This window comes from Vidua macroura, chromosome 25, assembly GCF_024509145.1.
Source record: "Vidua macroura isolate BioBank_ID:100142 chromosome 25, ASM2450914v1, whole genome shotgun sequence".
In the NCBI taxonomy this organism is placed as follows: domain Eukaryota; kingdom Metazoa; phylum Chordata; class Aves; order Passeriformes; family Viduidae; genus Vidua; species Vidua macroura.
In genome coordinates this window covers 5436603-5577692 of record NC_071595.1, presented here as the reverse complement: position 1 = coordinate 5577692, position 141090 = coordinate 5436603, and the positions used below count along the sequence as shown (strand labels likewise).

Below are 141090 nucleotides of genomic sequence, written 5' to 3'. Positions count from 1 at the left end.
GCCCCAGGGTGCAGGTCCTGCCCGCTGCATCCCCCCATGGGCCAGCAGGTGCTGAGTTACAGAGGCAAAGCCAAGCCTGGGGCAGCAGACAGCAGACAGCAGCTGGGGGGAGTGGGGCAATGTGGGTGCTGCAGCCCCCCATCCACTGGGCAGAGCATCCCGGGGCTGGGGCAGTGCTGGCTGCTGCAAAATGCAGCCCGGCTGGCTGTGTGTGCCCAGTGCCTTTCCATGGCTAATGCGTCAGTTAATGTGATTTATTCACCACAAGGGTTTGGGTTGGTTTCTCTGTCTGTGAGGCTGAAAGGGGACCGGGCATTGCTGGGGTTCTGCCTCCCTGGGGGTCCCCTAAACCCACCCGAGAGATGGGGAGCAGGAGATGAGGAGCCCCACGGACAGGAGCGGCGTGGGAGCGAGAGAGCAGAGGGTGGGCACGTGTGGATCCCCCAGCTCTGCTGCAGAGGAGGGGAGGACACACGGAAAGGACTCAGGAACAACACCCCAACATGACACTGTGCCTCTCCCCAGGGGCTGAGAGGGAGCAGGGACTAACAGTGCTCTCCCACCCACCCTGGGAGGGAAAGGCAAGTGCTTGTGAGTACCAGAGAGCAAAACCAAGCCCTATATGTTTAAACTGGCAAGTTCTGTGTTTGTCATCGAGCTGTAAAATGATACCCGAACAGATGAGGACAGGAACTTCTTGGAAGGCTAAGCACAGACAGCAGGAGTGGGGGAATAGCATTTTGCTTTATTTCTTTACATGCAATCCAAGGTTTTTGTTGGTTTGTTTTTTTTTTTTTTTTCCTTGCAGTGTTATATTTTTCTATCCAAAAATGGTTATGAGTCTGCCAGCTCTCAGAGGCAGCACTGAGGGCTTGTGCCGTGTCTGACACACCGGGCCCAAGGGCTGGGACACAGCAAAAGGCACAAACCATAACCCCTGGCCTGGAGGGTTAATGGAAAAGCAGAACACGATGGAAGCACCGTGTGCAGGCAGTGTCAGAGCTCACATCCCACATGGACCTGGCCATTTCCAGCTGGTTTGCCACACAGAGGACATCAGAGCCATGCAGATGATGCTGAGCTGCAGGCTGGGTTTGTAGGAGAACATGTGCTCCAAGCAGCAGCTCCTGTTTGTCACCAGGATGTAGTACCTGCTCCAGTGGGTGGATAATTTTAGGTGAATGAGAAAACGCTGCTTTTTCTTTGGGTTCCAGCCATGTGCTGGGTGGGATGATGCTCACAGCAGTGACTTCTCTCAGGTGCTGCGTGGTAGGGGCACAGCCACTTCCCCTGACACGTGTTCCCTGGTTTTTTCATCCCACAGAGGTGGTGCCTCGTTTGTCTGGATGCGGATCCTGTGCGGGGTTACGGGGCGGGGTGTGCACAAAGCAAATTCCTCTCTGCCGTGCTGTGACTGTCAGGAGACAGAGCACGGAGTGACAGCAGGCACGTGAGCTACTGATGGCTTTAAGGATGCTCTTTTTTAGCTTAAATTAGGGGAGAATCCTGTACAAAATCCTTAACAAAGCCAGAAAGGTTTATTCGGCAGTCATTCTCTGAGATGCCAGCCAGCCTCTGAGCTGCATTTCAGCTCTCAGTTTGTCTTGAGGCATCACAAAAGTCTGAATAAAGATTGGGGTGTCCCCAGGGGAGTGTCAGAGAGGTGAACTTGGGTTCTTGGCACTGACCCAGCGTGGTTCATCACACTTTTCTTCATCCCCCCCAAAAAGGCAGCCCTTAGGGAAGGGTGGGTGGGCTGGGGAGAGGGCAGGGACCAAATCTGCTGTGGAGTCCTTCACCCAGCACTGGCTGGGGGTGCCAGCCTGAAGGCAGCAGAGCCCTGACCCTCTCTGAGGCCCTGTCCTGTGCTTTATGGCCATCACTGTGCCCCAGATTGTCCCCGGGGGTCACAGCCTGCCCGGCTCAAAGGTGAAACACCATCAAGGAAGGCCAGCACAGGTTTCTCACCCCTGAGGGCTCTCAGGAGGGCACACCTCAATTTTGTGTGATGTTTGGGAGGAAAAGGGCTGGGAAACCTGAATTGCTGGGGTCAGGAGGGAAAGAAAACATCAGTGCCAGTGGAACAGCAGTGCTCCAGGAGGAGCCCAGGCTGTGGCTCCCAGGCTCATCCAGAGCCTTCCTTCACACACTGAGATCAAAGCCCCTCCAAACACAGTCACACAGTGAGGCCATGAGGGAAAGCTCAGTGCATTGAGGGTCCCAGCACTGTCACAGGGGTGACACCGAGGGGACATCATGGGCACCACGAAGAGCTCATGCTCAGCCGGTACAGATTGGTGGGAACCTGAGATGGCAAATTTCTGGAGGCTCTGGGGATCTTGGTGTGGGGTGCTGTCACACCAGGGCCACACCAACCCTTTGGACCCTTTTGTGCCAGCAGAGTGCCCTGGTGGCCAAGAAGGCCAATGGCTCCTGACCGGTATCAGGAGTGGTGTGGCCAGTAGGAGCAGGGAGGTCATTGTCCCCCTGTGTTGGGCACTGCTGAGGGCACACCTGAGTGTCCAGTTCTGGCCCCTCAGTTTGGGAAGGATGTTGAGGGTCCAGAGGAGGCAACGAGGCTGGAGAGGGGCTGGGAACACAAACCCTGTGAGGAAGGGCTGAGGAAGCTGGGGGTGCTCAGCCTGGAGAAAAGGAGACTCAGGGGTGGCCTCAGCACTCTCTGCAGCTCCTGAGAGGTGGCTGTGGCCAGCTGGGGTTGGGCTCTTTCTCCAGGAACTGACAGAACCAGAGCACACAGCCTCAGCTGCCCCAAGGGAAATACAGGTTGGGTAGCAGGAAAAAGCTTTTCATGGCAAGAGTGATAAAGTTCTGGAATGGCTGCCCGGGGAGGTGGTGGAGTCACCATCCCTGGGTGTGTTTAAAACAGGCCTGGATGTGGCACTGGGGGCCAGGGTTGTGTTGAGGGGTTGGACTGGACTCGATGGTCTGGAAGGTCTCTTCCAACCTTGTGATTCTGTGAATTCTGTGATTCTGTGATTCTGTGACTGTGGCAGGACAGACACTCTGGTCCCACTGGCTGTCCCAGGTCACAGGTGGTGTCTCAGGATGGTGTCTGTGCCCCAGGTCAGCCTGGTGCTGTGGGAAAAGCCCTCATCCCCCACCCTGCTGCTCCAGGTCCCCACAAAGCCACCTGTTGGTCCAGGTACGGGGCTCAACAGTCAGGTGGCTTCCAGGTTGCTGGGAATACCATGGAAAAAACGCTGGGAATGAGGGGATGGGCACAGCAAGCCTCCATCCCACCCACCCCACACCACCCCACCCTCCCTGCGCAGCCCAGGGTGGTGCCCAGGGGCCGGAGAAGTGGAGCACCAGAAGTGGGGCAGTGTGCTGGCCGTGGGGCAGGGACAGCCAGGGGCTGGGTGCTCAGAAACCCTGACACAGCTGGGCTTGAAGCCAGGGCACGGTGTCCTGCCCTCACCCTGCTCAGCCCAAGGCACACCAGGGCAGGAACTCTCCGGGGTGTCCTGGTCATCCTCAGCTCCAGAGGGATCGTTCCAGCCCCGGGGGTTGAAAAGCCTTCAGGGAACTGAACAGGTAAAATTAAAAATGTGTCATTGAGAGCCACAGAACACCACAAACAGCTGGGCAGGGTCACAAAAACCCAGTTCAGCGACCCCGTGGCATTGCACCTCCCTGCCCAGTGCAGTGGGGTCACTGGGGGTGACACGTGGGTGTCCGTGCATGCTTGTCCCCTCTGCCATGTCCAGGTGAGGGACATCTGAGGATATCACTGTGCTGCAGCACGGAGCTCTGTGGGCTAACTGAAAACAGATGTATAAAAATAAACAGAAATACTAGAGATGTGATTACCAAGGAAACGCATTTCCATACAGGAAAACGTCCAAAACGACTGTCATTTACTTCCTTTATTTATTTGCATTTATAGAAATGCTCCCACCCAAGGATCTGGGCTCAGTCCTGCCCAAATCACAGCAAATGGAGCCTGCTGGGCCCTTGCCCCCTCACCCACCACTCAGCACCATGGTGCCCATCCCACGAGGGAAAGCTGCCCCTCTCCGATGGGGCTCTGGAAACTGCTTCCCTTCATTTCCCATCTCTGGGCACAGAGATTCCCCGTTGGCTTTCCAGGGACCCCCCAGGGAAGGATTTTCTGGGCTCACCATGGGGCAGCTTCCCCTGCACCCAGCTCTGGGCAGCCACAGAGGGAGTTGGGCACTGAGAGCTGAGGGGATGGAGCACAGGGATGATGCTGGGGCAGGGATGTGGGGATTGCTCAGTCCAACTGCCAACAGAGCACATGAAGTGGGGAGATACAGGCTGAGGCAAATCAAAAGAGAAGCATTTTAACTTGCAAGAAATGGAAATGAGAGGAGTGAATTTGGGTCATGTCAAGGCATTCGTTCTACAGGAAATGAAATGTTTTACAAGCCTTTCCTTTTCTCCCTTTATTTTTGCCTTCCCCTCCACTCTTTTGGGGAATTTGCAACAATTTTTAAAGAAAGTTTTATTTATAAAATGCACAAAGAAAATATTTGAGCTGTCCCTTTCCCCTGCAGCTATGCACAGCCCTCACACCCAGTTTCAATCCAATCAAAATGGCATTGGGGCTCATTTACCAGCCACCAGCAACAGAACAACTGCACTCTTAGCCTGGAATTCTCTCAGATGATCATCTTGCCACCAAACCTTTCCTGACAGACTCCAGGCCGGGCACTGAGCAGGGATATGAGGGTCTGGCTTCAGGACCAGACCCACTGAGGGCACGAGCTGTTGTACCATGACATGAAATAACTCACACACATATGTTGAGATTAAAAGACTGAAAGGAAGTAAAAGGAGGGAACTTTATTTGTGATTTCGCAATATACAGAATTCTAAAAGTGGTAGTGGATTGGAGGATGAAATTGCTACTTTTTTAACGACACTGGTTAAACTAACAGTTTATTAATTCCCTCTTCTTGTAAAGAAGAATGTAAAAAATCATTATTTACATGAACATGTATGAGAAACTCTAGTAGAAATATGTAAACATTAGAAGGTATAGCAAACTTTTAGAAAAACTTCAAAACTTTTAAAAGAACAGGGCGACAATGAGCCAGCTCCTCCCTGGGCCCAGGCAGATGGAGATGTGAGGTGCAGCAAGCTGGGCAAACCCTGAGGCTCCTCGTGTTCTGGGAGTGGTGCAGAGGAGGCTGGTTTGGAGAGAAGATTTGTCTGGGTTTGCTGCTCATGGTGCAGCTTTGCTTACAGAGCCCCAGCTGGTTTGGGCTGCAGGGGCCCTGAGCTCACCCAGCTCCCTCAGCCTGGAGGTGCTCCAGCCCTCAGAGCTTTTTCCTGTGGATGCAGGGACATGCACAGTGCCAGCTCTGGAGCTGCCCTGCTCTCGGGGTGGCAGGAGGGTGCAGCTCTGGCAGGACGAGGAGCCCGTGACCTGCAGAGCATCCTGAGTCCCCACAGCAGGAAGGGACACAGGGGCCACGCTGCCGTTGCTGGAGGGGACATTTGGCACTGTGGACCTTTTGTTCCTGAGCTCCATCAGCTCTCCCATGGCAGTGTGGGGATCCCCCAGCACTGAGGGATGGTGCTGTGCTCCAGCAGCTGCAGGGGCTGGGCCAGCAGCGCCCACACCTCGGCAAAGAGCAGCTGCAGGGCGGATGACACAGTTTGCTGCTCTGCTCTGGCGCTGCCTCTGCCGGGTAATTAGAGTTGACAGGGTGTGTGCAGAGTTACTGGGTAATTGCCCACACACCTAAGGTGTGGTGGAAGTCGGGAGGTGAACCAAAACCTTCCACCTGACCTACATGCAGAGGTGCTGCCCAGCAGCAGCGGGACGAGGAGGTGGAGAGGAGGAAGCAGATGATGAAACGCTTCTGCAGGCACAGCACAAAGCTGGCCATCCCCCAGCTGCTCGGAGAAGGGACTGGAGTAACCCCAAATCGGGCTGGAAGGGAAGGCAAGGCGTGGAGCCCAGTGAGAGCATCCCTGCCCCACCGGGGTGTGGGGGCTGCTCCAGCCCCACAGCAGCATCAGGGGAGGGCTGGACGGGCAGGAGCCCCACGTGTAGGACAAGGCAGGTAACGCTCTGCTGGCTGCCCGTGGCTGTGCCCACGTGTTCAGCTGATCAGGTTAAGTGGCTCATTTGCCTGGGAGCAGGGAGCCAAGCACTAATGGCTTTGGACATGCAGCCTGTGCTCTCCAGCCCTTCTGGGGCTGCCGCAGGTGCTGCCGAGCTGGCCCGGCTCAGGCAGAGGGGCTGGGGCACAGCCTGAGGGAACCGTGCCAGGAAATGGGCCAGGAAACGTGCCAGGAAGCGTGCCAGCTTCTGCAGCCACGGCCTCAATAGAGTGGTGCAGTCCTGGAGGAGCAGCAGGACTGGCCCTGTTACACAGCCTGAGGGAACAGGGGGGCTGCCGAGTCAGAGAGCCACGGAATCCTCATTAAGGTTGGAAAAACCTCTGAGATTGTTGAGTCTAACTGATCACCCAGCACCACTGTATCCACCACTAACCCTTGTCCCCAAGTGCCACATCCACATGGCTTTTGAGTATTTCCAGGGATGATGATTCCATCACTTACTTGGGCAGCCTGTTCCAATACCTAACCGCCTTTTCAGTGAAGAAATTTTTCCTAGTATCTAATCTAAACCTCCCCTGGTGCAACTTGAGGCCATTTCCTCTCATCCTTTCCAGTTCATAACCTTGGCAAGCAACTGGAGAGCAGAGATGAGGGCCAGGTTAGCTCTTTCCTTCATCCCCTCATCTCCCAGAGCTCACCTCTAATACGTACAGAAAGTCTGGGGGCTACAGCAGAGCAGAGGGACCAGGAGGAGGAAAGCAAAGGCCAAGTGTCTGTCACATCTTAACCTTGAACCTGCACTGCCAGTGCACCAGCACTGAGCACGAGTGGCCACTTCCAGCCTTGGCAACCTCCCTGTGCAGCAGGACTAAATATTCCTGGTGCCACCCAGCAGCCCCTGCCTGAGTCTCTCTGGCCCACAGAAACCAGAGATCTCCTGCATCCAGGTTTGCCTTTCACAGAATCACAGAATCACAGAATAATGAGGTTGGAAGAGACCTCTAAGATCAAGTCCAACCCATGCCCTAACACCTCAACCAGACTATAGCACCAAGTGCCATGTCCAGTCTTTTTTTAAACACATCCAGAGACGGTGATTCCACCACCTCCCTGGGAAGAAAATTCCAGTACTTTATTATTCTTTTGGTGAAAAAATTCTTCCTAATATCCAACCTGTACCTCCCCTGACGTAGCTTCAACCCATCCTGCTTGTGTCCCACCTTTCCTCCCCTCCCAGCCTTGCCCTATCCTGCCAGCTGTGCCTGGCTGGGGCCTGTCCGTGGTGGGGACCTGCAGCCCTCCCCTGCAGCCCTTTCCTCCCGCAGGGATGTGGCTCCAGGCAGCGCTCACCACGTGTCTGTACTCACCCTCTGAGCTCCCCTGACCATTATCTGCTCTGCCTTGGCTCTCAAAGCCTGCAGGCCAACACCCAAGCCTTGGGTAGAGCCCAATTCGTGTCCACCCCAGCCCATTCCACAGAAACCAAACCAGGTCACGGCCGTTCAGGCTTGGGTTGCCATCAGCACCAAATTCTCTCCTCCAGCTCTTCAGCGAGACAAACTCTGAGCTCACCTCCCCTGTCCCTGTCTGGTAGAACAATCTGACTGTGATCAAGAATATCTGTAACACTTGTTCTCCCATCTATGCTCTGGAAGATAAGTTCTCCCATATCCACAGTTCCCAGGATTACTCATTCCTCCTGGATGAGGCCTTCTAATTCTTCCATTTAATTGCTCATGTTCCTGGCGTCGGTACAGAAATACTTGAACTGTTTCTGCCTGGTCTTATCTGCGCTCTCAGCCGAGGAGGTGCCGTCCCCTTGCTGGCTGGAAGGGCTGCCTGACGTCGGTTTTTGGCAAGGTAGGAGCTCTCCCATTCCTCGCTGCTCTCTGCTCTTCCTTTCTTGGTCGCCCTGCTCCTGCTGACATGGTCACCCTCCCGATGGATGTGGATTCCAGGCTGGGTGCAACCAAGGCCAAGAAAGGAAACGCTCGGAGACAGCCCTGAGACCCATCCACAGGGAACATCACTGCTTATCTGCCTTCCTCCTGATAACCTCCTTTTAATATTATCCACTGCAGACTCACCCTTCACAAGTTCTTTATCCACTTTAATTCTGTGATCCCATCTTCCCTGGGTTAGCTAATAATTTCCCATGGGTGCTTTATCCGATCGTTGCTTGAACCCAGACAGACACAACGCCACGCAGAAAACCCATGGATTGCTCAGTCCCTGACAAGCTGCCTTTGGAGAACCCATGCTGCATTTTATTTCTCCATACATCTCACTGGCTTCAGCTGTTGTCCAATATAATATAGGCTCAAAAAACTCATGTATTACTCAGGCCAGATGATTTACCCTGCATTTATAGGGTGGTGGTGCCATGCCTTGGACTGACTTCTTGCTTCAGTTGTGCTCCTTTGCAAGAACTGCCTCCAACCTCATGGCTGTCCTACTTCTGTAAGTCCAGAGGAGGGCCCCAGGGCTGCACTGACCCCAGGGCTGGAGCCCTCTGGAGCCAGGCTGGGAGAGCTGGGGGTGCTGCCCTGGAGAGAAGAAGGCTCCAGGGAGAGCTCAGAGCCCCTGCAGGGCCTGAAGGGGCTCCAGGAGAGCTGCAGAGGGACTGGGGACAAGGCCTGCAGGGACAGGAGCCAGGGAATGGCTCCCAGTGCCAGAGGGCAGGGCTGGATGGTATCTTGGGAATTGGGAATTGTTCCCTGGCAGGGTGGGGAGGGGCTGGGCTGGAATTGCCAGAGCAGCTGGGGCTGCCCCTGGATCCCTGGCAGTGCCCAAGGCCAGGCTGGACACTGGGGCTGGGAGCACCTGGGACAGTGGGAGGTGCCCTGTGCATGGCAGAAGGTGCAACAAGATGAGATTTAAGGTCCCTTCTAACCAAAACCATTCCAGCATTCTGGGATTCGTGAACCAATTCTTCCAGGACTCTGAGGCAGAGTAGAGCTGGTTCCTCACAATCTCAGTGCATGGAACTCTTGGATCTTTCTGCTCGCTCAGCCAGGGTCACTTTCATTTCCACACTGTCACTCCCCCATTCCTGAAGTGCCTCCTCACCAATGGCAGTACCAAGGGCTTGGGCAGTGCCCTCCATGCCCCCACACTCACCCCAGACTCCTCATGTCATAAAGACCCTTGCCAGTTGTGCCACCTTCAGCCCCAGAAGATTCATTCCTGAAATTCACAAGAGGAACCACACATTTGAGAACAACCCTTTGTATACTAATCCTTTCCAGTGACTTCCTCTTCCTACACTCAGATCATCTCCCCACCTCCACGGTGCTCACTCCTTGGCCTTCACCAAAAGCGACAGAATTCCTCTGGAGGCCACCCAAGTCTCTCTTCTCTCTGCTCATTTCCCCACCCTGGCCTAGACACACTTGGTGTGGACAGCAGGAACCTGCCCAGCACTTGTCTCTGTCCCTTCTTGCCTGCTCTGTCCTGCTCTGTCCTGCTCTGCCTGTCCCCTTTTACCTCCACCTCTGGTTCCTGGTTAATGTTGTTGTCTCTGTCTTTCTGTCTTTAGAACCAGCTCTATCTGCTCTTTTACAGCCAACCCTGTTTCTGCTCCCGGGGCTTTGGGACACCAAACCAAGGTCTCTGCTCCATTTCCTGTCCTTCTACCTTCCTCCTCCTTTGCCCCTGGGTTTCTATGGAGATTTCTGAGGGTGTCAATCCTTGTTCAGATCTTTTTACAGAGCAGTTCTTTGGTTTCTTTATAGTTCCTCCTTTCTCCTTTCCAATATTGTTCTGTATTTCCCACTCCACCCCACGGTCCAGCTGTTTCTCTACTTTTGAGCCTGTTCTCATGCTCTCTGGCACAGCCCCACCTCACCTGCAGCACTGGGAGGACGAGGTGGGACCAGAAGAGAGAATGCTTTCCTAGCTTCTCTCAGCCTCATCTTTGTTTTTCCTTTCCTGGTGGCTGTGAGGGAGAGGGGGACGAGCCTGTGTGACAACGTGGCAAAGGCTGCACCACTCTGACCCTTACCATGAGCATCCCACTTAGAAAAGAAAGGAACTGCTGGATGTGTTCAGCCACACAACAGCTGGGATGCGGAGTGTGAGATATCCATTCCATTAAAAAGCTCGGAGATAAAATCCTCCTCTAGTGGCATTGTCATTTCCAGGAACACCTTAAAGATGCTTTGATTTTCCTTTTCCTATGTGCTTGTTATACAACAGCAGCAAGAGCAGCTCTGCTCACAAGCACCGTTAGCTACTTAACACAGCAGCCAGAAGGAATAAAACCTGGGTTTGTGGCTGTTCAGTCCATTGAGCTATTCACCAAAATCCCAGTGATATTCCAGCCCTGTCACCAAAAGGCTTTGGGGTGACCCAGCTGCGACCTTCTAGCACTTGAAGAGGTCGATCAGAAAAACAAGAAGAGAGTTTTTGTGAGGGTATGTAGCTGACAGGACAATGAGGAATGGCTTTCCACTACTGAGGGCAGGGTTAGATGGGATATTAGGAAGGAATTCTTCCTTGTGAGGGTGGGCAGGGCCTGGCACAGGGTGCCCAGAGCAGCTGTGGCTGCCCCTGGATCCCTGGGAGGGTTCAAGGCCAGGTTGGGCGGGGCTTGGGGGTGGTGGAAGGTGTCCCTGCCCATGGCAGGGGTGGCACTGGATGGTGTTTAAGTCTTCTCCAACCTAAACCATTCTGGGATTCTGTGATTCTATCTCCACAGAAGCCACCATCGTGAGATGGTTTTGTCAGTCAGGACAATCACACTCACTTGTGTATTTCATCTGATTTCATTTGTCTCTGGAGCAAAACAGAACAGGTGAAGTGCAGGCTCCAAGCTCATTACAGACAGGGCTCAGCAGAGCTGCCCCCCTGAGCCACCCAGTCACACAGGAGAGCCATTTATTCTGGGAGATAACCACAAAGAGCCCCATCCACAAGCCAGATTCCATCAGTTGCAGGATTTGTTCACCTATAGGCAAAGCAATATCTCAAATTCAGCATCAGCGAGACCCAGACATCAATCCCAAAAGTGCAGCACAAACCTTTCAGTGTGTCCCAGCAGTCACTCATTGCCATTTTCCTGCCTCTTGCCTCCTGGCCCCTGGGCTGCTTCGTAAAGAAGTTCCACAGTAAAACCAGCCAAAGTTGAGAATTTCCAAGAGATATGAAAATAGCAGAATGCAAATTTTGTGGAGGCTTGAAATTTCAAGTGATTTACCGGTGTCAAACCCGTAAAATCAATTTGGCAGGTGTTCACCGGTTAAAATTAGTTTTAACTGAAAGCTGGAGGCATTATTGTGGGAGTCTTTGAGCATTGTTGTGGATGCACAAGGCACAGGCAGGACTGCACACGGCGCATGTCTTGTGGGGTGTAATCCTCCTGGAGCACCTCGTAATGCTCAGGGAGCTCTGGGGGCTGAGGCCGTGGGGCTGGCACCACAAACCAGCACTTGCAGAGGTTCTCTGGTGTTTCCTGGGGCTCTGGGGTGGTCACTGTGTGGGGGTCCCACCCCAGCGCAGTGTTAGTGCCTTGGGTGGGATCCCAGGACGAGCCCAGCCAGAACAGCTGAATTCCAGTGAGGAACAGTGAGGGGGAGAGACACCTGGGGAGCTCATAGAATCACAGAACCACAGAATTCTTTAGGTTGGAAAAGACCTGTAAGATCCTCATGTCCAACCACTGTGTTCATCACAAGCAGGGACTCCCACACGCCTCATCCTCCCAGCACACTCCAGACAAACCCAGCAGCAGCCGTGTACAGCCCCCTGTGCATTCCAGCCTCCCAGTCTGCCCCACCAGTGCTGTGGTGGGATGCCAGCATGCCCCCACACCCTGCTGCCCTGCTGCCCTGTGGGGTCCCAGTGCCCTGTGGCCTGTGCAAGATCCTGCTCTAACACCACAGACACCAGTGCCAGCAGTTCCCTCTGCCATTCCCTCCTGTCCCCATCCCTCCCCCCAAGCTGGCAGTCCTGGAGGTGACATCACACCCAAAGTCAGGGATTTTGGGAGCTGATGCTGGCAGTCAGGGTGGCCTCCCCTCTGTCACGGTGCTGGGTTGAGGTGACAGCCCTGGGGTGCAGAGGAAGAGCCCTCAGAAAGCAGGTGTTGAGTCCTTCAGCACATTGTGGAAGCAAAATATTGTAAGCTCCATTATCCCATCAAATCCTCCTGCTATGTTCATGTCTGACCTCCTCCCTGTCCCCTTGGCTTGTGGCTGGAAAGAAAATCCTTCCCAGCTCTCCTGCTGCTGCTGTGCAGCAGGGCTGGAGCCGTGGGACACCCTGGCAGTGCCTCTGTCCCCAGGCTGGTCACCATGTCCCCAGACAGGCCAACACCTGGGACTCCTTTTGGGGGTTTCACTCGAGCAGACCACCCTGGGGCTCCTCTCCAGCACGAGACATCACCCAGTTCCTCAGGCAGGACCCATTCCCGAAAGCTTTCGGGGATCAGAAGCTGCTCCAGGACCCCAGTCCCAAGGGAGAGGGGTCTGTGGAGCCAGATGTGCCCAGCTCCAGGGCTCTGGGCTGGCTCTTCAGCAGCAGCAGCAGGGCTGGGCCAGCAGCACTCCTGTCCTCACTCCGGGGTCAGCATGAGTCCAGAGGGCAGGGCAGGGAGCCCTTCATCTTCCCTTTGGAAATTAAACAAGAAGCAGAAAGGGTTTGGTTTGCATTAATATTTTTCTTCAAAAGTTTTCTGGCTTCCCTTCCCCATCTTCTGCCAATATTTCTTCGAGGGGGCGGGCAGTGAGGAGCAGGGAACGTCTGGCAGCTTTTTGTTTTCAATTTGCACAAACCCATTCTGTGTGTGTGTTTTTTCTCTTTCTGGAAATTCTCTGCAGACAGGCACTTCCTGCAGAAATCATAATTTGCAAGGGAAAAATATCTAACAAACATGTTTTTTCCCTTTCAGTTTGTCCCGGGTCTGCAAAGCCCTGGGCTGGGTTTCGTGCTGCTGACCCTGCCAGGCACCAGGCACCAGTAACACCCAGTACAGTGCTCCCACACCAGCCCTGCCCGTCCCAGTCCCTCTGCCAGCCCAGCACAGCCTCTCCCTGGGCTGCCTCATGGCTCCCGTGGATTTGTCAAAGTCCTGGAAGGCAGCTCCAAGTGCTGGGGTGTTCATGACTTTGGGGTTCTGCCAAGAGCGGGGTCATGCTGCTTGAGCTCCACCAGTGTGTCCTGCCCTGGTGGGGCAGTGACGTCCTGCCTTGGCAGAAGGCCACTCCAGATGTTTTACCAGCTGTTCACATCTGGTTTTCTCCCCGTTCTCGGAGCTTTGGAGGACGGGCAGGCAGCTGGGCAGGGGCACATGGCAGGAGAGGGGGCACCTGCAGCTGTCAGAGCCTTCGGGGCTTTGGTCTCTGCCCAGCTGGGTCCCCTCTGATCCCCGAGCACCACCACTCGCCCATCCCTTGGTCCTGGCTTGCCTAGACAAGGTTCCCTGGTCCTGGAGTCTGGGCAGGCATGGGGGTAGCCAGGAGTGTGAGGTTAAATAATTCATTCCACATAAATCTTTCCTAAAAACAATTTTTTTTCTTCCCATGGAGACACATTACCACCTCACACACACAAACCTGACCAGGAATTATAAGAGTGCGTTTCTGCCGCGGCGAATGGGGCAGGGAGAAGGGAGAGGAGGGAAGGAATAAAATATAGATTCTTGAACTCAGACCTGGGAAGCGGCAAAGCATCAATCTTGTTAAAGGACTAGTGTGGACTCTCCAGCCAGCCCACTTCATCCTGACTCCTGACAGGCCCCGATGATTTGTGCCTGCTCAGCAGAGGAGAAGTCCCATAACTCACCCACCGAGACGGCGTGGGATGGAAGCAGGAATGACTCACCACACCCCGCATCCTGCCGTGCCACCGGAGCTCCTCTCGTGCCCACCGCCCCCACGGACCCGGGGCAGCCTCAGGGGCCATCCCCACCCCGCACCCCAGCGTGGCACAGAAGCCTTGGAGTGTGGCAGATTTGCTCAAAAATGTATGGGGCTCATGGTGTTTTTAGCCATTGCACAATCTGGATTATAAGAGGGGGGTGAAATTCCTGGATTGTCCCAATTTGCCGTGCTGCTTGCCTGGAAAACAGGCTCAGCAGCTGTCCCCTGTCTTGCCAGCCAGAAGGATTTGCTCTTTCCACCCAAGCCTCGCAGAGGAATCCTGCCACTGCTCCTGCCGGCGGCAGGTCGAGCCCGCAGGGCTCTGCGGGGATGTGCTGAGCATGGAGATATCTCCGAGATGGACGGTACCTCTGCTCCCAGCCCTGCCCGCAGGCGCCGGAACTGAATGGTTGATTAGTGCAGAATCCCGAGCAAGGAGAGGAAATTCTCCCTGGAGCCCTGCCAGGCCAAGCCCGCATCCAAAAATACATCCTGCCGTCCTGCTCGGAGCCCAAAGGTTTTTGGAAGGGAGAGCGCAGCTGCTTCGCAGGCAAAAAATAACAGCAGCCCTGAGAGCCCCTCATCCTCGTGAGTAGGGCTGGAGTCCCTTTCAAATCACAGCACTTATTCCAAAAGAGAGATGGGGAGAAGAGAAAGAAAAAGGCACACATGCACCACCACGGATCTGGCAGGCAAACACAGCTCCAGGGCTTCTGTTTGCCCATCACAGGAAGATTTACTAGGGGGAAAAAATATAGGCTGATTAATTATGCAGCCGGTTTGGTCCATTATATCATAAAACCCAGCTGTGTAGGACAACCTTGGAGATGCTCCTCTCCAGCATTATCTCAGCCTGGAACCAGGCGCCTGGAGCCAGGAGAAGCTGTCTCGGCACTGAGCGCTCGCCGCCGCGCCGAGCGATAGCGTCTTCCCAAACCCACCTTTTCCATTGGAGATTAGGGGAGCAGTGAACTTTGATATGGTACCAGTGCTAATTTCAATCGGCAGGCCCCTCGCTGGTGTCACCGGAGGCCTTGGGTTCATTCAGAGAGCTGCGGCAGCGCGAGGGGAGGAGGGAAAACAGCCAAAGACTCCCCTTGAATATTAATGAAGCATCAAAGCTTTTAGCTGCATGGCCGTGTCTGAGCGCGACTGCTCTCCAGGGCTCTGCTATGTTTGGCACAATAAAGCCTTGGTAATTATTTCCAATAACTAATTTAGATTATCATTAGCCCCACATTGGAGGCACAGAGAATGCTGCCCTTTCAAACACTTGAACCACTGAGCCTCAAAAATAAAACGTTCACTCTCTGCAAAGAGATCTTTGCCAGCTCTAATAAATTAGAATATATTTGTGTGCGTTAGCGCCTGTGGTGGCTCCGGATAATGAGAGCAGGTTGTGTCTGGGAATGGAGGAGAAGGCGGCACCTCCCCTGCCCCCCGCCTCCTCCCGCTCCGCCAGCGCACATTCCTTCGGGCCCCAATTTGTCCCCATTATCCTCCCGGACCCCCCCAACCCCAAATCACCCAGGCCTGGCAGCTGACCCTGTCACAGCCAGTAATAAGCCATAAATCATTCCACACCTTCAAAGAAAATTTCTGCATGCTGTTAACAGGCTCCTGTGCCCCAGCCCTGGCTGCCAGCCCCGTGCCCAGCTGGGCTCTGCATCCCAGGGTGGATGCTCTGCCCCAGCCCTGCTGCCCCTGCAGCTAAGGGGGCTCCAGCAGCTCTGCCCACACCTCTGCAGTGCCCAGGAAAAGCTCCCCAGCTCTTCAGCTGGCTGTGCTGTCGTCGTGGCCAGCCCTGGGCACAGCCAGCAGGGTCCCAGCACTGTGACCCCAACACTGTGGGGCTCCTCTAGCCCGTGGAGCAGCCCATACTGCCCTGCCTGCCCTGCCTGCACTGCCTGCAGCCACCCACTGCACCGCCCTGGAGCAATCCCAGCCAGCAGGGATGTCCCGGGAATGTGGGACGCACACAACCATCCAGCTGACCTCCAACTGCCCCAAGACAAGGCAAAGCTCCCAGGGCCCACCCTGAGCCCAGAGCCTGCCCTGCTCCCCTGCCTGCCTGTAACGCCTGGCTCTGCCACCGCAGGGGCCTGGGGACCTTGGGTGGATCACTCCAGCTTTCACAGCCTCCGTTTCATCAACCATGTCATTAGGCTAATGATAATTAATGCCTGCAAAGGGCTTTATGCTCTTCAGCTGGAAGGTGATAGTGAAGGGTAAATTATTGTTATTACCATAAACACAGGGTACCTGCCACTTACCGGGGTGGGACCTGCTTTCTGACTTGCCTCAGCTCTTCTTGGACTGGGACCAGGGTCAGGGCTTTTCTTCCTCTGTCGTTTCCAACTGAACCTGTGTTTGAGCCAGGCAGGACTTGAGACTGAGAATTTTTCATGCAAAGCCTCAAAAATAAGGGTTCAGTTCATTCCATGGAAGTGTGCGTGCTGGGCACTGCTGGGGTAGGATGGGAGATGTTCCTTTACTGTCTCCATGCCTTGATGGGCCAAGTCTGTGATGTTCAACAGGTTGATGTGCCAGGTTCTGAACCTGGGCCACAAGAGCCCCAGGCAGTGCTCTGGATGGGTGGCAGAGAGGCTGGAAAGCTGCTCGGTGGAAAAAGACCTCTGGGTGCTGGTTGGGTGGGTGAACATGAGCCCAGGTGTGCCCAGGTGGCCAAGAAGACCAATGGCCCCTGGCCTGTGCCAGCCAGAGTGCGACAGCAGGACCAGGGCAGTGACCATCCCCCTGTGCTGACACTGCTGGGGCACCCCCAGACCTGAGGTCAGCTTTGGATCCCTCAGGACAAGAAGGACTGGAGGGGCTGGAATGAGTCCAGAAAAGGCAACGGAGCTGGGAAGGGACTGGAGCCCCAGGAGAGGCTGAGGGAGCTGGGAAGGGGCTCAGCCTGGAGAAAAGGAGGCTCAGGGGGGACCTTGTGGCTCTGCACAGCTCCTGCCAGGAGGGGACAGCCGGGGGGGTCGGGCTCTGCTCCAGGGAACAGGGACAGGAGGAGAGGGAACGGCCTCAGGCTGGGCCAGGGCAGGCTCAGGGTGGACAGTGGGAAAATTTCTTCACTGAAAAAGTGATCAGGCTTGGAACAGGATGCCCATGGATCTGGTGGAATCACCTGGAAGTGTTTAAAAGCCATATGGATGTGGCAGTTGGGGACATGGGTTAACGGTGGCCCGGGCAGTGCTGGGAGAACTGTTGGTATTTTTCCAACCCTAACAACTCTGTGATTCCATTATTCTATCCCTGCTCTCCAAGGGGGTGGTGACCTCCACTCACTGGTTGTGCCATCCATTGCTCTCACACCACTTCTTCCCTCTGTTTTATTAGACTTGTTTGTGGCTCATATTTGGTTGGACGGTTGATTGACTTCATTGTTTACTTTTTTAAGCTCTTATTCCCTATGGACGGTTTCAGTTTTCATTAAAAGTCTTTCATCAGAAGGAGCCAAAATTGTTGAAGGCTGTTCCTGGGTTTTGATTAAAAGCTGAAATCTGCAGTGAAAAAAAAAAAAAAAAATGTATTTCCCTCCATCCTTTCCCATCCTTCCTCTCCATTTTCATTGAAATCTTCTGTACAGAAAAATCCTTTGCTATTCTGAGGAGTTGCCTCACATGGGATGGAGCAGGGGCTCATTTACCCTGAGCCAGAGAGACCAGGAGCATCACTGAGCCGTGCTGAAGGCTCACAGCAGGTTCAGACCAGGGACGTGGTGCTTGCCTGGCTGTTGTGCCCAAGCTGGGATTGGCATTAAAATCACATCATTTTCCAGGACCTGAACACTCCCCACCACTCACAGGTGGACCAGGAGCACTCCCCACAGCTGACTGCTCCAGGACACCTCCCTGCACCCTCCTACCAGGACTCACATTTTGTTCACTCCATCTACATCATTATCTATGAAATGTAACTACCTCTTCTCCTTCCCTCTCCGGCCCCAGTTCCTCTCTCTCAACCCCAAAGTGGTTTCTTCCAGCCCTTGTTTCTGCTCCTGGAGGAAATGAGTTATCTTTCCTATCTTTCCATATGTGCAGAATCGCAGCTCCTACCCCCCGGCTTGTCACTGCATATTAATGGGGAGGAGGCTGAGATTTAAATGTATCAAAATGCAAGAACTCAGCTTTCCTTTTGCATCCTCCAAAGCCTTATTTTGCTTTTTGGGCCAAACATATTGTGCATTTTCTGTAACAATGAACTTATCACACTTATTACGATAAACTGAGAAGGCACTTCCCACAGTAGACAAAAATCCTGCAGATTGACTTCAACTCTCAATTATTTTTGGATACACTTACATTTTTCCATGGCTTTTCCAATAAGGGGAATATCATGACTGCAGCCAGTCTGCGTGTGAGCACAGCTGATCTCCAGGCAATGGGATCTCCTGCTGCTCTTCCTTAGGAGGGAGCAGCTGGCACCATGTCCTTGCTCCCTGGTAAGTGCCAGGGCATTACTTTCCCTGCCTTGGACTCATCTGGACATACTGGAAAATATTTATTTTGCCACTCCACATAAGTCCATCCCAACACTGATCACCCAAGGCACAGGGACTTAGAGGATGTCCCACCCAATCTGTGCTACCACCCACTGAAGAGCAGTGCAGAAGTCATCCCCCTCTTGAGCACTGTCCCTGGGATCCCAACAGCAGGAGAGCCTCTGGAAAATGAAAGCAGGCGTGTATCCCTGTGGCTTTGCTCTCTTGCTAAGCAAGATGAGACAAGAAGTCCCATTCACCCACTGCTCCACCACGGCAAAATCCCCAGCTAAGCAAACATCCTGCAACTACAGCTGGAGCACTACCCTGTGGGACAATCCATGGGGACAGCAAACACTCCCCCCTTTTGACCTCCCCCCTCACCCTTGCAGACACCTGGTTACACATTTCTCCTGACACCAGAGATCCACCACCACCTGCATCCATCACATCCCCACCCAGCAGTGTCCAACCACCCATCTCCAGGGGCCATGGACAGAAATAAGCTTACAAACACACCAGGCAGGGAATAAAAGTGTTTTCCTCCTCACACAGATTGGCCAAACCTGGGAGGATGCTGCGTGGGGACAAATCCTGAGGACGCAGCAGCCCACTGCCAGCTGGCCAGCCTGTCCCTTGAAGCACATTTGGTGGCACGGGGAAATCACCACCGTGTCAAACTCTCTGGAGCTAATTCCTGGGAAATGACAGTGCTGTGCCACGATGAGTCTGGTGGCACAGAGCTCACCCCACAAGTGGCCCTGGACAGCCCCTGGCATCCACTGAGGGCAGGATCTGGGGAGTGGGGAGCTGTGTTCTGGCACATCACCTCCATCCTTCACCTTCAGAAATGAAGCGTGCAGAAAATGAGAGCAGAAATGCCTTCGCTGACAGGTTGGAATTAAGAGATTCCAGTTTTTTATAAACAGTCTTTGGATTTCCTGAAAGTTACGGCACCGGGCATCATTTGTATGCAGGATGTGTTGCAGCTCAAAGGTACCAGAACTAATGCTGTCCTGTTAATGAACTGAGTGAGTAATAGCCATGGGTATAGAAAGCTTATGTCTGAAACTAATCCTAGTTAATGAATCTATTGTTACAGGTATTAAATGGTGACAGGGGGTTTCATCCATCAGCCCTCCATTAATCACAGTGTCCCCGCCTATGCTTATTATTTAGAAGCCAGCAAAGGGATCTTAATGATATTAGTAATAGAGCGGCTGTGGTACGTGACCTGGGACAAGCCGGGGATTGGAGGTGATAAGTGTCTGATGGCACAAGGCATTTTAGAGGTGATCCAAGCAGCTTTGCTCCCCGTGGCATGTTATCTTGTCTCTGCCAGCCTGCTCTGCTCAGCCAGCGCTGCTCGGAGAGCACCGAGCCGTGGTGGCCACGCCGGAGCCTCCCCTCGCCTGCTGCTGCCTGCAGGAGATCCCTTGGCACGGGGGGCTCCAGAAACCCCTCCCTGCGGGCACCACCAGCTGCCCCAGTGTGCAGGGCACAGCTCAGGGTCTGCCCGGGGTGCTCTCGTGGGCACGGGAGGGATCTGTCTGCACAAGTAGCCAGGTGCAAGCCCACGTGCACGAGCACAAATACCCACCCACCCACACAGCCTCAGAGCAAATGACTCAAAGGTTTCTCTGGAAAGACGTGAGGAGCATCTGATATTCTACGCTAATTCTCCATCTGGACATTCTCAGCGCGTGCGTTGGGATGGGATTCATCTCATCGTGGTGTCCTAAAACCAGAGATATTTCAGCCCAGTGGAGGGGCACCACCATCCCCAGGGCAAGGCAGGGTCTCTGAGAGGGCCAGGACAGTGTCTAAGATGAAACAGGCCACTGGAACTTCAGGGATGCCTTTTGCCCTCCACGAGGTTGGCTTCCACTGCATGCCCCATGCCAGGGTGCTGATGGGGGGAATGAACCCCAGTTTGGCACAGCTTGGCTCTGAGCAGGAGAGGCTGCAGTGCACGAGGGTTCTTAGAGGGGCAAGGATGAGTAGGTTTGGAGCAGGTCTTGCTCAGTAGATCCCTCCATTGTTCTCCTGAAGACTGCTGTGCCCTGAAGATGTTTGAAGAGCTGAGGGACACCCAGTGCATCAACGCTCAACTGGCGCCCAAGGCAGCAGCAGGGCCAGCAGCTCATCCTGGTGGGGTGGGCAGGGATGCTGTGTGAGTCAGGGCCGTCTCTCAGGACGCGAGTGCAAAATCCCAGATATAAAAACCTACAGCATGTGAACAACCCCGAGGTCCCTGCACAGCTTTCACGTTCAGCCCCCACTGCAGTTCATGGTCTGCTGAGTTTCCAGCTGACAGAGCAAGCTCCCCTGTTGGTGCCACAACTGCAGCGATGCTGGTGATGTGTGTGAGCTGATGGGAGCAGAGGGTGCCACTCCACAGCCGTGGTGCTGGAGGAGCAGCGGTCCCTGAGCTCAGTGCCCAGGTACCCACTGCCCCCACAGAGCTCACAGCACCTGGGGAGCTTCTCCCCACCAGGCCAAGGCTGCCAGGGACAAGATGTGCTGGTTTAATGACCAAATGCAATGCAGAGTCACTGAGGCAAGCACTTCCTCCTCCTCAAGTCTCCTTGTCCTCCATAAAACTCCTCCCTAGATAAGGGAGGCCAGTGGCATCTGTCCTGCAGCAGCCACGATGTGACAGCAGGACCTGGGCAGTGACTGTCCCCTGTGCTGGCACTGATGAGGCACTTCCAGTCCTGGGATCAGTTCTGGGCCCCTCATGACAAGAAGGACCTGGAGGGGCTGGAGCATGTCCAGGGCAGGGAACAGAGCTGGGAAGGGGCTGGAGCCCCAGGAGAGGCTGAGGGAGCTGGGAAGGGGCTCAGCCTGGAGAAAAGGAGGCTCAGGGGGGACCTTGTGGCTCTGCACAGCTCCTGCCAGGAGGGGACAGCCGGGAGGTCGGGCTCTGCTCCAGGGAACAGGGACAGGAGGAGAGGGAATGGCCTCAAGTTATACCGGGAGAGATTTAGGTTGAATGTGAAGGAAAATCCCTGTCCACACCCACCCTGCATGTCCTGCTCTGGGGGCAGAGCTGTGTGTCCACACAAGGACTGGGCACCCTCAGGGGGTCTCTCCTCACTGCCCATCCCACGGGGTCATTCCGTGGTGCACTGGCACCAACAAGCTGGGCATGAGGCAGCTCTGGCAACCTGCAGGGAGGATCAGCCCTTTTTTATTCTCTGCAAGGACTCCAAGCCCTGCATTTCTGTGGAAAACCAAGGCAGGTGATCTGCCACTTGGTTATATTTTTAGGTTAATAACAGATGTGTAAATATATATATGTTTCATCTTCACAGGTGCTCGGAGCCAGGAGCTCACCATTTGCCAATGTTTAAAACAAGCCCAGAGCTCACTTGATAAACTGACTGTAAATCCAGCTCTAACCTGGCCCCGAGCTCCCAGGCTGAGGCTGCAGAGCTTCCCCCTCAGCTGACACCAAAATCTGCCCACAAGCAAAAGGGTGATACCTCCAGTTGAGTGCTCATCCCAAACTCTGCTGCCACAAGGACAATGTGGTTTGGGGGTTGTGTTTTCTTGCAGTGTCAAGAAACCATCCTCACTTTCCTGCCTGCTCCAGAGGGAGAAGATCAGTGAGGGCTCCAAGGGGTGCAGGCACCCAAAACCCAGGAGACTGCCCAGAAATCTCTTTGAAAAAGGGTAAGGAACCTCAGTTCTTTGCCTTGTCAGTCTGTACTCACAGGAAACTGCTTTTATCCAGCAAGGAGAGCCGAGATCCTCCCATCACCTGTGCCTGGGGGTTTGAACAAAATAGGGCTGGGGTTTTGAACAAAATCCCCAGGGATGCAGGGCCTAGCAAGCAAGGCTAAGCCCTGGCCAGATCTGGCCAGCAAAAGCAGCAGAGCTCGGTGTGCCCATGCCACATGAGTCCTGGCACGGAGCAGGTGGGTACCTGGTCTCCAGTAGTGCCACACTGCACTAGGACAGCAGCCAGCAGAGGAGGAAAAGGGAAGAGGAGAGATAATTATTAGTGATTGAAACTGATTGCATGAAAGAAGGACAGATGTTTCTAGTTGTGCTTGTGTGCCTGAGGCTACAGAGCCATGCAAGAGAGCGGGGAAAACTCCTTCTCAGCCTGGGAATGCTGTGGCACCGAGCTGCATTCAAATGAGGGCTGAAATCCACACACACACTTTCCCTCTTTCAAACCCACCCAGGATCTGGTTGAATCACCAGTCTCCTCACTGCCCCCACACAGGCAGGTGAATTCCATATAGGTCTCCTCTAGCCAAAGGCCACCAGGTACTGCAGAGATCCCCCATCTTCTCTCCACACCCCAGTTGTGCAGCCATCCCAGTAAGGCCCAGGCTCTGGGAGATGATGGGACTGGAGAAGCACAGCCAGGCCAGGCAAAGCAGCTGGGGAGTTGAAATTTTGAGCAGAGCATCTATAAAGGCACAGGACTGAAGTCAGGGAAAGCTCCTGGTCACCCTGCTGCCAGAGCGAAACAGCCCTTCTCTGAGAGGAGGAGACTTTACCAGTCACCATCCTCCCTCGGAGCACCTGGGATGGGGGATTCTGCTGATGTTTTCCTTGAGAAAGGATGGTCACCCATAGGGAGAACCAGCTGGTGTCCTCACCAGGCTGAGGAGAGGCTGTTGAGGGGACACAAAGCCCCTGTGGTGTGTTCTGTGGGCTGCAGTGCATGTTTAATGCTATAAAATATGCAAATAGAGGCTTGTCTTAGCGATGTTACTGATGGTGGTGATGTGCTCCTGGCACCGGTTCAGCTGGCTCCGGTGCCGAGGCAGGATGGAGCCAGAGATGCATTCAGGGAACTGAGTAGGGGTCTTGTCCCACCATGGGAGGAATCAGCCCCCCCAGAATGGCCTGGCTCCCTCAGGATGGCCTGAGCTGTTCCCTGGGCAGCCCTTGGAGGCACCATCCTGTTTGTGACCATCGGGACCAAGAGCCCCCAGCAGCGCTCCAGGCTCGGGGCAGAGGGGCTGCAAAGCTGCCTGGCACTAAAGGATCTGGGAGTGCTGGTGCTGGCAGTGGCTGAACATGAGCCCAGGTGGCCAAGAAGGCCAGTGACACCTGGCCTGTAGCAGCCATGGTGTAACAGCAGGACCAGGGCAGTGACCATCCCCCTGTGCTGGCACTGCTGGGGTCTCTATGGTCCTGGAGTCAGTTTTGGGCCCCTCATGAAAAGAAGGACCTGGAGGGGCTGGAACTTGTCCAGGGCAGGAAATGGAGCTGGGAAGGGGCTGGAGCCCCAGGAGAGGCTGAGGGAGCTGGGAAGGGGCTCAGCCTGGAGAAAAGGAGGCTCAGGGGGGACCTTGTGGCTCTGCACAGCTCCTGCCAGGAGGGGACAGCCGGGGGGTCGGGCTCTGCTCCAGGGAACAGGGACAGGAGGAGAGGGAACAGCCTCAAGTTCTACTGGGTGAGGATGAGACTGAATATTACAAACAATTTCTTCACTGAAAGGATGATCAAGCCCTGGCACAGCTGCCCAGGGCAGTGATGGATTCCCCATCCCTGGAGGAACTGAAAAATCCAGATGTGGCAGCTAACCTGGGTTAGTGCTGGGACATGGCAGTGCTGGAGTACAGCTGATCTCAATCTTAAAGGTCTCTCCCAACCTGAAAAATTTGATGGCCCTGTCCAGACTGACCACTTGAAAGAACATTTTGATAACCTTGGATACAGGGAGGTTCCAGGGAACGTCCAGGGGAGGCAGTGGGGCTCAGACCAGTGCGGGCCTCACTGCAGGAGGAGCCCAAGGGAGATCCAAGGAGCAGATGGCACAGAGGGTGGGTGAAGGTGGCTCTCAGCCCCGGAGGTGACACCACCAACACCTGCCACCGGAGGTCGGTCACCGCCAGCAGCTCCGTGTCTCCGGTGGCGTCGCTGTGGGGGATGGCTCCAGGTGCCCCGAGGATGAGCAGAGACAGTTCCCCATCCACGCAGGGCACAGGGCCCGGATCCCTGTCCGCACTGCGGGCTGCCGAGTGCACAGGGCCGGGTCGCTCTGCGCTGGGCTGACCTCGCGGTCCGTGCCGGACTGGCTGTGGGGCCGGTGGCCCCGTCCGGGATGGCTGCGGGGCCGGTCCCTCTGTCCCGGGCTGACTGCAGGGACACCTCCTGTCCTGGTCTCCCTGTCTGGGATGGCTGCAGGGACATCCTCTGTCACCGCCCGGCCCTAGGACCAGTCCCCGAGTGCCGGGCTGGCTGCAGTGATACCACCTGTCCTGGTCCCCTGTCCCTTTCCCAGTCCCCCTGTCCCCCTGTCCTTGTCCCCTGTCCCGGTCCCCCTGTCCCTGTCCCGGTGCCCCTGTCCCGGTGCCCCTGTCCCAGTGCCATGTCCCTGTCCCTGTCCCTGTCCCTGTCCCTGTCCCTGTCCCTGTCCCTGTCCCCCAGTCCCCTGTCCTTGTCCCTGTCCCTGTTCCCCTGTCCCTGTCCCTGTCCCTGTCCCTGTCCCTGTCCCGGCCCCTCCCGGCCAGCCCCGATCCGCGCGCGGGCACTGCCCCCTGGTGGGGACCCGCGGCCGGGCCCCGCGGTTGCCACGGAAACGGGATGTTGGCTCCATCACCGCCACCCCGAGCCCCGCGGGGACAGCGAGGGGCCGGAGGGGCCCGAGGGCACACCCGGGTCCTCACGGCACGGTGAACGCGCAGGGGCCGCTGCGAGGCTGCTGCCGAGGCTGGGGGGCACGGTTCATCCCACCGTGAACCCCCACTGCCACGGAGGCACAGGATCAGAAATCGGCTTGGCTTCAAGGGACCTCAAAGCTCTTCCAGTTCCACCCCTGCCATGGCAGGGACACCTTCCACTAGCCCAGACTGCTCCAAGCCCTGTCCAACCTGGCTGTGGACACTTCCAGGAATCCAGAGCCAGCCACAAACTGGGCAAACTCTGGGCACTCTTGCCTCTTCAGTTTGGGGGAAAGCCCCTGATCCTCAGGACATCAGTCCTTCTTTCTGTTCCTGCTTGTTTTGGGAACACCCATGCATGTACAGCCATTGGATGGTCCTGGTGGCAGACAGAAACCAGCCCCAGAGTTCCTCCAGTTGCTACTGCCAAGGCAGTGCTGTGTTTTTCCTGCTGCCAAAAATCACCTTCCTCCAGCAGCAAGGGGTACTGAGCTAAGCCTTGTTCTCCCACACTCCCACACAGAATTCCCTGGATATCCCATGTCATGCTCTCAGGCTGGGCTGAGGGTACAAGGCAGTGACATCTCCATGGCCAGCCACAACTGTCCCCTGCCCATGGAGCAGATCCTCCAGCATTGTCCCAACACCTCCACCACTGTCCTGGCCTTTGCAGGGACCAGCAGCTGGAAACAGCAGCTCCTCCTGTGCTCCCTGCCTGGGGCAGGACGGCTGGTCCTGTCCCTCTGATGGGATTCAACCCCAGCCTGCAATGAAGGAACAACCCATGGGCTGAAATAAAAAGAGGTTAATAACTGAAATTAAGTAAAATATCATAATAATAGTATGATAATAATAATAGTAACAGTAATGAAAATGAAAATAGAAAGAGGAGAGAGAGGAATAAAACCTGAGAGAAACAAGTGATGCTCAATACAACTGCTCATCACCCACTGCCCAGCCTGGCCCCCAGCTTCCATCAACAGCCCCCAGGTGACTCCCCTCAGTTGCTGTACTGTGGAATATTTCTGTGGTGTGAAATATCCTCTGGCCAGTTTGGGCCAGCTCTCCTGGCCATCACTGGCAGAGAATGGGGTACTGAAAAGTCCTTGATTTAGAGGAAGAGCTCGGCAGCAGCTAAAACATCACTTCATCACCATTATTCTCATTCCAAAACCCAGAACTGTACCAGTTACTGGGAAGAAAATTATCTCTACCCAGACAAAACCAGGACACCCTCTGCCATGTCAGGCTGGCACCAGGGCAGATCAGGGCAGGGGCTGTGCAAGTCCCACCCCGAGGCTCTGATGGAGACACTAATCCAGCCTCTGCTTTGCCAGCCTGCACTGGCTGCCCTGACCACGTTCCAGCAGTCCCATGGCACAGGGCAATCCCCTCCTGCTGCTCCCCAGGCAGTGCCTGAGCACAGCTCTCCTGCCTGGACCCCCAGCAGCCAAGGCCACGCTCCCAGTGACTGCCCGAGGCCACGCATGAGCCAGCCCCTAAACCAACAGTTACCCTGCAGCTCCTGCTACAGCCTTGGCCAGACTCCTCTGCATTTCCCCAGGACCAGAAATCACACCCTGGACCAAAGGGAAGCTCCTAACAATGGTTTAATCACAACCAAATACTTTCTGCAGGAAGTTTGGGGTTTGGGAAATCACTGCTCAGTTTTTGTCCTGGTGTAACTTGGTGTTCCCGACTCATCTCAAAAAGCCTCTTGTTCTTTCATCACTTCTCCCCTCACACTGGAGAATAATATTTTCACTGACACGCTGAAATTAGATCCCGATGTTTCTGCCAGCAAGGCTTTCAATAACTCGCTTATGTTCCTGGATGGAATTGCCTGGCAGACTGTGCTCGGGGCGAGGGGGAGTGTGGAGAAAGCCCCATGAATGTCCCAGGGCAGCCCAGGCCATGCTGGCTGTACCATCAGAGCCACAGGAGGGACGGGCACAGAGCGAGCACAGACAGGGTGACCCCTCAGCAGGGCACCAAGGGGATCCTCCATGAGCCCTGGAAGAACCAGCACTCCCTGCTCAGCACCTTACACATATCCATACGGCCCAGATCCTTCCAGCAACTCTCCAGGAGGCCTGAGCTGCCTCCCAGTCTGACAGTGAGTGTGGGGACACCAGTGTCCCTGCCCCTATGGCACCCTGAGAAGTGCAGCAGCAGATCCCAAAGTTCTGTGGTGCCAGAGATGGGATTTAGTTTTGGGTTCCTCGAGCTCACAGCTTTCCTGCTGCACCACACCTGGCCAGGCAGCACCTGCAAGTCCTGATGATTGCAGGTGCTGAGCACACTCCCATGTTGCCACAGCACTGGGACAAGAGCCCAGGGGAGCAGGCCAGCCCGGGGATGCTGAGAGCCTGCACGGAGCCAGCACAGAGCAGGGGATCCCTGCCAGCCCGGTGGTCCATCTGGCACACTGTGGAGCGGGCTGGCAATCCCCACTCTGCAGCAACCTGCGTGGCAAGCTGCTGGGGACTCAGCGAGCCTGGAAGCCACGGGTGCCCATCTGCCAGCCTGGCAAGTGCCAGGCAGTGGAGGAGCCCCAGCTCCCAGCACCAGCAGGGTGGAGCTGGGAGGCAGGAGAGCATCCTGCAGGCCTCTGCCAGGAGCCTCAGCAAGCTTGGCAGGGGCTGGAGAGCCCCCACCACTCTTAGTCACTCTCATATTTCAGGAAATCACTGTAGGGAGGAAGCTCCCTTGCCCATCAGGAAATCACAATTCTCCAGGCTGTAATTCCAAAGTTATCCTGGAAGAACCTCTCCAGCCAAGTCACCTCAGCCCTGCTGTACAGCATCTCCCGAGGCTCCAGGAGCTGCTGCTGCACTGCTGGCACTGCCCACACCTTCCACACCCCCTGGGCACTGGTCACCCCTGCCCCAAGGCTCAAGGCCACCACTCCAGTGCCCCTGTCAGCACACCTTTGACGGGGACTCAGCATCTCCTGTGGGCTCTTACAGCTGCAGAGCTGAACTTTCTGAAGGCACAAGTTGTTGTTAATAAACAATGGGGAAATAATATCTGTCTCCTCATATCCTCAGGAGTATCATGGTCGTTTTCCTTTGTTTTTTCCAAAACAGCACAGACAGCATGTGAGGAGCTCTGGGTGTTTCAGACAGCTATGAACATCTACAAAAAAGGTTCTAAGTGGTCTCTGCATTAAATGTAGCTGTGTCTTAAACTTCTGGTGGCTCACAAATCTTCACCAGGATGGTACCAGTCACAGCCCAGATCCTGCAGACGTAGCACACACGACTAACCTGAGGTTGTGGTGGGCTCCTTTGGGAGCAGAGGCTCTGGCAGGGTACACAGGTACCTCTGGGCAGTTCTTGCAGGTGAAGCTGGAGCCTGAGCCAGCAGGCCTGGCAGTGCTGGTGTCACCACTGCCCTCCCTGCCCAGCAGGTCACTTCCTCTCCTAGGTTCAAACCAGCCCTGGTTCTGCTGCTCTCCTTCAGAGGAGCCTTTCAGAAACACCACAGGAGATTGGCAGGACTGGGGCTGGGAACTTGTGGCTCAAGCCCTCCCAGCTGCCATAACTCAGCTAGCCTGGACAGTCCCTGTCCCAGTTTGTTCAAAAGCCCCCACCCTTCAGTGAGCAGAGTGCCCCAGGGCACCAGGCAGGAGAGCTGGTGCACTGAGGAGAGCTGAGCCCCACTCCTCAGAGGGATGTCAGCCCTTCTCCAGCCTTGTCCCTCTGCTCCAGAGACAATGCTGCTTGGCCTGAACACCTCAGTGCTCCCTGGGAGGTGAAGCCCCCTCAGACCTTGGGGCCTGGTGATCAGATCTAAGGTCTTCCAGCAGGAAGCTCATGCTGAGCAGTGAAGGACAGCACTGGCATGGTGCACAACCATCCCTTTGCTTCCAACTGGGTTTTGAAACAACACACACTGTAAACTATTTTTCTGAGCTTTTTTTTGATCAATTCTTGGGAACTGTGTCTTCTTCCACCTCCAACAGCCTGAATCCCTGCCCATGCTTCTGGTGGCTTCAGCTGCTGTAAGGATGCCTGTAATGAGGAGAGGGAAGACCATCTGAGCCATGCCTGAGCCACGCTTCCCCACAGCAGTTGCTGGTGATTTGTGCCATGATCAGCTGTGCAATTTGGAGATATTTCACCTCGTGAATGCACTGTCGGGGGGACAGGATTGGGCAGCCAGAGCTCAGCTCTCCCCTTGCACCAAGAAGGAGTCACCTGGAGAAGGTCTGTCAGGATTTATGGCCTCTATAAAGGGGCAGGAGTTGGATGTTTGCTGTTATTATGGGCTGTATTTCTCTCCCTCAGCAGCCTGCAGCTTTTACCCCCTGTGGCAGGTTGCTGCTGCCACTTCTTGCTGGAGCCTCATGGGGTGGGAAGAGCTGGGTTTGGGCTCACACAGCCTCACCCCCTCCTCTCAGGGAGTGCACAGCACCACGGTGCTGCAGGTGCCACGGGGCACATGAGCTGACCAGGTGGGACCAGACGGCCAAAGCCCCTGGGGCATCTGAGTCCTTCTGTTCCAGCCTGCCCATCCACCTGGAAGGTACACAGGACCTCACAGGGGGCCAGGAGCTCAAGGCTGGGAAGAGCTGCAGTAGCACAACCCAGTCCTGGACCTCTTCTCTGCATTCCAGGTGAAGGATTGCAATAAATGAACCACTGGTGTTAAAAGTGACACCATCCACCCCACACCTGTGGGTATTGTAGGGCCAAAACAGTCAGCTCAGTCACAGAGTAGGAACTGAAGGCTTTGTCTCAGGTCTGTCTGTTCTGCATGTCCCCAAGAGGCTTTTCTGCAATAAAAGGTACATCAGGAAGAAAATGACAACACCACGCAGAGCCTTGAGTGCGTATGGAGAGCCTGGTTCAGTTGCTGCCTCAGATTCCCCCCTTGGACACTAAAAATAGTCCAGTCCCAAAAACTCAAACTATTTCCTAATAAGCATCCGTACCCCATCTCAGACTCTCCAACCCATCTTCTTTTCCTTTTCTCCAATATGGTCAGTTCCAAGGCTTTTCAAGAATCAGCCTCAGCTTCACCCACCCCTCCTGAGCAGCCCAGAAGGGAAAACAGCACTTCATTTTAAAATCCTGATATCACAACTCCATCAGTTCTGTAAAATGAGCTATATCCTGTGCTAGGTTGGAATTTTTGTTTCCCTTTTCTCTTCTAAGTGTTTTCTCCCTCTTTCACCATCCTGTGAAACACTTTACCCTGGAAAGGATGAAAGCAAGACCCCAAAACTGCCTTTTTTTCACTGCCAATTTTGTCACATTGGAAATGTAAAAGAGAAGCTTCTCCAGGCATTTTTCCCCCTCATTTAACTGAAGGCTCTGTGGCAGGGGAACATCCCTCCGAGCAGCTGTGCTTCCAGGCTGCTCAGAGTGTCTCCTACCTACGGAAGCAGATGGAGGCCCGTGGCACCTGTGAGGCATTCATCTCCTACCTGTTGTTCTCTCTCTTTTTCATGAGCATTGTGTGTTTATTCCCCTTTTCACACTCACAAGTCCCACTGGATTTGCCCCATGTTTTGCCTTACTTTGGCTCTTCCATTTTTCCCATATTTTGATTGAACTTACATGTCAGCAGATCGTTCTGTCTAGGATTATTGTTATGGGCTTGTTGCTACTGCCTTACCAAAATTCCCCAGGTTTTTAGCTGCTCACAGTGCTTCTCTTCCCATGCTTAAGCTGCCACAGCTGCTCCCAGACAGTCCCTTGGAAAGTGTCTGAACTCTGAGCTCCTCCTGGAGCTCATCCCATTCTGCCCTTCCTGCACAGACACATCACATTCCTCTGGATTATCAGTGGGAAATCACTGCTGGACACACTCCACAATGCCACGAGCAGACACAAGCTCAGCTCAGCACTATTTTGCCCCGAAAATAAGAGCTGCTCCTTAAGGAGGAGACAGAGCTCTTTAAAAAAAAAAAAAAAAAAAAAAAAAAAGCATTTTTTTTTATTTTCAGCCACTGCATGAACATTACTCCAGTGTCTTCTCCACCACAAAATTTGGGTCAAACAGGACCAGGGGAGGACCAGGGGAGATTTTGCTTCTTTCACATCAGTAGCACCCCTCACCTCCTGCTCATCTAGCTTATTTCCCTAATTTTTGGCAAGCAGGAGCAGGAACTCAAGGCACTGGCAGTGCCCATTCTCCTGCCTCCCATAGGCCAGCACAGGCTCCAAGGCTCCGTGTTCAGCATCCTGCAGATCTCGTGTCTCTGGCACAGCTGGTGACACTGTAATAAACACTGAAACTAATAGCAGGTATTTGTGAGCCATGTTTTGTTCTCTGCAAAATGTTAATAGAGAAAAATCTGCAGCAACATGCCAGGAAATCTTTTTATATCTTATTTCCAGACTACCCTAATATCAATTTATATCTGCAATTCAATTAATGTTCTAGGAGAGGCAAATTAGCATCCCCAGGTCCCTCCTGTCTCAGAAAAGTAAGTTCCCATGGAGAGAGAAGTCTGGCACAGCCTCTCTCAAGGGCTCAAAGTCTATCAGGCAAGACCCCAAACACACAGAGATCCTCTAAATAACCAGGGGGTGGCTTCAGACATGCCCTGAAATACCTTTTGTGTCATAAAGCAGCACTTAACCCCTCCTGAAACTGGTAGAGGGGTGCATGACACTTCACCTGTAAACCTGCCTGCTAATAAGTGCATCAAGCTTGAACTCTATAGATTTTAAAACATGAATCAGATCAGATGATGTCACTCAGCTGTGCATGCATCCAGTGGACTTTATGCTCATGGAAGCAGCAGGATGCTGCAATTTTAATTTAAGTGGAACAAGAGAGCTGGTCTTAAAAAATAATCAGGGCCCGTTCCAAGCCTTCTGAGGACACTGCCTCAAGTTGTGCTAGGGGAGTTTTAAATTGGATAATAGGAAAAAGAGTGAAAGGGTTCTTGGGCATTAGAACAGGCTGCCCAGGGCACTGGTGGAGTCACCATCCCTGGAAGTGTTCAAAAATGTGTGGATGTGGCACCTGGGGACATGTTTTAGTAGCAGCCTTGGCAGTGCCACAGGCCAAAGTGCAGGGAATAGGACAACCCCACTTCCCTTCAAAATCCCTGCACAGCACAACCCACTGCAGGCAGGGGTTTGGGCAGAGGCAAAGCCCTGGAAATTATAAAAACTCCTCATGTAAGTCTCCTCAGCATGCTGGCAGCGTCCCGAGGAGAGCAGAGACTTTCCTTAGGAAAAGTACTTTTGAAAGCAAACAGCTCCACTTCCATACTGAACAGCTCAATCTGAGTTCCTGTCCTGAAATAGCCCCGGGAGCCATTTCCCAGCAGGATTGCACAGGAGCCTCCCCTTTCTCTAACACAGGCTCTGTTTTTATGTGTATTGATGGGCAATGAATAACCCAGCGACACATCTGCAGGAAAACACTGGATGCCCTGGAAAATGCTCCAAGCCCAGGATCTGCCCATGGCCCCCGGTGCCTGCATGGGTGGGAGCTGTGTCCCACAGAGCCTGGCCACCCGTGAATAATCCTAATGAACAACTCATAAATTAATTCACCAAAATGATTTTCCAACTGGCTTTGAGCTGAGCACGCAGTCAAGGATGTGCTGCAAGTGGTGATGAGGAAAAGGTAAAGACAAGGTGGAAATGGTTGCCAGCTGTTGATCCAGGGAGTGGGAAGCTTAGTGGGAGCATCCCATACTGGTGCTGCTGGAGTAAGGAGCCTGCAGGGGAATCCAAGCACTTCCAGCCCCACAGGAATGACCAAACGCTGGCCCTGCTTTCCCACCATCACTGGGTGTAGGATTTACACCCCCCAGAGAGAATGACTGATGTCTCTTGACCTGAGAGAGGCTCATCACATGCAAATGGGAAATTATTCTATTTAATTTGGGAGATATGAATGGGCTGTGTGGCTATTTCTGAAAAAAAAAAAACACACACAAAAAAAAAAAAAAAACAAAAAACAAAAAAAAAAAAAAAAAAAAAAAAAAACAAAAAAAAAAACCACAGAACTGCAAAAATTAAAGCCAAAAGTAATGATTAGAGACCACCTACTACAACTTTTATGAGTCACAAGTCTCACCCAAACGCACTCTATTGAGCCCAAAGACTGTAGGGAAGCTGAATATTTCAATTCTGTAAAACTCAGCTGCCAGAAGAAAGGGACCAGCAAGGCCACTGGAAGGGGTGGGATCCACCATGATCACCCCCAAGATGAACATGCTTTGAGTGAGATGGAAACCCTCAGATCTCTGCCAGTCTGAGGTGCAGGTTCCTCCCCGTCCTCATGCTCCATTAAAAGATATAATAGACAATTCAGGGCCAGTGGAGAGGTGAAAGCATGGTCCACCATACTCTACCTCCAGTGGAACAGGCCTGAAATAATTTGGAGAAAGGAAAACCCAGAAAGGCAGGGCAAGGGTTTCTGCAGATCCAAACAGAAGCTCAGTATGTGCTGTTTAAATACAATCCCTGCTGTGGGGCAGGAATTCCTCTTTTCAGACAGGATCATTGTGAAGGGGTAGAGCCCCAGAGTGAGATGCTCAGTTTCTCTAGCCCTGGCCAGGCCACCCCTGGCACTGACATCTCTCCCCTCTCTGCATCACCCCCATTTTCATTCCCAGCCCCTCCATCTCATTGCATCTTGCAGGTACTTCCACACCAGCAGGGCACACATTCATGGCAAAGATCCTTCAGCTTCCTGTGCCAAGCATGAAGAGCTCCTTGACCTCAGGTCAAGGAGGTTTTCTAGCCCCCAGAAGACTTTTGTAGTTTTCTTCCAGCCCTCTTTGTGCTTCTACAGGCCCTGTCAGAGGCTGACAGCAGAGCTGCTGTGCTGTTCCTGGAATAGCTTTTCCAACGCCGTGTGAAGGATCTAGGTCACTCCTGACTCTTTGCTATTCCCCTTTTTATAAACCCAGTGTCAGGCAGATACACAGGATGACTCTGAAGCTGCCCTGAATGATGCTTTGTGAGACAGAGTCTCTCATCTTGGAGTATGCATTTTCCAGGCTCTCAGGGTAGATTTGTGGATGGCTCTTCAAATACTGCGGCTGGACTGGGGCTATTTAATGGTCCCGAGGGTTTGGCAGCCATAACCTGCCCTGCTCAGGATTTTTGTCACCTGCAAACCTTACTGTTGATTTTATGATTGTTATCATGTTTACTAAAATTACTTCACAGCTCAGTCTTTCTAATTCCCAGTCCCAGGAGGAGCAGCACCTCTCCTTCATCTCAGGGTGCTGGCATTGGTCAGATGCTCTGTCACAAAGCCAGGCACAGCTGACATTGAACATGCCCAGTTTACAGCATTAATGACATCCTTGGTGGTACTGGTTCCTCAGGGATTTGTATCCAGCCTCCCTACCCCACAGTGCTGCCAGGGTGCTACTTAGAACTGCTGGGACATGGCCGGGACCAGTGGGGATGTTTTCACCAGCCCCAGTCTCAAAAGTCTGTCCAGCCAGAGCCACTTTCTGTACCAAAAGTCATTAATTTTGCCAGTGTGCAGCTGCAGGAACTCAATTATCCCTCCTACCATCTGATCTGGATTCATGGCTTCCTTTCTCAAACCATTATAATTTTGTAAATCCCCAGATCCTTGGGATTTTCCAAGTTTTCAAGGCTTGCTAAATCTCTTGGTTCACAACTCAAACTTCCCAGCTGACACCTTTGTGTACCCCAGGTTTAGACTTTCCACAGCATCAACATGAAAATGTTGGATGTCACTGGGCTTTGCACTCTCTTTAGTGCAACATGACAGATTTTCCAAGGAAAACCAGCTGAGCTGTAGCAGTATTTCATAGAATCACAGAACCACAGATTGCTTGGGCTAGAAGAGACCTTAAACAGCCTCTGGTTCCACCCTCTGCCATGGCAGGGACACCTCCCACTGTCCCAGGCTGCTCCAAGCCCTATCCAGCCTGGCCTTGGGCACTGCCAGGGATCCAGGGGCAGCCCCAGCTGCTCTGGCAATTCCAGCCCAGCCCCTCTCCACCCTCCCAGGGAACAAGTCTCAACTCCCAATATCCCATCCAGCCCTGCCCTCTGGCAGTGGGAAACCATTCTCCCTTGTCCTGTCACAGAAAGACACATCCACCCTTCAGTCACAGGTGGACTCTACATCTGGTTTGTTGATTATGTATTCCTTCAATAAGCTAAAATAATTAATATTATTTTTCATTCTAAAGGGATATTCTGTTTTGAAGGGACTGCTGGAGGATGAGCCCAGCCAGCAGTCGATGAAGGAGCTGCAAACTATTGGCTGTATTTTTTAGGGAACAAAATGTAGTCAGAAAAATTGAATGGAGATGGAGACTTCTGAGTAAAACTTTGTTTTCAGATACTCAAAATCGTCAGTTCATTGAAAGGAGAGGAACAGCTGGAATCCATCCTATTTCACTGGAAAAGAAGGGGAAGAAATAGTAAATTGGTGATCCCAAATTGATATGTATGTGTCAAAGAGCAGTAAGGGCAAACAAATAGCAACATAAATAATAATATTTTATATTGATCAGTGAGTACAAGATGACCATGAATCTAAGCAATGCCAGAAATTCAGTGGGTGGTTTGAGAAAAGATGACTCAAATTGAATCAATACCTTGAGCTGCTTCCTTTGTCCAACAGTTTATTATGATTCTGAAAAATCTCTCGCTTGAAATTTTTTACAGTAATTCGAGAAGCTGAGCAGGTGCTGTGTTGGGTAAAATGGCAAAAAGGAAAGAAGGGAGAAAGTGCACGAGGGGGATTGAACACAAGAATTCCTAAATTAAATTAAATTAAATTAAATTAAATTAAATACCTCAAACAGTTTCAAAGTTTGGGTGGGAATGGAAAGGTCAAAAACTGATGAAAATTTTCACCCAGCTCAGCCTTGCCAGGTGTCAAAGGACAGGATTTGGGGAGGTGATTTACACTCTCCCACATCCCTTGGGAAGGTTCCCTCTGCTCTCCTGGCACCAGCAAGGCACAGACACCGGGCACGGAGCAGTGAGTGCCCATGTCCCTGCTGCTCTGTCCCTGAGCCCCTGCCCCTTCCCCCAGCCCAGTGCTGCTGGCTGGGAGCCCACCAGCAGCCCCGGTGCTAATGACCCATCAGAGCAGCTTGTGCTGCCCTGGGAATGGCTTTTCTTTCTGATATGTGGATCAAAGAGGGCTCTGGAGCCGTGAATCCCTGCGGGAGGATGAGAGGTCGGCTCGGATTAAGACGTGCAGTAATTTGTGAAGGGTACGAACAGAAGAAACGAGCTATTAGGGGAAGGATTCGTGGCTGGCAGGATCAAAGAGCAGCAGTAGGAAATGTTTAGAAGGCACTGGGAACAAAGGGAATTCAGACCCATATGAGTCTATTAATAGACACAGGAAATTTATTAACAGCGGCAACAAATCAAGTGTTCAATAACTTCCTAAATTCCGCTTTTGCAGAGAAACCAGATCCCTTTTCATAAAGCTGATGAAGGACTTGCAAGACATTCATTGCAAGGCTATTAGCCAAGAAATTTAAACAACATACCTAAAAATAAACTGATATTTTATACCTACACCCAGATAACCCAAACACCATCATCCTTGAAGTGTTGACAGAGGTGTATAGCAGGCTTTGGAAATACCAGACAACAGCTGAGTTAGGACTGAGCTATTGTGACAGCCTGAAATCAGATAATTATGGGTTGTATATTGATATTAAGTAATAATTAGATAATAATTTCATATTAGAATAACAGAAGGATGATAAATATATACCCAGGCTTGGTGAAGTGCCAAGCAGCAAAGGTGGGGTAAGATCAAGGAAGCAGCAACTCTGGGAAGAAATTCAGGGTGAGAAAAGCAGGGAATTGCAAGGACTGCCTCTGTAACAGAGGGGTTTTAGCTTAAATTTGGTTGTATATACTGACAGAAATGGGTACATTTAACCAGGACAGGGGGTGCAAGCCCTGGACATGGCACAGTGACACCCTGGCACTTTAGACCCAGGCTTGGCATCCACCTGGCATGTGGAAAAGATAGAAATAGTTGCAAAGAGCCATGAGAAACGGGAGAAATAAATAGTGTTATGATGAGAAAATGTGTTCCTTTGCCTCAGGAGGATATTGGGGGCTCACAGGGGTTTTCAGAGGGCAGCCTTTTTCAGAGGCTCTCTGTGCAATTGGACAGGGAAAGGCAGAGCTGTCTGCAAATGTCTGGGACATGAGGCCAGGACATTTCCCACTACCAAGAGAGCATTCTGGCATTCACAAAGGTGATTTTCCAGGCCACAAAGTCTTCAGAACAAAAATGGACTCTTTTGGGCAGACAGACCCTGGCAAATTCAACAGCTGGTCTCAATATGAGATTGCTTCGGGAAAGGAAACTTATGGCAGGCCCTGCAAAGTGATCTGCTGATTGTTTGGGGCTTTAATCTCTTTAAATAGCCTTTTCCTCTGCCTTTTTGAGGCATGGGGAGAAGATTCCCATCTCCCCTCTCCAATAAAGATGTCAGGTCAAAGAACATATCTATGAGAGAAGCAGGAATACTGGGTACACATGTTCCTTTAGATCTTCCTCCTCTACATCCATCCCTATGCCCTCTTATTCACCTTTTTATGAAGTATCAGATTCAGGATTAAAAAGGTCGTGGACAAGGGGACATTAGGCATTTTCTTTCAAGCAGAACATGCTCTAGATTTTCATCCGTGCCAGGCGGAGGATCAATTTGTGGCAGAAAACAAAGTTCATTAATGGGAGCACTGCAAATAGCGGGAACCAGCCTAGGAGGACATTCAATGCCAGATCGCTGCAAGGCGCTAATGAGGGAGAAAGAGGGAGGGGAGAAGGGAAGACAGCAGGAGGTTTTCTTCCCAGTCACGTTGCCTTATATCCTACTCCACCTCTCCTCCTGCAGGTCCTGCTCCAGTGTGTCCAACACCCCATGCATCAGGGCACCAGTGCCCCTCTGAGGGGTTCCCTCCCAGCCGTTCATCCCCGGGAGCTGGCCCAAACCAGGCTGCAAATGTGCTGAGCTTTTCTGGCAACGTTTCAGAATAAATGGCAAACCCTTTCTGCAGCTCGTTTCCATTGTAGTATTAATCAAACTGAATTCCTGTGGTGCTCATATGGATGTCATATGTAAATCCCACTGCTCGTTCCAAATTAAAGCCAACAGAGAAATTTCGCTCCTGTCTCCATCCTGCAGCTCTGAGCTCTTGTGCACTTACTCCATTCATGAAATCCTGATTACTGCGGACATGAGGGAATACCAGAGTTGATGACACCCATGAGAAGCGTTGGTAATACTTGTGAATTTATAGAGAAGGTGCTCAGGTGCAAGGCTGAAGCAAACATACCTCCATGTCCTACCTCAACCAAGTACTCCACATCTTAAAATAGAAGCCCTCAGCAGCATGTCAAACTGTCCATCCCTCAGTGTGAGTATTTCAGAACAAGAGGTTTCCCAGGCCAGTGCTGGCCCTCAGCAGCACGGAGGAGGTTTCTCAGCATGAGAAGTTTCAAAGAGTTTTCTCCCCCACTATTAGAAATCCCACCCTGTTTGATGGAGTATATGTCTTTATTTATAATAATTTTTGTGGTGAGAGACAGGCAAATACAGGTTTATTTTGCTCTGAGAGTACTAATGCTTCTTTTCTCCCCTTGAGAAGGGGGTCAAAGAACTGTGGACAAATTGCTGGATCCCAGAAGTTAGCTGCTGATCAGACAGAAGCTCCTTTGGCCTTGGGTGGGACTTTCAGCCTTGCACATGCTGAACCAAGCCCAGCATCTGAACTAGGACAGCGTGAACACCTACAGGGTGTCCCTTGTCTTCAGTCCAGCCATCAGTTCCGGTCCCTTGGGAGCACCGCAGCCTTCAGCCCGTCAGAGCGATGCCATTCACTTCCCCAGAGGAAAAGGGAGGAACACAGGAAGGGGCTGAGGTGGTTCCAGCCCTTCCTGAAAGGCTGGGTACTGCTGGGAAGGTCCCACCCCGGAGCCCTTGCCCACCCTGTGCCTCCCTGGCTGGCACCAGGCTTGGCAGCAGGCAGTGAGCAGATGAATCACGGCTTGGCCTTCTCTCTGTCACAGATAACAAAGCCACTCACTGCAGGAAGCCACACAGCTTTCCAGGAACAACCTTTCCAGACTCCACCAAGCCCTGTCCACACCAGGGGTGTTTCCTTCTGATCTTCTTTTGAGCTAAACCACTCAAGCCTCCATGTAATCTCCCAGAACAAGAAATCATTCAGGGGGAGACTCCTACATTAGCCGTGTCACTACAAGTACTTTGGAAATTGTTCAGCTGCTTTCTGCCTGAGAAGACGTGTCACATGTCTGTGTCACTCCAAAGGTATGTAAGGAAAAAATATAGGAAAATATATTAGGAAGAAACTCTTCCCTGTGAGGGTGGTGAGGCCCTGACACACGTTGCCCAGAGAGGGCAACACCCTGGAAGTGTCCAAGGCCAGGTTGGACAGCGTTTGGGGCAATCTGGGACAGTGGAAAGTGTCCCTGCCAATGGCAAAGAGGTGGCACTGGGACATCTTTTCCTCTTCCAACCCAAACCATTCCATGATTTTATGGTGTATCCACTGCCCCACTGAAATACCTGGGCCATGAGATTTTTTCTCAATATCCAATCTAAATCTCCCCTGGCACAACTTGAGGCTGTTTCCTCTTGTACTGTCACCTGTTACCTGGGAGTTCCCAAGATAAGGAGCATGGTTTTGGGGTACCATGTGTAGGCTCTGGTTGTTCTACAGGACAGAGAAGGTCCCCAGTGAGGTCCATCTCTGGTCAGGAGACAGGACCAAGGATGGTCTTGGCATCAGCTTGCAGATGGAACCTGGAGATGGTACGTGAAGGTAATGAGGTACAACGGTGGCACAAGGGATCCTTTTAGCTTTAGGGTTCCTTTAGGGAGTCACAGGGGTCTTAGTCTGGGGGGTATTTGGGGACACTGAGCCCCCAAATACATCTGTACCTCTGAGGTGTCTCTGGCTGGGATGGCACTGCAGGGAGAGGTCCTGCCCAGGCTGGGAGGAAAGGGAATATGTGGGGATTGCCTGTCCCCAGCATTTGGCTGTGCTGCATGGAGTCCACACCAGTCCTGGCTGTCCCGTGGGAAGCCAGACAAGGATGGACATCACTCTGCAGTACCCAGCGGGTTTCTGGTGGGAACAGGGGTCCAGCAGGTCACAGTGGGGTTCTGCTATGCCCAGAGGGTCCTGGCTGGGCATGGGGCACCAGGTGTGGGGATCATGGTAGGGGTCTGCCCTGTGCCCATGTGGGTGGGCATGGGAGGTCCATTCCAAGGCTGGGGCTCACAGTGGGGGTCTGTCCCCGTCCCCAAAGGGTCCAGGGATGGCTCAGGGGAGTCTGTGCCCAGGCTGGGGCTCACAGTGGGGGTCTGTCCCCATCCCCGAAGGGTCCTGAGACGGCACGAGGAGGGCTCTCCCCAGGCTGAAGACCATGGGTGGGGGTCTGTCCTGTTCCTGGGGGATCCCTTGAGGGCACAGGGGTTCCTCCCCAGGCACGCTGAGGACACCGCGGGTCTGCCCCGTGCCCACAGTGCGGGTGGAGGCGGGGGCTCGTCCCTGCGTGAGGACGGTCCCGAGCGGGCGCAGCGACGGTGAGGGGTTTGTGAGGGCCGGGCCGAACGGAGCCGAACTGAGAGGAGCCGAGCCAAGCCGAGCCTAGCCGAGCACAGCCGAGCGGGCCGAGTCGAGCCGACTGGAGCCGAGCCGGAACGGGCCGAACCAGCCAAGACCGAGCGGAGCCGAGTCTTGCCCGAGCCGTGCCGTGCCGAACCAGAGAGGAGCCGTGCCGAGACACGCCGAGCCGAGCCGAACGCAGCCGAACCCAACCGAGCCCAGCCGAGTGGAGCCGCACCGACCCCGCCGAGCCTGTCCGAGCCCGAGCCGATCAGCTGCCGAAGCCGCGGCGCTGGCCGGAGCCGTCCCGGCGGCGGGGGCGGCGCGGGGCCGGGCCGGGTCGGGCCACCGGTCCCTCCTCCCCGATCCCCCGCCGCTCCCCCTTCGCTCCTTCCCGTTCCCTCCCGTTCCCTCCCCGCCTCCCTGCGCAGCGCGAACATGGCGGCGGCGGCGGCGGCGAGGGACTGAGCAGCGCCAGCGCTCGGCGGCCGCGCAGGTGAGGGGGCGGCCCGGGGCGGGCGGCTCGGCCGGGCTCGGTCCGGCCCGGCCGGGGAGGCGCGGCGGGGGTCGGGCGGGAGTCAGGCCCGTAGCCCGGCCCGAATCTCATCCCTCCTGTCAGCGCGGCCCGGCCGCCACCGCACGGTGCCCGGGCCGGGGGCGGCTGTCACCGCCCGCACCTGCTGGTGCCCGTCCGGGACCGGCCCTCCCGGCCGCTGGGCAGCGCCCCGGGGCTCCCCGGCCCCGCGGCTGCCCCGCCGGGCTGTGCCTCCCAGGGAAGCTTCTTCCAGGGCTTTGTTGTTCTGCCGGGTGTCCCCGGGCAGGGCCTCGGGCAGCCGCGGTACCGCCTCGCCCCCAGGCCTCGGAGCGGTTCTGGGGCCGGCCGGAGCTGCCCCCCCTCCCCGGCGCGTTTCGGTATCAGCCGGACGCTCCCGGCAGGAAAGGGGAAGCGGGACTGAGCTGCCGGAGGTTTGCAGGAGGTGGCTGTGCCCGCGGGGGTTTGTGCCCTTCCTCCCCCACGAGCCCTTCGGGGCTCGGTGACACGCTCCTTTCACCCCAGTGTGTGTGTGGAGCTGGTGCCCGGTGCTCCGAGCAGGTCCCCGCGAGATCCTGCTGCTGGAGGTAGCAGGGGTGACCCCGGGGAGCAGCCGGAGAAATCCCATCACCACCGTGCCTGGGAAAAGCTGCACCTCCTTCGCAGCCGCCCCGAGCCGAGTGCTGGGATAGAGCTGGGAGCGAGACGAGATCTGAGCGTTTCGTGCACAGTGAGATGTTTAAAAATAACCCCGGTGACGGCTGGCTCCTGCCGCGCAGGTTTAATCCGCAAGCTCTTTGAAGCTCCCGTGTAAAACTGTGGCAGCACTTTGGAGTCTGGATGACGGAAGGTAGAGCTGGCAAATCCGAGCAGGCAGCCTGAGTTTGGGATGCATTGAGCAGCCTGGCTCCCTTGGGCCTCGGATGGTTTAGGTTCAGCAGCTGAACATGGAGCTATTTCTATGGGAAACGTCGGGATGTGAAGACCCAGCTCTGGGGTCCCCGGCACTGATTTTTTGGCTGAGTTTCTGTTTACTGTTGTTGTTTATAGTAAACAGCGTGCACTGAGTGGCTGGGAACAGCCATGTGGTCGCTGCAGTTCGCAGCCAGTAATATTGGGGGAAAATGTTCTCCCACCTCGGTTCAGCGCCTGAGCGCCGGCTGCGGGCTGGGCCTCCTCCTGTCGCCTTCCTCTCTTACTCTCAGCTTCTGCTGGCCAGACTGTGCTGTCCATATGTGTTTGCTAGGAATATTGGGAGCATGGGATGGTGGTTTCATTCCTTGTGCTTCATCTCAGGCACTGGCGTGTGGCTTGGTGTTAATATGGAGAACAGAACTCGGCTCGTGGGGGTCTCAGCTTGGGACAAACTGCCATGGCATGCAGCCCTGCATGTGCTGGCGGGTAGTTCAGGATCTGCCCAGTAGATGGTATGAAAATGCAGATGGAAATCAGGGAGTCCCTTACAGTGGGCACGAGGGAAATGCAGGTATTTCTGTGCTATTTAAAGTATTTATTTAATTAAAAGTTTTGAGTGTGTTCTGTTTGTGAAAGATATGCTGAGTCTTGGTCCTCCTGGTTTGGTATTTACATCTTAGCAAGCGACAATTCTGCATCTTGATAATCTGTTTTTCTTGGGGCACTTCTGTGGAAACCTGATTAATTTTGCAGGACAATATGGTGTCTATTAGTAAAAGATGCTGTTAGGGTATTAAATGATGATCTTATTCATCAAGTAGCTGTGCTTCAGTCTAGACGGGAGTGCTGCGGGAGCTGTGTCCCTGCCCTGTGTCTAATTTAAAGGAATGTCTGAAACTTTGTTTCATAGTCTCAGACATCAGGGACCTCCAGAGATGTCCTGGTTTTTTCCCAATCCTGGGTAAGGTCAGGTAGACTTCTAAACCCTTCCTGAGTAATAATAGTTCTTCTTTCAAGCTCTTCATGCTGGCAATTCCATATCCTGTGCAGGTGATGTATGCCAGCACTTAGGCCTCCTCATCATTAGAGAGATTTTTTGGGGTGTTTAATCTAAATCTGTGTCTTGCACTTTAAACCTATTATTTTTCTGATGTCCAGAGCTCATGGAGAGCACCCTACTCCACACATCACTTCCTACATGTCTGCAGCTCAGTTAGAAGCATTTGAAGACTTTTTTCCCCTCTCCCTAAGTTGAGCAAGATCAGTTGTTCTCTGTTCTTCTCACATGGCCACGTCAGCCTGGCTGACCTGTGTCTCTGACTTGGGTTCTGCTTCCATTCACACTTCACCTAAAGTGCCATGCTCAGTTGGGTAGGACTGTGTCAGTGGGGCTTTTGCAGAAAGTTTTGATAAGCTGGGCCCAAATGACCCCGTTTTGGATATGTCTCAGCACTGTTCTGTGACGAGGAATGCAGATCATGTGTTTGCCTATTTGTGCTTTTAACTGTGTGTTTGTGACAGAGGACTTGGCGTGCTCGGTGAGCTCCTGTTTGCAAATCTGGAGTAGCGTGCTAGCAACGTGAGCTCGGAGCTGTGTTTGGGGCTCTTGTTTGAGCTGTACTGTTTGCATCTTCCACTCTGTGTTTTCTCCTTTTCTTTTCCTTGCCTGCTACTGCAATTCAGTTTTTGTTATGAGACAAAGAGATTTTGAGTCGTTTATGCATCCATTTATGTTTGAGAAGTTTCCTGACAAGGAAAGGGTCCCTGAGAAACGAGGGAAGATGCATTGAGGACAGAGCAGCGACTCTGGCTGCCAGCTTCTCTTGTGAGGTGGTTAATCTCCTGCATATATGTAATTCAGAGATGTGCCAAGGTAAAAATCATCTCCACAATTGAACTGTCAGTGTAGCAGAACTGTGACCCCTCCTTCACCCCAGCACTACATCCGGGTGTAGCACCTGCACTCCAAGATGGGATATGAGTGCTTCATCCCACTTTACTTGCAGGATAGCACAGCCTAATCCTAAAGGAAATGCTTTTTCAGGGTTTAATACAGTTGTACAAAATTCCTTTCTTACCCAGCTTAAATATCTACCAGTGGAAGCTGTTATAAAACATTTGCACTATGTTTAACCTGATAGTGCAAGTCTGAGGGCAGCAGGAAGCACAAGAAATCTTCCCTGTCTGTCACCAGGTCTCACTGGGCTTGGAGTTAACAAATCCAGTGACCTGAACTAGTGGTGTCAGAATGGTGTCTGGTGGGGACACCTGAGCACTGGAGATCAGCACCTCCTCATCTTTGCAAAGCTGTGCTCTGTCCTGGGTGGCAATCTCCCTTAGCAGGACATTTCAGAGGTGGTTTCAATTGTGAGCTGAAGGAGAGATCAGTACAGGGACATCACTGCAGCCTGGCTGGTGCTGAAAACACTTAATTCCCAGAGATCTCTATTTTCACCCAATTCCCTTAAAAACAGAGTAATCCTTAACTCTTTTACTGAGGTTTCTTATACACACCACCTCTAGCAGATTTAGACACTGTAATACACAGTTTGCAGTCTGCATGGTTCACTCAGGCACCTACCAAGTGTTTCTGCCTCTCTAGCAGGGATTTAAGCAGAGTTTTTGTCTGCCTCTTCTCTTACTGGGCTGTATCTCACACTTTAATGCAGACTCATCCTGAGCAAAAAATCAAGAATTTGGCTGAGAAATGAAGGAAAAGATGAACGTCTGTTTTGCTGCCTCCGCTGTTTGCGTGGCAGCCTCATCCAACAGGCCAGATGGACAGGTGATGTCTGAGACTCTGCAGAGGAGTCTAAAACACTTGGCTTCCTGAGAGCTGACTTGATCAGCAGAGGGAAGTGACCCCTGCAGCTCCACAGCCTGGTTGGTAATATGTCACTGGAGATGAGGAAACAGAGCAGAGTGGATGTGGTCATTGCCAACCCAAGGGAGCTGACGTGGGAATTCAGGCAGGACTGTTTTTCCTTGGCACAAGCTTGTGCTTCTGCTGCTCTCCATTTCTTGCTCAGAAGTTTTTCTGTTTGTATTATAAATTGAATGGTGTTATCATCAGTCAGACAAGAAACTCCTGCTGAAGGTGCCTCCTCCCAGCCAATGTGCTTGGAGTTACCCAGCTCCAATTAGCTTGTACATTTTGCAGACTGCCACAGTGGGAACAGCCCAGAAACCGCCCTGTGGCTCCCTCGGGTTTGTTTGCAACAACGGAAACTGTAGGAGTAGATGCCAGTGGAAATTTGAAAAATCCAGTATTTGCCCACTGAATATCCTGCAATTCCTCCCCTCTCCTGGCCCTTCCAGGTTTCACTGAACGCTGGTCCAGGTCCTTTCTCCTAGATATTGTGACAAGGGAACAAGTTTGGTTCACCCATTTCTGGAGTGACATCTGCTGCAGTTCGCTTGGGGGTGGAGGGAAGTAGGTACACCCTTCTGATTCCTCAAGGTGCTGCTGATGTTTGACTCCAGGAAAAGGTCCTGCCAGGAAAAATGGGTTTTGTGCCTGGGGGGAGTTGGGGGACACTTAACAGTGTTTGAGTTCAGTGTTGGCAGGGGCTGCACAGGGTGAAGCCCATCTGTCCTCACTGAGTGAGCCACGGTCCCATCGGCTGCTGCTTGCAGTCACCTCCCTGTTGCCTGCCTGGACAAGGTGGTGCTGGAACACCTGCTGCCAGCACCTGACTGCCTTCCATCCGCTCTGTCCTCCCCTGTGCCACTGCTGCAGGGTGTCCCTGCTCCTGGACTTCCCTCCGTTCCCGTTTGGAGCAGCCCCTGCCTCCTCCCCCCATGCTGAGCCCTCAGCAGTGGGATGTGCGTCCAGCTGTGTCTGCGGTGAGCGGGAGGGCAGCCTGTGTTCCCTGTTCCCCCTCACTCCCTCCTGGCTGTGGGAGCCTCCCTGGGCCGCTGCCAGGGCCTGCCTGCCCTCCCCATGTCCCCACAGCTGCGGGGAGGCCAGGCCAGGCCAGGGGCCAGGCTGGGTTGTACACACCGTGGGGGACATGGACGAGCAGCACTTTGGGGCAGGAACCCGGGCTTGGCTCTGGCTCTGGGTGGCACAAAACGTCCCCACAGTGCAGTTGAATGTCCCTGAAACCAGCTGGTCTGCAGGGGTGACAGCTCAGGGTGAAGGTGGCTACCTGAGCTCAGGCTGAATGAGCTGGGGAATTCTGCAGTGTGCTGGGCATCTCCCAGCAGTGCTCCCTCCCTGCACTCACTGCTGCACGGCCCCTCACTCCCCACTTTTGCCTTTCCTGCCCAGCTGCAATACATAAGGTAGGAGAAATTTCTGCTCTATACTCGTTGGTTAAGTGAAGGAGTAGAGAGTAGGCAGAAGAGCTGATGGAGTCTGATGTGGACCGAGGAGGAAGTTGTACCAATTCTACTTTCTAAAAATAAGTTGAGTGGCTGTTCACACAGCCCAGAGACTGCTGCTCCCTGTATGCTGACTGTGGTTGCTTTTTGTTTGTTTTTTTGTTTTTTTTTTTTTTTTCTGTCTTGTTACAGCAAATCTTAAATGGTGCAGTCCATTAAAATTGTGCAGTTGCTGTGTGATCAGGGAGGTACCTATGGAGAAAGTCTTGTGGTTTCAGTGTTTCTAGAAGTGACCTTGAAGGATCACCCATACATAATGTTTCCTAGAGGTTTCTCTAGGGTGTTCTAAGATTTCCAGTGGTGGTGATTCCTACTTTCCTCAGCAGTTCACTCCAGTGCCTGATTATTCTGAGATTAAGGAGCTTTGCTTGATTTCAGGCTGGTATTGCTGTATTTTTAACACCATCATTTTGACATTTCACCTTCTCTTCTGGCAAACTACCAAGAGAAGAAGACTGCTGTCCTGCTTGTTATGTACAGTGGACATTATCCAGAGGATATTGGCCACTGATGGGCAGCAGGTATCAGTTCCACCACCTTCCTGCTCACCTTAACTCTTACCACAAGCAGAGTAAACCGTGGCAGCTGGCTGACCTCCTGCCTTGTCACATGACTCCAGAGGTCATTTGTCATTGCCACAGCCCCACACTGGAGGGTTTTACGTGGCTGTACAATGCCACATCTCCTCCAGCATGGCAGGAGGTAGCAGCTCACTTGAAGGTGAATTGCTGTGCCTGGAGAGGGCAGGAGGAATTTGTTTCCCTTGGGCATTATCCAAGCCCTGCACTGTAGATCTGGGCAGTCCCACTGTTGTTCCAGCATTATGGTGGAGTTGAGGGATGGCTTTTGACTCTTGGCTCCATTTCCATCACCATGAGCTTTGGTCACATCTTGCACACTGCTGGCAGAGTCTCCAGGTATGTGTGTGTGTGTGTGTGTGTGTGGTATCTGTTCAACATTATCTTGTCCCTGAGCAGAGGACTCACTGTGTTCTGGGGCTGCTCAGTTATTTCATATTGTTGTCAGCTGGAAAATCTGTAAATGCCCTGTGATATTTTACGGCTTTATAAGCTGTACAAAATGTCCAGCAGGTACTCGAATGTCGAGCAGATACAGTCTGTAAGAGTGCCTTGTTTTCATTAGCTCCTTGGCAGACACTGAACATACTTGCAGAGCTGCAGGATGGACTTTTGGTTGCTTGTGGTCATGGTTCGGGTTTTTTTATTGACGTCTACCGTGTGCTGTACAGAAAACAGTGAAGGGCCTCACGGTATATTTTTTAGTTGTCCAAACTCTTGGCCCTTCGGGAATGTAAAGCAACCTAACAACTTTTTCTTTACATAATTAACAGGAATCTGTTCAGGGTTTCCTGCAGGAACTGGCTAGTGATTTTTCCTCTCTGGGAGCAATTCTCCTGAGCTAATATTTCTGTCTACATCTAGATTGTTCTTTTTTTTTTTGTTATTAAAATTGAGTGTAATTTTGATGGGCATGTTATACTTTTTCTGTATCCAGACTTCATACCCAGTAGAGAATATTTCTATTTGAGTAGATACATGGTTTTGAATACTGGGATTTTATCTGCTTAAGTCACAGATGAGACCAGAGTTATACGCAGGGTAAAAATAGCAAGCAGTAATTAATACCCATCCTCAGTGAGCCTGGCTCTTCTGGTTTCTCTTGACATGTTGCACTGCAGCAATTTCCTTTCTTTTTCCTAAGAAACAGATGAATTAATATCTCTCTACATGAGTAAGAAAATAAAAGAAAGATGCTTGTCTCCTGCCCTGGCACACCATTTCCTTGGGGTACAATGAGTTTGTGGGAGCTCTTCTCCTGGGCAGCCCTTTGCCTTGACTGGGCTGGAGAAGACCAGGAATGGCTTCCTTTACTCTCCCAGACATCCTTCTTTCCCTCTATCAGGGCTGGATTATCTCTGTCTCTGTGCTCCAAGCAGCAGAGACTGACTCCTCTTCCGCTCCAACAAGGGTAAATCCAGGTTTTGTGGCTCTGTTCCATACCCTGAGGGTTTGCAGGTTTTATCTTTCTCATTTCTTCAGCAGATGGGGCAGATCAGTAGGAACTATTTCTCATCCTTCCTTTGTTTGCATAAGAAGAATCAGCTGCTGGAAGGGTTGGAGGGGAGTCTGGCTGTGCTTCCTGCCAGGGAGACCCTGAGTTTTGTCACTCTAAGGGTAGATTTTTATATATACACGCACACATTAAAGGGATCATTTTACCTTGCCTTCTCTGAAAGAGCAGGTTCAGGAGGGCAGAGGGAGTTGCATTTGGAAGGTTTGGGAAGGTAGGCTGTATGGATGTTGAGTCAGGGACAGGGATTTGTATGTGGATCTGTGGAGGATTCAGCCTTGAGTATGACTGGAGCCGTGCCCCTCTCCCTCCTTCCCTTTGTCATTAGGAACATGTCCGTGCTGGTGCTGGACCTCAGGAAGGTAGGAAATGCTTAACTCCATGGAAGGTCATTCGTTTGTGCTGGATGAGGAAAGTGAGCACTTCAGGCTCTCCAGTAACATGCTCAGTGATGGCTTTGATGCCGTGTGAGGCTTAAGGATGAGTTTTCATCCCGTGTATTTTCCCAAGGGATATTGCTAAGCATTCCATTTAATTGTTAAAGTTGGTTATAGAAGGAAAGCAGAAGGAAAATACAATGTTAAGTGTATGTAACCATGATCATCCCCCATGTCTCAGTATTTAGCTCGTTAGAGAGTGGTGATTTTGTCCCTCACCTTTTATTCAGGGCTGGTTTGTTCTCCTCTGCTCCCTGAGCTCTCATCTCCCTTCCTGCCATTTCAGTGGAAGCCCTTGCCCCGTGTCTCTCTCCCTGAGGATCACCTTCCTCCTGTGTGCTTGTGAGGTACAGGGTACTTTAAGGGATTGGGTCGTCTCCTTCCCCTCTCTTTGCAAGGTTTTCCTCATTTACATTTCTGTTGTGTCCCCTAATTACCATCCCTTTGGTTTTTTATTCCCCCTCAAGCTGCCTTTCCTTGCTTATGGTCTCCTGAGGACGTTCTGCTGAAACTTTATCAAACTTACATCACTAGAAATAGTTAATGCAAAATTTTCTTTGAGGAATTCTCACATCCTGCTTGCAGCATCACTGCACAGTCTGTTGTGACATTTCCAATAGAGACACAACTGGAAGTCAGTCCTTTCCTTCTGGATTGCCTCCTGTTTCCCCTTCCATAGGGACATAAGAATACATTGTCCTCCCATATCTTCCATCCCATAAAGAGTTTATTTTTTAATAGAGTCCAGTAGAGAATTAAGTATAAGGTTGATTAAACATGTTATACTTACATATATCTACTGCGTGTCAACCAGAGACCCGTGAAGAGTTTACACACTGGAGCCCATTCTGGGGCCACATCCATCACCCGTGTAACTGCTGTCTGGGAAAGCAGCCACAGCTGACTGTGCAAGGGGGGCTGTACTAGCCTGTCTGGGGGTGATATGGAAACCATGCACTGGTTTTTAATGTACTCCTGTTTAAATTCTTATTTAAAGACTTTGAAGCATCCTATTGTGTGCTTTTGTGAGGGGTGACTTTGTAAGTGCCCTGGACAGAATCCCATTTCAAGGTCTCCTGTAAGCCATCTGCTTTCAGTAATAGCTCTTAGCTTTGGCATGTGGCTCAGTGCAGGCTGAAATAGCCACATTGCTGCAAAACTTTCTCTACTGCCTGCATCAGTTTAGGCTTCCCACTATGCCTGTGCAGGCTGGTGCACCCTCAGGATGCCCTGCATCAACCCTGTCCTCGAGGTTCACCCTCCAGCTTGTCCCCAGGCAAGGGGGGCATGACCCAGCACAGGAGTGTGGGGTGCACCATATCCTGCACCTCTCCATGTTCTGGGATTGCCATGAAAGGAAACTCAGGTACCTGCAAACCTGGCCTGTGGTCTGGTTCCCAGTCACCAGGGTGTCAGGGTATGGTCAGAATATGCCAGGATCAGGCTACAGAGCCCAGTGTGTGATAAATCTTCTCTACTTCCAGTTGTCATCAGTGGATTGGGTACACTGCTGTGCCAGTCTATAACCCAGGCTATTTCTCTTCTGAAGTCAGGAGACTTTAACTTTTAGCTATGGGAGTCCTGCTAACACAAAATAGCTGTAATACAGATGGTTCAGTGTTAGAAACAGCAGCCTTGGGCACACAGATTCAGTTCCTTGCTTTGGCATGTTCTTCCCATACAGCACTGAAGTCCATCAGTCCTTTGCTTTTCTATATGTAGCAGGCACCTTACCTGCCCAAAAAGCAGGTGTCTGTGTTGAGTTTTGTTACAGTGCATCTGGGAGAGCTCCGTGGAGGTACAGGTCAGAAGTGTCTCTGATTAACACCCAGAAGCAGAGATCTGCAGCATTTCCCAGATCTCCCTCAGAACAGTCATGGAGAGCAATGGTGTTAGTGGCATCTTTCACACTGGGATGTGGGACATGGGCATTGCTCAGCTCAGAGGGAGAACCTCAAAGTGACTTCAACAGTAGGACCAGCCACGAAGGATTTGCTGAAATGATTCTGGAGCACAGTGAAGCTTCCTTACCCCCAGCTGTTACCACAGGGGATTTGTATGGTTAGCTGAAGTCTGTGCCACATCAGCATGAGTTCAAGGTGGGCCACTTGCTGTCCATGGCAATGGGAGGCAGCCCAGGCCTTGGCTCCAGGCCCTGGATATGGTCCTGTCTGGGGAGGAGCTGCACAGGATGCTCTGCGTGCTGTGAATCCCTGCCCATGTCAAGGGGCTTGGAACAAGAGGATCTTTGAGCTCCCTTCTGACTCAAACCATTCCATGACTCCCTGTTCCCTGCATGGGAAGGCTTTAGGTTTTTGTTTTCTTTTTATTTGAATGGGAAACCAATACCAGTCTTAGAAGAAGCTCTGATTTTTCAACAGTGTGTGAACTTCCTACAGCAGTCAAACCCCATCTTTCCAAGGAGGATTTGCAGGGCTGGAGCGCTCACCCCCCCTCACTACAGAAATGGCAGCCACAGAGCTGTAACTCCCAGCTCATCAGTAAACATGTCTGTATTGAGAAAACTCATCTTGTTAAGGGGCTTCCTTTAGCAGACTCAAGTCAGTTTATCTTATTTGTCTTTTATTTGAAGCCCTTTCATCTCTCCATTTCTTTCAGCCTGGGTATCCTGTTCCTGGAGTGTGCCAAATATGTTGTCTTTATTGCAGCCTTTTCAGTCTTTGTGGAGAGCAAGGTCTGCTCACAGTGATACATGTCAGGATGTTTTTGGTTTGATCCAAGGCCCATGCTGGTTTTGTTGGGGTTTTTTTGGTTTTGTTTTTTTGGATTTGTTTTTTTTTGTTTTGGGTTTTTTTTTGTGTGTGTGTGTGTGTGTTGGTTTTTTGGGGTTATTTTTGGATAGGGAGGGAAATCTTTATTGAAATCCTGCAAGGTTTTATTTAATTTCTTCCACAATCATGAGCTGTGCTAGCTGTTCTAGCGTTACTCACAGTGGTGGTTCCTCTCACTGGTGCCTGGTTTTTGTACTCACCCTGAGGGTGATCTCTTGAGCTTGACTCAGCAGTGTCTGGTGGTCCAGCTGCTATTTCCTGGGAGGCTGAGTTATCTCCTCTCCCCACCAACCTGAAGGTGTTCAAAAGGAAGTCATAAAATCAATATTTTCATTGTAGAAACATGGTCTATCCAAGTTTTTCATGTGTTTTTGTCTTTTAAAATATGTACTCCTGTGAGACTTGGCTCAGGGGCTGAGGAAGTGTGTTACTTGTGATCACATCTTCGAGACACCTCAGTGTGTTAACACAAGAATGTGTTTGTGAGGAGCCTGTCATGAAGTCTGGAGTTCATCAGTCCACTTCTTACATGTTAGAAGGATAAAATTAATTCCAGAGAATGAGAGATGTTGGAAATGACAGAAAATCCTTCTGGTAGAAAGAGGAGTAATGGTTTACAGCCATCAGGTATTTCAGATCACACAAAGGGATCAGTACTGCAGATGGAAATATCAGCATTCATTGTACAGTGTTACTTAGAAATATTTCCTGGCATGAATGTAAGGACTCTCCTGACCTGATGAGGGGAGATACTTCCAAAGGTGCTGTATCTTCATCAGCCTTTGTTTGGAGCTGCCAAAAACGTGACTTTGCACAGACAAGGAGAAATAAAACCCCAGTCTTGGTCAGGAGGATGGTAACAGGGAGGTGGAAGGAACTAAAATCATTGTTTAAGATAAATTCTGACTCACCTTTTCAAACTTGAAAGCTGATCACTCCTGAGAGTTTAGTCCACGTTCCACGTAAGCATTCATTTGGCATTTTGGTTTAGGACTCCTTGCCTGCATGTCTGGCTCCGAGAAGGCTGGTGCTCAATCCTTGGAGCTGGTCTTTGGCTTCTGCCCAGAAAAGGGGTCAGTCAGCTGGCTCATCAGAGAGTGCCTTGAGAGCAAAAACTGTGGTTTAGACCAGCAAAAGTTCTGGTGTCCACAGGTCAGGCAGAAATCTGAGGAGCCAAATCTGGTGTGAAAACTAAAAGAGTCAGATTGTGCTCTGATTTCTCAGGTAGACTGAAAGTGCTTTTCTTTCTGCACCATAGAAATTAAAAATGGCAAAAATAGCTGTTAAATGAGCAAGCAGGCTGAGTTTGGAGAAGGTTCTTCCCCTGGAGGGTTGTGGGGCTTCCAGGGAATGGTCATGGTTCCAAAGTTGCCAAAGCTCAAGGAACATCTGGAAAATGCTCTCAGGGACATGCTGGGTTTGTTGGGGTGTCCTGTGTGTGCTCAAGAGTTGGAATTGATGATCCTTATAGATCACTCCCAACTCAGGATATTCTGTAATTCACATGATCTGCTTTTCATGTGCCTAATTTTCTGCTTGGGTTGGGATGCCACTGGATGTGCCTGTGTAACCCATGGTCACACAGGGGCTTCCAGAATGGAGCTGAAACATTCCAGCAGGGAGGCTGGAGTGGCAGTGCTGCCATCACTCGTGACAAGCAAGAGCTTACAGTGCTGCCCTTACATTTCCTGGGGGAATTTGTAAGGGACAGCTCTTTACTGCTGGAAACATTGATGGTGTTGGAAACATCACTGTGAAGAAAACCTCAGCTGAAGCAAAGGTTACATGGAAGGGATTTTTAGTGGCTGCAGTGGTCGTGGTGCTCCAGACCTGTGCTTTTGTGGAGAACAAATCAATGATTGAAGGCACTTTGCATCATGAGAAACTGTCAGGATTCTCTTGTGGCAGCCCCATGGGATTTCCAAGAAGCGTCATTCTCACAGTCCTCTGTCAATATGCAGAGTTTCTTTTTTTTTCTCCCAATCCTAATCTGTGGAGTATGTATCCAACCTAATAAAACCATTTTCCAGCTTCACTGTTGGTGGTTTTCTTCCTCTTGTCTCTGAAAGCCTCTGGCCTGCTGGCAGCGGCATTGTCCAGCAAGGTTTGAAGCTTGGCACGCTGTCAACAAACCTTCAGGTTCCCTTTCAATCAAACATGGTAATGCTGAGATCCGACTTGGATTCCATCCCAAGGTTCACCATAATCATCCTTGTACAATAGGAAGTCCAAACAACCCCAGGAAATAATTCAGATGCGACTGGTGCCTTGAGTGGAATAAAGAAGTGCCTAGAAGAGACATTAAGAGCCTCAGCTCTAACTCTTTTCATAATTATGCACTCCGGAGGAGCGGAGGCTTTGGAGATAAAGGGATTACATGCATCTCATGAGGTCTGGAAAGATGGGACAGCATCTTCCGTCCACATTTTCTCATTTTGGTTTTACTGATCTTGCAGTTGCCACATTTTGTGGAAGAATATTACAGAGTAGGCTCCCCTGTAACCCTGCAGTTGCCTTCCAATCTGGCACAGGTAAATTGAATCTGACTGCCCTTAGGGATGAGCTTTTGGAAGAGGCTGTCGGCAAGAGCAGTGGGGGGAGAGCTTAATTAGATTAAGATGCATTTCCGCAGCGTTGCTGCGGGCCGTGCGGCGCTGGAGAGAGCAGCGCTCGGAGCTGGGGATGCCCTGGGATGCTCTTCCAGCCCTGCCTGCCTCTCTGCTGCCTGAGAAAAAGGAAAATGCATCAGAGGTGTGAATCTCAGTGTAACCCAGCACAGGGCTCACCAGGGTGTGAACAAACCATGTCCTGAGCTGGTGTTCTGCCCCTGGCCGTGAGCCAGAGTCAGCAGCCTGGCAGGAGGGCAAGGGCTCAGCTTTCCTTTGGCGCAGCACAGCAGCTGAGGCAGTGGTGTGGTGGGCAGGGTTTGGCTGGGCACCCAACATTCATTCAGCTCTTGCTTGTGGCCTAGGTACTGATGGCCCATGGATCTCATACTTTGATACCCTTACAAATGCTGGTTTGCTTTTCAATGTCTGTGTCATTTCTAAGGTTACTCGTTTACTTCTCTTGATAATTTCCTCCATAAGGAAGTTGCGTGTCTGTTAATTTCCAATGAACTGTTCCTTCTCCCTGCTATATACTTGGGAGATTTTCACTTTTGTAGGTTTGCTCTGCTGCACTGGGAAGGGATAATTTGGAGTCCCCAGTTCTCTCTCTTCATGCTACTCATTATTTTATATGCCTCTCCTGTGGTCTCTCTCCTTTTCATTACTAATCAGGTCTAGTCTTTTCAGTCCTCCTTTGTGTGATAGTTTCATTTTACAAAAGCTGAACTAGTTTCTATCAGCTCAGTTGATGTGATCTTACTCATATCAAAGGTGTTTAACAGCCGCAGTCCCGTGTACTCACTGCAAGCTGAACTTAAATTGTGTCAAGTTCTGTGCTGCTTTGCGAGTGCAAGTGGGAATGTTTGTTACAGCTGTCTTTAAATTTAAATTTGGATGTTTTAAATGAATTAAATATGAACATGAATAATGCAGCTGGTAACTTAGCCTTTCTGCAATTAAATGCAAACTTTTTCATTTTGTCTCTCTGCTTTCAGGTTTTGCTATGCCGCAGTGTTTGTACTGACTCTGCTGTCTTGTAGGAGTGATGGGGAACTAGAGCCCATGACAGTTCAGTGGAGCCCTTGGCACTTTTGATATCTTGGTGAGTGAAAGTTGTTTGAAACTCTGGGAGAGGAACTTCATCTGCTACTAAAGGCAGCAAATTAGTTGGTCTTTTTACGTTTTTAAAGGTAGCATCCTGCTGAAATGAATTCGCACATTGATCTGTCCTTTCAGGTTATAAATTCTGGAAACCATCACTCTGTAATGCTGTAGTTCATGCTTGGGAGATTATCTTGATCTCCACAAGCAGGAGAAACACAGCTTTTAAAAACAAGGGGAGTTTTAAATCTGGTGTGCAGCTCTGTGCAAGTGTCAGGCTCTGGAGATGGAGCATTGCATGGTGTGCTGGGCTGTGGAAATCTCAAAGGCTTTATTTGATGCAACAGTTAGACTGTGTCTTTGTGCCATGTATCCAGCCAACAGGTCCTCATCAGGGGCATGCTTGTGCCTGAGGTGATTCTGGAAGATCTGTCTCTGTGGGTAGCCCAGTTTTGCCCCTTGGATACCAGTCTGTACCTTCTGCTATTTATTACTTTCACATTTTTTCAATCATCAGTCCCTGAATGGAGTAAAGGCTGCATCCATTGGTACCGTGGAGCTTCTGTCCACAGATGCCTGTGGGTTTGTCTGTTCTGCCTTTGACTTTCTTCTCTCTGCACTGAATTCTCCTCACTGGGGCATTTCAGCCTTGTCAAAACCTATAGAGTGATTCCTCTTGCCATGCAATCTGTTGTCAGTGAGATAAAGTCCCTGGGTGTTTCAGGTTGGAGGGAGCTTTTGGAGGTTGTCTGGTCCTTTGCTGTGTGCAGAGATGGGCTGACTTTGAAGTCAGAGTCAGCTACAAGGTTAGATTAGGCTGGCAAGGGAGGGAGCTGGTGATGTTTGGAGTATCTCCAAGGGTGGAGATTTTACAGTTCCTCTGGGCAACTCTAAATTACAGTCGGTGGAAATCATCAGTTCCCAAGCCCTGTGTTAGTAAAGCCCTGGGGCAGCAGAGGGGCAACTTCGGTCTGTGCTCCCTGTGACTAGGGACAGGACCCAAGGGAGTGGCTGGAGCTGTGGCAGGGGAGGGTCAGGCTGGATATGAGGAAAAAGTTCTTGCCCCAGGAAATGGTCATGACCCTAAGCCTGCCAGAACTCCAGGAGCATGTGGACAACGCTCTCAGACACCCCCAGGGTGGGCCTTCTGTGACAGGCCAGGAGTTGGATTTGGTGATCCTTGTGGATCCTTCCCAGTTGTGATTGTACAGTGTCTGTCTCCGTGGCTGAAGAAGGGCATCCCTGCATCCTAGGGCAGGAACTGTGCCTGTCCCTGGGATGCAGTAAGGCTGGTGGCTCCCATGTGGCTGTGTAGGTCCAGCTGCCCCTGGGGCAGGCAAGCTGAAGCTGTGCATCATGGAGTTTCACTCTGCCTCTTCTCTAGGCATTACATGACTCTGAGCACACAAAGCATTTTGATTTTTTTGTTCCTTGAGGTAGGATTTTGCAGGATTAACCCACATGTTGCTCTCCTGTGATGTGAGATGTACAGGTGATCTGGGTGGTGCAGAGCTGTGTCAGAGGCTCATGAAGGCTGGCAGGAGTCAGGCTGGGGCTGTCACATTTGGGCAGTTTCTGGGAAGCATATTTTAGAGTGCAGTGTCCTTGAGCTGGCACTTATGTGGCTCTCAGCAAAGTGGGACTCCCCATGCAGTTTAAGTCTCCTTCTTTGGGGAAGAGTCACCATTTGTTTATTTATTGGTTTTTTAAATTGGACATTTACACCATCTGATTCTCTTCCGTGACATGAGCTCTTGCTGAGAGCCTGCTGCAGTGTTGGCTGAGGGACACGAGCAGTCAGCTCTGTGCTTTATCAGTACCACAGAATTATAGAATCATTAAGATTGGAAAATACCTCCAAGATCATCAAGACTGAGCACCACCATGTCCACTACACCAGAGCACTACTGCCACGTCCAGTCATTTCTTCAGTCCACCACCACCTCCCTGGGAAGCCCATTCCCATGCTTGACAACCCTTTCCATGAAGAGATTCTTCCTGATGTCCAACCTGAACTTCCCCTGGCACATCTTGAGGCCCTTTCCTCTTGAGCTGTCCCTTGTTCCCTCAAAGAAGAGACTGACCATCACCTGTCTGCCCCCTCCTGTCAGGGAGTTGTGGAGGGTGAGAAGGTTCCCCTGAGCCTCATTAGGGTTATTGGGCCATAACTTTTCACAAACCCTGTCTGAGCAGCTCAAACACAGTCACAATTTTTTTTCTTTCTTTTTGAGGGGGTCACACATCCCTGCCAGCAGGGCTCTGAGGTGCTCAGGCTGAAGCAGCTTCTCAGAAGCTCTCAGAGGGGCACAGGAACTCCTGTGCCAAACACATGAGATTTATGTGTGTGGGTACTTGGGAAAAGTCCCACAGACAGCAGAGGGGCAGAGCCAGAGATGGCGAAGGCTTGTCTGGTGCCTTTATATATAAACACCTTTCAGCCTGGGTTTTTATGTCTAGGGGACTTTCCCTGCCAGGACTGCTGGTCTTTAATAAAAATGACTGAACAAAATTATGAAAAGAAGCTTTAAAAGTTGTAAATAACCTTTCACATGTAGGTTCCCTTCTGCTATTGAAAGGGAAACGAACCTTACTCCTTTCACAAGTGTGTACAAACACACACACTATTTAGGAGAGAGGCAATGAGTGACTACTGTGCACCTTTTGATTTGGATTAAAAAAACAACCAGGATTTTTTTTTCCTTTAGTATTTAATATTCCTTCAGTGTTTTTCTTCTCAGAGTATTGCTCACTGTTACATGTAAAGAGGCTGTAGTTTGTAGAGCTGTTATAGAAAATTAAACTCTATTTCTCTTACATTTAGAAAAAGCCTGGTTTTCAAAACCCCAAATTCTTGCCAAGTTGGATCTGTAAATAACCCTTTAAGCAGCTACTCAGTGCTGCGTCCTGAGACAGCTTCCTTCTTCTCCTGACTGCCCCACTGTGAACAAAATGGAATTATATTGATACAATTAATCTTTCATTAGTTAGTGGAGTGTCAAAACATGCTATTCGTGGCTTTCCCAAGGGCTTGTTTGTGGCTCAGCTATTCATTGGGATGTTTTCTGGCAGGGCTTTATGGGTGTGGCAGGCCCTGCCCTGTGAGAGTGGTTGTGCTGGAGCACTGGGTCCCTGTACATGTGGTCCCTGTACACCACACATCTCCCAAGAGCTCTGAATTTTCAGGAATATTTCTTTATAACGAGAATGCAAATACCTTTGCTTGTTGGGCACAGTCCAGCCAGATTTCCTCCAACCAGGAAAAAACAAATGCAGCACAACTTGGACACTCATGGCAGGACTAACAGCAAAAGTATTTCCTGGGTCATTGTCCAATTTCTCATCCTTATTCCCCAGAACTGCTGCAAGCAATTTGAATTGTAAGTGGCAAGCTGGGGATTGCTGTGCTGCTTTGCCAGAGTTAATGTTATGTTTCCATGTGTTTTCTTTCATAAATTCCAGTTCTGCCTCCCTTTGTTAGTGAGTGGGAGCAGCCCCTCCTTCCACACGCTCTGGACCCACTGTAGGGTTAGCACAGAGACAGGCATGTGCTCCTTGTGCTTTTTTATGCTGCTCCTGCTGCCATGAATTTAGTGTTGTCCACAAATTGGAGAGTCTTGTCGTTTCAGGGGGTGAAATGAGTTGTGTGTGTTCTGTGCTACCCCAGGTGACAGAGCATGTTTTTCCCCCCACTGTGTGATGATTTAATGCTGCAGATGACTGTGTGCTCCAGAATGGGGAGTTTTCTCATCTTTATTTCTTTTGTCCTAGACATCTTCAGTTCTGTAAGAGCAGCCCAGTCCCAGGATAAGGACAGCAGCAGGTGGTAGAATGCGGAAACCAGGCCCTCAGAAAGGTGAGCAGTGATGCTTGGCACAGCCAAGGGCCCTGCAGTGAGCTGGTGTGGCCTGGAGTGCCTCAGGGAGTGGGGTGGGAGCTGAGGGGATGTGGTTGGAAGCCCAAAACAGAGTTGTGTGTGTCTCAATCAATGTGCAGAGAGCAGTTCATCAGTCCACCCCTGTGACAGGAAGAGGAGAGTCCTTTTTTGGGCCATCCCTGCAGCTCGTAGGGCGCAGTGTCAGCAGCGAGGGTGCCCTGCAAAACCCAGGGCACCATCTGGCAGAGCTCCCAGCATGAGGCAAACTGCCTGTGCTGGCACAGGCCTCCCCCCTCTAATGAGGCATGAAACCAGAAACCAGCCTACCTTGTGGAGAGGAAATCTGTCAGGAGGTTACCCTGCCACGAGTCCCTTGGCCCCTCACACAGCACACTTCCTGGGTCCTGCATCCCCAACAAAAAGGGTGAAGCCAAGCAGGCTGCCTGCAGCTGAGCTGCTCTGGCTTCTTGTGCTTAACAAAAATATTGATTTCCTTTAGTGCTGTGCCATGCATGTGCGTCTGACTGGAGTGATCTCATCAGGGAGGAGGGGGAAGGGAGAAGCGAGAGGATGGAGCATCCTCCACAGCTCTTTGTTCACATCTGCTCCACACTCCCAAGGTTTATTGCAGGAGATTTCTATGCTCGATTTCTCTCCTCCCTTTATTTTTTTTTAATGTCTCCTTTGCTTCTGTCGTGGTTCATCTTACAGTGGCATTATCCTCTTCCTAACACTGCTTGTCCTTTAATGAAGTGAAAATAAATGAAGGAGAGCAGGGAATGGGGAGACCCTGCTGCGAGGCAGCTGGAGGGCTTGGCAATAAAGGAGGCTGGTTGATTAGTCAGCAGCGTGGCCGAGGCCCAGGCTGGCTGGATTCAGCCTCACTCACAGCTTGTTCTCTGTGCTCCTGGAGCCTCCAGCCAGCCTGCCTCTGTGACCTGGGCTCAGAATGCCAGGCTGTAGGTTGCAGAGGCAACACCTGCACCGTGCACATGTGGGTTTCTGTCCTACTTACCTGCTTTTTTAATAATGCAGTGAACTCGTGCTGTTTCTTTATTTGTCTGCAGAAATTCTTGTTTCACTCTCTTTCTGCTGCTTTTGTATCCTGCTTAATGAGGATTTTTGCATGTTAAAGGTTAAAACCAAAATGTACCTTCACCTGCAGAGTATGGTGAGGAGCTCCTTTGAGTGCATGGATGCTGTTAGAGCTGTCCTGCAGCACTGAGGGGAGCCTTACCCACCCAGGGGGCTCTTTTGCTTCTGACTTAAATCTTTATGTTCTTTATTCTTGCTTTCTTAGGGACATGGCACAATACTGTGCCTCATGGTAATGCATTTATTAGGAAGGGTGTCCTTCAATCCTTTTCATTCATTTATGTCTCTCCAAGGAGGCTCTTTGTCTGGCCCATGTCTAGTGACGCTGTGGCCACACTCCATATGTCCCTGGTGTTCATTTAAGGGATGCTGATCTGGCATCTCTCTGTTGGGCTGGAGGCTGTTTGAGGCAGGGTGGGCATCCCCCACTTCTTGCTCTATCACTTTCCAGAGCAATAAAACCTACGTGCTGTCCTGTCCATTGTGCTGAAAAGAACATGTCAAGAAGAGAAGATTGTAACAATGATTGTCCCAAAGCAGGTCCAGACACGTCAAGACACCCCAGGCCACTTCAGAAGCAGCTCTTAGCCTGCCTCTTTCAGCTACTTGTCAGGAGATTTCAAAACCTTTCCTTTCACAAGGAACTCTTCTTCATGGGGGCAAGGCACATTTCATAGGGCACTACCAAGCTGCTGTCTACAATAGTCCTAAAAATGGTCTGTAAAATGAAGGAGCTGGAGTGCAGCAGCACTTCCAGGGTGTCCAGCCTGGCAGCAGCAGGTTGAGGAGCTGGCTCAGCCATGGCACAGGGCTGGAGGCCAGGATAAGCATTCTCCACTTCTTGCTATGTCACTTTCCAGAGCTGTCTTGAGAATGTCAGTTTTTTTGGAGCTCTGAGACCCAAAGCTGTCATAAGCAAACACAGCTCAGGTGAGCTGCTCTGTAGAGCTGGTGCTGCTTTGCTGTGCTCTCTTCTGAGCTGCAAGGGACACAAGGAAACCTGGTGTTGTGTGTGGAGAGGGCAGTTGTGCAGATTTTCAGAGAAGTCCTCTCCCTGTCACCACAAAGGGTTGAGGTTGCTTGTGTGGAATAACCTGGAGTAGATACACAAGGAGCCATTCTGCACCAAAGATTCGCATGAGCCATTTTTAGTGGCTTTGTTCCTCTCAAGCCCTTCTTCTCATAGCTAAAATGATGGAGCTCTAGCAGTTTGCTGTTCTTTGTTATTGCTTGTCACTGAAGGGGAGCTAAACAGGGACTGAGGTGCAGATGTAGATACCTCCTGTTAGGAACCTGCACGAGCTGTGGAGAGCAAGGGAGCACACCCCTGAGATAGAGGCAAATCATCCATGTTACTGGGGTCATGACAGGGAGGTCACTGCTCTCCTCTGAAGTGCCTGGAACACAGATAGTGTAGAAGGGTGCATTATCTGCTCCTGTGCCTGACACAAATGCTCTGTTTCTTGTCTCAGCCATAGACTGGAAAGATGGTAAAAAGCACAAGTACAGCCGCCCGTCAGAGTCTCCCTCCCAGTACCAAGGTAAGACAGCTCCCTTCTTCCTCCCTGCTTTTTTTTTTTTTTTGCCCTCCCTTCTCCCTTCTGCAATTTCAAAAGATTTTTTTTTTGACAAGTGCAATGGTGCAGCATTGGTGATCACCTGCAAGAAACTCTGAGCAGCTCATCACTGCCCAAAGCTTGGGCACATCCTTGTAGGGCTTGGGCCTGGAGAAGAGAAAGGTCTGAGGAGACCATAGAGCTCCTTCCAGTGCCTCAAAGGGCTCCAGGAGAGCTGAAGAGGGACTTTGGACAAGGGTCTGAAGTGACAGGACCAACGGGAATGGCATCATACTGTCAGAGAGCAGGGTTAGATGGGCTATGGAGAAGAAATTCTTCCTTGTTAGGCTGGGGAGGCCCTGGCACAGTGTGCCCAGAGAAGCTGTGGCTGTCCCATCCCTAGAAGTGTCCAGGGCCAGGTTAGACAGGGTTTGGAGCAACCTGGGACACTGGAAGGTGTCCCTGCCCATGGCAGGTTGAAAGGAATGGGCTTCAAGGTCCCTTCCACCCCAAACCATTCTGTAATTCTGCACAGTGAGGGGGTAAAACTGCAGCATCTTTCTGGCACAGAGCACCCTGTAATCCAGGCTGGAAGAATTTAGGGTCAAAGCTGCATTGGAACACTTCTGAGGAGAGCAGGACAGAGCAGACAGCACCCTGGTGTCTGAGAGCTGTTAGTTTTGACTCACACATTGTCACATTTTACTGAGCAGGACAGAGCACTGGGGCTCATGTTACCAATGGAGCACGTGCAGCTGGATTGATGGCTGAGCAAAGTGCCTGGGATGGGGTGGGGTGGGACAGGCAGGAGCTGTGCCTGTGGGAGAGCTGACCCCTCGGGAGGCCATGCTCAGACCTCAGGGACAGCCACTGTCACCGGGGATCTGCCAGCCCAGACGATGCTCTGCTCATTTTCATACCGAGCTGGCTCAAACTGTGCTGCTTTCATGTGCTGCCTTGGTGCTCCTTAGCAGCCACACATATGGGCTGCAGACTTTAATGGGATGCCTTGATCTGGGTAGGGCACGTTCTCCTTCACAGATGTGACCTGAAACACACATGTATTGTTTCAGTTGGATTGATGACCCCTTGGGAGCCAAAATGCTAATGGAGCCCAAACCAGACCTCAGTTAAAGATATAAACAGAAACTCCATCTTCATTTAAATTCTGGGCAAAAAATAAATGTTAAATGCAACATGAAGAAAGTCAAAACATAAGGGTGCAGAGCTGCATTGTTCACAACTACTGCAGTTTGACCCCTTGGGTTTGTGGAGTGTTCTGTTTGGAGTAAATATTTTTGGAGGTTAAGACATCAGAGCCCAAATCTGACTCTCTGCCTGGAAGTAATATCTGCCTTTGGCATGAGCACACGACAAGGAGCTTTCCCAAGGCAAGCACAAGTGACAGACAGTCACCCCAGTTGCATTTCCACAGCCAAGTCACAGGGAGTCACACGGATTCCCAATCCTTGGCTTTTGTTTGGCTCACAGACGGAGTTGCAAAAACAGGGTGTTTCTCATTTAAGTGTCTTTCGCTCACTTCTTCATGTGAAGAAGATCCAATATGCTGGAGAGAAGCAGAGAGGGACATAGGACCAAGGGCCTGAAGTGCAGGATTTCCTCTCATCCTAAGGGTGTGATGGCAGCTTCCAACTGCAGTCTGCAGTTTTACCTTGGTTTGAGGGTAATCTTGAAAAAGAAGTGCAGGTTCTACCTGTGCTTGCCCTGCCACCTGTGTGTAAGGGGATGACTGGTAGGGAACACTGCTGTATCAGCTCTGTCTTTTCTTAGAAGTCTTTCTGCAGCTCCTGCTTTTCTTTACAAAAGAAATCTCCAGAACCTTTAGTCATAGGAATAAGAGAATCGTGGAATATCCTGAGCTGGAAGGGACCCCAAGGATCAGCCAGTCCAGCCCCAGGCCCTGCCCAGACCCCTCAGCAATCCCCTCCCTGTGCATCCCTGCAGTGCTGTCCAAATGCTCCTGGAGCTCTGGCAGCCTCGGGGCCGTGCCCATTCCCTGGGGAGCCTGGGCAGTGCCAGCACCCTCAGGGGGAAGAACCTTTCCCTGAGCTCCAGCCTGAGCCTGCCCTGGCCCAGCTCCATGCTGTTCCCTGAGGTCCTAGAGAAGCTGCAGATCTAGTGCTGTGTGTGTCTTCATCCAGTGGTTGAATCCCAGCAGGCTTTAGAATTAATCTCAAATAAGTTCCATGTCCAAACACTATTTTTAGAAGCCTGCAGCTGTGTCAGAAATTCTCTGCTCCCACTGGGGTTGTGCAGCATGGATCTCGGCAGTGGGGTGAGCTGCTGCAGGGAGCAGGATGGCCTGGCTTGGTGTGGAGGGAGTGAAAAGTGGAACGATTAAAACCATGACAACTTTTAATAGTGGTGGATTGAAACCAGCTGAAAGGAGTTTGTGTTTTCTTAAATAAAATTGTCAAGCACAGCTGATCCTGTTCAGGCTGCTGGCTCAGGGCCTGGGGCTAAGACTGACACTGCTCACCCAGTACTGTCACCTGGGTGTCCTCTGTGCTCTGGGGACAACAGTCTCTAAGGGCCACCCCAGTCTGAGATGAGCCCAGATCAGCCACCAGAGTTAAGGGGTGGGATGCATAATGAATTTCCAGGCCAGGAGTGCCCAGCTTTGCTTTGCCTGGGTGTTTACTCCACATTATTCATACAAAGAGTTTCATTGACAGAACCAAGTATAAAATCATATCTTCAATTAAAGCAAAAGAATTTTGGTTTTGTGAGAGCATCATTGCAGTAACTCACTGAATTTCTTCATTCACCCAGTGTGAGACTGTGGCTGAAAGGAAAATATGTGCCAGTGGATGGAGCTGAGTACTCTGGGGCATGGAGAGTGCTGTCAGTCTGGAAACAGCAATATTCAGCCTCTGTGGCAATGAAACTGTATTTTTTCTGTTCATTTTCCCCATTTTAAACAGTGTACTAGTCATCTGCATGGCAGGTGGTGAGAAAGCAGCATTCCTTGTAGTTATTTGAAGCTTGTAGATTATGAAGGCTCCTCTGTGCACGAGGCAGCACTGAAGCAATGTGTGCTGACCTTACTGCCTCAGTTTTCAGAGGTGTGGTGTGTGCTGCAGTAGCTAAAATGGCTCTTAATGTAGCTTTTGTTTTGAAAATAGACTGATTAAGAACTTGCCTGACTCGGGGAAGCAGTGGCTGACTTTAATTGTGCTGCCACCAATGCTCTTGAAATGCCTTGAAAACAGTGGTCTCCAGGGAGCTGTTTGGATGAATACAAGCGAATGTCATGCTGGAAGGTTCCTCTCCCAGCTGCTCAGTTTAAATGGCAAAAGTCATGATTTGCTCAGATCACAGGAGCTTTTAATTCCTCATTTAATAACAGTTTTCCCTGGGTGGCATATTGCTTTTACCCTTCCTGCTGTATGTGAGGAAGGTGCAGAGAAGGATGAAATGCACTTCCCCTGGCAGCAGCACTCGGTGGAAGGGGGCTTGAGGTTGGGTGTGAGGTATTGAGCTCAGTTAATCCCTGTTTGGAGGATCCCTGCTCCCACCCTGCCCATCCTGTGGACTTCATGGCACTTCAGGAAGTTAATTGCTGACCTGTCCACTTACTGCTGGGGTTGGGCTGATCCCTGGCCCATGGAGTTGGGCTGTGTCTGTGCTGGACCAGAGGGACTGTCCAGTCACCACAAAGCAGATTCCTGTTCTAAATCCATAATTTAGAATCATGGGATCACAAAATGGCTTGGGTTGGAAATGATCTTAAAGACAATCTCATTCCAGCCCCCAAGCTGTGCTGCTTGTAACCCACGGTGACTGTTTGCAATCCCCAGACTGAGTGATGTGTTTCATGAATGGTTTTTAAGGGACAGTTGTCTGGAGGACTCAGCAGATTCCCATCTGTGCTGGGTGTTTTCCATTAAGTTGTAGGTTGTTATCCTGACTCTGTGCAGCCCCTTCTCGGCAGCGCCAAGGCAGGAGGATGCCGAAGGCAGCGCTGTGCTTTGTTCTGCCTGTCAGTTGCAGTTGTAAATCTTCTGTGCTCACAAACATCAGAGGTTCTTGGTGAAAACATGTTGCCTGTGAGCACCTCCTCTGTGAGAAGTGCAGAACTGCCGGCTTAGGAGACTGGCCAGTTCTTTTGCTGAGAATTTTGCTCATCCGTTCCTATTTGAATCCTCTTGTTTTTACTTCTCAGGTCACTTCACCTGGGAGAAGTACCTGAAAGAGACATGTGCCATCCCAGCTCCTGCCCATTGTTTCAAGCAGGTAAGAGGGTAAAAACAAGGAAGGTCAAGGGCTATGATCCACTGGGGGCCCAGAGTTCTGTGCCTGGGATAGACCCCTGGTTTGGCAAGGAAGATACTTAAGGATATTGGAGACTTAACAGAAATCCAAGTGCTGAAGCAAAGATTAAAAAGATACATTTAGAGTAGCACAGAAGATTTTCCTCTCAGATGTGCATGTTGGGAGCACAAGTGTGCTATTAACTATATCAAGCATGGGCCCTTGGAGAAAGTGTCCTGAGTAGGCTGGGATCCAGCTTTTGGTGGATCCTGCTCAGTCAGGAGATTTTCAGCAGAATTCACCCAATTGTTGGGACAGAATAGCAGTCCCTGGGCAGCAGGTATTGAGCCCAGAGGTGATTGTGCTGAATACAGGGGGTGCAGGAGTGAATCAGTGTGGGACACCTGGGTCTGGGCAGAGGGGAGCGTCAGTGTCTGTGTGGGTCTGAGGTTGGCTGGGTGAGTCTTCCCAGGAGAGGATTAATCCCCTATACTGGGCACTGCTGGGGCCTCAGATCCTGGGATCAGTTTTGGGCCCCTCACAACAAGGGGGCTGGAGCCCCAGGAGTGGCTGAGGGAGTTGGAAAGGGGCTCAGCCTGGAGAAAAGAAGGCTTGGGGGGACCTTGTGGCTCTGCACAACTCCGTGACAAGAGGATGGAGCCAGGTGGGGTCAGGCTCTGCTCCCAGGGAACAAGGGAGAGGATAAGAGAAAACAGCTTCAACTTGTGCCAGGGAAGGGTCAGGTTGTATATCAGGAAAATTTCTTCACTGAAAGGGTGATCAGGCCAAGGAAATGTCTGTCCAGGGCACTGGTGGAGTCCCCACCCCTGGAAATATTCAAAAAACATGTGTTGCTTAGGGGTAATGGGTTAGTGGTGGGCTTGGCAGTACTGTGGGAACAGCTGAAGTTGATGATCTTAGAGGTGTTTTGCAGCATTAATGATTCTGTGATTCCGAGAGAACAGGCTTTAGTTGCCTAGATGATGCAGGATGGAGGGATGGGAGTCTGTTAGAGACGTGCCAGGGCTTGCTGAGTTCTCTGTGGTGCCTCCGTGCTGTGCCTGGAGGGGCTGTCAGCCTTCAGCAGACTCCATTTCAGTACTAGTGCTGAAAGCTTCGTGCCTGAGCTGGTACATGCCTGTATTGGCAATCCTGGCTCTGACTGGCCCCTGTTCCACTCTTTTCAGTCTTACACTCCACCTGCAAACGAGTTCAAGATCAGTATGAAGCTGGAGGCCCAGGACCCCCGGAACACCACGTCCACGTGCATCGCCACCGTGGTGGGGCTGACGGGCGCCCGGCTCCGCCTGCGCCTCGACGGCAGCGACAACAAGAACGACTTCTGGAGGCTGGTGGACTCTGCTGAGATCCAGCCCATTGGGAACTGTGAGAAGAATGGAGGGATGTTGCAGCCTCCACTGGGTAAGCTGGAGTTCAGCTGTCCAGCAAGGATTAAATTGATGGTGGGGAAAGCTTGGGGGCTTTTATAGATCTGCGCTTGGGACAGAGGCCCATGGCCTGTCCCTGCCTACTCTGGGATACACACAAGGTCTGTAAACCACACCAGGTCTGTATTTCCACATAGCACATGGACAGGAAGATCCTTTAGAGTGTAGATGAAAGAGGTCTCTGCACCAAGGTGAGCTGCTTGCCCTGGCTGCAGCTCAAGCTCTGGATTGTTGCCCAGAGATGCTGTGGCTGCCCCATCCCTGTAAGTGTCCAAGGCCAGGTTGGATGGGGTTTGGAATAACCTGGGATAGTGGAAGGTGTCCTGGCCCGTGACAGAGGGATTAAACTGATTGATCTTTAGGGTCCCTTCCAACCCAACCTACCACATGATTCTAGGATTCAATACCGGGTTACCTGGACAGGAAACACAATGTCTGAAAAGGTTCACAGACACTAAAGTCCTGTCTCATGTGAAGGGACACTTGCAATTGTTCATACTTATATTTATTTAATTTTGCTTGGCTACAAGATTATAAATAGCCTGGACAGTCTAACACTTCTTCCAGTGTTCTGTTAAATACACAACACTTTCCTTTTTCTGTGACGCTAGCCCAGTGGCAAGCTGATTTACTGATTCTTTCCTGCAAAATTAACCTGCTTTTGCATTCTGCTGCCCAGCAGTTTTAGTGTCTTCATAAATCTCTCTCTCTCAGTTAGCATATCCCCAAATAATATGTTCAAGGCCAGGATGGACAGGACTTGGAACAACCTGGTCTAGTGGAAGATGTCCCTGCCCATGCAGGGGTTGGGATGAAATGAGCTTTAAGGTCCCTTCCAACCCCAGCCATTCAGTGACTCTGCTGCCCATCTCTTCCAAAGCCGCGGTGCCGGTGGGTCCCTCCCTCCCTCCCGTGCCGTGGCCGGGTGTGGCCGGCAGAGGGCACGAAGCGCAGGTAAAACAGCCCTGGCTGTGCTCGGGAACAGGGCCGGCAGTGCTGCCCCGTGTGCCCGGCTCTGCTCTGTGTCACCTACTTAACCTTGTGCCAGAGGAGAGGGCACGGTGAGGTGGGATATTAGGAAAAAATTCTTCCCTGTGAGGGTGGTGAGGCCCTGGCATTGTAGGATCAGGGAAGGTGTCCCTGCCCATAGCTAGGGAGTGGAACTGGATGATTTTGCACCCAGCATGAAGACAGGTAACTGAGCTAGTGCTGCAGTTGTCCTTCCTGCCTGCAGAGTTCAAGGGCCTAGAAAACCCAGTAAGGATTTTCTCTTTCCTGTAGTATTTTCCATGTGCACACATCTGCTGCTGCTCTTTCTTTACACAGATAATTCCAGGGACAGCAGCCAGGGCACGGCTGGAGCTGGGCCAGGGCAGCTCAGGCTGGAGATCAGGGAAAGGTTCTTCCCCAGAGGGTGCTGGTACTGCCCAGGCTCCCCAGGGAATGGGCACGGCCCTGAGGCTGCCAGAGCTCCAGGAGTGTTTGGACAGTGCTGCCAGGGATGCCCAGGGTGGGGTTGTTGGGGTGTCTGGGTGGGCGCAGGGGCTGGACTAGCTGATTCTTGTGGGTCTCCTCCAGCCCAAGATACTCTGTGATTCACATAAAATGTTTTCTTTGCCACTGTGAGAGCTGAGCTCTCCCATCCACTGTGGCTGTGGCTACTTGGATTGGTTTCCAAGCTGATCTGACAGAGCTCAGGGGCTGGCAAGGTGACCTGTGCTGAGCGCTGCAACCTTGGCCAAGTTTTGCCATGTTCTTGGTCCAGGTCCGGTGCCAGGATTACCTTCAAAACCCCTCAAACCACAGACCAAACACAGCTGAGCAGCAGAAATTGCCTGTGAAGGAAGATGCACGTTTAGCAAAGATATTCTGTGATACCCAGAGCCTTCTGTTTATTGTATAGTCATAGTCAGTGCCACATACTTCGGAGCATGTGAAATTGCTTTTTTCTTCCCATAAGCCCCCTCTTGTTATTGCTCCACTTTTTTCACAGCAGGTGTTGAGCCAAAACCTGACATCTTTCCCTATAATGTTTTCTAGCCAAGTCACAGCCCTATTTCTTCAGATTAGCTTGCCTGCAGCTCACACTAGAGCTCACGCTAGAGGCCACCCAGAACCTGTGATTCCCTGTTGAGGACGAAATTCCATAGCCTGAGTGTGCACTTGCTGATTCATGTCTCCCCTGCAGCAGGATCACTGCAGCTGGCACCACTGATGCTGCACAAAGTGCTCTGTCTGGATGGTCAATGGGATTGTTGTGATAAGTGAATTTTGCAGTCAGACAGTTGTTTCCAGATGTTTCTTTTCAATAACACAAATGCTTTGCATTCAGAATATCTGGATAAAGTCCCACCTGACTCCAGCATGGGAGGAGGGGGGTATGGGATCACAGCTGTGAGAGTTCCCATCAGAGCAGGCATGTGCTGCCAGATCCATCAACCCTCACAGTCTAAAAGTCTCCATCTCCACTTCCCTCCCCTCAGGCTTCCGGCTGAATGCCTCCTCCTGGCCCATGTTCCTTCTGAAGACTCTGAATGGAGCAGAGATGGCTCCTGTCCGGATTTTTCACAAGGTATTTCACTGTTTGTGCAGATCCTTCTGGCAATGGCCCCTTCGCTGCAGAGCACCAGACTCAGAGCTGCTGTCTCGTGAGAGATGTGCTGGTCCCGTAGGAGGTGACATTGCACAGCTCTGCCTCGGGGCTGCTCTAGGACAGACCTGTGTCCTCTCCAGCTGTGCCATAGCAATGTCAGGATGTAGCCAGAGGTCTGCCAAGGAAGTGCCTTGGGCTGCAGGGCTCGGGCTTGAGGCAGGAACTGGTTTTTCACTGGAGCTGCAGGTGCTGCTCAAAGTGGGGAATGCAAGGTGGGAACATCAGCACCTCTCTGGAATGTCCCACTCCCTGGGTTCAGTCCAGCAGCGAGTAGTGGACTTTGCTGCCTCTTGATTAAAGGGCAGTGGCTGTGTAGCTCAGCCCTAGGTGTGCACACCTATTGGGGTTCAAATCTAGCCCACTAACTCCCTTCAGCTGCTCGTGAAGGTGAATTTGCTGGTGAGGGCGCAGCCCTGGTGTGGGGAGGCACTGCCATATCCCCTTTGAGCATATATTCCACTTCTTCTTGTAGGAACCACCATCTCCTTCCCAAAACTTCTTCAAGACAGGTATGAAGCTGGAAGCAGTGGACAGGAAGAACCCTCACTTCATCTGCCCGGCCACCATTGGGGAGGTGAGAGGTTCTGAGGTCCTCATAACATTTGATGGCTGGAGAGGTGCCTTCGATTACTGGTGCCGATATGATTCCCGGGACATCTTTCCCGTAGGCTGGTGTTCGCTGACTGGAGATAATCTGCAGCCCCCTGGTACAAAAGGTAAGGCCCACGCTGTTTTTTAGCTGTCTTGCTCCTCCACTCAGCTCTCAAAGAGCAGCCAAGCAGGCAGAGACTGGCAGCAAGGACACCTGGGTGCCCTGTCTGGTTTTTGTGCTGCTTCATGCATGGTAAAGGTACAGGTGATCAGACCTATAACACTGAAACAGCCTGGCACCAAGGTGCTGAGGAGTGGCTATCCATAAAGATGGGCAGGATGATGGCTCTGGGGAGGGATGGTGCTGTACAACGCTGCTGAGGTTTGCTCCTCTCCAGGAATTTCCTTGAAGTTTTTCCTGCGCCTTTGAACCACATTCTCCTGCACAGTTTTTCTCAGGGGGCCTGGAATAATGAGAACTGTGAAGCTGCAGGACTGCGCCTCTTTGTACTTTGGACAGTTTTTTTGGTCTGCCTTTGCTGTGAACGTGGACAAAGCATGTGTGGAGCAGATTGTACCTGCCTTGTTCCTAGGGCTGTGATTGTTGGGTAGGAGCAGTGCTGGGGAACTTGCTGCCTTGCAAAGGCCTGAACAATGGCTGGTTTGATTCTCAAGACATGTCTCAAGCTTTCTCACATCACAGTTGTGTTTGGGCCCAGGGGGACTGTCATTGTCCCCAAGCACATCCCTCTGGCATTTGCTGGCTGGCAAGTCCTGCACATGGCTTGGCATGAAATGAGGGGCAGGAGAACAACCTCTCTGCCAGAGCTGAGGGATTGCTTAGGAAAGGCATTTCTCTGACAAGACTGTTCCTCTTGGAAGTCCTGGGTCAGCTCATGCTGCCCTGTCAGGCTGGTGCTGCCCTGTGTCCCTGGCATGGGCCAGGTCTGTGCTCAGGGCTGCAGGGCTGGTCTCGGTGGATTGCCTGAGGTGATCTCGCATGAGCTGTGTGCAAGCCAAGCTGTGAGCTCTCCTTGGCTGAGGATGATTGCTCTTTATCTTGGATTTCTGCATTTTGCCTTGATGTTCCCAGCCTCTCCCTCTCTTCTTGCTGGTTGTTTGTGTCCCTCCTGCTGCTGCCCTGCAGGCTGTGCAGAGCACTGGGGCCCTCTCAGGCAGTGGCTGACTCCTCCAGTGGTGCCCTGGAGTCAGGGGCTCTCACCAGGCACCTCCAGGCTGCCTCTCAGGTACTGCACAAGTGGCTCAAGACATGTTTGTGTTTGGTGGGAGCTTTCCTGGCAGTGACCTGGGGGTGGAAGGTTTCAGGAGCACGTGGAAGCTGCCTTCTCAGGAGAAGTGGGAGCCTGTCTGACCCTCAGCCCCAGCACAGGCAGCTCTGTTCCTCCCCAGCCTCCTCTTGCCAGGGGCTGAAGCTGTGAGTGAGCAGAGGCCAGTGAGTTATCCAGAAACAAGATCCCATTGTGCCATCCTGGGAAGCTTGTGCTTCTCCCTTGGCTGGTGGCTCTGATGGCTTCTCTCTTTCCCATGGTCTCCACATGCAGTCACTCTGCACTTCCTGCTTGTGTACAAAAATAGTGACCCCTGAAAAGTCACATCTCCCCACTCACAGGCAGAGGCAGCCCTACTCTCTGGCAGATTTCTGCTCTCTTTGTTCTTTTATTTTCAACTCCTGGGACAAGAGCAGGGGTTGGCAGGGGTTGCATGAGCCATGCAAAAATGCCAGGGAGTTGAGATCAGCCTTGTCTTTGTGCTTTTATTTCTCCCTCTGTGACTGTCTGCTCCCTCTCCTGACCAAGAATTTCTGACTTGCACTTTGGGGGATTAAACCGAAAGAACAGAGTATTGGGAACTTTCTCTAATGAAATTTCTTCCATGTTTCCTCAGCCCTGCTGTGGTGGAGGGTTGAGCACAGTCCTCACAGACCTGAGAGTGCTGCTCTTGGCAGGGTGGGAGGATGCATCACCACAGAGGAATTGCCCTTTCCTTGAGCTGCAATAAACCTTCTCCATGTGCCAGCCTGCAGGACCATGTGGTGGAGTCGGGCAGTTTCCCTTTCCTGGTGGGAATTCCTCTTAAAGAGAACTGGAGAGACATGCAGGCAGTCAAGTGCTGCTGTGGTAAACTGGTCTGTGCTCATATACTGGACTGGCTGTGTGAGGCCCTTGTGGAAGTTGGGGAATCCTGTGAAGAGTTAACTCCATGGAGAATGAGTAACCCTGTGGCTTCCTGGGGCTGAGCAAAAAGAGGCCTAGTGGAATGAGCTCATGTTCAAGGGAAGCAGAACTTCAAAGAGGGCAGGCATGTTTATTTAATGCTGCTAACTCCAGTCAGCTCTAATCTGTCTCTGCTGCTGGCTGCCAGCAGAGGTGGAGGAGTGCAGGGCTTCTCCCAGGCATGGTCTTTCTCCATCTCCAGGGCCTCTCACTCCCAGCAGTGTTTGCTTAGCTGGAGTGGATGGGCAGGGAGCTGGTGGAGCAGCCAACCACTCCATGGAGCTTTCATTAGGCCACGTGTGTGTTAAAGAAGGAAAGGAAGGTCAAACAGCAAGGAGGAGCAGCCTGCATGCCCCCTTGGTAATTCCACTGCTGCCTGCTGGCTGTGCAGCAGCCTGCTGGGAGACCTCTGTGGCCAGTGGCCAGCTGGCTGTGGGCTTGTGGGCATCTCCTGGTGCTCCTGTCTGCATGCTGCACACTTTGGAGCTGGGGGATCCAAACCAACACACCAGATGTGGGACATGTAGCTCTGGGAGTGCCTGTGCTGGGTCCTGGTCCTCTCTCCACGTTGGCCATGGGCCGGGGATGGACGTTGGCTCTGCTGGGCTACAGAGCAAGGCAGATTGTGGAAGAGTTCATCCTGTGCACCCACAGCTTCTCCACCTCAGCCTGGCAGCTGCTGGGGGAGGCAGGTCCCAGTGGCTGTCCCAAAGGAGGGGGAGCTCTGTGTGTGTGCAGCAAACTTCCCTCAGCATCCCACCACACCAGTGGGGTGCTCCCAGGAATGTCCACTGGCCAGGAATCCCTACTCCACTCCTCATATATTGTGTACAGCACCTTACATGTCTTTTCATACCTCTTATACATGGACTTTTTTACCCTTAAATACATATCTGGGCTTTTAGGAATATAAGGTGAAGTGGACTTTCTGTTCAGCTGAGTGTTGGCTATGAGCTGGAGGTCTGCTCTGAGGGTGTAGAGTCAGAGAACATGCTGGGCTGGAAGATATCCACAAGGATCATCAATTCCAACTCCTGGCCCAGCACAGGACAGCTACAATCAAAGCAGCCTGTGACAGGATCTTGCCCACACACACATACAGACACCAGTGTCCCTTAAGTCTGCTCCCATGTTTCATGTGTTACTGCTGGAGGGCAGGGAAATGCTGTCACCTTGAACACAGGGAAGGAGGGACACGCCTGCCCAGGGAAACAGGTAAAACCCTCAGTGTCTGCATCTCAAAAGGTACCTGCGCTATTCCTCCATTTGGGCTGTGCCCTGGCTGGTGCCAGGTTGCTCTGAAGTTCCTGATGGGCTTGCTACCCCCTATTGCACCCTTCTGGATGCTCTGTGACAGAGAGAGGGGTGACTCTGTGCTGTGGGAGAGGGGCAGTGGTGAAAGCGTTAAGGTTGGGCAGGCAGAGCTGGAAGCTGCTCCAGCTCTGGAATTTGGAGGACTGGAATTGCTGCCTTGGCAGCAGCCCAGCTGGCAGAAAGCCCCAAGCCCAGCCAGGCAGGGCAGAGCTAACACAGAGCTCGTCCTCTGCCACTGTGCCAAGGCTGGTGGGCGCTGGGTGAGGGCACTGGGGGCACTGGTCAGTGCCTGCACAGGTCAGTGTGTGCTCCCAGACCCTGCTCCTTCTGCCTGGGCTCAGCTGCTGCTTCCTCTGCTTGCAGAGCAAGCAAATGTGAATAGTTTTAGGTAGTTACCATGGGGATAGGCTGAAGGGGAGCTCCATCCACCCTGGGCTCACAGCTCTGCGTTACCCTGGGACCAGAGCTGCCTGCCTTGGCTGCTGCACTGACTCCGGGGGGTTACAAGATGCCGATCCTGGACAGAAAGTTCATGAAGTTCTTCATTTCTCGCCACCATTGCTGCCATGTGATTTGTTGTTTAACTGCTTTGTCTCCTCAAAGGAAGATGATGATCAGCTGCTAGGTTTCCTGCCCAGGGGCAAAGGTAATGTGTATTTTATTATTTTATTTTGGATATTGCCTGGTTTCTCTTCCTTCTTCAGGGTGAGAATATAGTGGTGGGAAGAGGAGCCTGATCAGGAGTAGTTGGCAGGGTAACAGCTCAGGTGAGATCCTGTGCATTTCTGCTTGGAGGAGATGGGAAAATATTAATTACTGTCTCTTCAGGACTGAGCTGGGCTTTGGAGCTCACACGTTAAGCTGTGTGACATTGCTTTGCACTGGCATGGCTGGTTTGGGGACCACACAGGTAGAGCTTACACACCAACAGCAGGAAGAAGGAGGGTACACAGAGGAGTTCAGGTTTTTATCCATGAGTGTAACACACAAGCAGCCCTGGACCTGGGTGGTGCTGCCTCTGAGGCTGCTGTTGGAAGATCCCAAGAAAAATCTCTTGAGCTATTTGGAGCACACATCCAAGGCTCTTAGCACTGACCCTGGCTCAGCTTGGATGTGTGTCCTGGAATACACCTGGGGTTTGGGGGCATGGGTGAGGGAGCCCAGCACTGCAAGAGGCTATGGGGTGCTGACAGTGCCTGTGGCTCAGCAAGCACCAAGTCTGTGGCTCAGTGGGAACTATGGCATGTCAGAGACCTGAGGTTACTGAGTCATGTCTTGAGGCTGGCAGGAGCCTCTGAGAAGAGGAACTGACCTGGGAAAAGCAGTTTCCTCTGGTCTCCAGCCTGTCTTTACTCTCAGTGTCTAGACCTTCCTCTCAGCATGACTTTTCCTCATGTTTTATTTTGAAATATTCCATATCCCAGAGAATTTGGGTTTTGTTTAGGATGTTTCCTTCCACCATGCTTCCTGGCCCAAAACAGAGTTTCAGTGTCTCAGGGTGTTACTGAGTCTTGGCAGGAGGTTTCAGCAGGACCCTGCTGTTGGAACCGCCTTCTCTTTGGTTGAACAGCACTGGGGTCATCACTTTGTTTCTGCAGGATCTCTGACCAGTAACAACATTCCTGTTCACTGGGACATGGTGCAGGGCTGTGCCTGTGCAGGCTGGAAGTGCTTTCAGGATGGAATTGAACAACCTCAAGGAAAAAGAGTGTTCCAGGTTATTTATAGGGGTCTAAAAGTGCCTGACTGAGCTGCTGATTGCAGGCAGGGCCGGTGGCTCTGCCCAACCATCCTCTGTTGATTTGGAAGCAGAGTGAAGTCAGCCTAAAGTGTGTCCAAGGTGACAGTTTGTGTAGGACAACCACAGGGAGAGCAGAATTTCCCATCAGGATGAAAGGGTCTAAACAAGTTTTACAAAACACTTCAAGGATTTCACACTCCACACCTTGTTTCTGCTTGTCACTATATTCCAGCCTTGGTGACAGGAGCTTGGTCACCCTTTAAATTCCAGGATTTGGAGTCTTGTTCTTAATCCCTGTCTTTGCAAGGAGCCTGTGTCTCCCACCTGTGCTCCAGCCCTTTGTCCTGTGTTGTGTCTGCCATGTCTGCTGAGAGCTCAGGACAGTCCAAGTCTGGAGCCTTCCCAGGACCTGTATTTCTGTCCCAGTCATGCTGATGGTGGCCAGTGATGATGGTCTCTGCTTTGGGAAGAATCACAGGGCTTTGAAGCTTTCACATTTTACTCTGGGACAGGCAATGAGCTCTGGTTCCTGTCCAGCTCCAACCTTCAGGATGTCTAGGATTGAAATGCCTCACGCAGGGAAGGATTCAGCCAGATCTCAACAAGACTTACCTTAATTGGGTCTGTTTAACCCACCTCTTTGAGTGCTGCTTCTGCCTGGGAAGTGCTGAAGATGGACAAGGGGCAGTGAGCCAAAGGACATTGGAGGGGTGGCCTGCAGGACATCTGGCAGAAGGGCTTTGGAGTGGGCAAGAGTGGTGTGCTCAGAAATCTCCCCCTGCACTTCAGGACACTGCAGGGGCCACTGCAGAGATCTCCAGGCAGAAGCACATGAACTACAGCTGCATCTGAGAGTACAGAGCCCTTGGCACAGAAAATGGGAATTTGGGATTTGTGCTCCTGCAGCTCTTGGTAAATGAACCTTGTAAATATGAGAGAAAGGCAGGAAACCTTTCTGCAACTTCAAACTTTTATGTTCCATATTTTTATACATGTTTTGACTTTGTAATTCTTGTCCCAAGGACATAATTTTGTCCTCTTCAAGCTGTGACAAGTCTCAGATAAGCTGGTGGGTGACAAATGCTGCTTTCTAGCACTGACTAACCCTCAGAGTGTGGATGGCAACTGTGCAGAGTGTCCTGTAAGCAAGAGTTTGAGTCACAGTGTGGTGGGCAGCTGCAGGTGCTGTGTATCAGCTGACAGGATATTTTGGCATTAGGAAGTAGAGCCTGAAATCAGGAATTCTCTGTTAAGTCTCTTTGTTTCTGCAGAAAGCTCAAAACTCTTGTTTAAACTAATCCTTCATTGATGAATAACATCATCAGTGGTGCCCCACTTCTCTTTGGCTCAGAGTTCAGCCATGTTTGAGCTGCATCTTCAGGGTGATGTTTATCACTGTGCCAAATGGATCCAATCCCAGCCAGCCCAGCAAGGAGCCAGCCTCCTCCTCCTCCTCCATGTCTGCCATTGTCCTGGATGCCTGTGTGAACCAAAACAAGACAGTTCAGCCAGCAGAAAATTTCCTATTATTAGTTTTCTGTCTCCTTAATGAGCTGAAATAACCATGGGTTCAGATTCAGGTCAGAAGGGATCTCAGGGTTGCATGGCTCAAATCCTCCAAAGCAAGGCCAGCTTCGGATGGTTAGATTGCTCAGAGCTCAGGTGAGCAACAAAGCTGTGGCACAGAGATGCTGCTTTACTCAGGAAGAGCTGATTTTTTAAGTAAGAGAGGCCCCACTTGATTTTCTGAAAATGTGGCTCCTCTTAGTGGTTTGTACAAGGAAGAAGGTGAGGATGTCTCTGGCAGCTGCTGTCTCTGTTTCCAGCTGAATCATAGAATCACAGAATATCCTGAGTTGGAAAAGACCCACCAGGATCATCCAGCCCAGCCCCTGTCCCTGCCCAGACTACCCCAGCAACCCCACCCTGGGCATCCCTGGAGCTCTGGCAGCCTCGGGGCCGTGCCCATTCCCTGGGGAGCCTGGGCAGTGCCAGCACCCTCTGGGGGAAGAACCTTTCCCTGAGCTGCAGCCTGAGCTGCCCTGGCCCAGCTCCAGCCGTGCCCTGGCTGCTGTCCCTGTCCCAGAGCAGAGCTGGGAGCTGCCCCTCGGGAGGAGCTGCAGATCCCTGAGCTCTGCCCTCAGTGTGCCCTGCTCCAGCTGCACACACCAAGAGCCCTCAGCTGCTCCTTGTGTGCTCCTGGCCCTTCAGCATCTTTGTGGCCCCTCTTTGGACACCCTTTGATAGCTTTAGATCCTTAATAATTAAGCTGTAGTAACAGTAAGAATAAGATGCAGTAAATTGAAGCTTTTGGCGCTTAAAGGAGACTTGTGCAGTGCTTGGAGCTGTGAGATAATCCTGCTTGCTGGGCACAGCTGTTTCCACCTCTGGAGCTCTGTGGGTGCTGGGGTGGGTGCAGGCAGGGCTGAGTGCTGGGCACTGATCCCTGCATAGCAATCCTGTGTTTCTGGATCACTTCTGCATGACAGCAGGGGCTGAAATCCTGCAGGAATGTAACAGACACCTGAGAAGAAACTACAGGCTCCTTTAGGAAGCATCCAGTCACTGGAAGTGGTGCCTTGGGGATGAGGCAGGGTGTGGCCAGCTGTAACCCTGTGTTTTGGGGGCTGCACTATTGATGTGCAGGTACAGCTGGTGGGAGGACTCTACTCTGGAGCTCTTGATGTATCTGGTAGGACAAGAGAAATGTATTAGCACAGGCTGGTGTTTGCTCAGATTCTGGTTCAAATCCAACAAAAAGCCAGGCAAGTCTGCTGGATCGTGGGAGGATAAGACCTCATTTCATTAAATCACTGTGGGTCAGAAAAATGTCTGTGCATTGCATCAGTCTGATGGAATCAGCCCCAGGGAAAACATCAGTGCCTGTCCAGGGCTGTGCTCAGGGCTGTGCTCAGCAGCACTGCTGGATACACAGCACCAATCTAGGTCACAGCCTGTGTCTCTCTGGCCTGAGCTGGCTGCACATTTAGATGTAATTTAGCCTGTTGCAGTGAACAGCCTCCCTTGCTGTGGCAGCTCCTCCATCCCTGCAGGAGCCGTGGCTGTAGCAGGGACCAGGGATGTGCTGCCAGGGGCACAGGCACAGTGGGAACTCCTCTGGGTGGCTGAATGACATGATGTGTCCCATCATGGGATCTGCATGCCCCCAGTTATGGGATTTTATTGCCCAAATCCCAAAACCAATTCTTCAAGCCTGGCAAATTTCTATTGCATGTACTGTCTTTACAGCTCAAATGGGCAACAGATTTTTCTTGCATTTATTTCACCAAAAGATGAAATCACTTATTAACATAAGATTACATAGTGGAAGTTTGCACCAGGACTTCATCTGACAGCAGTCTCCTTTTTCCTGGCAATGAGTTCCCAGTGATGTGATTCCCAGCCTGGGAGCAAAGGGTGCAGTCCAGCTGCTCTGCCTACTGCATGCCAACTTCCCAAATGCACCATTTCTCTGGGTTTGTTACTGGTAAAACTGAGAACATGGGTTTGCCTCTACAAACAGCTTGTTTGTAGAATTTTCCATTTTTCCTCCACATTAGAGAAACTTCATTGTGGCACAGTTTGGTTTAGACACTGAGTGTTGTGCAGATCTCAAATGAAATGCTGCCTGCCCTGGCTTCCACATCCCTTTGATATTTAACAGTTTCTTTGAAGTATGGAGAGTTTTAGAATCATGGAATCATGGATTGCTGTAGGCTGGAAAGGACCATGAAGCCCATCCCATTCCACCCCTGCCATGGCAGGGACACCTCCCACTGTCCCAGGTGCTCCAAGCCCCATCCAGCCTGGTCTTGGGCACCACCTCGGATCCAGGGGTAGCCACAGCTGCTCTGGGCAACCTGTTCCATTTGACCTGTGTTTATCCTTGTTCTGTCAGCTTGTGGGATTCTAATAAATAGTTTGATACAAACATTCCTCTGCTGGGATCAGTCATTGCACACCTGAAACCAGAGGCCCCACAATTCCATGATCAGCACCTGCCTTACCTGTGCCATTCCTCCCTGCAGCTCAGTGCCAGATGTCACCTGGAGCAGGTGACACTTCTGGAGTACCATCAGCTGTAAGAAGCACCTGAGCTATCACATTCATTTTCCTAACAGCAAAACAGTCTTGCTTTTAACACTAACAGCTCAGACAAAAAGTAGTAAAACCCTGTTTCTGCCACATTGCCAGTGTCTGCCTGACACAAAAAAGTCTTTATTCAGGAAGTCAGATAGATCCTGATGACTGTGTGCTTCTTCCCAGCTTCTGATACAGACTGCTAATGCACAAAAGCAAGGAAATAAAATTAAAACTAAACATGCCCACATGTCAAGCAGAATAAGGCTGGATCCTGGATGCACTGTGTGATTTGGGTTGGAAGGGACCTTAAAACTCATTTCATTCCAACCCCCTGCCATGGCAGGGACACCTTCCACTATCCCAGGTTGCTCCAAGCCCCATCCAGCCTGGCCTTGGACAGTTCCAGGGATCCAGAGGCAGCCACAACTTCATTGTGCTAGGGGAATAAATCCTTGCTCACAGTAACTGCTCCTAAAACCTCATTACAGAAACCTTAAAAATCTCTGTATATGCCTACAGTTGTGCCATCCTGGTATCAATCTTTTATTGTCTGTTTCCCTAGCTTAGACTTTTTTCCTTAACTACAAAGCCCCTGATTTCAAAAGTGTTTGCCTGTGTTTTTCCCTAATTCCTTCCCCCTATGTTGAGGTTTCCAGATGTAAGAAAAAAGACATCCTAAAGATCAGTCTGCAGTTTTCAAAATGCAGCAGAATTTTGTTTTGTTTCTTTTTAGTAGTAATTTAAAACAGAAGGAAATACTGGTCTGCTAGGCTGGGCCAGCATATCTCTGGCCTTTAGCAGGCTTGGGAAAGATGACTGAACAAATTTAGGAGATGTGTGGGCAAGTATACCAGAAACCTGTTTTTGTGGTGGAAAGGATGAGAAGATAAGAAGGAACACCTCCCTCTGGTAGTATGTGGAGGAGCAGGCAGCTGTTCCAGCAGAGATGAGCTGTTGCTCAGGACCAGGAGCAGTAATCCTTGCAGGCAGTGAGGATGGAGCTGGTCCCTTCCACTGCAGTTTGCTGGAAATTTAGGGACAGAACAGATTTGACATCAGCCTTGAGAGGGGATTTCCAGTGTTTGCAGCACTGACTCTGTGACTGTCAGACAGGTCTTGGCTGGTCCCTTCCTAGGAATGCTCCCAGAGCCTTTTCTGTGGCCATTGGCAGGTCACCACTCGCAGAAGGAAGAGCTGTAGGTGCCAGTTATTTTCAGGAAGGAAGGTATGGCTGCAAGCATGATCCTTCTGGAGCTCAGCCTATCCAAGTTAAGCCCCAGTGTCCCCCAGCCCGAGTTCTGAGCTGGGGATCCATGTGTTTGGTTTTTACTCTGGCATGGAGAGCAGTCCCCCACCCGGGGGTCTGGGAGTTCTCCAGGATTTTCCATGTGACACTGTATAAAGATGGAGGCTGCTCTTGTTTTGATTCTCACCTGATTTAATTACATTTGCTTTTTCTCTTTTTATTTCAGTTGTGATTCCAAAGAGCCCTTTACCTGCCTCCGAAGTAAACTCGGAGAAACCTAGCATGCACAGTAGCACAAAGACTGTTTTGGGGCATCAACAAGGGCAAAGGCGTCGCAAAACAGGGAAGAAGCGTGGTCGAACGACCAAAGCGCTAATCCACCACCCCATGCCTACACCCTCCAAGTCAGTGGAGCCTTTGAAATTCCCCAGAAAGAGAGGCCCCAAGCCTGGCAGTAAGGTAAAAGCTGTTGCTGATGCAGGCGGGTGAACAGCAGGTGCTGCAGGTCCTGCCATGGGTTGGTGCATGCATGTGTTTGTGCACCTTTATCTCAGCCTCTGGCTGTGTGACCGCAGCAAGTAGGAGACCAGAGGGGTATGTGGGCTGGGAGTATCCTCAGAGCCCAGCCCCGGAGCTGTAGAGAATGTCTGTGTCCTAAAGATCATTTCCATCAAGAATCTGTGTCTTTGGAAGTGCATTGGCTGTGGAGTAGCATGGCAGATGCTGGAGCATGACAGGATGGCCAAAGGGTAGAATAAGCTCTCCTGTCCTTTGTGTGTGGTTAGTGTGAGTCAGAGGTGGCAGATTCCAGGCTTGTTATTCCTCAGGGCTGTGGTTTGTAAAATACACAAGTATTGATTACTAGGTTCTTGAGACACCCCGTCATCACCATCAGAAATGTGTCATGTTCCACAGTGCCTTGTCTGTTGGATGCAGAGGAGAGAGTGTAGTGATCATGGGTGGTAAAGGAGAGCAGGGATAAAAGGAGAAATATCTCCTCTTTTTCTGCAGAGGAAACCTAGGACATTGCTGAACCCAGCACCCACCTCTCCAACAACCAGTACCCCAGAGCCAGACACAAGCACTGTGCCCCAGGACGCTGCTACAATCCCCAGCTCTGCCATGCAGGCTCCCACAGGTAAGGAGGGTCTTGGACCACATTCTTGACAGGATTTCACAGTTAGGAACTGCAGCAGGCAGGCAGCAACACCCTGAGAGAGTCCCATTTCTTCCTAAGTCTGTAAGCCAGCAATCCTTACCACTCCAGAAAGGCTGGCCTGAGAGAGGCACGTGAGTCCAGAGCAGCTGTTCATTTATCTTTTTGTTGGAAATAATGAAGGAGGAGGATTGCAAGCCCACATGCTGAGTGCAAGGACCCCTTTCCCCTGCATGCTGGTGACTCCACAGCTCTCCAGATACATTTGTGGTCCATTGTGCCCCGAGCGTGAGCTCTCCCACACCATGCAAGGCACAGCTGCTGGAACTGCACAAGGGGCAGAGGAGGTGCTGAAGGACTGTGATCTGCCCAGTTCCAGCCAGGATATCAAGGCACACAGGGACAGGAGGGAATAGGGGAGGAGGAGGAGCAGCAGTGAAGAGTGTATGCACTGCTACAGCTGAGGATGAATCTGGCCAGGAAAGTCTAATGCAAGGCTGCTTTTGACATGTTGAGTCAAGCACTGGATATGGGCTGAGCCCTCTGTTTGCTTAGAATGTAATTGGCCATTTTTCAGAGGAACCTAAAGAAGCCTGTTTCCCTAAAAAGGAAACACTGTGGGAACCCCTAGAAAGTGGGGACTGCATTCCTTCTTCCCCTCTGAACATCACAGCCACCTTACCTGGCTGGCATGGAAACCACTTTACAGGCTGACTGCAGGGGAGAGCATGGGAGAAACAGCAGCAGTTTGGAAGGTGAGCATGAGGCAGGAAGATTTTGGGGGTGATTCCCCTCTAGAAGCGGCTCCACTGTGAGGATGCAGTCAGGCAGTCGTGGTGGATTCCACTTTGTGAGTGATTGGACAGTCTTAAAATCTCAGCATCTCTCAGGCTGGATTTTAGGCATCTGTTTCTTGCTTTCTTGAGTGGGTTAACGGCAAACACATTTCTCATCTTGGCAGTTTGCATTTACTTGAACAAGAACGGCAGCACTGGGCCCCACCTAGACAAGAAGAAAGTTCAGCAGCTGCCAGACCATTTTGGACCAGCTCGAGCTTCTGTTGTCCTGCAGCAAGCAGTACAGGCCTGCATTGATTGTGCTTATCATCAGAAAACAGTCTTCTCCTTCTTAAAACAAGGCCACGGGGGAGAGGTCATCTCAGGTGAGAATGGGCCCGCAGCACTTTGCCTCCAGAGAGGTTGTTGCAAGAATTCTCTCATTGGAAGATGTCTGTCCTGAAGCTCACTGCAGCCACAGGCCAGGGGCAGACAGAAGAGTTCTGTCTTCTCTTTCTTGCCACACATCTGTGTCAGTGAAGCAACAGCTGGCAGCTGACTCAGAGCGGAGCAGTTCCCATGGCCCGCGGGCACAGCTGCTGGAGCAGGCAGTGCTCAGTCCTGGCATCAGCCTGGGCAGCAATCCTGCCCCACCGACCGGCCCCCCGCACTGCCCCAGCCCTGGGAAGAGCCACAACAGGGGGGATTCCACAACTCCTCACGGAAAGACAAGAAATACCCCGGGTTTTATTTCTCCTTTAAGCCCGTGCATAGCTGGATCTGCGAGCGCAGGCCCCTCCTGGAATCTTTTCCATGCCCTCGGACGCGGCTCCCCGGCGCTGCTGCCCCGGCCCCGTGCTGGGTGCAGCAGGCTGGTCCTGGCCTGCCCCGGCAGCGGAAGGCAGTGGCTTTGTTGGCTCTCACCAGCCCAGCGATGCTGAGATCCAGGAGCTGGCTGTGCGGCCCTGGGCGTAGCCTCCCGCCTTGGCGGGGGGTTCACGTGTTGGGCTCTGTTTGTTTCTGTCTCCAGCTGTGTTTGATCGGGAACAGCACACTCTGAACCTGCCAGCAGTAAACAGTATCACCTACGTCCTCCGCTTCCTGGAGAAGCTGTGCCACAATCTGCGCAGTGACAACCTCTTTGGGAACCAGCCTTTCACTCAGAACAGCCACATGCAGCGCTCACACGAGTACGACCACGACAGGTATCTACCAGGTAGGAGCTGGGGCGGGGGCGGCACTGTAGAGACCCAGGTGCTCCGTGTCTTAACCCAGATTTTATCTCTATCTCTGAAGGCAGGCTCCTGTTCCAGAGCCCTCTCACAGGGTTCATTGCATCACACCCAGTGTCGTGCACATGCCCGCAGGGCTCTTGTTGTGTAGGATTCCAGTTGCATTTTCTGCCTGTCAGTTTGGTTTCCATCTCCGCTGTAGGTTTCCGTTCATCTGTGCTGTCTCCTTGTCTTCCCTCCGCCCCTTGTCCCCCAGTCCTTCCCTCTTCCCGTGATCTGATTATGGTGACTTCATACAGCTAGGAATTCAGGTGAAAGACTGCTTGGGAAGGGAGAGTGATAACATGCAGCAGATAAACTGTAATTAGAAATTAATTAAAGCAGAGTGGTTTCCACGCTGGCCGTGGATCTGCTGGCAGCATCCAGCCCTGGCTAGCAGCATGGCCTGTTCAGGGGTGATGCTCATGCAGCAATCCAAGGCAGAGGTGGTTTTGTTTTCCTTGGCATGGCATTGAAGCAGCTCACCCCAGCAAGACAGCTCATGCCACATTATCAGATGCAGATTATCAGGCTGCAAAACTGCTCTGAAGTAGAAGAAGTGGAAAACAAGGCCAGTAGTTCCCCCACAGTGCTGGGCAGTGACAGCAGGCCTGGGGTGATGGCTGCCCCTCAGGCTGTCTAGGGCTTCTGGGGGAGCTCCTGCTTTAGGAATGTCAGTTGTGGAGAAGATCAAAGCCGTCTGCACCCTCTTAGGTGTTTGGCAAGTGCTGATCTCCTCTCCTGTCTTGCTTTCTTCCCCCTCTAGTCAGCAAATAGCTGTGGTGTTGTTTGAGATCTTTCCAAAGTTAATCCTCTGCATAATTACGGTTCTGGCAAGAAAAGCAAAAGTTGTATGAATGTAAAAGGATGGGCACTTAGGAAGAACTGTTTAAGGAGAAGTTGCTAACCATGAAGTGTAGGAGCAACAGCCAAATGCCACAGTGCTTCTGTTCATTGCACCTCACAAAACACCTTAGGCAGAGTCTAGTGAGTGAGAGGATCTTCCCATCCTCTGCCGCCTCCTGGCTGGAGCCAGCAGGACCAGGAGAGAGGAGCTGTAGGATATGCAAGGACAGGAGCAGCATGACTAGTTACTGGGACTGGAGGCTTTCCCCTGAGGAACCCTCAAATAGAAGAAATCCCCATGTTTCAGTACCCTGTCATCATGACAGAAAGCAAAACCTGAGTGGGAGGGAAAGCACTCAGCTCTGGGCATGGATGAGCTCACACAGAGTTTCCAGCCTCCATGAGAGGTCAGTGGTGGCTGTGCCAAGAGTTGGGCTGCTGGGCAAAGTGGAAAAGTATAAATCAGAATTCAGGGAAACTCAGGCAGAGCACCAGATATGACACAATGCTGAGACCTGCCTATCCTGAACTCTGATTCAGAGTGTTTGCAGCACCTAAAGAAAAATTAACCACAGTCAGAAGTGTGACAGCACCTAGTCCTGCAGTTCATCCTGATGTCTGAGCTTGTTGGGCATCTGCTCATGTAGCACCTTTCTCAGGCACCTGAAAGAAGGTGGTAATCTGTACATTACAGTGGCTTCTGGTGAGGGCAGGGAAACAGTGCTGGTGATTTTGGGAAGTTTGAGCTGGTCATGGAGGAATGAGGGTGGAGTTGTACATCCTTAAATCACACCAGATGTCAAGGCTGCTGTGGTCTCACCTTCAGCTCTGCATGTCCTGCCTTGTTTCCTCTGCAGTACAGGAATGTATTGTATGGGGCTGGTTCTTCCAGTAAACGGCCACTGGTTAGGACTGGGAGCTGGTCTGAGTTCCCAGAACAAACTGGCTTTGCAGGAGCACCCCTGTGGGTGCCATGGAGATTTGGGGTGTGTGCTTGGGGCAGAGGGAAGGTCTGCAGCAGCCCTTAGGTCAGCAGTGTCCTGCCATTCCGCCTTACTGAGTAAATGGAAATAAGGAGAAACAGACTGAGTTGTGCATGAGGAGCAGCCCTTTGCAGGGAACTGGGCAGCTGGTTGCTGTTCATAGCAGCATGAGCATGATGTGACCTGGAGATGTCTGAAAAGACGGGACTGGAGGGACCCTCTGGGCCACAGAGCCCTGGCTCCTGCTGCTGCAGCACCACAGCACATGGAGTTTCTTGGATTAGCTCTGGAGTTGTGGATTTTGCTTTTCCACTGAAGTCTGCTCCAGGGTTTTATGCTGAGATTTTAGAAACTGTGTTGTAATTTCCAGCCCTAATTTATTCTTGGGCAACTTGGTGTCCGTGTCTCCTGGTCTTAATATTGTCTTTTAGCTTAATTTGGTTCTCTTTCTTCTGGAAGTAGTTGCAGAGTAGTTGTAGCCCTCAGAGGAGTTCATATTTTGACTGCTTTTCACTATCCTCAGACAGTTTGACTTAAACTTCATGGGGCAGCCAGAGTGCCACCCAGCACTCTGGGGAGGAGCTCATGGAGAGCTGGTGCCACAGCACTGGCACCACCATGGTCACTGCAGCCTCTGCAGTCACTTTGTGTCCTTGTAACAGTGATGATCAGCCTGTCCTGGTCACATACGCCATTCTTGTCATCTACTGTTGTCACCTGCAGGTCACCAGCTCATGGGACAGTGCTTCAAGTGCACATCTGGATTTAGGTGCTGGATTTTCCTCCTTGCTGGTTCTTGGTTATATAATCTCCTTCCTGCCTGGTTTTAAATGCTGCTTTGTCTGACCTGACATGGGAAGGCATCAGCAGATTTCATTGGTAAATCTCTAAAATTTCTGCCAAAGTTATTACAGTGATTAAATGACCCTGGGCTCAAGAATGATCCTCAGGCAGATTCACTGGCAGTTGCTCCCAGTCTCATGTTCCTTCTCAGTGTGCTGCCAACAGCTTTACCTCTCAAATCAGATTTCTGTGCATAGAAAAAGGCTCCTGGTAATTCATGTTCTGTCTCAGCTGGCTCTCTGTGTGTAACATCTTGCTGAATTCCAGGTATATGAGGTTGATGTCTCTTCCCTCATGTGATAGATCGGGATTTCCCATAACAGGGAGGCTGTTGGGTTGGCCTCCTCTGATGAACACCTGCCATAGAATGTGTCATGTGTATTTCCTGCCCTTTCCTTCAGAGCCTGCCACAAGCCTTGTTGTCCTGCTGAGGATAGACATAGGCATTTTATTGTAAAAATCATTTTCCCACCTTTTTTTTTCAAATATTGACACCCCATTTCAAGTGACTCTCAGTAACACAGTGCTGAGTTCTGTTAGAATTTACTGCAGCAGACACAGAGTTTCAGGTGCACTGTCATTCTTGGCTTCCTCTGTACCCTTAAGGCTCCAGTTTGAGGACATTCAGTTGTCTGACTTAGTCAATGATGGATATTTTGGCTCCTGTCCTGTTTCTTTTATCCTTAGAGCCTTGCCCTCAGTGCTCAGCATGGCTGCAACTGGAAGTGAATCCCAGAATGGTTTGGGTTGGAAGAGACCTTAAAGCTCATCTTGTTCCACCTCCTGCCATGGGCAGGGACACCTTCCACTATCCCAGGTGGCTCCAAGCCCCATCCAGCCTGGCCTTGGACAGTTCCAGGGATCCTGGAGCAGCCACAGATTCTCTGGGCAGCCTCCCCACCCTCAGGGAAGACTTTTCTTCCATAAATCCAGTCTAAATCTACCATGTCTCAGCAAACAAGTGCACTGAGTGCAGGTGGATGTCACAGATGCATCAACACCTGAGCCAGGTGTGCAGGTGTGCTCTGCAGCCAGTGCAGTCAGTGCAAGGTGCATTGTCCTAAATTAGAAGCCCTGAGTGGGCTGACAAGATGAGGTGAGTGACTGTCACTGCTCCTAAAGGTGTCCATGCTGATGGCCTTGGGATGGCCCACAGCACCATCCAAACACAGCAGGTGAGCTGCTCTTCCCACCACCAGCCTCCCAAGGTAGGGGAGGTGAAATATCCTCCCAGCTGTCCTGTCATTTGGAGGCAAGGACAGCCCTCTTTCCTTTGCTCCCAATCCTCACCTTTCTGCACAGTGTCCCCTCGCTCTGTTCCTTCTGTAGCTGAAACACGGGCCCATCTTTGCCTTTGCACTGTCTCAAAACACAGAATGAGTTAAAAAACTCCCTTCATCCCTGCACTCCCCATCCTGAGGTGCACAGCTCCATGCTGAGCAGGGCCTTGGATGAACAAGTAAATGATCTGCATGTTCTCAGCATCCTTCTCAAAGTGAGCATTTATCCACTGAGACTGGGGGTCCTTCCCTCTCAGATTATTTCCTCTTTGATGATACACATTCATGAGGTTTATGTCATTTTTGAACTGAAGGCATTTTCCTTTTATTCCTGATAATCTGAGTACAGCTCTGTCTGTTACTCAATTTCTTTATTTTCTTAAAACTTGTCCTTTAAAAACAGAATTCTGTTTTTGGTTTATCCTCTCATTAATTTACACCAACCTCACTTCTGATTCCTAGAATTAACTTCTATAACCTGACTCGCTGTGTTTTTAACATCAACCACTTTAAAAAAAAAAGCCCAAACCAAAACCTGACGACACCTTTGTAAATCATCACCTTGTGTTGTGATTCTGTGGCTTTTGGGTGAAGAAGGCCATGCAGTTTGACACAGGGCTATCCAGAGACATTACCAAGAGCATGTGTTCCCCCTCTGGGCAGTGAGTGTTTCTTAGAGGGATTTGTCCTGAGGATGGAATTTGTTTTTCTGGCAATGTTACAGTGAATTTTGGTGATACTCCTATGGAGTCCAGGGCCTCAGTGCAAGCAGCTCTTTCATTTCCCTGAAGGATACTGATTGAACAGGTACCTTCTCTACCTTTGTGTTTCTCCTTAAAAAACTCAATTGTGCCCATCTGGTGCTTCCCCCCACCTGTACCTCCGTTTGTTGGGCATTCTGCATCTCCCTTGGTGTCAGTCCCGTCGCTCCCCGCCGTACCTGTTGCCCCTCCTGCACCTGTTCCTGCCCTGTGCCAGCTGGGCTGCTCCTGTGCCAGCTGTCAGGGCTGCTCCGGGCTGTCGTGGCTCCTGGCATTTGTGCAGGAGCATTTCACCCCTCTGTGCCCACCCCAGGAACACTGCGAGCTCTCACGTGTCACCCGTGCTCAGGGTGGCTGCAAGGGCCCAGCTGGCATCTGCTGGCCTGTGAGGGCAGGGGGCAGCAGGAGGGTCACCTCAGCTGGGACAGGGTCTGCCACGCCTGTGTCACTTACCTGGCTGCTGTCCCCATCAGTGTCAGTGCTTCCATTCCTTGTCCATCCACGCCGTGTGTGCAGAGACGTCCCAGCCCATCCCAATGTCCCTCCTGCTGCGCAGCGTGTGGAGAGTCCCATCCTTGGGATGAGTTTGGAGAGGAGCAGCAGTGACAGCGCCTGGGGCCTCCACGGAGGGGGGAGATTGAAAACTGGAGTAGAGTTTAATCCAGCAGTGGGTATGGCACAGAGGGGTTGCAAATCATCCAAGGCTTGTTTGCCAGTTGTCCAAGGGTTACGTGCATCTGAAAGGTGACTGTGGGATCAGCAGGAATTGTGTGGGATGAGCCATGAGGAGAAATGGAATTAAGTCAATTAGAGGTGCTATTTGGGTGAAATATGGCAAAACATGGCTAAGATTCTTTGTTAGTTTTCTCACCACCCTTTTTCTCTGATAAAACCTGCAAACTCTGCTCTGTTGAGCCCTGCAGATGTGCTGGGTTGCAGCTTGAACAGGTGGTGGGTGCCCAGGCTGGCGATGCACGCAAGGCTCAGGGGACTCTGGCAAGACTGCATTTCCCAGGACGTCTCCACTCCTAAAGAGGGCTTGTTCTCTTTTCCTAGACAGAAGCAGTTCGTTAGACGGCTCTCTGCAGGGACCAGGCCGGGGTACAAAGCGCTTTTCCCAAGATCCCCCTCCATACAGTGCTCCTCTCTCCCCCAAGTTACCAAAGAATGACCGTCACCCTTTGGAAGGTGAGCACAGCGTGTCTCTTCCCAAAGCTGGCTCTTCCCAGCGCCCTGTCCCAGACCTGCCGTGCCGAACCGAGCCGTGGCTTCAGGGAGCTGCTTTGCCTGTCCCTGGCATGGGTTGTGCTTGGTATTCCAGAGGGGAGTGGATGAGCTGCTCTGTGGTGAGACAGGTTCCCCACAGAGATGTGTCAGGCATGTGGAATGCAGCGGGAATTCCTTCTAACCCTGGCAGTCATCATCTCACTCTGTATAATCTGGTTTAGCTTCCCTCTGGTTTAGCTGTGCATGGGATTAACAGTGCTCAAACTGCCCAGCTGCCTCAGTCAGTCTGCCCCTGGATTTTTGGATTTTTCCCTGAGGGTTTGCTGCAGCCTGTTGTGCAGATGCTGATGTGCAGCTGTGCAGCCAGGAACTTGCTGCCCTTTCCCAGGATCTCATTTTGTTCCTCACAGGCCTCCCTAAAACAGCTGAGGGGTGTCACTGGCTCCACCAGCTCAGCCACACCATTCCCATCCCGCACTGCTGCTCTGTCCCAGAGTCCCTCGGGATACCACTGGTGCAGAAGCAGGAATTACCACTTTCATTCCTTACTAAGCACAGGGACATTTAAAACCCTTCACAGTTGGGATGCAAGTCAGCAGCAGAATTCATCTTCCCAGGAAAAGGCAAAGTTTGCCCAGTTCACTTTATCATGAACTCAGTTATTTAGCTGTGGGATCCATAGGTGACCCTTGCATGCAGAGGTGGGAGATTTCCAGAAGATCCAGGTAGCTGGAGGACTCCCTGAACTGAGTAATCTTCAATAAATACACTCTCACTTTTGTTCTGAACTGCAAACCCTTCGTAATGAAGAGTGAAGATTTAATCTTACTGAGGCTTTTAATTAATGGATGGTGGAATCTGCCAGCATGTTAGTCACAGTTCTTTGTGACTGAAATCCCTGAAAAAAATGCTGGAGGCTCCTGGGCAGGCTCACAGTTCAGTGGCTTCATGCTCTGTTGTTGTCCCTTTAGAATCCCCATTTCCCTGGTTTTGCTGGGGTTGCTGATCCCGGGTGTGAGTGCCCAGCCTGGCACCACTGTGGGTGATTTTGGTCTGTGCCCATCACTGTGTCCTGTGCTCTGCAGAATCACTGACCCTGTCTCTAAGTACAGCTGCTCTGAACTTGCCCGGAGCAGCTGTGACTGCCCCATCTCTGGAAGTTTCCAAGGCCAGGTGGACAGGGCTTGGAGCAACCTGGGATAGTGGAAGGTGTGGCATGGAGTGGAACTGGATGGGCTTTGAGGTCCTTCCCAACCCAAACCATTCCATGATTCTCTGGTGGACAGTTTCTAGTGGCCTTGTTATCTGCAGTGATTAAAACTGTACATTTGTCACAGAGCTGAAGTGAAGACAGAGCTGGTGTGTGGCAGTGCCTCATCTATTCCAGCATACTGACAAGTCAAAATCTGTTCCCAGAGGCTGCTTCTGTTTCTCACTCCAAACAGGTGCTGGTCTCCTTGATTCCCCTCTGATGCACCAGCCACTGCATTTGGGTAACTGTTGGCACAGCCAGCCCCTCCTCCTCCCCCAGCAGGTGGGACATGCAGTGTTCAGCCTGTTCTTGAACTGGATTGCTCCAAAGGTTCAGATGCCTTGGTTGGGTGGTGAATGTTGCCCACTCTGTATTGTCAGTGAAGAGAGAAGGCTTCCATAATGGGTAATTCCAAGGAGGAGCCTTCATTAGGTTTCTACAAGATTGATTCTTAGTCTGCTTCAAAGTCTATTCAGTTATCCCTTGGCCTTGGAATGGGTTGTGCCATCTGGATGCCAGAATTCTCCAGCCTCTTCCAGAAAAAGACAGACAAGTGGGCAGGAAGTGTGTCTGCATGTGAGGGGTGATCCTTCCTGCAGCAGCTTGGTCTGGTTCTGTTCTTTGTCCAAGCAGGGAGCAATGAGGTGCAGTTTCAAATTCCATCTAGAAATTAATTCTTATCCCACAGCTAAAAGCTGTAATGAATACATCCTCCTCCACCATGAAATTGAGGTTCAGGCAGGAATATTTGCATTTCAGAGGATATATTTTAAGAATATGCACCTGAAATACCCAGATGTCGAGTATTTCTTGAGCAAGGTACATCTTCTCATGGGAATGAACTCTGTCTCAGACAGCAGCTCCTGAACACATCCCAGTTTGCCATATGGAAGGCTGTGAGCAAGAGTGGGACATCTCTGTTCACTCTGCATTTGGCAAGAAACAGAGACACGACAAAGGGATTTCACATATTACATTGTTTTTCCTCTTGCATCCAGTGGTGTTTGTGTGGCTTTTTGGTGAAACACTGCAGTCCCAGCACAGTGGGGACCTGCCTTCACAGCCCATCACTTGCTGGAAGCAGTGGGTGTTCAGGAGTAGTCCAAATCACATTTGTGCTTGTGGCCAAACTCCTGTGTTTTAGCAGTAAAATGACACTGTTGAGTCTATAGCACTATTTGTTTAATTAAACTTTAATTATCTGCTCCCTGCCTCTCCACCACTAATTGTGGCATGTTTCCCTACGATGTGCCAACTGCCAGCCTTTAGTTAAATCTAACAGTTTGTGTAAGGAATTCTGCCTAAGGATCAGCCACCTCCTCCTCCCACTCTGGTTATCAAGGGTGAAGGATCCTGGATCTTGCCTGAGTGCAGTTGTGCCCTGCAGAGTATCTCATCTACAGATGATTCCCAGGGGCAGCAGTCATTCCCCTCTTGCTCCATGTCCTTCTTCCTTCCCTGAGGAATGAATACCCTGAGGTATTCATAAATGATGCCCTGAGGTATCATTCATTGAGCAGCTCCCTGTGTACTTGTATTTTTAGGAAAACCCTCACTGCCTCTTGCACTGACCCTGCTACAAAGCCCCGAGCTCTGCTGCAGTGTTACAGCCCAACCAGGCCCTCACCTGTGCAGGGATAGGGAACCTGGGGATCACTGTGTGCCTTCAGTTTTATCTCCTGGGCAAAAACACATCGTGCCCCAGGGCTTCACCCATGGCCATGTGAGAACAGGATCACATATTTGCAGAATGCATCACAGCACATTCCTGTCATGACACTGTGTTAATTGTTGAGTGAAGTCATTTCTGAGGATGAGTTTTGGATGCTGAGCCTTGCACCGACAGCAACCTGTGCACGTGCTCTCTGAGCCTCCCAGATTCCTTCTGCTGACACCAGTCCCTGCTGTGAGAGCTCTGGGGTTTTTGGGAGCACTCAGACACGTGTGTTTGTGTGACCCAGCACATCTGGGTGAGTGTCCCTGGACTTCCTGGCAAGCTGAAGTTCTGTGTCACCTCAGAAGGTGCTGGGATTCCTTGGAGGGCTGAGATGCACCACTTGGACCTGTTCCCATGCCCACAGCCACTGTCCTGTGACAGCTCTGAGGGCTGTGCCCACTGACCCCTCTCCTGCCTCTGTCCTTCCCTGGCAGTCAGCACCCTTCCCCAGATCTTTAATGGAAAGTGTTTTGGGGTTTAAACAGAACTGTCCTGTTGAACAGGAGACCAAATGTAGTTGCTTGGAAGCAGCTACAGTAGAATCCCACTGATGTGACACCCACCAGTGGGTCTGGCTGGGCAGGGGATCTCCACCCAGGCCAGGCCAGGGCAGCCAGCTCTGCTTTGCATCCAGTCTGGAGCTGAAATGCAATGGTGGGAGTGCAGGAGGGGTTTGAAGTTATCCAGGAATAGCCATGGTCAGCAAACCATTGTTTATGCATCCGGAGCAGGTGAGAACACACCTGTCCATGCAGGAAGCGAGTGACAAGTGGGCCAGCACAGCACAGGTCACCAGGGGTAACAGTCTTCACACCAGCAGTTTGTACATGAGATTTTAAGGCTGTGCTACTGTTTGTGGGCACATCCCAGAAACCTAAAAGCAAACAAAGGCAGCAGTGTCTCAAGTGCAGAGTGGCAAAGCCCCGGGTGGGAATTACCCAGTGATAACCCCACACCGGGCTGGCCAACAGCCAGACAAGGCTGTTCCCATTCCATATCCTTACAGTGTGAAGCCCTGGAAGGTCAGGGCTGGACCAGCTGAACTGGCCTCTGGATCTCTGCTCAAACACAGGCAGCAGGACACGAGACCACAAGATCCCAGCTCTCACAGTAGTGCCACAGTTAATAGAAACCAGAGCAAATAAGGTGTAGCCAGCCAGGAGAGGCTGCCCCAGTCGATGGTACCCAACGTCTGCAGCACTTGGGAACCACTTCAGGCTCTGGCAAGCTGCACTTCCCTTCACTGGAGCATGGCAGCATCAGCTCAGCAGGGAATTTGGGAAAATTTCAGCAGCTTCTGCGTCTTACAGGCTGCAAATCCTGCACCCTCACCAGGATCCCAGCTCAGCACAGCAGTGCTGTGCTGGCTTTCACCTACTGCTCCTGGAGTCTGGGAAGTGCCAGGGACGAAACCCAGGGCCAGTGCTCAGGCTTCTTCAGCCATGTCAGCTGCCGTGGTGTTGGAGTGGCAGCAGCTCAGGGCTGTGAGCTGCCCTCAGGGCCCCTCAGATTCTGGTGGAGGAGCTGCAGCTCCCAGCCATGTGTGCTGGCAGCGCACAGGCAACGCCCCTCGCTGTGGGGCTGCTTCCCTCCTTGGCAGGTGTTTCATCAGAAGGAACACAGGTATTTGAGGGTGACTCAAGAGGCACAAGGACCACCTGGGCTGAGACTCAGTTGTGCCTTAGTAAAACATGCAAAGGTGGCCCTGCAATGGAGCTGTCACGGTGTAACAGCAGAGGCAGATCTTGCTGCCTCAACCAATGCAACCTGTCACCCTGGACAGTCTCCTCAGCCCCTCCATCCCAGTAGTGCCACAGAGAGCTGCAAATTCAGGGCATTTCTGGAGAAGGTGAGGAAGCCACCATTGCTCTGATGCCCTGCCTGGGGAGGATATTAGAGGCCCAGGCCCTGCTGTGCATGTTCCATACGGGGAGTTGGCCTCTGATGTGGTTAGGCTGGAAAAGAGCCCAGCAGGAGGCCGGGAGGGATGAGCAGCTCGCCACCAGCATGTTGCTTTTGGGGCCAGAGGACCAGCACGGTGTGGGAGCATTGCCTGGCCCTGATGGCACAGCTCCCTCCTGCTCTGCATGTGTCTGCCACCCCAGTGCCAGACAGCAGGGCCGTTCCGTGCACGCTGATGCTGAGGACGTGCAGTGTGTGAGCCCTCGGGGAGCATCTCCCCTTCCTGTTCAGGCCTGTCTGTGAGTCCTGTGTCCATTGGCATCCAGAGGGGACAGCCCTGTCCTACCCCACGGTGCCCCTTGGCCACAGAGGGGCCCAGGGCAGTCAGGCCTCAGGGCTGCTGGTGGCTTGAACAGAGTAGCTGAAAAAAGGAGCTGCTGCTCCAGTCTGGGACCATTGTCACTACACTGCTTGGACTGGCACTGGCAGATGGTGACACCATTTGCAGATTAGCAGCTGGTGAATCCCAGGGCTCTGGCAGTGCCTGGTTTGATCCCTGTGCTGGGGAGAGACCAGCCAGGGGTCGGACCCAGCGAGCACTGCTGCGGCTCTGCCCCGCACGGGAGCGTGGGGCCGTGGCGTTCGGGTGCACTAACTGCAGCTTGGTGCATTCCAGGTGAAACCTTTGTCCTGGGAGATGGCCTCCCAGGGCCCTTAGAGCCTCGCCTGGACCCCATGGACTCTGCCTTGAACTCTGTCAATTCATCCAGCCACAGCAGGAGCTCCAGAGACTTTCGCCTGCCAGGATACAGGCACCTGCAGCAGCCCTCTAGCCTCAGCCAGGGCAGCACCTCTGCCCTGCGCAGGCCTAGCTCTGGGGGTAAGAGCTCAGAACAGCCCTGCAGCTGTAAATTGGGCAATAAAGGGCTATTCTAACTCCAGTTACACCTTTCTAACTTCAGCAAGTGCCAGAGGCTGGGCTCTGCACAGCCAACCAAGTCTGTTAGGTGTGATGGCACAGGTGGCATGTGGACAGGTGACATTTCTACTTTGGCTGGTGACTGGGTGGACCTGGAAGTCAGTGGAGAGAAAGGAACAGGCAGGAGCTGAACTGTGTCCAAGTGATAACTGGGTGTCTGAGTCCTCAAGGATGGATTGGGAATGGCTGGGTAGTCGAACGTTGCCTGGTGGGGCTGGGAGGATGGTCAGATACATGAGTGGCACTTGTCTGTATGAGGGAAGAGGGGCAGGAGAGCTGAACTGCTCATTGCAGCACGTGGGGTTACAAATAGTGTCATTTTAGGTGCATGGCATCAGTAAGAGCCTCTGAAAAGCTCAGGCTGCTGGTGCCTCCCCCACACATTTTCAGGCAGAGCTGGGACAAGGGGCTGTGCACGCTGGGAGCAGGACTTGTGCCAGCTCAGGCTGTGCTTTTGGACAGTGGGAGGTCACCTGGGGGTTCAGTCCATCAGAAGATGCAGCCAGTGAAAACATAAACCAGCTTTGCCGTGTTAAATGTGCTAAAGGTGTTGGAGGGGAGGAAGAACCGTGCATGGGGAGAGATGTGGGAATGGCAGGGGCTGTTCTGCTGAGGTGGGAAGTGTCTGCCCATGGACAGGGAGGAGTGGGAGCTGGGGCCAAACAAGGGGAGTGGGGCTTGAGGGAGGTGACAAGGGCTCAGTATAGAAGGCTGCCCTGAAAAGTCAGGCCTAAGGAGAGGGAATAAGGCTGGGGTGCCAGACCTGCGCCACAGAAATCTGGGGCACACCTGGGCCATGCCCCTTGCTGTGTCTCTGCCCTGCTGTGGGAGAGGAGCTGAGTGGTGGACTGAGGGGGAGCGACCGTGGGGCGGTGCCAGGGACCCCCAGTAACGGAGCTGTCTGGCATCCCCAGGGTCCGACAGGTACCTCGGCTCCCGGGACACCTCCCAGCTCAGCAGCCGTGACCCCTCGTCCTGGACGGTGGAGGAGGTGATGCAGTTCATCCGGGAGTCAGACCCACAGCTGGGCCCCCACGCTGACCTCTTCCGAAAACACGTGAGTGCCACGGTTCCTGTACAGTGGCTGTGTGTTTGGGGGCTTGTTACATCTGGGAGGGGGCAAATCACACAAACAAAATCCACGAGAGTCAGAACACGGCAGCACTTCAGACCAGATGGAGTTTTGTGCTTAATGAAAAGATCCTCATAAATCCTGCTCGTGTCCTGTCCAGGCTTGGATCCTCATCAGAACCCCTTGGGGGCCGCCTGGGTGCATGCAGAGCCTCTGCAGTGAGTCTCGGTGCTGAAAACACAAACTCTGCTCCTCCTGGAGTCTAATACTCAGCTCGTGGCAAATTTCTTCTGGCAAGAAACACATTCCAAGTGGGATTCACAGAGTGCATTGCTGCTCAGCTCCTGTAACAGGGAGTCTCATAAGGCTCTGGTCCCTGTGCACATCTCTAAGTGTAAAACAGCTGCAGACACAGCGTGGAGTTTGTAGCATTCCAGCTACAAGACAGGTTTGGCAGCTGCGTGTCCTGAGCCCTGCAAGAGCTGTGTTCCCTCTGCCTTATCATAAAGTCCATGTTCTGGGGGTGCTCATGAAGAGCAGTGGAAGCAAACACCCAGCACTGTCCTGCTCTGGGCTGGCCTGACCCAACACTTCTTTTTTAAATTTGTTCTATTTTAGAAATACCAGTAATTGAGAAATATTTGTTTTAATTATGAAAAGCTGCCAAGGGACGGAAGTGCCCTGGATTGTCAGTCCTGAGGAGAACTTTGTTTTCATCTGTGGAAGGGGAAAACAGATCAAACCTGGAACTGGAGATCCCTGGAGATCTCACCAACCTGAAAGCAACTGAATATCGACATTAGGACAGGATTTTCTGTTGTTTGAGGTTGTGACTTTTATTTTTCACTTACAAGCCAGTTTTCACTTACAGTTTTCTTCTTGGAAAACTGTCCAGTGCAAAGCTCTGGACTGGGTCTTAGACAGGAGTGCTGCATGGGACTGGGAGACTTCCATTTGTAAATGCCAAGAACAAAGCTGTTTTCTGGTTATTCTAAGCTTCATGATCCATCCCCTCCTTAGTATCAGGAGGGACACATCTGGCTCTGCTGTAAAGCATCAGATGCTTTGAAAGCTGCTGTGTTGGAATCAGCCCCACTGGGGATGAGGAGCTCCACCACTCTCTGCCAGTGGCTGGGAATAGTGCTGTGAAGCTCCAGAAATAGAACTACAGAATCATTCAGGTTGGAAAAGCCCTCTGAGGTCATACAGTCCAGCATTCCCTCAGCCCTGCCAAGGCCACCACTAAACCATTTTCCCAAGTGCCACATCTACACGGTTTTTTTGAACACTTCAGGGATGGTGATTTCAGCCCGTGCCAGTGCCTAACCACCCTTTCAGGGAAGAATTTTTCCTAATATCCAGTCACAGAGCACAGGCTCTTTGGGTTTCAGGATCTGTTCCTTCACCTCATCTTCAGCCATGACTTCAGGGCTGTGTGTGTCACAGCAGGGCTGTCACCATCAACTCAGACTCTGCCAGATTTCTCCTGCCCTGGGATGACAATGCCCTGGAGTGAGCCATTGCTCCCCTGAACTGCCACTGCCTCTGTCATTCCCCTGTCAGGGAAACCTCCCTTTTCCTTCCTCCCCACCTCCCTTCAGGATGTGCTGGCCCTCTGGAAATGGCTCCTGGATGTTGATCACCCAGCAGAATTCCCATCACACACATGGGTCCAGAGCTGCAGCAGGGTGGATGTGGGGCTGGTCAGTATGGACCTGTGTTGTCCATACTGGGATGTCCATACTGGGGTCTCCATGCTGGGATGTCCACACTGGGATGTCCTTGCTGAGATGTCCATACTGGGATGTCCATACTGGGGTCTCCATGCTGGGATGTCCACACTGGGATGTCCTTGCTGAGATGTCCCTGCTGGGATGTCCCTGCTGGTGTCTCCATGCTGGGATGTCCCTGCTGGGATGTCCATGCTGGGATGTCCATACTGGGATGTCCTTGCTGGGGTGTCCTTGCTGGGATGTTCATACTGGGATGCTGCTCTCTCACCCAGAGAGAGCCCAGCTGAGCAGGGCTCTCTCACCCAGCCCTGCTGTTGCATTTTGGGCCGGCCTGGCTCAGGCAGGGCTGGGGCTCCCAGGTGCCATCACAAGCACTGTCGTTGATCCTTGCAGGAGATCGACGGGAAAGCCCTGCTCTTGCTGCGGAGCGACATGATGATGAAGTACATGGGGCTGAAGCTGGGGCCAGCCCTGAAGCTCACTTACCACATCGACAAGCTAAAGCAAGGCAAGTTCTGAGAGGACTCGTGGCAGGATGGATCCTGGAAGCTCCGCTCCCGGCCGCCCCACCCGCGCTCACCTGCCGACAGGTTCGCATGCACACACCCCCTTCCGCCGCAGCAGACGGACCCTCCCGACGCCCGGCCCGGCCCTCGGGGCCCCGCCCGCCCCGGCCAGGCCCCGACAGTGCTCAGGAGGAGCCCGGCACAGCTGGGCTTTGCACCAGACTCGAGCTGTGGGCGTCGGAAGCGGAGGGTTTCTTCCCTGCTGCCCAGCCAGCACTTCTCCGTGAGCTCACGGTCCTGCTTCCCTGGGATGGAGCAGCTTCAGGCAGTGCCCCTGGGGACTGGGAGATTGCCTCAGCTCCTCCTGCTCTCACTGTGGCTCAGCACTCCTGGTGGGGCAGCCCCCGGGCACTGAGCCTGCCCAGCCTCAAGGGGCTCGGTGCCCCCAGCCTGCCCTCAGCCCTGTGGCACCACAGCGAGCTCAGAGCCTTGACCAGCCAGCCCTGTCTCCAAACTGGGGGAGCCCATCCACCCGGCTCTGCCTGCCCCCAGCTCCTGACCTGGCTCCAGCTGGGCACATCGGGCCGAGGGTGGAAGCCTTCATATTTATTCCAGACTGGGGAGGCCGTGTGGGAGCATGGAGAGAGCTGGGAGAGCTGAGGAGCGGGGCTGGGCCTGCCGTGCCCCTGGCACAGATGGGCCTGGGCTGGTGTTGGAGGCTGCCTGGATGCTGCAGGACTCGGCTGATCCTTCTCGCCTTTTTTTATTTTTTTTTAAATTTGGATTTTTTTTTTTTTTTTTTTACTAAGGAGTTGTCTGTTTCAAATGATGAGATGATTTTTCTACCTGTGTTGAACTCGCAGCTCTTGGTGATTTTTAGCCAGAGCTGCTAAGGTTTGTCTTCCCAGGGGCACTCCTGCTCCTCTAGAGTTGTGGTCTGTCCCAGCTCAGCATGTGTGAGGGTTTTGGGTCTGGCCAGAGCATCCCAGAGTGGTGACCTGTCCCGGCATCGCTCTTCCTGTGAGGGCTTTGCCCTTCCCGAGGCACCTGTTGGTCTCAGGCAGTTTAATGTATTTATTTTTGATGGCACTTGAGTGCTTCCCGTGGTCCCAGACACGTTTCTGCAGCTGCACGAGGAGTGTCAGAGTGGAGCCACCAGCTGTGTCACCGCAGTGTCCCCTGGACAGCAGCTGCCAGCTCGGGGCTGCCCAGACCCCGGGGCATCACTGGCACCAGCCTGGCCTGAGCTGGGACAGGGCTGGCAGGACAGGGCTGATGGTCCCCAGTGTGTGCCCACACACAGAGCTCAGCACGCTTCCTCTGCAGTGACCAAAGGGCTGGGACGGAATCTCCACTCCAAGCACTTCCTTCTCCTGTGCTCAGCTCACCCTCTGCATCCGGAGCTGCAGCTCACAGCCTCCCTGCAGCCTCGAGGGCCTGGCCAGCAGCAGGACGGGCCCCTGTGGTGACCAACCCTCCAGGCTCTTGCACTGAGTCAGGTTTACCCCTAAGGGGCAATGTTGCAAAAAAAAAAAAAAAGAAAAAAAAGAAAAATACCCCAAACCCCAAAGTAATAAAAAGGCAAAATGGCTTTCTGTCCTGTAGCGCAGCCTGCGCTGCCGGCCCGGGGCTGGGGGCTCCGGCTGCTCACAGGGCCCCTCGGTGTGAGCCGGCCCCGGCAGGGTCAGCCAGTGCTTTCCTCTGCACTTATTTTACGTTGATTTGTTTATAAATAAAAGGATACCAAGTTCCTCCCCGCAGTTTGAGCAGTGATGGCAGCGCCGGGCTGAGCTCTGGCCGCAGGGGGAGCACAGGGAGGGCAGTGGGTGCTGCCCCAGGACTGACCCCCCGGTGGGGAGGGAGAGCAGGGCCAGGATGGGACTGGAGGTTGATTCATGAGGCCAAGGCACATCTTATCCTCCCTGAGGCACCCCAGGGAAGCACAGGGTGCCCTTGGGTGGGGGTGCTCCCAGGACTTGTCCCAGGGGAGCTGTTCCTGAACCCAGAGCCAGGGCTGAGGCTGCTCTGGGGAGAGCAGAGTGGTGGCACTGACAGCCCCACATCACCCCATGGCCCAGGGACACAGCTCTGACCACGGGCCTGGTCCTGCGTGTCCCGCACCGGGCAAGAAACACTCCCAGCTGTGGAGAAGCGGGGTGGGACAAACTCTCCCGGGGCAGCTCAAAGGCACTGGAAACCCTTTTGTGCCCTGCAAAACCTGCAGGCTCAGCCCGGGCTCCCCAGGTTTCTCCAGGGCTGGAAGGAAGCTCAGTAACTTCAGACTTTGGAGCTCCACATCCAAACCCACTGTGAATACAGCTCACACGTTTTTGCTAGCTTAGAGGGGATTAATTCAAGATTGGGCATTTTTGTGCTTCAGTCCTTCCCTTCCCTCCCTCCAAGCAGGCAAGAACAGAGCAGGCTCAGGGCTCCTTACTCAGTTTGTTACAAATGAGCATTTAATGACTGAGTCAGTTGCATGGTTTTGGCCAAAACAAGTATTTCAGGAGAAAAAAAAAGTTGTGCTGCGGCTGAGGGAAGATCTCACCCTGCCCCAGGACAGCCAGGCCAGGGCAGGACTGGGCAGCAGCAGAGCACTGCAACTCGAGAATTCCTGCACAACAGCTGGAACTGGCACACGAGGAATGCTCGAAGCTCTCCGGGCTCACAGCAGCTTAATAGGTAATATTTAAAACAACTGAGGACTAAAGCAAGGGGGGCTGGGGAGGAGATCACTGTGGAGGGACAGGGTTTGGTTTTGTGGCCCAGCCAGGTCTGACCGTGCAGCTCTCCCAAACTCCACGGAGCTGCTGAAGTCTGAGTGTGCAATATCAGACAAGGGAGACGCTTTCCTTCCTTCCTTACTTCCCCCTCAATCAAAGGCCAACACAGGGTGTTCCATGGCAGCAGCAGGCAGGGACCTGAGGCAGTTCAGCCCCTCAGCACCACAGAGCTGGACAGCAACAGCCACCACCCAAGGCAGGTGACACCGAGGGGAGGTGAGCCCCTCCCTCAGACACAGCCCTTGGAGGAGGAAGGGCTCTCATTGCAGGAGCCCAGGACACGGCTCCAATGTGGACAAAAAGGCAACAAAAGGCTCTGCTTCAAATCCACAAAAAAGCACCAGGAGCTGCTGTGTCCCAGGCCAGGGACACAGTTCAAGGCAGAAGTGGAAGTGGTTCAGTGGTTCACTCTGTTCTCATCTCCCCCTTGATGCAAGGGGTCGGAGTTTCCCAGGCCCTGGAGCAGCTCCAGGAGCACAGGGAGGGCTCACGTGGACCCCTGGGGTCAGGGCTTCCCTGGCAGCTTTGTTCTGCTGCCACCCCACCTGATCCCAGTTAATCACATCCCTGCAGTGACATGTCAGCCAGAGCTGAGCATGTTCCAGAGTAACACTATTCCAGGAAGATCTTCCTGGTTACAAATTCAGTGACAATGAATGCACCAAGAGCACCAGTGCCAAAGGTTTGCAAATGCTACTGAAAAAAAACAGAAACAAACCAGAAATCATCCCCTTCCCCCTTTCCCTGAAAAAAAAAAAAAAACACAAACCAAATGAAAAAGGCTGCATGAAGCTGCCCAGAGCCCTCTCTGCAGCACAGCCCAGCTCAGACACTAAGCCAGCCCCCAAAATCTTATGCCATCCATAATTTCACCAGTAAGTAAAGACTGAGGAGGGAGCAGAAAGACTGGAGAAAGCAACTCCACTCTCAGTGTCCAAGGCACCCTGATGCCAAGCACTCCCATGGTACACGTCCTTCCCAGTGCAGGGATTCCCCTCAATACAGCAAATCCCACAGCCCAGTTTGCTTTGACCTTCAACTGAAGGAAGTCTGGAGGGGCCTCTGTGAGCTCTACTCCACGAATAACCAAGATCTATAGAGAAAATAAAGGAAGGACAGAAGAGCTGAGGAAATAGAACAAAAATTATAAACCCATAGGTTAGGAAAGCCCAAAGCTGAGGGTGTCGAAGCTACTGCTGTAAGAACACCTGGAAAACCTAATGGAGACTCCTCTCTGCAGCAAGGACACACCTGGAGGGGGAGAGAGAAAAGGAGCAGGAATTACTGACAGGGAAGAGCCAGAGGCTGGAACTGCACAGCACTGGAGGCAGAGTCTGACACGTGGGCCCTGGCCAGAGCCCTGTGCCCAGCTCGGGGGTGTCTGCCAGCTTCACAGGGGCACTGTGGCACCTCCAAAGGCACTGAACTGCTCCCCTGGACACGAGCTCCTTCCACACAGCACAGCACACAGCACAGCTCAGCCAGGACTGAACCCCTGCCCATGGCCAGCACCAAAGCAACATTTTCACTGTGCTGCAGCCCTAAGAGAGCTGGGCTGAGACAAGTCCCAGGGACACTGCCACCCTCCCCACAGCTGCCTCATGTGGGGACAGCCTCCAAGCCACCTCCTGCCACATGAGAGAACACAGGGAATACTGTCAGAGAGACCAAGGTTCAGAGTATCTTTAGGATCAAAATTTACAGGGAGAATTCTTCAGCTCTTGGGTGTTGTGGAACACCCAACACCCAGCAATCACATCTGGCCCCAGTCCTGTGCCCAGGGCTGGGGAGCACTCCTGTGACAGACTGGGGCTGACCCTGCTTTCCCTCTGCAGGTCACTCTGGCAGTGTCAGTAACACAAAGGGAAGGGGCAGGAAGGGCTGGACCTCTTCAGTGCCCTGGCACTCGGCAGTGGAGCCCTGCTGTCACCCCACAGGTGTGTGCCAGTGCTGCCCAACTCCTGCAAAACCCCCACACAAACCAGCCACACGTCACATCCATGATCACCCACTGCACAGAGGGAGAATGCAAATTTATAAAGTCTGCCTGTTTTGCTGGTGCAGTCTGAGTGCCAGGCTTTAGTGTCTTCTCCTTTCCAGGACTGTGTACATCCAGTTTTCACATCCTGTAACACCTGCAGCCCTTACAGAGCAGAGCTTGAGCCCTAGGTCTGACAGGATCTGCTGTCCCAGGAGATGGACACAGTGGATACTTCCAAGATACTCTTTTACTACAGTGAGGGACTGCAAAATACTGAATTTCCTAAACCCAGGAACCCCTTGTGTAGCTCTGCCCTCATTTTCAGGTGTGCTCCACTAGTGCTTTTATCTGAATCTAACCCCAAATTGCTGTTTGTGTTTGTATTTTATTGTGTGCCACTTTACTAAGGGGACACCCATCCCCAGCTGTTGTACAGACAGAGGCAGCACCCAGCCCCCAGCACAGCTGGAACACATGTGTGAGCACCAGCATATCTCATGGTGTCTTTCTACCAAATAACTCTTTGGTCTTTCTACCAAATAACTCTTTGCTCAGTTGCCAGGAGCAAAGACTGACCAAGAATTTTTTTCCAAAAGGAAGAGGCTGAGATCATTGAACATTACCAGGAGATCAGTCGTGATTTGCTGAAGGGAACTTCAGTTCTGTTATCTCTAGGTCAGGAGAGCTGCTGCCACTCCGGTCACTGTAGGTGTCCCTGCAGGAGTAAAAGATTTGGGGTTAAGGGAGCACAAGTGCTTTAAGGACAGAAAATTAATGTGGGATGCTGCAGCACAGGGAAAACTTCAGCTCCTCTGCTGCGAGGAGCCATTTCAAACTCAAATGTGCAAAAGCAGAGAATTAAAATATCCCTCCACCCTTGGAGGCTCTGAAATGAGAGGGCCTCACACATGAAACTCTTCTGGACCACACCTGACCACTCTGATGTTGGCACCAACACAGGAATCCGTGGTGCAGCTGCACTGCAGCTCAGCCCACAAAGCAACACTTTCCTTTTGGCATTGCATTTGCCTGGGTTTGACACAGGCACTGCTAATTCTCCTCTGCATTTGGTCTGGTTTTTGTTTAGTGCCTGTCAGCACTCAGCAACCCCTCTGTGAGGAGGAGAACAGGTCTGTACCAAGTGTTTGTTGCACAGTCCTGAGTGCCAAAGGGAATTGCAGGCACTGGGGAACAGCAGCACCAAGTAACTGCACCATTAAATCCACCCAAAACACCACTTGCTTTCCAAACTGAAACAAAGAATACTGAAGTCCAAAAAAAAAAAAATAAAAGGCTGCAACCACCAGGGCCTGATCTTTAAACCAGCAACAGGAACAAGTTTCTTATGGACCAGCCTGTACATGGGACTTGTCTAAAGAATGTAGGGAAAAGCCCATGAGGTCTCCAGTCACATAAAAGAGCAGGCCCAACCTCAGTCTCCCCAAAGACCCTGACTGACACAGCACAAGGCTGCAGATCTCCTCTCCCTGAAGCCAAGGCCTCTGTGCAGGACAGCTCTGTGGCCCCACAATCATCCTCAACACACCAGATTTCAAAAGCTTTCAAAAGAGTGGAAAGAAGGAGGGGTGCAATACCAGTTATCCCCAGGAGCTCTGTGCCAAGAGGATGCTCTGGGTTATCCTGCTGGAAGCAGCACTGTTCTGTGACAGCTCTGACTGGGACAGTCTTAAACCCACCTGGGGGAGAGCCTGCAGCCCTTCTGCAGGTAGTGGGTGAGTCTCCCTGCAGATGCCAGGAGGAGCCCAAAGTATGGGGGTGATGGCTTGATGGGCCTGGAGAGGAACTCGGGGTGATACTGAACACCAACGAAGAAAGGATGCTCTGAGAGGAACAAACAAAACATTCATGTCAAGTCTCTCAAGCTTGTGGCTGAGTTGCAGGTGAAATCCTGATTATGTTGAATCCCTGATGATGGAAGTATCATTTCCATTTTTGTCCATAAATGGAGAGCAACATGGGATTTTATTTTTACCATCATTTTATGGATGGAATTGAGACAGTCTGAATGGATCCCCCATGAAAACCTGCTCCATTACCCTCCAACACTTTCCCTTGTCCATCCCACACCCACAAACCAACTGCTTAAGCACTCACCTTCCAGCTCAACCACTTCCATCCGCTCTCCCTCCTCATCCTGCCCCACAAACTTCAGACCTTGCTCTTCAAAACACTTTTTCAGCTCTGGATTGACCTAGAAAACCAGGAGCAAGACAAGCCATGATCTCTGGTGTCTGGATTACACAGGAAAGTTCAATACCTACATGAGCATTTTTACCTCAAATCTGTGTCTGTGTCTCTCTTCCAAGAAATCGTGATCTCCATACAGCTTCCCTGCAGCAGAAGGAAGATGTTCTCAGAGCACAGCTTTTAGCACATTCACTTGTCAGCATCTTTCAGAATCTGCCACTTCTGCAGGGGATCGAATTCCCTGATCCCCATTCCCCACCAGAACAGCCTGTGAACACCTGCCATTCAAGGATGCTCCAACATCCCCAGGCCTCACTTCCCCATCCCACACACATGCAAGCCATTCCAGGAAACATTTCCAGAAGAGGCAAGAAGTGCCTTACTCATGATTGAATTCTTGGTTTGGAAAAGTGTCCTCCTCTTGCCAAGCCTCATTGTCCCACCCATTTGCCCAGGATTATGTTCTGGCATGTCTATGACCTGTGGAAAGCATTCAGAGGGAAGTGAGAATCAGGAAAGAATAACAGTAACAGGCAGACTCTGACACACAGAAGGAAAAAAAAAAAATCCCACCAACAGTCATGCAAAAAACCAAGGAAACCAGCCCATGTTCCCTGTCTTGACAAGGCAGACCAAGAGAACTAGGTTAGCTGGCTGAGTTGTTCAGTACAGGCTGCACAGCACATATGGGAGGTTTGTGGATATTCAGGGAACTTTCACAGAGGAAATGGCCTCAGCGCTTACACAGATTGCACACACCAATACTGTGCTGTTTACTGAACTGCATGTTAAACAAACAAGCAAATTTATGGAAAAACCCAAATCACAATTGCTCACTCTTTGATAAGTAACATCATAAGCTGTTTTCTGATAACTTCCTCACTTTGAGTAGCATTTTAAATTACAGCAGAAGCCAATCATTATGGCAGACCCTGGACCAGAAACACAGAGCCTTTCACACATGCTCCCAGGAATTCAGATCTGTCTGGAGCTATCACACAACAGTTCGAGTTGGAAGGGACCTTAAAGCTCATCCAGTGCCACCCCTGCCATGCAGGGACACCTTCCACTGTCCCAGGCTGCTCCAAGTCCTGTCCAACCTGGCCTTGGGCACTCTGGGGGATCCAGGGGCAGCCACAGCTTCCCCTGGCAATCATGCCCAGGGATGTGCAGGGAAGTCAAGTAAGGATATCACAAGTAAATCACCATAAACTCACCACTGGATGAGAAGTTTTGGGGTCAAACTCTGTTGAGTTCGCATCTGCAACGTAATGTTCAGCAGTCAGGAACACCGAGTGGCTCACACCATGGCATCACCTCCAGGACCTGCCCCAGGGACAGCTGCTCCTCATCCCCAGCTCTGCTGAGCCCCCCCTCAGGCACACAACACCCCAGGCAGCAGGAACAGGGCTGCCAGCGCTGTTCAGTGTCAATTTCAAAGGCTGCACTTGTAGGATAACCCACCCTCATTCAGGAAAAACACACGTTCAACAGCTTCAAATACAGAAATAAAGGCAGGGAGGGGGAAAGGAGCAGAATGGTCTGAGAAACTCCTTTTTCCCCACCCTCATTACTGGAGAGAATCAAAGAGTCAGGCTGAGAACTCAATTTAGCACTCTCTGAAGGGAGTTCTGTTAACAGGGACCTGCTCAATCCAAGTAGTGGGGCTCAGAAGGTAACTCCACTCACTGAAGGAGCTGCAACTGCTGGCTGGCTGAATTGCTTTTTGGGTTTATTCCCACTGGCTGCAGTGGGAATTTAGCTGCCAAGGTGTTTCATTCAGGAGCTAACAACCTCACGTTGAGCAATAGGAAGCTTTCTGTCATTAGAAGCACAACTTACTCCATTGATTTTTATTTAAATAGGGTAAGGAAATTGCTCTCTTTACTTTGAATTAGCAGAAGATTTTTACAGGTCTAGGTAAAAAATTAAACCTACCTATGAAAAATTTAAAATCAGAGATATCTAAAAAAATCCCAGGTATTACTCAAGCAACCCAAGAAATGACCAAAGGCAGGAAGGGTTTCGTGCCATTACCTTGCCAACCAAGGACACTGCGAGCAAACTCCACCACTGCCAACTGCATTCCCAAACAGACTCCTGTGGAGGAAAGGCAGGACATGGATCAGGTCAGGACAAGGACCTCTGCCCATGCTGCAAAGCACACACACCCTCACAGAGTATCCTGAGTCACAGGAAAACCTGCATGAGGCAAATCTTTCACTGGGACTTAGGGGTCTGTAGTCCTGACAAGCTTTACTTCCCTCCCTTTCCCATCCCCTCTGCTCATACACCAGTTGAGTCTCTCACCACAGACACTTCACTGAAATGCAGTCTCGTATTTCTTGGTGCCAAGATCACCACAGCCTGATCTGAAACATCCCCAGACTGCTGACCCCTCATTACAGACTCCTTCTCAGCACATCCCAGCCAATTCTGACCACTTCAGAGCTAACCAGGGGTGAGGCTGCATTCCCTGCTCAGCTGAGCACAGATCACTGCCTTCAAAACTGCTCATCCCAGACACCAATGAAAATCAGGGGAACTCCTGCTGCACACCAGTTAGGCTGTTTTTCAGCTTCCTTTCCTTTATTTCTTCTTATGGATGAAACATGTTTCTCACCTAAAAAGGGTTTTTTCTGTTTCCTTGCCCAGGAAATAGCTTGAATTTTGCCTTCTGTCCCTCGAACACCAAATCCACCAGGAACCAGAACTCCACTGCATGAGGATGAAAAGATTCCATTCAGCATGGCTGCCCCAAACCACACACCCACAAATCACCTCCCTCCCATAAAATCTTGGCCTTGCAAGACCTCTCCCCTGAAAAGGGCTCTGAAGTAGCCACGTGGCAAGGCCTGGCTGCAGCAGTTTCCACATGACTTCACATGAGCTGTCACATAAAGAGGGGGAAATATTTCATAAATGCCAATTTTACCTTCCCAAAGAGAGATCCCAAATCTATCATAGGTTACCATGCTGAAATGGTTCATGCTGTGAGACTCACACCAAACATGTTTGCAAACACATCACCCAGCCAGGCCCATGCTGGAGGAAACCCCTGGATACAGTGTCAGGTTGTCCTAACATCAAACTCTGCAGGAGGTTCTTTCTTCTGCTCTCACTCAAATCCTGCTGCCCTGAGGGGTAACAGGCCCCACTTGTTCTTGTTTTTGTGCTAATTCTTGGCACTCCTCTGCATACTAATGCTTTTCCCCCTCTCACACTTTATTTCTGAAGAACTTGTTACCCCATTTACACCTTCCATTCTCACTCTGGCTTTAACAGCCTTCACCAGAATCTTTCCTTTCTCCTGATTTCCTCTGTTTTCACCTGATCATGCAGGTGTGCATATCCTCACCAGCATGATCATTTCCCCCACCTCCCTCACTTATTTAACAATCCTCCATTGAACACCTTATCCTAAATGCCCCTGACAGGTGTTTGGGGCCTTGTCAGTGTGCTGAAAACAGGTTTATCAGACATTCTCCAAGGAAGGGGCCACAGCAGAACTTACTCAGCACCACAGAGCTTCTGCCACGCCTCGTGGTACCTGACAGGCTCCTCCTGCAGAGTGTCTGGCTCCAAGTCAGCAGAGTCAATGTACTGGGAAGAAATCCAAGAAAAGGATGATGAGATATTGCCACAAGAGTGTACAGGACCTCCTGAATTCTCATTAAATTAAGACACCATCATTCCTCCTGGACAGCTCTGGGTTTGTTTCCTAAGGGATAGTTTTTTCTGGGCTGATTTCCCATCTGTTAGCCAACAAACCTCCTTTCCTCACCACCCTGCTCTTGGTGCACAAACAGAAGCCATGATTTCTCTGTCCTCCCCTCCCTGCAGCACTGCTGTGACTTACACCAAGTCCCTGAGCCCCAGCCTGTACTGTTCAATGTGAGGTGTTAATGCAAGGTGGGAACATGGGGCTGTGCAGACACAAATCACCACAGAGAGAGGGGAAAAAATTATTCCTCTCTCATCAAATAAACATCTCCTTCAAGAGGCATTGCAGAAGAAAGAGGCTATGGTGAAACGCAGGCTGCTGTAATTAAAGGGTGTTATGACAATGGAAAAAAACCCTGCAATTTTTCCATTTTCTCATCTCCAGCATTCCAGTACCTCTGAACTTCTGGATGTTCTGGCAGGCTGCTAACCCTTTTAAGGAACCATTTTGTCTTTTTGTTTGTTTTTTGGAAGTTGCAAAACTACCAATCAGTTCTTCAGCACGAGATCTCCCTGCACAAGGCTCACAGAGATCACGTCACTTCTGAGCCACTCAGACACAGCTGTGCCAGGGAATACCCACAGATGCACGTGCAGGGTCTGCACTTTACCTGACTTGTTTTTCTTATTTTCACCTCTACTGATTTTGGAAGTTGAAAGGAAACCCTAACCTAGATCAGTACTGTTAAAAAGCAACCACCTATTTCCATGACTCACTGGCATCATGGGACTGCTGGACATTTAGAAGTCTATTGAAATGAAAATAAAATTTCTAGCAACAGGTACATATTTCCCCTCTTCAGAGCATTCAGCTATGACCAAGACCCCTGAAAGCATCTGTGCATCCAAACCAGCATGAAAACCTCAATAAAGCCTGAGGCAGGAGCATCATAAAACCAGAGTACCACAAGGTTAACAGCAGCAACCCCCAAAAAGAATCATTTGCAACAAGTGTTAGAGAAATGAAAGCAGAGAGTGCCCCCCTCCAATCCATCCACCACTGTCACAGCTCAGCACACAACACTGAGCACTGAGGAGTTTCCAGCCACTGCAGCTCACAGGAGGAGAGGCTGGTTTGCTCTGAAGCTGGTTTAGGCCTGATAACAGCTGTTTTAATGCTGTTATAATCAAAACAGCTGTCTTGATGCAAGAATAATTTGGAAGTTCATTGGCTGAATCACTTCTCCCTTTCTGTCTATGGGTTTGTGAAAATCTGAATTAGGATGGGCAGCACTGCAGGTGGAAGTGGGATGGGTGGAGGTTTTTCCCCACACACAGACCCATCCCTACCTTAATGTCAAGTTTGTGGTTGATGGCCAGGGCAGAGTGCTCCAGGGCTTTGATGACAGATGCATAGGAGTCAGAAAACTTGGTGTATTTGCCCACCAGTGCAATGGAGCATGTTTCAAGCAGACGGTCGTACCTGCAGAACACCAGAACACACAGGTTATTCCAGCAGAAACAGGAGAGGGATGGGAGTCACTTCCATTCTGTTCAGCTTTCCGAGGAACAAACAGCTATGTTCTCCTAAGTGTGTCCAACAGAGCTGACATCTTTGGAAGAGTGACCTTTTATTATAATTATGATTTAGGATCATCAAAGCAAGATCAAAACCAGAACAATGACTGAGGAAAACAGTTGCAGAAAGCCACATACAAATTAACTCATCTCTCCTGATGATGAAAAGCCATTCTGAGCAGATCCAAACTGCCTTTTCAGGAAGCTGTATTAGATTCAAAGGCTGCAGTGAACTCCTAGGAGAGGATCAAAGCACAGCTTGGTGTATGTTTGTACTGCACAGTATCTTCCCACATTGCTGCTGAGCTTGTATCAGCAGCTACAAACACAGAAAGCATTTCTGCAGTCCTAAGGCTGTGCTGCCTCCACTTTCAATCCCCAGCACCTGGCAGCACAGGACTCACACAGCATTCCTGGCCACAGCCAAGAGTTTGTTTAAAGTTTCTCTCAGAATTGCTAAATACCTTCAGCCCAGCTGGTGACAAAAGCATTCCCCATCATAAGGAAATGTTATTGACAGGGCTGGCTTCTGTCAGGCACAGAAATCAAGGAAAGCATCCAGATCTTGAAAATTAATTTCTTGTAAGAACAAAAATATTTAAGGCTTCAGCTGACGTTCAAGCCCTTTCTGAAAAGACTATTTTCCCCATTTCTCTATTTTTCTTGTGAGTCTATTCCTCACATGAAAAAGCCCCAGTGTCCAAGGAGTCTCAGAACGGGTACCTAGCACTTGTCTCACTTGCCTGAAAGCACTCCCAAAGATATTCTTTGACACTCCTGACATCTCCATATAGCTACAAAAGGATTTCAACACTTTGTAATGTTACTTAGAGGTTTTGTAATAAAAAGGGAGGGCAGAGCTGTCCAGCTTTTAATTACTTGAAGCTGAGTTTGACTCAGACAGTACACTTCCAACATAAGATAAGGATCTCACTAAGCTTATCTCACAGGATTTTATGGAGAAAGGGAATGAGGGAATTGGGGTGGCTCAGCCTGAAGAAGAAAAAGCTCCAGGGAGACCTTATGGCAGCCTTCCAGTAAGAGGATTTATGTGAAACATGAGGACAGACTTTTTAGGAGGGTCTGTTGTGCCCAGACAAGTGGTGATGGTTTTAATCTAAAATAGGGGGGATTTAGGCTAGATAGAAGGATGAAATTTTGTACAATGACAGTGGTGAGGCACTGGCACAGATCATCTACAGCAGCTGTGGATTCCCCACCTTGGAAACACTCAAAGTTTGGAAGGGGCTCTGAGCAAAAGAAAAAAACCAATGTGAACATCTAAGAACACTTGAGGAATAGGAAATAACACTCATCATCTCAAACTACCAACAACCCAAGAAAAGAAATCCTGAAGTGTGCTGCAGTGTGCCCAGCAGTGCAGCTCACCTGTCAGCCATCTCCTTCCACTTCATGAGCATCCTCCTGGGCTGCCTCTCGATGGGAAGGTCCAGCCTGTGCCTGAAGTAATCCACAACTCCCTGCTCCTCCAACAGCAGAGGAACCCGGTAGATAGAGGAGACATCATGAACACAAATGACCTGTTCATAAAATAAGGGTGCCATTAAAACACAGCCATCCAGTGCCTGTACAATCATTTTTACTCAGCTATTCAGAGTTCCTGTCCCTAGCAGAAAACCATATGACCACCTAGACTTCCAGGCAATAACGTGTTGAATAACATATCAGTAGCTTAATACTGGTTTCCTTATGCTTGAAAAAGCCATTCTTCAGCACTTCCAAGGCATTAGTGCTCCCTGGAGCCCCTTGGGAAGGGCCATAACACAGTAACCCAGCAGCAGGAGAGTCAGCTGCCCAGCACATTACGTGAGCAGCACTCAGCAAAGTTCAAAGAACACTCCAGAGAGACTCCTGTGATACAGAATCCCAAGTGCAGCTACAGTCAAACTGCCACAGGCACAGCTTCCTCCTTCCTAACCAGGGCTCCCCCAGTCTGAGTGAAACCCAGGGAAATCTGTGACCCCCATATATTTTACAGGGTACCCCTCATCAAATCTGAGATTACACAATTAGGAGAAAAGAATTCTTAGGTCAATGAGGAAAATCTATATCAACAGTTCCAGTTCACTGAAATGGCAAAAGATGGCTCAGAACAACTGTCACCTGTCCATTAATAATGAACCTGTACTTTAAGGATCCAAAACACACTGGCAAAACTTTTTGAAATCCTCATTTCAAGCAGAGGAATGCAGAGTTCAGTACTGCACCAGTCAAACCTCCTTGGCTGCACATCTTCTTCTTTTACCCTCAGTGCTGTTCACTTCTCAATCCAAGTGCAACAGCAGTCAGAGCAACAACTACATAGAACTGCATTAAACTTCCTGGAAAGGGACAAGAGCCAACTTATTTTGAATTCCTAGCCAACAAGAGGTAGATATTTTACTGATGACACATCAACATTATTGCCAACAGTGCAGTGCCTGAAATTGCAGGACTCAAGTTTGGTCTTGCTGTAGAACAGATTAATAAAAATTACTTGACAGAACCTGGGATTGCAAAGTTATACTCAGTCTTTCACAAAAAGACAACGTTTTCCAGCTCCAGCTGGATTGGAAAGTGCTAAAACTCCGTCTACATACTTTTGACTATTTTCCAAGGTCCATCTTAGAATGTGTTACAAGTCTCAGTATAGAAAGAATCATGCAAAAATGGAATTTGTGCATATCACAACCTTCAAGTGAAGCAATGCTCCTCCCAAACACCATTTCAACCTCCCTGTGAAATCTCTCTTCAAGAATTTGTGGACAGAAGAATAATATTGTGAAAAGAGCAGTGTATGAAGTACAGTCATATATCCTTTACAACTAACTTAAGGTAATGTTTTCACCTCTAAATACTGGAAAATTTCATTCTTCTATGTTCACAGAAGGAATGTGGAACTGTAATTAAGGTCAAAACAGTGATTCAGAAATCACCTTGGATACCATAGAATCCTCTAAGCTTACACCAATCACCTTACAAGAAAACCTGAGTGCTGGCACAAAAAGAATTGATTTAGTAACATGTATCAGGAAGAGAGGTAAGACAAAGCAGCAAATGAATTATGCAGCTACCAAAACACAGAGCTAGAACTGCTGCTCTACACAAAACTCCCCTCAGCATCTGACAAACACCTCCAGTATTTACTGCAAGGAAGCACAGACAGCAATCCTTACCTGTTCTGGTTCAACATGACAGAACATGGAAATCTTTTCTTTTACTGAGGTATCCAGTGGAGTGGAGCACCTGCAAACAATCTAACAGAGCAGCAACATGAGGGTTGTGATGCCAAACAGAAACACTCAGGCATTCATAAAACAAACCTCTAAAAAGAGCTGTCTTTGTGCAGTCTCTGTGATTTGAGAAAAAAAACCCACAACTCCATTTCTTTTCCTTATTTATCACCACTATACAAGAGCTCTCAAATTAAGCATTACTTAGACAAGACTGCTGTTGCAACATGCCAGATTTTTACATTCAAAGCCATGCAACACAAACCTTACCAGATCTGGAGAGAGCCCGAGACCTCTGAGCTCACGAACACTGTTCTGGGTGGGTTTGGTCTTCTGCTCCCCTGTCGAGCTCGGCTGGTCAGAGAAGAGCAGTTGGTGCATCAGATTGTGATAAGCAGCAATGATTCAGCAGGTTAATCAGGACTCTCAGACATCTCATAAAAACTTTTGACTCAGTTCTTGGACAATTCACATGAACCTCACGTAGCCCATTTTAATCCCCAGGACTGAAAGCAACAGCAGGAACCCGAGTTCCAACGTGCCCCCTGGAGTGCAGGAAGGAGAGGGACAGAGAGCCTAAGGTTTATCCACAGCTCCCTCCAAATACCTGATGTTCTGTATTTCTGTTTTTTCTCTATAAATCACCTGGCCTGGACAGAATGGGAAAAAGGAAAAGAGAACAAAGACTGATCTGCACTCCATAATTATCAATTTGCTCTGTCAAATCCAGTTCAGTCTGACACAAGGGATACTCATGCTGCATTTCTGCAACTCCCAAGCGTTTATTACACGTTTACACCCTTTGAAGAATTCCTGTTCAATTCCTTTTTAAATACATAAGCATATAATCTCTGCATTTCTGCCAGAAGTTTACATATACACAGAAATACAAAAGTAACAGCACTTAGAGATACAGCATTTCAGAAACACCTGTTTAGGAAATTTTGGACTGAGGAAGCCTCTGACCACCAGTATGTTTTGGGTCCTTACCTGGGGAACCAGACTGACGTGAATGTTACAGAAATTCTCTCTTTTGGCTTTGAACTGGAACTGGCGGAAGGCCTCGATGAAAGGCATGCTCTCGATGTCACCCACGGTGCCCCCGAGCTGGCAACACACAGACACTGGCAATTACAGCTACTGCCAAAACAGCACCTGAGGTGTACACTAGAGACATGAAAATATACCTAACAATCTACTCCAGGTACTCCAGGTACATAATTTCCCTACAAATCAAAAAGCCACAAGAAAACCAGCTTCCCCTATGGGCAGCACCTCTCCAGAGACATCAGCTTGACTTCTATTTTCTATTCAGAGAAAAGACTTAGATGTGAAAATTATGATTTATGAACATTAGGTGGCACTGAGAAGCAAAATTTCTGTTAAGTTTTAGGAACTATACAGAGTGGACACATGCAGGAACAGATGCAAGACTATACTTGGAGCCTCCCAGGCCCTGTCAGACAGTGCCTCCTTGGTACTTGAGATCTCAGCTTTGATCCTGGCACAGAAATTGGCACCCAAGCTGCAGGCAGAGTCCAAGTCACCATGACCCGGGCTCTGTGACAAGCTCCCTCTCCTGTGTTAGCATATCCCAGCAGCCAGCTCAGCAGTGTCAGAGCCTTTGCCCTGCTCCATCTCCTTCTGGCAGCAGAATGTTCCACGAACATGCTGAGAACTGCCACCACTAACTTGTGCCATTCCCTGTCGCATATCTGTGCTTGAACTGGTCACTCGGAGGAGGAAAGACAACTGTTCCCAGAGGGGATTTACCTCCCCTCCCTCCACGCACCAAGAAGAGGGCACAGCACAATTAACTCAGACTGGCATATTGAGTTACAAGAGCTAAAAAATTCATTCTGTAGGTTGATTCACAGAATATCCTGAGCTGGAAGGGATCCACCAAGTGCAGCCCCTGGCCCTGCCCAGACTACCCCAAACAACCCCACCCTGGGCATCCCTGGAGCTCTGGCAGCCTCGGGGCCGTGCCCATTCCCTGGGGAGCCTGGGCAGTGCCAGCACACTCAGGGGGAAGAACCTTTCCCTGAGCTCCAGCCCAGATCTCCCCTGACACAGCTCCAGTAGTTCCCTGGGGTCCTGTGGGGCTGCCCCTCATGAGGCAGCTGCAGGCTGCAATTCAAAAATTATAGAGTAAGTGAAGTTAACAAGGGGAATTTTTAACCCATACTGCATACAAGAAACAAAACTACCTGGTTTTTAAAAGTTACAAACCTCAATCACACAAACTTGGGGTTCAATGCCATCTTCATCCACGGGAATCTGTGCCTGCCTCATTACCCATTCCTGTATGGCATCTGTGATGTGGGGAACAACTGGAAAAGAAACCCAGGCAAGGGTTAAAGCCCCCACACGTTTCTCCCTCTTAACTCATTAGAGAGCAAATTATTGACAGTCACTAGCCAGCTTCCCATATGGCTTGAGCAGGAATTTTAGTCTTTAAAGAACTATGCATTTTTGAAGTGATTATTCTTGGCTGTGATTTTCAAGTGCCTTGGCAGGAAATTGAACCCTGCCTTAATTTAAACACACGTAAGCAACATTTCCTTTAAGCTGAAAGATTCAAGCACAAACTGTTCTTTGCTCTAAGCAGAGAAAGTTACTCTGTTTTTAACTGTCTGTAAAAGTCTAATGTCAACCACCTGTGGAGAGTGGTTGAAAAGGAAATGGACAGATCTGATACTCACAAATTCTTTGGGTTTTCTAATGACATGAGTTAACAAAAGCATTTACCACTTTAACCAGCTAACAAACAACCCCAAAGTGTATTAGTCTGAATTCTGTTCACATTTATCACTGGGTACATTAGACAGCTGGACCCAAGCCCAGCACAGTCCAAAAACAAGCAGGATGGTCCAGAGCCTCAAGCAAAGATGAAAGGCAAAAGCATCCAGCCAGGACTGAAATACAGAATGCACTTCTAAGCACCAGGAAAGAAGTTTTGCATCACCTTGGACCGTTTTGCCAAGATAATCTCCCTTCCTCTCCTTGTTAATGACATACTGGTAGATCTTCCCCGTGGTCAGGTTGTTGTCTTTGGTGAGTCGGATATCGAGGAAGCGCTCGTAGTTCCCGAGGTCCAGGTCCACTTCCCCTCCATCATCCAGCACAAACACCTCTCCTGCAGCCACAGAAACACACACAAACACACGTGTCAGGCACGTGGAAGAATTCAACGTAAGGAAACTCCTTCCCCGACTGCCGCAGTAAGTTTAGGAGTGGCGAGCAGAACTAAAAGCCTCCTGTAACCGAGAGGACCAGCGCAGAAGCGGGGACTGAACCCCTTGAGGCAGCAGCAAGAACAGGCCAGAGCACATCTGTGCCGCGGGCACAGCAGCCCCACCAGCCGGGCCGCAGCGCTGGCAGGCTCAGCACCAGGCACAGAGGCTCGTACAAAGGAGCTGATTCACGGCAAGCCGAGACAGCCCCGGCGCCCCACGGCAGACCCGGACACCGAGCACGCGGGGCACTCACCGTGCTCGTACGGGGAGAAGGTGCCGGCGTCGATGTTGATGTAGGGGTCGATCTTGATGGAGGTGACATGCAGCCCGCAGGACTTGAGGATGGTGCCGATGCTGCTGGCGATGATCCCCTTGCCGATGCCCGAGATCACCCCGCCCGTGACCAGGATGTACTTCATCTGCCCCGCGCCTGGACGCGACAAGACACCGGCACCGCCTCAGCGCGGGCTCTGCGAGCGGGACGCGCCCCGGGCGCTGCCATTCCTGACAGCGGCCCGCGGGCCGCTCCCCGCCCGCCGCTGAGGGCCGGTGCCCTGCCCGCTCCTCCCGCCGCGAACTCCCGCCTCCGCCGCGCGCCGCCCGCGTGGCCGCGCCGCCGGGCCCGCGTGCTCCCGCTCTGCCGCCCGCCCGCTCCCACCGCTCCCCCCCCCGGCGCCGCGCGGATGGTCCCGCCCGCTGCCCTCACCTGGGGCCGCCGGGCGCGCCGACAGCGCGCGCGCGGGGGGAGCGGGCGGGAGGTGCGGAGCGCGCGCGGCGCCGCTCCCGGCCGGCTCGGCTGGGAACCGCATGAGGCCCGGCTGCGCCTCTGCGCCTGCGCGGGGCGGGGCGGGGTGGGGGGCGGGCTCAGAGCCTGAGAGCGGGGGCGTGGCCGGAGCGGGATAGCCCCGCCCTCTGCCCCGCCCCGCCCCTCAGCGCCTCACGGAGAGCGGGAGCGCTCTTGGGATCGCGGGGTGAACGAGGGCGGGAAAGGCCCTTACTAACACCCGCTCACCATGTCCCCAAGTGCCACATCCACACCTTTCTGGAACGCTTCTGGGGATAGGGGCTCCACCGCTGCCCTGAGCAGTCTAGGCCAGGACAATCTTTCAGTGAAGAAATTCCCACTGTCCACCCTGAGCCTGCCCTGGCCCAGCCTGAGGCCGTTCCCTCTCCTCCTGTCCCTGTTCCCTGGAGCAGAGCTCGACCCCCCCCGGCTGTCCCCTCCTGGCAGGAGCTGTGCAGAGCCACAAGGTCCCCCCTGAGCCTCCTTTTCTCCAGGCTGAGCCCCTTCCCAGCTCCCTCAGCTGCACTAGAGGTGGATTCTCTCACTGTTGGTCTCATTTTCTGGTGTCCGTGTGTCCTGCCAGCACATTTCCCCCTGGACATGTGCCCTGGGTGTTGATAGCTCTGTGGGCAGAGATGTTTCTTTGCCTCCCCTGGGCTGGGGCTGTCCCCTCGCTGCTGGCACAGGGTGACCCTGCACTGAGTGCACAGGAGTGCCGTGCCTGCTGCCCTCTTGGAGGAAGCATTCAGGATTACCTGGCCATGCTGATATGTTCCTCCACAAAGGACTCTTCTTGTTTTCTGGTGTACTATTAGTAGCTCCTAAGTGGGAAAATTAAAAAAAAACATTTCCAGCACCTTTTCTGCAGAATGGTGGCCAAGGGTCTGGTGGCAGTGAGATGGGTGACAGCAGGCAAGGGCTGTGTGTGCTCGGGCTGTCACTGTCACTGCCTGGTGGCACATCCTGATAAGGCACAGGGAGGCTGAGCTCTCCCAGGACTGCCTTTAGACAGCCCAGCTTTTCCCATTTCATGAGTGAGGCACAAGACACGTGTCTTGTAGCTCAAGGGAAGTCCATTCTTGTGGAGATGTGTGTAACCTCGATGTGAGCATTAACTTCAGCACACACAAATCCTTTTCTCAGTGCCTCATTAAAGGCCTCAGGGGCTGGACATCCCGTGGTGCTCAGGAGAGAACTGCACTCAGTGGAAGCTATTGTGAACATTAAATGGTGTGGAATAACAGTGACCCAGAAAAGTCAGATCACAAATATCTCAAGTTATGCAAAATTACACCTGCTTTTTGCAGAAGTGGGTGAAGGTGTGTGTGGGTACGTGTGTTTCACCCTTAATTTTGCCCTCAGTAAGTTTTGCCCTTGCAGTGCCTTGTTCTCAGCTCTCAGTAAAATACAGGCTGAATATTTCCCTTTCAGAAAAGTGAAATGAGATTAAATGGATCTGCTCTGTTTATTTAACAGGATTTGATTTACAACAAAACAATTTAACTGGAAAACATTGCTGAGAGGACTGGCATACCTCTGGGGAATGTTAATGTGTTACTGGGATTATGCAAGGAATGAATAGAGTGGAATCCTCAAACACTCACTTGAACTTCCTTGCAGTTTAGGGGCCTATTTGTACAGGGAAAGGCTTATTGTGATGTTACATGTATATAATATTGATGACAGTGATCATAAATTATATGCATGATATATATAGATGCAGTTATTCCAGTCAGGACATTGACAGCCTCCTCTTACATGGTCCCTCCTGAAGGTGACAGGATGACCTGTTGCAACAAGATTTTGAGACTGAGATACCATTTCCAGGCAGTGACTCTTTTCTCTGTGACCAGTGAAAGAAGTGGCTAAAGGTGGCCCTGCACTGGAGTATTCCTGACAGAATATCCAGGAGCTTGCAGACCCCGTGGGGTCTGCAGTGTGGGCTGGCTGCCACCCCACACTGGTGGGGTGTTTCTGGTGTTTCTCTGCAGCATTGCAGAAAAAACACTTTATTGTCTTTATTGTTACCAGCGCTGCTTATCACCACAGGTGTCTGATATGTACACTTAGCACCTTCTCACTCACGTCCTGTTGGGTGGCTGTCAGCTCTTGCTCTTCTCACTGATGCCTACTCCAAATGCCCTGCACATGCCCCAGGTGGCAGCAGGGTGGGTGAGGACATTCCTGTCACCATCCCCATCCACCCTGACCCCATCCCTTGTTAGAAGCAGAAGGCTTTGCAGGAGAGGTCTGGTATCACCAGGGACAGACCGGACACTTGGAATCACAGAATCCCAGAATGGTTTGGGTGGGAAGGAACCTTAAAAATCCTCTTGTTCCATCCCCTGCCATGGGCAGGGACACCTTCCACTATCCCATGTTGATCCAAGCTCTGTCCAACCTCGCCTTGAACGCCTCCAGGTAGAGCATCATCTCATGTGCTGCTGAAGTGCACTGTCACAGTGTACCTGTGAAAAGCTGCAAAATCTTGGCTGATTTTTAAGTACAGAATATTGCAGACAGCTAAAAATCAAGGCATGAGGGTGATTGTCAGCTACCCTACTCTAGATTCACTCTCAGTTCTTACTCTGTGACTGCTGAAGTGGTGATGAAATAGTTCCTGCTATGATCCAAATGTCTTCTGAAAGGCTTCTTCAGGTTTGGGGTGGAAGTTCTTCCTTAGTAATGCAGGTGTGTACTATCTGAGGTAGGATACTGGACTTCCTTCTATAGAGGTGACTGTAATCATCCCCATTTTTAGGTTCTCCTAACCAATTCCCATCAGCACATGATTCAAAGCCAGGATCCAGAGCCAGTCAGGCCTTGGAAAACACTGGGAAAGCTGTTGTGTGTTTGGTTTCCCCTGTGTGCTGATCACTGGGTTTCACCTAGTGATTAATATAAACTTCACAGGGGTGATGTGGAGTCACTGGCAAGTGTCAGGCACTGTCCAGCCCCATTTCCACACAGCAGGATGCTCCCTGTGAGCCTTCTGTATGGCTCCTTGAGGCCTCCATTTGCAGGATTAATCAGGGTTTGTGTAAAATGTTCAAATTCTTTTGCTAGTCTACACTTGTGCTCTTCAAGTTTTCATCTAAGTGCAAAGTAAACACATCTGTTACCCTGAGCAACCAAAGGATCTGGGCAGATCTTGAATAAGATACAAAATTATGTAGGAACAAGAGCTGTTACTACATGTACAGTGCTCTGGAGCACAAATCTGATGAGGAGCAGCTGAGGGGATGAGTGACAGAACAAAGGGAAATGGCCTCAAGTTGTGCCAGAGGAGGTTCAGGTTGGATATTAGGGAAAATTTCTTACTGAGAGAGTGGGCAGGCATTGGCACAGGATACCCAGGGCAGTAGTGGAGACACTGGCCCTTGGAAGTGTTCAAAAATGAGTAACCATGCCACTTCATGATACATTTTGTGAACAGGGTGGGATTCAGGCAGAAGTTGCGCTTGATAATCTTGGAGGTCGTTTCTATTTTTAGTTGTCCTATGGTTTTGTGTCTCGTGGCAGCTCCTGCCCTCTCACCTCGCTGCACTCTGTCCTCTCAGAGATCTCCACTAGATGGTGGAATGGACCAGTGAAAGAGTTTGTGCAGTGACAAAGGCACACGATCAGGCTGTGGTGACACCCGTGGGGATCTCGGAGCTGCTCTCAGGACCAGATCCTGGAGCACCACACGTGCCCTGCGTGTCAGGGGGCATTTGGCAGCACCCCTCTGCATCAGTCTCTGCTGTGCCATCCCAAACCCGCTGGGACTGAAGAATTGTGATCCTTCCACAGGTCTTGATTCTTTCAGGCAAGGGGGTTTCACCTTCAGGCCTCTTCCTCTCTACTTCCTTTTCTGCATGGAGAAGAGCTGCCTTTTTCCTCGGGGGCAAGTAGTGAACCCACTGATGTGCTGCAGAGCTCATCCATGCTAGGAAGGGAATGTTTTGGCTGGAGGACTGTGAATGAGAATGGCACAGCATGTCACCAAAGTCGGGGGGGGGGAGAAAAAGTTCTGCAGGTGCAGAAGATGTGTGTGATGGGGATTGAAGCTCTCAAGTCTGTCTGATGGAGCCAGTGCTGAACTGAGACCAGCTCTCAGTCCTCAGCCCTGAGAGATCATGTCACAGTTCTGTGCCTCAGTTTCTCCTGTGTAAGATGGAGTCAAGGAGTCCAATCTTTTGGGGACGGTCTTTTGTTATCTACAACGAACTGGGCATCAGAGCTCTCTGTTTTCATTACCGACTCTGCTGGTGACTTGTGGGACTGTGCCCTCTGTACCTGGAGTCACAGGGAGCTGAGGCTTTAGCTCCACTCATGACACTGTCCAGAGCAGAGGGATAAGCCTGCACTGTCCTGGTTCCCTCGTTTCAGTTAGAGCTGCAAGTCCTGCACACAGCAAAGGGAGATCTGCCAGAGCCAGCTGCTGCTGAAGGGGTGGTGGGTGCTGTTTGTGCTGCTGTCACTGTTTGGCCAGCCTGGTGAAGGTGTAGGCTGCAGGCCTTCATGTCTGCAGAAAGACTCATGCAGATTTGATGAGTGGAGAAGCTGTAGAAACAGAATGAGATTTTTTCCTTTAACAAATGAACTTTCCTTCCCTAAGGGGACTGTGCTGGTGGTGGTTTTGCCAGGAGATAACCTGGTCTAGGGGGAAGTGTCCCTGCCCAGAAGGCTTGGAATGAGATGTCCTTTAAAGTTCCTTCCAACCCAAACCATCCTGTGATTCTGTGACACCTTTTTTCTGAGGACAGAAACCACACAGACCATCTGAAGCCTAAGGAGTGTCCTCAGCTCCCCCAGTGCTCTGCAAGAGTGCATTTCCAGCTCGTGCATTCTGGAGAGGCCAAGCCAGCTGCCACGGAATGTGTTACAAAGACATGCAAGGACAAGAGGCAGGATTATCAAGAGCTGCTTCACTCTATCTGCATGACTGAGCAAAATTTAATTACCTCTGCTCTCAGGAGAGCTGCCTGGCCCTTGTACATGAACCATGAGATTTAGGTTTCTAACGATTTGCAGTGCTGCGCCAGGTCTGTGAGCCCTGCAGCCTGTAAGGTGCCTCTAGTAGAGACCAGGGAAAGCTGGGACAAGGACGCTGTAGTGAGTCATCCAATAAAAAGAATGGTGTAGGGAAAAGAGACCTGCTACCCACAGGAAGCATGCTGGTTGGCTTTTCCATTCAATCATCTGCCTTTAATGTTTTTAGCCTGTCATATTTCCATAGGTCCATTTTCACCTGCCTCTTTGATACTGTGAGCTTGACTGTCTGCGGGTTTTCTCTGGTGCCCAAATCTTCATTCACTGATTGTTGTGTTTGTATTTTCAAGTATTTTCAAGTCTTGTGTTTGTATTTTCAAGTCTTAAGTTTTCAAGTCTGAAGTTTGTATTTTCAAGTCTTAAATTTTATCTGCTGTCAAGTAACACCTTCTGTTCTTATTGGCCAAGGAGACTAATTGTTCCTTTTCTGTCTAGCAGCAGCAAGGAGCCACCATAAAATTATCTCACAGAGCTGCTCTTCAGTCATGGTTGTGCTAATGAACTAAGTGTTTAAGAAGAGGCTTGGTCCAGAGAGCTGAAAGGACCAGGTGAGAGATCTGCAGGAACATTTGTTGAGATGACTTCACCCTGGGATGTCAGGGTGTGCCTGTAGGTTCTACAAACAAACCCAAACCATCCCTGCTACTTGTGACCTTGTCAGTCATACATGTTTTGCTGTTGTGATAAAGTGCAGGGCAGGTTGCCTGTCTGAGCATTTGATAAATGGGCAGAATTGCTGTGGTGGGACCTGCATGGGGGCAGGAATGTCACTGCCAGGCACAGAACAGGGTCTCAGTGCTTAGAAAAATAACGCAGTCACCCAGGGAGAGTCAGGTTCAGCAAACCTGAAGAGTTCTGCAGGGTAGGAACACTCAGCAAAGCACTGAGGTGCCAAGAGGCTAAACAGGTTTTGGCCTCATTATTTGCCACGTACCATACATAAACAGAGTGTGGCCAAGGTTTACATTAAGGCCAGCCAGGTGTGCCAGGCCCAGGGCAGGAGGTGAGGCACTGCACAGACACACCGGGGGGAAGGGTCTCACCTCTCCTTGAGTTCATATTCTTAACAGAAAAGTCAGGGAAAAGAATAAATGTGATTCTCTGTAGCATTTTTCCTTGATTTAAAATACACACCAGGGTCAGTGTTCCCCCAGCTCCTTTTTGGCTCTCAGCACATCTTAACCTTGATCCATGAGGGACATTTTCAGGTACCAGGACAGAGCTGAGCCCTCTCCAAACACAGGGACTGTGAACCATCTGGTCAAGTCCAGGTTATCACACACAGAGGCCACCATGGCTAGAAAATCAGATGGGACCCACCATAGGAGACCAGCAAACCACTATGAGGGAGCACCAGAATCCCAGAGGAGCTTTGGGGATGTGAAATTATACCTGTCCCTAATCCAGGATGCTTTTGTGGATGTGTCAAAGACTGGAATTTTTTAAAATACTGTTTCTCTGCCACTACTGTGAGTGTCCCATCAGCTCACTGACCACACAAAACAGCCCAGCTGGAGTTCATTTAAAGCTCTGCTCAAATGCTTCTTTTTTCTGTCTTTAAACCTGACAATATTTGCTTTGTAATGATTCAACTCTGCTTTGACCTCAACATTTGCCTGGTAGCAAAGATGAATTCTGCATAACCAGAGAACATCTGAGTCTTCCCATTCTTCTGGGAATAGTCTCAGCTCTATTCAAGGCATAAGGGAGCTGCTTTTTCCCAATACCACACAGGAAGGTTTGGAGCTGCAAACAGGTACCAGGGTGCAAGAAGTAGATTTTAGGGACTAGGATCAGCCAGGAAGCTCTCAGAAAATGTTAGGTTCTCCCAAAAGTTTGTAGATACCTCTGAAAAAAGAGAGAGGAATATTTTTTTTATACAGGCACATAGTGACAGGAAAAGGGGAAATGGTTTTAAATTGATAGAGGGAAGGGTTAGTTGAGATATCAGGAATAAATTCTTCCCTGTGAGGGTGGTGAGGCACTGGCACATGGTACCCAGAGAAGCTGTGGCTGCCCCATCTCTGGAAGTGCCCAAGGCCAGGTTGGATGGGACTTGGAGCAACCTGGGACAGTGGAAGGTGTCCCTGCCATGGCAGAGGGTGGAGCAAGATGAGCTTTCAGGTCCCTTTCTAACCAAATTATTCCATGGCTCTGTAATTCTGTGATCTAGGGATGAAGACACAGTGTTTTGCTGGGGATCCCATAGGATTTCTGGCAGAGTTAAGGGATGAGAACAAATCTCCATGTTTCACTCTGCAACACAAATCTGAGAAGATCACTCTGATGCACAGAACAGCTGACACAGACTCACAACCAATGTCCCTTTCCCTCATTTTTGGGGATTTTTTTTTTTTTTTTGGCTGTAAAAAAAGGTGGAATCCTTCCATTTTAGGAGCAGAGCATATGTGATCACCAGCAGGAGAGACTGTGCCACCAGCACAGCACAGGGATGTGTGGGAGCTGTGGGACCTGGCCTTGGCCTGAGAGCAGCAAAGCACAGCTCAGCACAGGCAGAAGGAGCTCCACTGCCAAAGTGCTAAGCAAACAGAGGAACTGGTGTGAGGAAAGCAGCATGAGCAGAGGGTTGGAGAAGTATGGAGCAAATATGCAGGCAGAAAAGTTTCCAGGGCAGCATTGCTGGCTGAGAAAGATGAGGTCCCACAGTGTCACTCCTGTGAGTCTCTTCCTGGAAAGCTCGGTGAAAGGAGGAAAGACACAAAGGCTCCAGAGAGAGGATGAAGGAAATGCAGGTTGACACAAAGCCCTGAGAGAGGAGGAATGCCCTGGGGGGTTCCTGGATGGACTCCTACAGAGGTGAAGCTAAGCTGGCAAGGAAAACTCCTAGGGCAGCTGAGCCCATGCTCTGCCCCAGCCACGTGCAGGTCTGCTGTGCCACAGGGGAGATGGCAGTTCCACGGGCACACCATGGGGCCAGCATCCAGTGGGGGGCTTTTGCAAATGTCCACAGTCAAAGAAATCCAACAAAAAGCTTTGCCTCTAACAAGCAGCCTCTGGCTGCAGCAGGTAACAGGAACAGGGGATCAGCAGAACTCAGGTGGTTGTTTCAGGAGCTGGATGGGCTTTGAGCCACCAGATCAAACATAAAACCCTGAGTAAAACATTTTGGGTGCATGCACTGCAGGTGTAGCACAGCTCATGGTATGACTGAGCAGCAAAGCCCCTGAGAACAGCCTGTCACCACCAGTGACATCCCTGAATCCACCCCGAAGGGACACAACAGCTCCACAGTGCAGGGACGTGCACTGGGATTCACAACAGTCTAAAAGGTCTTTTACTCCCTTTCACTGATTTTCTTGGACTCCTTCACTTTGAACCTGATTCTGCAGGTGGCCTCTTCCTCCTGCTGTGTCATTTAGTTTCTAATTTTGAAGGGGGAAAAGCTTGAGGGATTTCAACCCTTTTTTGAGTGCATAAATGCTTTGTTGGTTGGTAGCGAGAGTGTCACACAACCGATGTGAGATGTCTCAAAAGGCACTTCATGAAAAAGGACAAATCGCTCATTTTGCATGCAGCCTTAAGGACACAAATCCCTGCTTTAAGTGCTCTTTAAAATCTTTATGAAATGTGTGAGAAATACAGTGACATTCGGTTAATTCAATTGCGGGATAATTTCAACTTCGATTTAATTAAAACAAAACTCCTGAAATAAAACCATTTGTATTCTTGACACAAACCCATTTGCACTCTACTTCTGCTGGGCTGATGGAGATGTGATGAGTTTTTCACTTAGAGGCCACTTCACAGCTAATTTTTATACTGTTTTTGCTTAACTGACAATAAAGAAATACTCACACACTTGTGCTACAAATTCCTGCCTCAGTTTATAACATTTCCTTGCACAGAGTCATTACAGAAGAAATCCTCAAGCACAGAAGAAACCCTCAAGTCAAAGGTGTTGAGTGCTCTCTCCTGCTGTGCTACAGCCAAACTAAAGCTTCCAGCTCCTTTTGTTGAACATTCCTGTGCTGCAGACGGGACCTTGTGAGGTGTGAGCAGATTGTAAACCCAAATCTTTGCCGAGAAGCCAACATTGTGAAAGGCACAAAAGCATGAAGAGCTCAAAGGGGTTGAAGGTGTGAAGAGAGAGGCAGTCCCAGCATGCTGGGCTCCCACACCAGGCAAGTTGCACAACCCTGACAGACCTGAGTGGGGGGGGGGGGGGTAACAGGATTTATTTCTTTCAGTCAGGAGTGGGAGAAGCTGGGTCAGGAAGAGAGGGAAGCTCTGCACAAGCACACCTGCGTTGTTTGCAGGTATAAACGGGTGCCATCCATCCCTGTGTTTGAGAGAAGGAGTAGTGAACTCAGCAATACCCACCCCACGGGGAAGCACTTGCCATTTTTATTTGTTCTCTCCATCTTGATCTCTCTAGCATAAGGCCGAGCATGTCCTTAAGAGTCCAGCAGCAGGAGGGGATGTGCCATGAGGGCAGATCAGGGAAACTTTTGTCCCGGCCATCACCCTGGGGCTGTGGTCCTGCTGTGCTTGCACAGGGGCAACTGGATGGGCCAGAGGAATTTTAATCCTGAATGATTTCCACATTCCTTCCAGCCTGGCAAAGGATTCTGCTGAGGCATCAACTGCCTTGTCCAGCTCAGCCTGTCCTGCATCTGATAAGTTAATTGAGGATTTAATTGAGGAATTAATTGAGGCATTCTGCTGGTTACTACAACATTATTAGTCAGCTTCCCAGAGTTGGAGCTTTCTAGTTCGTTTGGATTCAGCCCTGTAAATAACTCAATACCATTAACCTCCTCCAAAATCCCTGGAGTGGTGGCTGCTGGAAACTTGAGGGATCAGTACCCTTTTTGCCAGCCTTTCTCTGAGTGCTGTTTTGCTCAGCTCAAGGAAGAAAGTTCACTTTGGAAGCAGAAGTGCTGAAAAGTATTTTTTCCTTCGTGTCCTGGTTCTGCAGTTGCAGTTGGTTGTGCTGTTCATTAACTCTCATTCTGACATTTGGCTTGGTGGTCTAGGAAGATGTTCAGCTTTTGTTCTCAAAATCATACAATACCAGAGAGATTTCCACCTCTGTTCAGTGCATTTGTGCACATTGGAGATGTAAGATGTAATGCATCCGGAAGGTAAAAACAGCACTTCTGTTAAATTTGAGTTCCTGAACTATAACATTTTAAACCAAAAACTTGACGTGATTGTCTCTAACCCTTTGGGGCCCATTCTGGTCTTATTCAAATTGGTGTGAATGGGAATAAGCCAATGGGATAGTCATGGGACAAGGAGGCAGAGGCAGCTCTGTGTTTTCATAGAATAACAGAACAGCTTGGGCTGAAAGGGACCTTAAAGCTCATCTCATTCCATGGACACCTTCCACTGTCCCAGGTTGCTCTGAGCCCCATCCAGCCTGGTCTTGGACACTGCCAGGAATCCAGGGGCAGCCACAGCTTCTCTGGGCACCCTGTGCCAAGGCCTCATAAACCTCACAGGGAACAATTCCTTCCCAGTATCCCATCTAACCCTGCCCTCTGGCAGTGGGAAGCCACTTCTTGTCCTGTTCTTCCAGGCCCTTGTCCAAACTCTCTCCAGCCTTTTTGTAAGCCCCAATTTGCCCTTGGCAAACCCATTCCAACTCTTTGTAGTCACTTCCCCATCCTGCACACATTTGGATAAGGACTCCAAGAGGATGTGCTCCATGACCTATCTTTGCATAGACAGGTGACTGGCCCAGAGTTCCCAGTCCTCTTCTTGCCCCAGCTGGTGCAAATTCAGCAGGAATGTAAAACCCTGCCCGACGTTGTCCCTAGGCATTTTTACTGGCTTCAAATCATAAAGGAATGCCACTCTGATGAACACAGGCAGAGTATGGCCACAGAGTTCTTCTGGGTCAGAGGCACTTTTCACTCCTGTTGTTCTTCTGCCTCTTTCTCTTCAGCTGAGCAGCTGCTGCAGCTGTGCTTGTTCCAAATTGCAGCATGATGTTAATTTTCTCAGATCTGTCTATCGAGGAGGATTTCATTTCAATTGGCAGAAGACAATGCACTGAAACAGCTACAGCCAAGACAAAGATGGAAATTAACATTTGTAAAAAAAGAAAGGGACAAAAGAAATGTTGGTGACAAGGAAGAAAGTGAAACAAAAATGAAATCATTGTCATTGTCTGACTACAAAGGAAAAGGGGTCCAGGGATGAAGATTCCTGTCATGCCAGCTTGCTGCCTGGGACTCATTCCGGAGGGGGAAACAGTTGTCCATGAACAGGACATGGCTGTGAGCCCATCACCCACCATCAGTCCAGGAGCAGGGATTCAATGATCCATGGTACTCACTGTCAAAGCTGTGCATACCCCTCTGTTAGGCAGATTGTTCTAAAATGTCCCCCCAGGAAGAGGGAAGATGCCCCAAATGACTGCCAGGTTGCGTTGCAAGATTCTGACTGATCCTTAACCTTCCACCATTGCTGGTGATTAATCAGGAGCAGTTCTAACCCCTCAGCTGGGAAAGGTCACTCCTACCCTGCACTGTTGTCCTGGACTGGATCAAGGGATGGATGGATGGATGGATGGATGGATGGATGGATGGATGGATGGATGGATGGATGGATGGATGATGGATGATGGATGGATGTATGATGGATGGATGGATGGATGGATGGATGGATGGATGGATGGATGGATGGGTGGATGGATGGATGGATGGGTGGATGGATGGATGGATGGATGGATGGATGATGGATGGATGGATGGATTGAGCCCTAGAGACCAGGAGCTGCAGTGTTCAGGGACCTGCCCACACCCACAGGGGTCTCCAAGAGTTCAGTTTGAAGCACATGGAAGAGGCTGTGCCTGTCCTGCTGTGGATAAGTCACACAAATCCTGGCGAGGCTTCTCCCACTCAGAGCATGGTGACTGGTCCAGAAGAAGCCAGTTCTTAGTGGCCTGCCCATCCCAGCCTGTCCTGCTGCCCTGGGTGACAGGAACTCACCATTTGCACTGGAGTAGGTGCTTCATCTGTTCCAGGAGAAACAGAAATTTTGCTGCAATCTGCAATAAAACCCATTTTTCTGGTCTGGGTTGGTTATCGTCTGTCCATCTCAGGTGACAACAGTTGCTGCTCTAGTTCATCTAAAGGTGATGCTTGAATTCCTCTTCCCAGAGACAGGATTGGGTTGTGCCTGGGCACTGGTGCTGTTTTGTTAGGGGGAACAGTTGTGGCCAGGACCCACACTGGACACGAGTGGACTGATACGGGGTCACGGTGAGGTGCAATTGCACTCTTTATTTCTTATTCCCATCTCCTGTCTGGAGCTGACTCGAGGCTCTGCCCTGGAGCTGTTGCCCAGCGGGGAGCTCACTTCACAGCCCCGAAGTCAACAGAAACTTTGGGACCTCCAAAAAAAAAAAAAAGTCTTTTTTTTTAAGAAGATGAAACTATTCTTCAAATGGCAGCTAGTACCTGTAACTCGGCGACAGTTTCCCCAGTAGCAGGCACAGGCGTGAACAGGGAAAGCTCAGCCAAAGGACAGATCTGAGGGGTTTTTGAGGCTGGGAATCAGCTTTGTGGGAACCGCAGGGACTCATTTACAAGTAATGAATCATGAAACAGCAGGAAGCGAACGAGCCAAGAGAAAGTGTGAGCTCTGCAATTAACTCCGGAGTGCTGAGGTGAATAACAAAGCGAGGCGATACCAGGGCAGAAAGCAGGTCTCCAAGCTGGGAGTGTTGCAAGACTAATTTCTGTAAGCCACAGTTTTTCCAAGCAACTTTTAGTCAAAGAAATTGCTACTTTCTCTTGAACTAAAGCAAATCCCATGTGCATGTATTTATCAGGCAAAACAGCTGACAGCTTTTAACTCGAATTTAAATTTATGAGTGACCCAGATCAGCAAAAACCAGAAAACCATCTCCTTGAACAGTCCTGCTGGCAGGTCCTGTGCGGAACCAAGGTGAGCAGCAGGTATCAGATAAGCCCTTGGGGCAGGTGAAGGATGGGTTTCCACTGTAAGAGACACTGGTGAGTTATCAGTTTACAATGAAGATGAAGGAAAACATGTGTTATTAATTATCCCCTGGATATGAGGAGGGGTTGGAAGTTCAAGTGAGGAGGCAAAGGACCCAGGGCAGCAGAACGTGTGTGTGGCAGAGCCACCACGAGCAGGGCCTGGGGCTGGTGCACAGGACAGTGCGTGCTGTTCCCAGCCCTGTTATGGGCACATGTGTTACACACTGCCTGGGAAGGGAGAGTTCTCTTTGTATGGAGCCTGGAGATAGACAAAACTCTTCCAGGACAACTATCTTTTAATAATGTCCCCCAGGTCCCAGTAATCCATCCTCTTTGAGGCACCATGCCAGGAGCAGCTGTGTCACAGCAGCTGGCTCCCCCTGTAATTCCTGGTACAGTCATGTGGAAGTTGTTGGGATCTGTGATATTTAAATGATCCTGAGATATTAGAAAGTCTCTGTCTTTCAGCCCCACTGCCAAAGAAGGAGTCATAATTTGTCTGTGCTGGTTTTCAAGGTTGTTTATTTCTTCTTATCTGAAATATTTTCTCTCTGACCTGCAGCAGGTCTGTCTCACAGGGCAGCGTGCGGGGCTCTGCCCCTCAGTGGGATGTTACAAATATTATATACTAGAAACTACGTGTGCTATATTTACAATAACGTGCCAATATCCATCACCCATGTTGAACAGTGTGTCCCCAGCCCAAACCAACAGAAAAATGCCAACACCACAGTGAAACATGGAGGGCATGAAGAAGAAGAAAAAGGACAAGGCACTCCCAATTTTCCTCCATCTTGCCCCCTTTGAACCCCTTATCTAGAATCCTAAAATTCTACTTTTGCACCTGTGCCACACTAATTACTGCTTGTATCAAACACTCAGAGCTTGTAATTCATCCTGTAAGACTGAAAACTCTTTTCCATGGACAGAGATCAGAGACAGTGTCTCTCAGGGCTCTGTACAGGGGGGCTCCTGAACCCCTGACAGGGTCCCAGACCTTCCAGGGCAGCCAGAGGGATGCCCTGGATTCCCACAGAAGTGAGGAAACTTCTCCAGCAAACATGAATTTCAGCTGATAAGCCCATGTTTTGTGTTCCTTTCTCCCATTTGATGTTACCACAGAAATCCACATGAGCATAAACCACGCCATCACCTCTCCTGGGTAGGTTAAAGTTCAGTGTTACCAAACTGTCTCAGGGTCAGGCACCCAGCACCATCACCCTCTGGACAAAGGATGGAGTCCAGCACCACAGCCTCACTGGATCCAACAAAGATCCAATGGATCCTGGAGAGCCCTGAAAGCCCTGCCGTCAGACATGGCCCAGGGCTTTACGTGCTGTCCCTTTCCTCCTGGTCTGTATTCACAGAGTTTGGGTCACCCTGGCCCTTCACGTGCCCATTCACCCTTCTACTGGCAAACATCAGAGGAACAGCTCTCCTTCCTCCTGTGCCTCTCATGTGGAATAAGTGGAGCAGGCACAGGAGGAGCAGAGACTGTTTCTTTTTGTGTCCCTGGTGCAGCATCCCCTCTGAGAGCTGTCAGTTCACGTGCAGCTCTGGTTTTTGCCTGGGCTCTGTGAATAACCACAAGTGCCACTTGGCTGGAATAATTGCTTCCAAGCATGCAAAGGATAGAAGGCACAGCCAGAGGCACGGCTGGAAACTTGTTGGAAATAAGTGTTCAAGAGACCTGAGCAGAAACCCTGAGAGGAGTCAGCATTTGTGGCCTCAGCCATGCAGGGATGGCAGGATTGTCACACAGAGTCCATCACACCAGCTCGTGCTGCTTTTGCACTGTCTCTCTGCCCCAGTGACCCCACCATGCTCACCCCTGATCTAGTGACTAGAGCTGCTGCAGGACAGCCACTGAGGGTGGGAAATGCCCAAAGCAGTGATGTCCCACACCTGGCATCTAGAGACCCTCATTCCTTTGTGTGTGTTTTCTCTCCCTGCTTCTTCTCTGACCTCTTTTTGTTTTCTTTGCACCCCTTACTGGTTTCCCAGACCCATGAGGAGAGCAGATCAAACAGAGGGGTGCTCTGGGCTTGTCTCCCAAGCGTTGGGAGAGCTGAGTTAGGCAGAGCAGGGAAGGTGGTGCCTGTCAGTGTGAGGCACCAAACCTCTGTGCAGATGCTGTCACTGAGCAGCAAAGCAGCACTCACTCCCTGTAGCTTAATCCCCTGACCCCAGACCTGCATCACTGCAGCCACAGGAGTAATTCTTGGTGTTTACATGGGTCAGCAGCCAGACAAGGACTTGGCTGGGATTTTCCCAGCAGGTCACACGGCTGTTTGCTAATCAGCAGTAGCATAAACACTGCCAGGCTCCTCATGGGTCACTTGCTAGGGACAGGCTAAACAAACCATCACCAGAAGAAAAGCTGAATGGCTGAGTGGATGAGATTTGAAACAACTGTATTGGAGTCCCGAGTCTGTGCCCTGGAGGGGTTTCAGGGCTTGTGAAAAGGAGAGGTGGTTGGCTGGGAGGCTTGGAGCTCAGCCTGAGTCCTGGACGGGGCAGGAGGGTGTACATGAGGTGGGCCCCATGCGAGCACATGAGCTTGAACCCACCAGGGATGGGAAAGAGTTTTCCCCTCCCTCAGGCTCACTGTGCCAGGCAGTGCTCCAGGGAGCTTGGTGATAGCTTCATTTCAACAACTCCTGTGGTTTGCCCCTGCCATGAGTGTCTGTTTACCTGGAGATACAAACTATGCCTGGAAATCCACCTCAGCTGCCCTGGCAGAGGGCAACAGTTGTGGAGGAGTTCTGTTCCACTCCCCTGCCATGGACAGGGACAACTTCCACGGGACCAAGTTACTCCAAGCCCCATCCAACCTGGCCTTGGACACTTCCAGGGATAGGGCATCAGCAACTTCTCTGGGCAATAATAACCCCTGTAAGAAAGAACTTCCTCTTTTCTTCCCTCTGCAGCTGCTTCCTGCCTTCATACCCAGGGATTTAGGGTTTATATTTGTACATTGCTGTCAAATAAAAGTATGAAACATGTTCAGGATATGTAGCATCTTGATTTTATCTTTTTCTTTCTGCAGAAATCCTGGGACCAGTGTGGTGAGAGATGATGGATCTTTTTGCTCTCTCTTCCATGCTGATCCTTTCTGGCCTGTTCTGGTTTTGCTGCATTCCTTGACCCACTGTTGTACTGTGCAGCTCAGCATTCCACCACTAAGAGCAAACACAGAAGCAAAATGCTCCCAAAATTCAGGTTTCTGGAGATGATCCCTAAGAGCTTTCCCAGAACGTCTGTGGTATGAAGGAAACACGGAGCAGGTGAACGAGGCTGTGGCTAAAGCAGGCTGTGAACTCCCTCAGGGCTGGCAGCGAGGTGGGAACAGCAGCGTTAGGCACCCTTGTGAATGGCAATGTGGATTTGAAACGAGATCTATTTTACCTTTCAGTAAATCCCCCTGTGTGGGGCTGAGGAAGCAGGAATGTTATTGGGGGTGGAAAGCATCTGAAATTAAGCAAGTACAAAGGGGCCGAGAGTCCCATACACACCCAGAACCAGCTGTCCCCATCCTGCAGTCCCTTCCCGCCTGCCAGGACCTGCAATCTGCAGTGCAGGCAGACCTCAGGTTTCCAGGCTGAATCTACAAGGGCAACATTGACCTAATTAGTCTCTGAAACAAACGGGAGAGAAAGACTTGCTGCCGTATGTCGCAGAATGAAATCCTCTCCCTCTCCTTTTGCTCTCTTGGCCCCGGGGATTCATCCCAGGCAGGTGCATCTTTGATTGCAGCAGGTTTTGAATCCTCTTCCCTCTCCTTGCGGGGATGCCACATGCTGTCTTCTGACCTCGTTAGCTTCTCCTCCTGTTCCACTTCCCGGCTCTGCACTCCCAGCCCCACCGATGTGCTAATTACCACAAAGCAATCTGCAGGAACGCACTCCGAGCGAGCAGGGAGAGGAGGGAGACACTCCCAGAGACTCGTGGGGGAGGGAGCAACTGGGGGAGAGGAGCTTGGCTTAGCAAGGCTGATGTCTGAGCCTGTTCCAGGCTCTTCCCCTTGCGCAGGCCAGTGCCAGGTGTGGCCCACGGTCAGTGCCAAGCGTGGCACTGGGGTGTGCAGGAGACAAAGTGTCCCACGTGGGGGTCTGCAGAGTGGGCTGTGCTGCCTGCCCACAGGGCCAGCTGTGGGCTCCCACATCCCCACAGAGCTCGTGTGGTGAGGGGGCTTGGTGTGCCTCAGCTGCATCCAAGGCATAGATGTGCTGTGCAGGATAACCCGACCCTCTAAGGCTGATTTAACCATCTTCCCTCAGCTCCAAATTCCCCTTGGACAGACTCCTGCAGGCAGACAAGGCAAGGGCTACACACTGTCCATGGGCCGGCCTCGTGCCTCAAATTCTCCTCTCCCATCTGCCACAGAGGTGAGGGAAAAAGAGGGGAGACAATGGGGCTGGTGATTAACTCAGACCCAAAACTCAGCTCTTCAGAAGCAAAACACATCTGGCTAACATGGATCACATTACACAGAGAAGTCAAAGTCCAAAACATGTGAAATTCCTCCATGAAAATTTGTATCTGCAGGAGGCAAGTATCCACCAGTGTTCCTCCAGTAAATGATCAAACAGACATTCATTAACACTTTAAATTACTGAAACAACAGTTAGTTGACCATTTTCTACTGTTTTCCAGTAGGAAATTTCATCCAGAAGTTAAAAATGGCTATTATTCATGGGATCATTTTGTGAGGAGCTGTTGTGTAGTGGATACCTCTCAGTACTAAGAAGAGATGAGGAAAGAGTTAGAAGGTTAAAAAATGACAGCGGATTCTTCTGAAGTTAGGAAATACTACAAGGTATCATTGATCTTCCACCCAAACCCAAAAGAGAATAGGAAAGGATGTCCTTTATGGAAGTTCTTAATGTAAGAATAGTTGTTCTTAGGGTATCCAGGGGTGGGGAGCAGAATAAATCCCCCATAACCCAAGGGGAAGTGGTCAGTGAGCTGCTACTCCACGTGGACACACACAAGTCTCTGGGGCCAGATGCGATGCAGCCAAGACCACTGAGGGATCTGCAGAGATGCTCTCTGAACCACTTTCCACCATGTATCAGCACTCCTGATTCATTGGGGAGGTCCCAGCTGACTTCAGATTTTCAAATGTGGCACCCATCTACAGAGAGAGATGGAAGGAGGAACCTTCTCTCTCCCTACAACTCCCTGAAAAGAGGTTCCACCCAGGTGGGGGTTGGTCTCTTCTCAGATGAAAAAGAATGAGAAGAAATGACCCGAAGTTGCACCAGGGGATGTTTAGATTGTTCATTAAGGAAAATTTCTCCATGAAAAAGGTGGTCAAGCCCTGGCACAGGCTGCCACAGGTGGAGCCACCATCCCTGGAGGGGTTGAAAAGATGTGTGGATGTGTAACCCAGGGATGTGGTTTTGTGGGACTCAGCAGTCTGAAGTTCAGGGTTGAACTTGGTGATCTTAACAGTCTTTTCCAACCTAAATGATTCAATGAAGCCCACTGGGTCTGGAGAGGTTTCATGTGAAGTGGGTCAGGAAACGGTTTAAGCCAAGCCAGGGCAAAAATCTCATTTCCAGGGCAGACAGGGCCACTTGGCTGGGATCAGCATGGTGCAGTGCATTTCAGTTATGCCAACAGGCCTGCACAAGAAAAAGAATTCTTTCTTCAGAAGAGGTTTCTAGCTGCACAGTCTGGACCAAATTCTGGCTAAAGTGTGCTGTGATCTTTCCCTGGCATGTCCCTATTAGCCCTTTGCAGTTGCACAATCATTTAAGCAGATATAAACTCACATAATTATAATTTACCCTGTAAATTATGGTGTTTTTATCAATGCCAAATTCAGTCATTGTTGAATGCTAACAACAAAAGTGTTGTCATATTGAAGAAGTGAATTTTAGGGAAGCTGGACAAAAATATTTTTTCAGCTTATGTGTTTTTTCTCAAGAAAATACATATTCATAGTAGTTTGAGATACCAGCTCACATGGGCAAGAATATTTGCATAAATACTCAAATGAGAATATTTGCACGAGTAATTAGGACATGTTTGTTTTTCACGAGTGCTTATTTAGAAGGAAGTGTTTTCCTACCAAATACTCCTATATAAAAGAGGTCATGAATGCAAACAAAATGATTCATGGGGATTAGTCTGAAAGAAGATTTCCCTGTGTGTCTGTAATATTTCCACTCACCTCTTGCTATGTAGTAGCCAGTCATCTGCAAAACCTGATGAGCTCTGACAAGGCCTCTCCAAGCCTGCAGGATCATCTGGAGCACGGATGGAGGCATTACTGCAGGTTCCCCAAAGCACTGAGCTTCTGCCAGTAATTAACAATATAAGAAATAAGAATATTAATTATAATAAAATAATCCTGCCTCAACACGAGACCCTGAGTCTGGGCTGACACCTGTTCATTATCCCCAGGATGCCATTCCCAGTTAATGCTGCCTGAGCCCATTAAGTTGGATCCAAAGGACAGGGTGCTGTTGTGTGTCTTGCAAACCCAGGAGACTGACAGCAAAGATGCTGCTCAAGGCAGACCCACTGAGTGGGAGCTGCAGCAAGGCAAAGTCAACCTGGAAATAATTGTTAAAGCCACCAAGCCCTGGTAGGTTCATCACGCCTGAGCTCGACCTCAGGACATGGCTCTCAAAGCTGTTTTGATGTCTCTTACGCAGATATCTGGTTGGATACAAAGGGAGCAGGATCCAACCTGGCTCTTCACTGTTCCTGCTATGCAGCTGCTCCGATGGGCCTGGAAAAGCTTTGCTGATGCAGGCAAAAGCATCCCTATGGCAATGTAACTCCCAGAGTTTGGCCTTTATTGTGCAAAGAAAAGTGAGTGAATGCTAATGAGTCCTAAGTTTCTGCATTATTTTGTAATTCTGAACTTCATATAAAGTGTTAGCAAGTTCTCTTCACAGTTTAGTTAGACAAACCAATCCTTTTCCAGCCTGAGAACCAAGGACACTGCTGCAGCTTCAGGCCCAAAAAGTGTAAATAACAAGGAACTGAGGAGAGCAAACTGGGAAAATGGGACTTCATAACCTGAAGCTGTGACGGGACAATTAGCCCCAATATGTAAATGGACCAAAACTTATACTAGTGTGAAAACTCATGGCTTGGAGTCCCTCTTGGGTGTAGCCATGGCTGGGCTCTTGTGCTGCCCAAGGTGTATCCTTTGAAGGCCTTTTAATAAATACTTTATTCCTTTAACACCGTCTAGCCTCTGTTCTAGCTAACCTCATAAGGCATCACTAACAGAGATGTTTTGATGCCCAGGTGCAGTACATTCTCGTGGTGCAGAAATATTCCCAAAGCATCACAGTCTTGGTGCACCTGAGCAGCTCCTGGGTGGCTGAGGTGTCACTGTCCCCTCCTGGTCCCCCACACCATTCAAGGGTCAGTGGGTGCCACAGCTCCCCTCCCTCTGTGCCAGCTCCACTGCTCTCCTGAGCCACCTGGAGCAGCTCCCCACGGCAGAAATCACAGGCAATCCACTCCAGTGGCCTCCCCAAATGCGAGCAAAGCCCGGCCAGCACGACACGCCTGCAGGCCAGGGGAGATGGAGGCAGCCTGGCATGACCTGTCCCTGCTGTCACCCTGCTGCCCCTTCCCGAGGAGCTTGGCTGCTGTGCCAAGAGTTCTGCCAGAGAGGCAAAGTCCTTGTGCTGTTCCTGCAGCCCAAGGTCACGGATTAATGGGAGTTACTGAAGTTTACCTGACTCGATTCCCTTTCCAAGGCAAACCTCCTCTGCACAACAGGAAGTTGTAGGTTTGGGGCCGTTCATGGTTTTAGGAATTGCCAATATCCTCTGCTAATGCCACCAGCACCTCACAGCTCCTCGGAGAGCAGCTCCAGGAGAATGGCCTGAGCTCAGCAGGGTGAACTGGTGATCTGTGCCCTACTTAGCTGGTGTATATATTTGTCAGTAAGTGGGGCACTCAGTAACCTCAGATCTGACAGCCTTCAGATCCTGTATGGAGAGATGTCAATCATTCTGGCTTACATTAAACATCTTCCCAGGCATCTGGACTATATTATAATATCCTATCAGTGCCAAATTATAAACATGAACCACACATGCTAATCTCTTGGATTCTGGCTTATTTCCCTTTCAGACAGTCCATGGAAGAAGGAAAAAAATGTCTTTTGTCAGCATAATAAAATTATAAACCATGTGTGAGGAAGGGTGGAGCCATCACCTGGTGTCTCTCCTGAGCCAGCTATGGATATTTGCAATAAATTTAGTAAGTTTGGTAATTTTCACTCTCTGCTCTTGTAATAACCATAGTGAAGACACCCAATAACCAGTAAATTAAATCACAACAGAGGAAATCCTTTGATGTTTTGTGTGTGGTTCTTCATTTGCTCTATGACATGGTCCCACCTGCCCAAAGCTGGACCTGCTGTCCAAGAGGGACAGGGCAGTGACCACAGAGAGGGCACTGACCACCACCTTGTCCTGCTCTGGGGCAGTGGTGGGAGCTCTTCAGGAGAATGTGCAAATCACTTGGAAGCTCTGATCAACTAACCGGTGACTTTTGCATTTTAAAGTAGCTCCTGGTTTATTTCTTATTGACTTGTTGAGAGTCAATTAGTGAAGGTAAAGAACATTTTCCTTGAAATCCTGGGGGTGGGATTCTTTGCATGCAAAACATGTTGGATAACTCATCCCTTTTCTCCATCCAGCTCTGCTCCAAGGCCAGG

The 141090-nt window shown here is 51.0% G+C and overlaps 2 protein-coding genes across 10 annotated transcripts; one reads left to right on the top strand and one right to left on the bottom strand.

Annotated features, from left to right (window-relative positions):
- The first annotated feature begins 40905 nt into the window (after window positions 1-40905).
- SCMH1 (Scm polycomb group protein homolog 1) lies at window positions 40906-101670 on the top strand. Of its 9 annotated transcripts, none has more exons than XM_053999097.1 (16): window positions 40906-41129; window positions 55391-55497; window positions 59265-59349; window positions 61938-62006; window positions 66208-66278; window positions 67484-67718; window positions 70228-70316; window positions 70903-71113; window positions 81833-82065; window positions 82618-82744; window positions 83724-83924; window positions 84569-84754; window positions 90579-90710; window positions 96297-96500; window positions 97514-97656; window positions 99798-101670. In XM_053999097.1, exons 3-16 carry the CDS (start codon window positions 59325-59327, stop codon window positions 99921-99923), a joined length of 2052 nt encoding a protein of 683 aa, XP_053855072.1. In that variant the 5' UTR covers window positions 40906-41129; window positions 55391-55497; window positions 59265-59324; the 3' UTR covers window positions 99924-101670. The 9 variants fall into 9 exon arrangements, with proteins under 9 accessions (XP_053855072.1, XP_053855071.1, XP_053855070.1 ...); XM_053999096.1 differs by having other exon boundaries at window positions 40908-41129; window positions 55436-55497; window positions 70870-71113; XM_053999095.1 differs by having other exon boundaries at window positions 40908-41129; window positions 70870-71113.
- A 677-nt stretch (window positions 101671-102347) lies between these two features.
- On the bottom strand, window positions 102348-119378 carry CTPS1 (CTP synthase 1). The gene is made up of 19 exons (XM_053999105.1): window positions 119302-119378; window positions 118849-119025; window positions 118325-118495; window positions 117589-117689; window positions 116347-116463; window positions 115627-115710; window positions 115300-115380; window positions 113513-113664; window positions 111896-112028; window positions 110397-110485; window positions 109506-109600; window positions 108920-108982; window positions 108100-108143; window positions 107266-107362; window positions 106971-107026; window positions 106790-106886; window positions 106372-106516; window positions 105298-105389; window positions 102348-103944 (listed from the first exon to the last, which is right to left on the bottom strand). The coding sequence occupies exons 2-18, from the start codon at window positions 119012-119014 to the stop codon at window positions 105305-105307; spliced, it is 1776 nt and encodes a 591-aa protein (XP_053855080.1). The 5' UTR covers window positions 119015-119025; window positions 119302-119378; the 3' UTR covers window positions 102348-103944; window positions 105298-105304.
- Window positions 119379-141090: the final 21712 nt, after the last annotated feature.

Coding starts and splice junctions, on each gene's coding strand:
- SCMH1 (XM_053999096.1), top strand. CDS start 59,325: ATGCGGAAACCAGGCCCTCAGAAAG. Junction 83,925..84,568: donor CGGGGGAGAGGTCATCTCAG/GTGAGAATGGGC, acceptor TTCTGTCTCCAG/CTGTGTTTGATCGGGAACAG. Junction 84,755..90,578: donor CCACGACAGGTATCTACCAG/GTAGGAGCTGGG, acceptor CTCTTTTCCTAG/ACAGAAGCAGTTCGTTAGAC.
- CTPS1 (XM_053999105.1), bottom strand. CDS start 119,014: ATGAAGTACATCCTGGTCACGGGCGGGGTGATCTCGGGCATCGGCAAG. Junction 118,496..118,848: donor CTTCTCCCCGTACGAGCACG/GTGAGTGCCCCG, acceptor CTGTGGCTGCAG/GAGAGGTGTTTGTGCTGGAT. Junction 105,390..106,371: donor GGCTGCAGGCTCTCCCCCAG/GTGGGTTTAAGA, acceptor TTACTCCTGCAG/GGACACCTACAGTGACCGGA.